The sequence below is a fragment of the Poeciliopsis prolifica genome, unplaced genomic scaffold (genome assembly GCF_027474105.1).
Source record: "Poeciliopsis prolifica strain line A6 unplaced genomic scaffold, Auburn_PproV2 SCAFFOLD023, whole genome shotgun sequence".
Classification (NCBI taxonomy): domain Eukaryota; kingdom Metazoa; phylum Chordata; class Actinopteri; order Cyprinodontiformes; family Poeciliidae; genus Poeciliopsis; species Poeciliopsis prolifica.
The window spans coordinates 1,403,239-1,530,911 of record NW_026562398.1 but is presented as its reverse complement, the minus strand read 5'-3'; the positions used below and the strand labels follow the sequence as shown (position 1 = coordinate 1,530,911).

The 127,673-nt window shown below is 37.3% G+C and overlaps 3 protein-coding genes across 10 annotated transcripts; all 3 read right to left on the bottom strand.

The window, feature by feature from the left end:
• Positions 1-5,997: 5,997 nt before the first annotated feature.
• uckl1b (uridine-cytidine kinase 1-like 1b) lies at positions 5,998-26,461 on the bottom strand. 5 transcript variants are annotated; one of them, XM_055046236.1, is made up of 15 exons: positions 26,376-26,461; positions 20,111-20,304; positions 18,177-18,283; positions 17,051-17,221; positions 15,577-15,648; positions 14,381-14,570; positions 14,205-14,266; positions 10,975-10,994; positions 9,730-9,828; positions 9,529-9,622; positions 9,057-9,119; positions 8,840-8,962; positions 7,899-8,006; positions 7,647-7,803; positions 5,998-7,506 (listed from the first exon to the last, which is right to left on the bottom strand). In XM_055046236.1, exons 1-15 carry the CDS (start codon positions 26,447-26,449, stop codon positions 7,427-7,429), a joined length of 1,614 nt encoding a protein of 537 aa, XP_054902211.1. In that variant the 5' UTR covers positions 26,450-26,461; the 3' UTR covers positions 5,998-7,426. The 5 variants fall into 5 exon arrangements, with proteins under 5 accessions (XP_054902211.1, XP_054902213.1, XP_054902212.1 ...); XM_055046238.1 differs by lacking the exons at positions 10,975-10,994; positions 26,376-26,461 and adding exons at positions 13,103-13,119; positions 22,804-23,143; XM_055046237.1 differs by lacking the exon at positions 26,376-26,461 and adding an exon at positions 22,804-23,143.
• Positions 26,462-27,810: 1,349 nt separating this feature from the next.
• On the bottom strand, positions 27,811-63,485 carry znf512b (zinc finger protein 512B). Of its 4 annotated transcripts, XM_055046226.1 has the most exons (19): positions 63,233-63,485; positions 62,831-62,981; positions 62,535-62,757; positions 59,727-59,861; positions 44,471-44,550; positions 44,191-44,319; positions 43,763-43,932; positions 43,400-43,677; positions 43,216-43,287; positions 41,485-41,619; positions 40,707-40,834; positions 39,698-39,790; positions 37,521-37,619; positions 35,587-35,829; positions 35,178-35,501; positions 34,527-34,628; positions 34,248-34,310; positions 33,113-33,211; positions 27,811-32,312 (listed from the first exon to the last, which is right to left on the bottom strand). In XM_055046226.1, exons 4-19 carry the CDS (start codon positions 59,857-59,859, stop codon positions 31,968-31,970), a joined length of 2,493 nt encoding a protein of 830 aa, XP_054902201.1. In that variant the 5' UTR covers positions 59,860-59,861; positions 62,535-62,757; positions 62,831-62,981; positions 63,233-63,485; the 3' UTR covers positions 27,811-31,967. The 4 variants fall into 4 exon arrangements, with proteins under 4 accessions (XP_054902201.1, XP_054902200.1, XP_054902202.1 ...); XM_055046225.1 differs by having other exon boundaries at positions 62,535-62,981; XM_055046227.1 differs by having other exon boundaries at positions 35,587-35,727; positions 62,535-62,981.
• A 3,735-nt stretch (positions 63,486-67,220) lies between these two features.
• On the bottom strand, positions 67,221-118,430 carry LOC129370461 (sterile alpha motif domain-containing protein 10-like). Its single transcript, XM_055046475.1, has 5 exons — positions 118,070-118,430; positions 90,209-90,393; positions 81,419-81,587; positions 74,360-74,500; positions 67,221-69,418 (listed from the first exon to the last, which is right to left on the bottom strand). The coding sequence occupies exons 1-5, from the start codon at positions 118,080-118,082 to the stop codon at positions 69,396-69,398; spliced, it is 531 nt and encodes a 176-aa protein (XP_054902450.1). The 5' UTR covers positions 118,083-118,430; the 3' UTR covers positions 67,221-69,395.
• Positions 118,431-127,673: the final 9,243 nt, after the last annotated feature.

Here is a 127,673-nt window from a genome sequence, read left to right as displayed (position 1 = left end):
ATTAAAAGTAGAATTTGAAAACAGCAACCTTGAATTGAATTAAAAATTATTTTTATTAAGATTACGTTTCTGTATTAAAGTATTTTTTATTGCTCTAACATATGCTTATCTTAAAGTTTGCATTTACATCGGCTGTAAAGAAGTAACAGAAATTACGCTTTTAAAGCATACGTAATATAGATAATGTGTTTGACTTGAATGAGTGAATGAAGTTGCTGCAACATTATCATACTATTGATGAACATTCCCAATTATGTTTAAATGGAATTAAATGTCTGTATATAATCATATTTCCATAACTTTATACATCCTGGAATCATGTTTCCATTGATTTTATACAGATGTGCTCTATTTATGAAAATAACATATGTGCTCCTGGCCTCGCATTAACATGTACCTAAAAGTACCAGGAAAGTAGGTGGCAAAAAGTCCATTACAACCTACACATTTTTTTTAGAAGAAAAGTACTAAAAGGTCGACAAGTCATCCTGTGAAGTGATTTATTTTTCTGTCAAGAGAATGACTGACGCACTGTGAGCTAAACCGATGCTCGGACTGCGTTGTACTCCAGCTAGCATGGCCTCACACTTGAACACTGGAGTCTGGCTTCTCAGCCCTTCCACGTGTTCATTCTCAGACAGACAACCACAGGCAACGCTCCTCAAACACAGTAGCCATTATTGGCTGATTCATCCATACAAAGTTGTGGAGCAAAGAAAGATTAAGACCAAGGAGATCATGCCTTTTCAAAGATTATCTGCTGGCACCTCAAGGAACACTTAAGAAAACTAAAGAAGTTATATTTTTAATTATTTTTTGTCACTTTTTAATAATAATATTTATAAGACATAAAAACAAATACGTTAAATATTGATTCTCTGATTTCTTTTCTTTTTTCAAACCAGACCATTAATGGAAATAAAGAAAAGCTTGCCTTTGTCATATGCCAATCAGTTCCTTTTTGGTTGCAGTTACTTTTCTCAGAATGGAGGCTTATAAATTAAAATCAAAGTTTCTGTGAATTCATTAAACTGCAAGACAATCACAGTAAAACACGCTAAAGACTCAGTGGAACCAACAAAGAGAGCAGCTCAGCATTGTTCTTTGATTATTGACCGCAGTTCACCAGTTTATTGTTGTGTTTCTGATAGTCCTAACCATGCTATCAGAAATTGAACTGTGCTCTATTTGTAAATTAGTAAAATAGAGAAGTAAAACAATTTCTTTATTGCACAGCTGTGAATAAGACAGATATTAAAATCCCCTTATCAAAAGTAGATAATGATCTTATGGGAAATAATAAAAGCAATTAGTTTCATTTTGTATGTAATTTTTTTTTAATTACTGCCAGTAAATAACTGGTTTATTATCACACTAAAAAAGTATACTCATAAAACCTCTTTTGACATTTCTTATCTGGGGAGAGAAAAAAGAAATGAAAGCTTCAGTTTATTGATTGCGCTGAAATGCATAAAAATTTTTTTTAAAAGAGGCAGAAATGTAAACGACGCATATGCACTTGGCTATAGCGCAAAACGCTGTGTTGTATCTCCTGTTCCAGAAAACGGATTACAGATAATTTTAAATGAATGACAGTAACCACAAACACAAATATCCATTGTTATTTTATTGGTTATTTATTGAATTTAGAAATAAATCGTCATGGGTTTCCATATCTACAACATGCTAAATAGAAAACATTTTGTTTTGGGATTTTTGAGCACAACTCAAGCAAAAATGCAGTAATTTATAACTGAAACATTTCTCTGACCTCGTGGGTAGAAGATGGATGGATTTCAGAGATAAATTTATTTTGCAGCATAGAACATTGAAAATCTAACCATACATTTGTTGCTTCAAGTCAAATTAAATTTACATATGCATGAAATAAATACAATCCAAAATGTACAGTGACTGCCAACACCTCAACTCCAATCAATTCAATCGAGTTTGACTCAGCAGCGTCGATTTCTAATGAAAATATCTCCTTAGGACAGTTGACAGGAAAAACAGATCCAATTTACATCCTCAGAGACATATACTCAAAAGATTAATGTTCAATTATATAGATTCAGATGTATTCCAATTTTAACCTAATTATAGTAAAGTGTAGTCTGATTTCCGGTATAAAGCCAATGGGTTTGAAGTCAGACAATTTTCAATCTGAAACAGCCGCCTGCAGAAAAACACACAATAACTGAAAATGTCCTTCAATACAAACATAGATGAGTCTGACCAACTTTCTATGATTTGAAGGCAATTTTTTTCACGTCATCGAAAAAGTTGGGAGAGTGTTTCCTCATATTCTTAAAAATTGTCAAGCGGATAGGAGAGGGCCCTGATGTTTAGTGTCTATGCAAGTTTTATGTTTCAAGACTGAAATTATCATTCTAGACAAGAAAAAAAATCAACCCTGAATAACAGTAATTGTCTTTTAGATTGAAATCAAAGGGAACTTTGTCATAAATTTTACTATGACTGACAGCATGCTTCATTGCTCCTTGGTTAATGTGCACATTGCTCCCTCTTCTGGTTAACAGGCAGCAGCATTTTAGAGGAGGAAATGGCTGTTTTCTTTGTTTTAGAAGAAGAATTGATGTTAACAGTAACTGTCACTTTTTTTTTCTTAGGAGCTTACAAGTCCCTACTTATAGAATAGCAGAAATGTATTATTTGGCAAGCATTTTCTTCAAAAAGTGAAGTGAAATCTACATTTATTTTACCAAAAATAATAATCTTAAAATGAGAAAAACTTCAGTTTTGAGCCTTTTAACTCAGTCTGGACAGCTTTGTGTATTTTTTAAAATGTTCACTTTCGGGGTTTCTTCAGACACTGTGCTGAGGAGAGTTGGCATTTCATGGGCTGACGAACCTGAGATTGAGCCTGAAATCACCATTCTCAGGTTGGACAGTCCTGGAAAGAACCACTCAGTAGTCAAAGAGCGGGGCGCTGGTCTCGGTCAGGCCGCTCCGTGAGCCTCAGCTCGCTGAGTCCACGGCGAAGGCAAAATTTCCTGACAAACATAAAAACAAAACAAAACAAAAAAAATAAAAAATCCAACGGGTGAAAAAATGGGAAATATGTAGCTCTAAAAAAAAAAAATCTGATTTAGTTACATCTTTGCAAATGTAGAATGATTTCCACCTTATTATGACTGGTTGCCGACAAGGCTAATTACAACACATAAAAGTGCATCTTCTTAGTTTTATAAATGTTGCTAAACTATCTACCGCCTAGTTGTCCCCTTTCAGATAAGTTTATAATTTCAGTAGGTGAGAGAATAATTCACCTGTCCAACATAATAAAATGTTTCAGGCCTGAGCTGAATGCATGAGATTTTGGTGGGAAGAATCCAGACTGGCGGGAAAAAAAGTGGGAAACTTCTAATAAAAATACAATCAAAAGATATTCTCTTTGTTTTTTACTTTTTTCTGTTTAATTCCTTTGCTCAGTTTCCGTAAATGAGTCTTTGTGCCTTGCTATGGTTTTTAAGTTTTAACATCAGACGCTATTATAAAGCTTAAATGCTCTCATAAAGGTCGATTAACCGACGTAAGAGGTGATGGGCTTTTTGTTGTCTTTCTGTTTTTAAAATTCAATCTCAGAAAACTTAATGCACAGTCTCTGAAGCACCACAGCACCACATTTGTCTTTCTGTTGCCTGCTGACCTGCACTCACAGAGCAATTAAACACTCAGCCATCTGAGCGTAATGCACAAACTGCATCTCTCCCTGGAAACATCTAAATCACCCCGGCCTGGCTTGATGAGGACTGTCCAGTCTCTCAGAGATTCTACCCTCATATTAAACTATGCAGATGGAGAGACGATGAGACGCACAGACAAAGAGAGAGGGCGAAGGGAGCAGGAGGGGGGAGAAGGGAAAGATAGTACTTTACCCTCTCAAACACGCTAATCTAAACCCTCTTCATGTGATTCAGAAATACTTCATTGTCTGAATAATTCATTTTCAACTCTGAGCACTGAGCTGCTGCTCTCCGTTGGCCTAGATTACATCACATGTCCAACCCTTACACCCTCACAGCCTGATTGCACACTAAACCAAACAAATAGCAGCCATAAAACATAGTTATTTCCCCACATTGCTATTGCAGTAATCATGGCACCTTCACAAAATCTAATCCTGAATTAAGACCCCCCTTGGAAGTGTTCAGAGCATGCTACATACCCACATGGCAGACCCTGTGGCTCATCGCACCACAGTTCATGACAAGGCAGGTAGACACCGTCATGTGAAGCGCAGAGCAAAAGACACAAAGAGAGCAGAGGAGTAACCTGGCTGAAACCGTGTGATGTGAGATGAAAAAAGAAACACAGGTCTCTGAGTTTTAACGGCCACTCCTGCAGTCTTCAGCAGGCTGTGACCTCATCATGCTCTGTGCTACCAATGGGGATGCAACAAAACGCACAGTGACACGCCACCTTCCTGTTTGTCAGTGCCGGTGCTGAACTTTCCATTGACAGCTTCATTCATTTAGTTTAAATGCATTTTGCTGAGTTTTTTTGTTTTGGTTTTTAAACCATGCTTTCTTTTCAAGCGATCTCTTTCACTAAATTTAATACGGAATCTTTACAAAAAGAGATTTCTATGTTAAATTATTCAAAGAATTAACATTTGAATAAAACCACATCAATCAAAACTGGAAAAATTTGTCTTTTAATTGTGTATAAAAGTGTTGAATTCTTTTTAAAAAATTGCTGCTGCTGCTGCTGCTGAATGTTTGATATTTTTATCTCTTGCATGTCTGCTCTCCATCCCCCTCACAGCTTCACTCTGAAAGAAAAACCGTGCTTCTGACTGCCGATACCCACCCAGCAGGCCAGCAGTTTGTAATTGTCTCTCAGTCTCATGAGATGTGTGCCAATCATATTTTATGGTGACTGACGTCTCGACAGCTGTCAGGGTGATAATTATGGAAACTAATGGAAGATACTGAGGTTACTTTCCATGAGAAGAGGACAACCACAATATCCTTCCTGTTCTTCCTCCGTAGCGCAGGTAATGTGCTGAACGGCTTAATATTAAGTCTGCTGCATTTGCTGAGGTGCATTTCACTTGCATGTTTTATAAAAGTGATGCAAGAGCAAAATTAACCTTTTGCAGGGAAGCTCGGGGGAAATCGGTTTTTTGTTGCACTATCATCTCGAGCTGCTACATTCACACTCACTGGACTTTTTGAAACATTTTTGTCACATTAACTGATTTCTTCTTTTTTTTGGTGAGATTTTATTTGAAAGGTTGACAGAGTAGTGCAGAGTGGTGAAGGGAATGGAAATAAAAATAAAAATAAAAAAAACCTTGAAAAGTGCAGAGTGCACTTGTCTTCAGCCTGCTTTACTCTGGCACCCTTAAATAAAGTCCTGTGTAACAAATTGCCTTCAGAGGTCAAAGGTTAAATATATTCAAAATGTATGAAATTTAATCTTAGTATAATGGTTCTGCAAAGCTTTGAGGGTGTTGTTGGAGAACATCTCAATCATCTCACAGGTGATCATACAATTCCATCATCCTAAAATGAATATTTGACACAAACGCCTACCCACCTCCGCTGACTGGCAAGGCAAATCAGGGACGGAGCTGTGAGGCTCATAGTAACAGAAACCCACATCTCTGGGGTGAGAATATGTTCATACATTTCAGAGGAACACGCTACAAATCTGGTTTCTATGTAAGAACAGAAAGTCACAAGCTGTCCTGTTTGCCACAAGTAATGTAGGGAACCACTCAACTTGTCTACAAGAAGGTGCTCTGCTAAGAATCAGCCAAACTGAACTTTCGGCCAACATGTGAAACCTTATGTATGGCGGAAAAGCTAATGGTGCTCATCGCCCTAAAAGTATCATCACAATGAAAACACAAAATGTTGGCAGCATCGTGTTGTAGACGTACACCTTCCACCCAATCTGAATGGAGATCAGCTGTTTTGCATATAAGAATCACGCATCATTTCAAGCACTGAATAAAAATGCACGCCACACTTTTCAGATGTTTTTATTTGCAAAATAATTTTAAAAACATTATATGATTTTTCCATCAGCATCACAATAACACAATACTTTATTTTGGTTTGACACAAAAAAAGTGCAAATAAAACAGTGACATTTGTGGTGATTGCATAACAAAATGTGAAAACGTTCAGAGGGTATGAAATGGCACACAGTAATTTTATTTCAGTATGGACAGAGTTTATTGGTAAGTAACACGTTGTATAATGGAGGGGCAGGGATAAGCAAATATGACATATCTTCAACTAACATGATGCAGTATTTTCCACTTTTCAAAAAAAATTATCTTTTTACCGTACTTTTTAACATTTCCACTTCAAATCAACGCCGATATTGCAAAAATGTAAATGATAAAAACACTACAATCTCAACGACTTGACCTTCAAGATATGAACTGTAGAACTGCAGAGTTTGACCCCAGTTCTGGTAAACTGAATATTTCACAACAATAAAAACATTGCAACAACAGATTAATATCACGTGTTTTTAATAAAGCTCCCCAATCAAATCATTCGGCACATTGTGGATAATTTTATACCATCATTTCCCTCTTTTCAAATCACCAATCCCACCCACTGGGTTAAAACCATACGCCTAATCAGTGTTTGCTTTATGCAGATGACCCATTTCCACAGCAACAAAAAGATGCACGCCCGTCCCGCTCAGCTGCTTCATACATAGGAAAAATAGATGTAAATGACAGAAAATTAATGTACACCGCAAGTACATACTTAAAACTGTATAATGAACTTCAGTTTTCAACATCCTTTTTAGGCTGGATAGGTCAGCATCCATGTTGAAGGAAAAGGTTGAACGAGAGAGCTAAAAAAAAAATAAATACACCCACACATTTTCCGATTGAATGGTCCTTCAGAAAAGCCTCACGGCGATGGAAGTTGAGCAAGACGGGTTCATGCTACAATCTTACTTTTCTGAAAGTTGCAAGGAAGGGGGCATGTGGTGAAAAAATAAAAAAAAATACAAAAGAAAAAAAAAAACAGAAAAAGCTTCAGTTTCTTTTTTAAAAAAGTGTGCAAGCTCACATTCAATTGTGTCGTCCACAGTAGGTGACTTAAGGCAAGATATACGTCTTAAAACTGCACTTTTTTAATAGATTGTCACAATTTAAATATTTTAGCTCTATAACGAACTGTAAAAATAAGAAATATTTTGGATTCATAACAGCAAAGTCACTCAACAGTGTTCAAAATTGATTTTTAAATGCAATGATTTACAAGTTAGTCTATTTGCAATCTCCCGTTTCCTGATTTTGAATTATTTTGCATGTCTTTCCTGTTCAATCCCTGAAGTACGCAGGCCGCAGTAAGAAGGAGAACGATGAGGAGCATGTCTTCAGATTGCCGCCCAAGAGCCTGAATCCTCAAAGCATGCGCGACAATCAGTAACTGGGCTCGTCTAAGTCCTCATCGCTCCAGTCAGGCGGTGCGTCCGTTCCAAAATACCGATCTCCAAAATTTCCTATGCGGAATAAAAAGATGTTTTATAAACTGGAATCGGCTAATTTTCCATTGATCATTTGAAACGACTTTGACGCACCTTTTTTTTAGCTTAACAACTGAGAATCAAAAAGGAAAACTAAAGATCCAAACCGCACTCACCAATGCCAGGAATGATGTGAAAAACATCATTGACCTTCTTGTCCACGGCTGTGGTGATGATTTTCACCTGTGGGAATGCATAGGCCACTGAATGGACTCCCATTTCTGCCATTAGCAAAGAAACTAACAGGATCTTGTCTTCCTGAACATCATGGTCCTGAAAATGAAAATAATAATAATATTAATAATAATAATAATAAAAAAAAACCAGGTTAAATATTGAAAAAAGGACATTTTTGGATCAATCAACACCAGCAAAACTCGAACAGCCATCATGGCAGCAGCCCCGGTGGACACAGTGCAGTCCATCAGAATCACGTGGTCCTCACTGATGTCTTTGGGTAGACGAAGGTAATGAAGCTGAAAATGTGCAGACAGGATGTGTGTGGTTAATACCAAAAACGTGACATAACTGACCTGCTGCTATGTTCGGGGCTCCTGCACCTTCCTAAAAGTCAAAGTCAGGAGCGCTTCAAACAGCTGCTCATTGAAACGTTTATATTCATGAAATTGGATGCAACAGTTTTATTTGAATTACTCATCCAGTAAAGTTAAGTTATAAACTACATTGAAAATGGTTTACATCATGCTTACTGAGAAACAGAAAGGTAAAGCAATTTAAGTTTTAAATATTTTATTCAAAATTCAAGAAAAACATGACTTAGCAGTGTTGTTGAATGATGCAGTACTGATTGTTACATTCTCCTCATTAGTGTCAACTTGGTGTCCATATGTATTAAAAAGTTACACAGCTAAAGATCTACTATAAAAATACATAATGAAATAAATTTAACAGAACAGTGAGCTCTATTAATGAACTCTACTGAAAATAGGTTTGTGTTTTTTATTATCATCACAATGAAAACACAATCATAAAAACAAGCAAAACAAATCTTAAAAAATATGTTCAACTTTACAAGCTTAGTGCAAAAATGCACATATTTTTATAGTAATATGCAATTACTATACTCTTAAAATAGTTTGGCTTTATATTTATGCTCATTATTTGTAAGACCAGTTATATTTATATTTCTTTTTTTTTTCCCAAACTGGTCAACTGCAAGACCAATTTGCAGGAATTAAAAATAAAGTCTTCTAATTCTAAGTTAAATAGATTCTTGCAAAGGAAAGTAAGTTTAGACAGTAATGTGCGTCTAACAGCTCTGCTGTGGCTACAGTAGTGATTGTTGTACCTCAGGTTCCCCTGTGTCCTGGTTGGTCTGGATGAGGATCTTCCCGATGCGGACGTCTTTACAGACGGCCCTCAGGGCTGGTTCCATGGTCTCACCAGCTCTCAGGATGGACACCCCTGTAATCTTTTGGAGGAAAAAATTTTCATAAAAACAAAGTTATTTTAAGCGGCTTTAAGCTGTGACTATTGGAAAGAAAGCTAAAATGAAGCTCACTCACTCGCTTTCCATGGAAACTCCTGCCTTCGTAGTCCTCTCCCTGGGGGGTCTGCACTATGTGGACCTGAGTTAATATTGGAGAGCATCACAGTATAAACAAAGAGCTGTTCAGAATGCTGTATACTGAACTGCAGATGTCTAAAACATACAATCAGATACGCTAAGGGGCATTAGAAACTCATGTGAGTGAGTGAGAGATGCACACAACAACCCAGAATTAAGGTTTAAACTTTCCATTGTGGTGAGTTTCTCAGTTTCCATGCTTGTGTCGCAGGTCATCTCAGATCTCTTTCTAACACAAGCACTTCATCTTTCCATTTGTCTTTATCTTTTCACACTGTTCACATTTTAAAGCCATCTACATGTTTTGTTCTCACTGCGTCCCGAACTGATTGCTGGCTGTCTTTATGCTTATTACATTCTACACCTCAGATTCCATGCAGCATGAATTGATTTATTTAGATGTATTTAACCTGAGAGGGGAGAAAGGAGAGCGCTCGCTCAATCAACAGGCGCATCAACCTCTTTGAGTAGAAGATGAACTCATCGCGGCTGGTTTCCTTGTTTCTAAATGAGATGAGCAGTGAAAAGATAAGAGTTACAAAGTTTATTCAGACAGCAGAGGCTTCATTCTGCTGAGTCTTCCATTAGGGTGTTTTTCCTGAAGCGTTTACCTGATGATGGTGTGCATGCCCCTGACTTGGGGTGTGCTCTCCAGAACACTGAGGGTCTGGGGGAGGGGTTGGGCCTGGTGTGCAGAAGCCAGGGCTGCCCTGTAACCACGGCAACAAATAGTAAAGCGGGGGCGGCAGAGGGCGAGAGTGCCAAAAACAGAAAGAAAGATGGACAGAGACTTGAGTGCAAGCACAAATGGAGGCGAGCGCAATTAAGACTTGTGCAGGAATCGTGTGGAATTCACACAGAGGCGTGCAGACACACTCTGTATATTCATATTCAGAAAACAGACACACACACACACACGGGTGAATTTACATGCAAATAAAAAAGTAAATCAATAAAGACCTATTTTTCTGTAGTAGTTAGAGAGAATTTGAAAAGCAAAGCAAAATCTGCAAGAGTACTTCTGGACTAAAAAATAAAAATTATAGAAAAACGAAGAGTGCACAGTTTTAGCAGAGACCGTGATAATGGATTTAAAAAAACCATCACAACTAAAAATAACTTTAAAATATTCTTTTGAATATCATTTGTAAGAATAAAATAAATAAACATCATGTTAAAGGGAATATAACATAGTTCAACAAGTAATATGAAAACCATCTACAACTAACTTTCTTTGTTTTGCAAAGCTGATAAGTAAATCATGAGGCATTTTTCTGAAATTTTTAATTGTGTATGAAGATAAATTTCATGCATATAAAGTTCCTCTGTATTGTGGTGGACTGTTATGTCTCAAAGCTACTTCTTTCAGATAATACTTCCAGACTCTTCCTTCACCTTTATGGATAGATACCCATGTAAATATTTACTTTAACTAGAATTTGAGCTGGAGACTTTGCTACCTCTACAAATGCAGTTCAGATTAAATGCTATTACTGTTAAGCAAGTGTGTTTCTGACACTGGCTTTTTCCCTTCATGCTGTTTCTTTTTCTAGCTATTTCTCTATATCATTAATAAAATTACAACGTACATATGAAAAGGAAAACTGATATATGCCCTTAAAACAAAAACAAATAGAAAGTGTTCTTTTTTTTTTTTTTTTAATTGGTCTCTGCTTAACCACTCATAGACATTAGGTTTGTAATCTAACTGGTTGATTTTGATCTCCAGACGAGCAAAACAGAGTTATAAACACCCAGTGATGCAGTTATGTTGACACTACAAAATATCTACACCATCAGAAACATTACAAATTAGCCAAAGGCAAGAAAAGAAAGATTGTAGCAGATCTGCTCACATATCCCAGCGAAGTTTCCTCTAAGGGGAGATTTTTGTTTTGTTTTTTTGACAAGACAACAATCACACAGAAGGGGACAAAGAAAAGACAAACAGATAAGAGAAGACAAATGAGAAGAGACACAACATCAGGTGAATGAAAGGATGAAGGTTGATCAGACAGTGTAAAGTGTGACAGCTGCGACTATGTAGAAATATGTCAAATTGTCATTTCAATTACAAAACAAACCAGCTCCCCCCCCAAAAAAAACCTCAATAGTGGATGTATTCCATAACATTATGAAAGCCTGAGCTACCGTCTATAGTTTCACATATTTCTACAGATACAATAGAAAACAGAAGTATTGCCTTTTGGATCAGATTTTGATATCTGCATGTGCATCCAGTGTGTGTACGCGTGGGCGGTGCACAAGCGCTGGTGCGGCTGTCACTCTTTCACCGTGTAAAACAGTAAAGGTTGGTATTTCAGCTCACAGGCCCCAGCACATCCTGTGTCTAAAGGCAGACACCGAGCTCACTTCCTTTCTCTGTCTGCCTCATGTACTGTGGCCGACATTCAATGGAAAAACTCGCTGCTTTGTAGTACGGTATTGGAAACTTTCTCTGTGGCTGAGGTATGCAATAATCAACAATAGTTGCAGCGAGAGCTTCCTTTCTCTTTTTCTGCTTTCTGTTAAGAGTCTCTTTTGCTTCACCTCTGTTGCTGCCACTTGAAGGAGGGGTCAGTTGCTCAGACTCATGGCTGTATTTTTAGACACAGGAGTCAGGAAGAGTGTGAGCTGTCATTTCTTTAAACATAAAGAGAGGAAAAACCAACACCTTTCACCGCGTGCTGGCTGCGACGCACCACTTTTAAACTTTTTAAACTACAGTTTGGAACTGGCCCACAGATTCAGATTTTACAATCTTGAAACAATCACATCCCTTTAACTGTTTTCATATTTTTCTCACATTCCAACCACAGTTGTCATCATGTTTTTATGGGATTTTATTGGGTAGACTAACAAAAAGTTTTATATTATTGCAGTGTGGGAGGAAAACGACATGGTTTTCAAACATGTAAACATGAAAATTGTGTCATGGATTTGATTTCACACCCCCTGAGTCAATACTTTGAAGGACTAGCTCTTGTTGAAGCTACAGCTGTGGGTCTTCTGTGGCATGAAAACAAGCTCTGCACATATATAGATTGACTTCTGCCCTGGTCTCAGGTTTATTTTTTGTTTTTTTTTGCAGCCTTCAACTCTTAAGGAACTTGTAGGCCAAAATGATTAATTTTAGTCTAATGCTGTGTAGGATTGTTTTTTGTAACAATGGCTTTCTTTGTTCAACCTCACCATTATGGCTGGATGTGAGAAGTGACGGGACTAATTATCCTGACTAATGAGTCTCCCAGTGGATCTCTGAAGCTCAACTTGGCTGGTTCTCTGATTTAATCTCGTCTTACCCAGCCATGTCTTGGTAGGTTTACCGCTGTGTCACACTCTTTCCATTTTCAGATGATGATCCGAACAGTGCTTGATGAGGTGTTAAAAGTTCAGTTCAGTATATTGGTTCAGGACATTTTTAGGAAACACATCTCTGACTTGTCCGTTGTGTTAACTGACACTGATTGTTTTTTAACAAAACTCTGAGGCATCCAAATACCTCTTTATTATATACTGAGATTAAATTGAACACAGATATGCACTTTATAACGAGGCAACTTCTGAAGGTAACCGACTGCACTGTATGTTATTTTGGGGTGCCAGAATAAAGGGGCTTTTCCATGTGTAAAAAATCCCTTACACATAAAAGTAAGTAGTTTCAAACTTTTTTGTGGAATGTGATTTTTCTTCCGCCTTCTGAAAAAAGACTTGAAGTTTGTGTTTGTAGCGTGACAAAATGTCTGAATATTTCTTGCACAGCTCTGTGACATATTACTATATAGTGGACAGCTTAATTCCTCATCAATACAAGATGCAACAGCACCGCCTGCTGATGTGTCCTGGCAGCCAGCACGACAGAGAGGAAGACATGTTTGTTTGTGCTCAGCGCTTTTTCTATCCCTTCAGGTGGAAAGCTAAAGCAAGGGGTGAACTGGGAAGATGTCGGAGAGAGAAAGACATAGAGGATGAAGGCCACTCTACCTGACGCTGAGCTCACGCTGTGAGCAACGGAGAGTGAGGAGGGGGGGAGAGAGTGAGAGAGCAATCCATCAGCAGCATGTGTGATACTGTGTTTGTGGTGGGGAGGACATAAAAAAGCAGACTACGCCATGGCAAGAAGTGCTCCCCACAAACAAAACTTGCTATTAGTGCAGTGGTGCAGAAAAACCAAAAGTCAGTTTCATATGTCGTCTCATAGTAACAAACACATCATTGGTGGGATCACAGGTTGTGTAATGTGGAAAGAAGCAGTCGGGCCTTTAAAGACAAACTTGCTCCTTGTGTCCCAATTTCTTAAAGATACTAGACAAACTTTCTCCATAAAACCAATCAAAGTCTGCTGAGGTATAAATTGTCAACGATAGAACAGAATATCATGGTCAATTTTTCTGTTGGTGCCATTTTGTTGCAAGTCATCATTTAAGATAGAATCAACTATCCTAAGCACAGCTTCCATGGAAAAATTAATCTGGTAATTAAATAAAGCATCTGGTCAGTTATTTTATGTTTGCATTTGCATTGTTTTTATTTTTGCCTCTTTCTTCACCTAGTTTTAAATACATTTCCTTTTAACGACAATAAAAAACATGGAGTATTTTTTAAAGATGACCAAAGCAGACTGGAAAACAACCTGAATCCTTCATCAACTATGTTGAAATGTAAAAAGTTGCTAAACCACTACAGTGTTCATCAAGCCATCTGATCAGCTTGCTTTTCGTGCCATTTGTGATGTTATCAATCCAAATACACACAAAGCAAAATGAACAGTTTCCCTCGTAAGTGAATGTCTTCTAAAAATGTGAAATTTAGCAGGAGAAAGTCAAGAATACAAATCCAAACAAATTCAAAACCCTCACTAACTCTTAGGCAGTTCACACATCCTCCACAAGAGGGCATGATGACCCTTGCATGCTAAATATAAAAATGGGCGCGAGCAAAAACAACTCTACCGAGTGCATATAGTTAAGAAGTAGTACTTAAAAATAAACTAAAAATAAGATGGAAAAAATGAAAAGGAACCGGGCTCGATTTAAATCTATTATAATATTTCATTGCTTAGATTTGTGAGTATGACCCTTCTTACCTCCTCCAGCTGACTGTGAACATGCTGCACAATCAGGTCAATGGCTACCATGTTTCCACCACCTGACAGGATGACAGAAGTCAGTGTAGTTTCAGGGTTTATTTGTCTTTTAGACCACCGCCTTGACCTTTATCTGATTCTGAACTAGTCCGTGCAGTAAGTGTGTAAGCGCTCACCACGTGGCACCACCAGATCCGCCAGGCGCATGGTGGGCTCGATGTATTGCTCAAAAGCAGGCTTCACAAACTTGTTGTATTGTTTGATGACACCCTCGATGTCTCGGCCTCGTTCCGTGATGTCCCTCCGCAGCCGGCGCACTAAACGGATGTCAGAGTCGGTTTCCACAAAGATCTTCATGTCGAGCAACTGCCGGGGTGCACCACACAATTAGAAATGTTTAAGTTCAAATTGAAAATTATGAAGAAAAACGACATTAAGAATCTTATTGGTTGGTGGTGAATTCACATCCTTTCAGATTTTAGATGTCATTGTATTATATTTCCTGATAAAAATCACAGTGAAATTCTCAGAGGCAAAAACTACCACAAGTTGATTAAATGTATATTTTTTGGAAAAAGTCCAATAACGCTGAAACAAAGGGTGTCGTGACCTAAAATTATTTATTGTTCTTACAGTTTGTGTCAAATTTACTTAGTATAATGTTTTCTTTTAATTAACTATATTTCAGTAATGACAAGCTTCATATATACTGCTGATAAATATTTGGAATTTTTATCGGCACTATAATTTATGGAAAATTGTGTGTAATTAACTATAATCTGGGTAAAAATCTCGAAATGTCATGCGAGTTAAAATTGCAACGGCGCATTCAAACAAATATATATTTTTAAAAAAATAAAACATTATTGCATACAAGTTTGTGTTGTGATTCAAAATGTAATTTAAAATGTACATAAAAATAATGTTTCATTTTAAATGATAAGATAGTAAGGGTATTAGGAATGCACAGTCAAGCTTGAAATTGGCTAAGTTTGTTTAGATATTTTTATAAGTTATGTCAGTAAGAGAACCATATAAAACAGTTAAAGTAAGGTGAACTTAAACATTTGCAACAATGAAAAAGAGAAAAAAACAAAGGAATTTTTTGAATATCCATACTAAATGAGTGACATTTAACAGCTAAAAACAAATTCTAGAAAATCAATCAAATTTATCTTTGCAATTCTCTGCTTATCTTTATCAACCCGCATGTGCATACATGTGAGGCTTCTGCATTTGTTTACTTTGCAAACAGAGAAAATGTATTTACTGAATATGTGTTATTAAAAAAACCTAGTAAGAAATGAATACACTAACCAAATATACTAAAGCAAGCTTTTCAATGATTTGCAGATCAGTATTCATGCCGTACCTGCAGGAGGGCTTTATCTGCAAAAGACATGATTCCCTCAAAGATGATGACGCTAGCTCCATATACAGTTTTCTGTGAGAAACAGACACAAAACATTCAGCTTAAATGCCCATAGAAACAGTGATATAATGACAGATCAGATTTATGAAGTGATATCTCAGTAAGTTTTAATAAATGCAAAAAAATGATCACTGTGGCAAAAGTATTCCTACCCCCTTAATGGTATCATAGACATTATGACAACTAATGAATTTAGTCTGCTTGCTCATCCCCTTCATTCCGACCAACTTAACTTTTCCTACTGAAGACAAAACACACCATAATGGTGCCACCGCCATGTTTGATTACCATGGTACATTCAGGGCAATGTGGAGTGTTCTTTAATATTGAGTTTCCTTTACGTGTGTATGCAGGTTTTGGTCTCAGATCAGATCTGGGCCCACATGCCCAGAGATTATCAGAGTCCTCTCAGAGAGCTCCTAGCTTAGCCTAAAAAATTCCTGCTAAGAGTTCTAGCTTAGAGTGACTGATGCTAAGTGATTGACGCTAAGAGTGATTGATGCAGCTACAGCTAGGTGTGATGCTATCTTCTAGGGACTGTGATTGGTGGATACACAAAACAAAATTAGACTAAAACAAACAATAATTTTCTGATAGAAATTAACCAATCATACACTCTAGACTGGATAAAGAAAAATGTGCCACGATGATGAAAATGAATAAATTGCCACACTGAATGAACATGTTCGATGGAAACTTATTTACATTCCCATAGTCATTGTGGTTTGTCACGGCCTCTCGTCATGCTGGTCATTTTAATAGGTTATCTATCAAATAGATGACATGGTATTTGCTCAGCTGTCAGCAATTTACTGGGATTGTTGTATAAAGTTGTTTGATCAATACAAAATAGGGAAGTAAAGGACACAACCAAATAGGACAGATGGGCAACGCCTAGAGCTTTATCCATTTTATAGACAATATTTCTTTCTGTTGATATTTCTTCTCAGCCTACGAGACTCTTACACTAACTAAAAGTCCTCCTCCTAAACTTTTAGAGTTTAGGCGTTCTCTAAAAGCCTAAGGTGCTTTGGGAATTCATTTTACCTTACCGAGGTGAAATTCTAAGACAAATCTTAGAATTCCAAAATATCCAGAAAAAAGATTCTTCTAAAATGTCATTAATAAGAGCTACTTTATAGGATTTTTTGGCCAGCATTTTCTTTTTGTTCTTCATAGGCTTGTGCTAAACTGCACAAGCCTCTTGTCACTTTATTTGACTTTCTTCTTGCAACTGCTCCACAAAGGCCGGATTTGTGGAGCGAATGCAAATACACACAAGCTTTGTCAGGTTTTTGTTTGTAAAGAATGGAAAAACCTTAATAAAATCCCATTAAAATAGTTTTGTTTGCAATGTGAATAAATGTGAAAAAGCTAATAAAAAACAGGCCAGGCTGCGTTAGGTCGTCCTTACCCACTCTTTCTGTCTCCCATGAGTTGTGAAGTCATAGACGGGGATTTTCACACTTTTGCCCTGTTTGAGTTTGCGCAGGGTGTGTGTCAGCAAATCAAAATCAAAGGCATCTGGGTGGTCAAAGTTATAATCATTCCTGGCTGCCAGCAGCTGCTCCTCAGGGGACAGGACCTGAAGACAGGCACATTGTGACTTCTACTGTAAAAATTAGCCTGTGTTGTTATTGTTCATGTGAGAAAGAACTGAAAACATTTCATGAAAATAAAAAAAATATCTGCAATGCACTATCACAATCATACAAAGTCAAATACTGCCACATGATATACACATGCTTGTGTGAAAACACTGATCCCTTCAAGAGCAGCAGTCGAAGTTAGGAACCTAAATTTAGTAAAACATCATGCGCCACTGTGACGTCTGTACCAGGTGCTGTCTCTGTATGTGTGTGTGTGTGTGTGTGTGTGTGTGGGGGGGGGGGCCTTAGGCTAGTTGTGCTTTGAAAAGCCCAGACCTGCTATTTGGCAGTTTCTGAACACCGACACCTCTTTCTTAAGTGAGCTGATTACACGCTTAATATGATAAACTGATGTTCCACGCTCTGTGTGGGCCGTAAGCTATTCCACCAGAAAAAACATGAAGTCACTAATGTACAAAGAAATTCCTGTTAGCGCTGCGAGAAAACCGGCTGAAAGCTGTAGTGGTGCTAGTCCTTGGTCGGGTATGACCCCCTGCAGAAAAGGATTACACAACCAGCGTGGGCGAACTTGCAGAGGGGTAAAAATGAAGTCTCTTATTTAACCGAAATTCAGTGCACTCTTTCTCCTCAGTCTGGCCTCTCTCTTCTCTGTCTCCTCTTTTCCCCCTCAGGATTCAATCTGTATTATATTTCGGTTTCTTTTTCTTCCACTATATTTCTGTCCTCCCACAGGCCTGAAGGACAGTGGGAGGATTTAGAGGAGCCTGATGTGAGTAGGTACCAAAAATCTTTCAATATAATGTTATGGTTTAATTTTCCTCAGTCTAAATGAACTTGCATTGATGAAAACTATACAAAAAATTTAGATGTGCACACACACGCACACACCCATATCGGTTTATGTCAGACATGCTACATCCTTATAAGTACCTTATAAAAAGAGTCCATTGAGAGTAAAACAACCCATGGAACATCTAAAGCTTCAATGATTTTCCTGGCAACTGTGGTTTTTCCTGAAGCACTGCCTCCACAAAGACCTGTCAGGATAAGTGGGAAAAAAAGACATTACGATAGGTATTTATAAAATAAATAAAAGAGCTGCACATATCAAAACTGCATTATCATACAATTGGTGCATGCAATATTGATATTACAAACTAATGTTCTTAATGTAATCTTTATCACCAATTATTCCAAGTGTCACAGATTTTGCATGCATAACATATTCAGTCTGTAGAATTTGGAGCCTCACTGCAGCCAAACTGCCACAGATAATAGATAAAAGTCACAGTGTTGTGAAAACTAAATGTCAGAGAAAGAGATTAAAATATTCCAATGACAGAAAACAAACATAAATGAGACAAAAATTGTGATAAATTCCAATACTTAAAATACAATATATATATCACTACTACATGACTTTCTAATGTCATGCAGCCTAACTGTGATGTCATAGATAACAAGTATGAGTCTTACTTCCAGCAGGTTATTTTTTATATTGTATTGAGAAATTATTGCTAGACACTGGTGGGTGCCCCATAAACATTATTATGCTAAAACTAGAAATATTTGTTAACATTTTTTTTTTAATTAAAACTTTAAAGCTTTAGTAAGCAAAAAGAAAGAGCAACGACACACCCGCCAAATAAGTAAACTAAAAATGCTTCAACTGTGACAGAAATATTTTCCAACATAAAAGCCAAACAGTCTTCTGATATTAATCTATCTCATAATGTATTATGCATTAGGAGACATTGCTGCCATGAAAATACTCTCAAAACATTTTAGGGATGATTATCAACCAACAAAATGTCCAAATCTTGCTGACACTTAAGAATGTGTGAGTAATCCAAACATTCGGTTGCACCTCTCAGGTTGTGCAGCATCGAGGCAGCAACACGTAGGAGTTTTTCTCACTTCCTGCCTTAACTTTCACTGACATCTAGCTCTTTCTGGACTGCGTTCTCTCATAGCAAACAATTCCGGGTCAGAACCCAATGAAAACGGGTTCTGTTTGTTTGCTTTGTTTATGTTTACATCAGCTGCTTTTCATGCAACTGGGAAGAGGATCAACAGTTTTCACTCATCACTGGAATACAATATAAAGAAAAGTAAATTAGTGTTAATTTCTGCAAAGTACAAGTCTTATTAAGTACCACTATTATGTCAAACTTGTCAATATCTCTTCTCAGATATCAAGGTAGGACATTTTAGAAAAATGATTAAGATGTAAATTTTTGACCTTCTTTTTATTACTAAAATGAAATTGTAAAACTTTTATGTTCAACATATAACACTAAATATATTAAATTTTTTGACTATCTGAAGCAAGTGGTTGTGACTGCTTTTGAGTTCATCAGTTTTCCATGGAGACTGTGCAACAAACTCCTCTTTGTTTGCAGAAAGCAACAAATAGTTGTTATCGTTATGTTACTCCCTGTTGACAGTTATCAATAATAGATTTAGGCAACTTTTGAAAACCCCTGTTGTCAAAGCAAATCTCAGTAGATATATATTTTCCTATATGGAGGAGTTGGTAATGGAAAACACAACAATGTTTTGACCTTTGTGCCATAAACACGCAACAAGTCAAACTCAGGATGAAATTTTTTTCAGTTGGTTCATGAGGTCGGACCCTGAACTCCCAATCAAACTGGTTGCTGAAATACATCATGGGACTTGAGGTTTTGTCACAAAGTAAGAACAAGGAAATTCCTCAGTCAGAACACAAATAATTACATTTACTTTTTAAACACTTGGACGACAGAGAACAGTGTTTTTCCCAAAATATATACTGTACTATGCTGTTATGAGAAAGTAATTTTAATAAAGCAAATCTGTACATAATCTTTGCAGTTTCTTACCAATGACGAAGGCCTCTTTGGACTGTGCTCCATGCTCGTTGTACCACGGTGGGCGACCGGCTGTGTAGATGGTTCGTTTGGAGGTGCGCAGCAGCGGAGGCTCGGATTTACACTGGCTGGTGGTCCGTTTCCTGGGAGAAAGACCCAAGCTGACAGAGGGCAGCAGTCGGTCCAGCGACCCCTCACTACCTCCACTTTAAATAAGCAAACACAAAAGAGATCCCAGTGGAAGTGTTTAGAGCAAAAAAAACACATGACATAATAAAAATGGTCCAGTTAAATGACAGTGAACAGACTGTACCAGCGATGACCTACTGTATCCCAGCCATTGGTTAATGTTTAGTTTATTTTTTACATCTTCAGCAAGTGAACTTTGTACACCATTGTGGAAAAGGCAGCAGGTAAAAAGGGCAATTTTGCTGCTGATTTGGGATAAAAGCTTAACAGATAAAGAAGTTCATAAACAACTTTAGGTCGTAGAGATAACAGAGCCAAATATCCTTCGATGGAAGCAGAGACCTGTGTGTATACATGAGCTCAGACAATTCAATCAAATGGATCCAACTGTTTAATCAGAGCACAGTCACAAAGACTTTAAAATGTACTCATTGCCCTTGGATTTTATTTTTTTTTCCCCAAAGAGTTTTTGCAGCACTAGTGGCTCATATTTTTGACAGTAGGCAGACAGGAAAGAGGGCGAGGAGGGGGGGAAACATGCGGCAAAGGTCACCGGGACTCGAACCCGGACCCACTAAGGCCTCCAAACGTGGGGCGTGCTAACCCCCTGCGCCACCACAGCACGCCCCAACCCTTGGACTTTTAAGATTTAATCACACGCTTTGGTGTGTTTTATTGGGATTTTATGTGAGGGAGCAGCACTAAGTGGAGTGGGTTGACTGGGTGACACTTGGTAGAACCAACGGTTGGAATTACATAATAATTATGCAAATGCACAATAGCTCAAATTCAATTCAATTTGACAGAAAATATATTGTCCAAAGTCAAGGAGACATAGTTCTGGACTTTGACTAGGTCATTGAAATCCAAGAATATGCTTGGAGCTAAATCATTCCAGAGTGGATTTGGCTGTCCTGCTGATAAACAAACTTCCACTCAAGACTTTAGTCTCTTGCTGGTTGTTCTGCCAGTCTTCCCTTCATTTAACTCCATCCATTGACTGACAGCATCATGCTGTGGGAATGCTCTTTAAAACAGAAACCCCTCATCACTGCTCGACAGCCACAGATCAGGAAAAGCTATAACCTCTTTAGTATTAACTGCTGAGTCATGCAGTCAGTTGTCCAACTGAACAAAACACATTGTCCCAGTAATGAAGACGGTAAACAAATGATAACAAGCTGATTCAAATTAGACACAAGGTTCTCACTGGACAAAAGTACAAAGTGAATTTGCATTAACTACTGAAACAAAACACAATGGACATGCATGTCTTTTTGCAAGACAGAGAAGCGATGCTGATTACTGCAAGGGCTCTATGACTTATTACCAAAATAAAACATATCCAGAAACTGATACTGAGTTAGAACAGCAAAAGTCAAAATGCAGCTGCTTCACTTTGGAGAACAAAAGCAATGCAGTAACTAATTGCTTAATGGAGGCGTTTCCTCAGCTTTAACAGAAGAACGTTTGCTGCAGATCAATTTAGTCATACTACTGGAAAAAACAAACATAATATTGTAAAATCCAGCAGAATATTGTGAAGTAATCAAATCCTAGGAGAACGCAAAACAGTACAAGTAAATCTTCTGATTACTCTTAATTTCAAATTTGTTATTTAAGGTTTTTGCAAAAGAAAAAAAAATCAATGTTTATCTATAAAAAATCTAACCAGTCCGCAGCTTTTAGCAACACTTACTGTAGTATACGAGACATCCACACCTCACCCAGAAAGGACTGTAAAGAGCCAGAGGCCATAACCACAGAGAGGAATTCCAAGATGTCTGCTCTCATCCAGTCAATTCTCTGGCTTTAAAATCTTTACTCAGATCACAAAGTTTCTCAGGTAGAGTCAGGAGGTGGTTGGGAAGCAAATGAGAAGCTGGCAAAGATTTATCTTATCTAATCAGAGTCACCTGGGTGAAACCAGGGAGTGTACTCAGACAACAGACAGAGCTACATATGAGACGCGGATCGCTCAAAGTGGGTTATCAGTTAAAGCCAAACTACAGTGCCATAATAGATTAGCCTGGCTGATGCTGCTGAATCATGCACCATCAGCATGGTGGTGCATGATTCACCATGCACCATCATGCTCCAAAACGCAAAGTGCACTCCATGAATGCAGCTTTGATAGGAGGGGAAAAAAGAAGGACAAAAAGTCAGATTGCATGTAAACAAGAAAACTTTTTGGAGCGCACATGTGAAGAAAGTAAGCTGGTAAAAAATTTAGCAATTTTAAAATATCCCTAGAAATGCATAAAAATGACAAACATAAACTGACATTTAATTACTTAAAAAAACCCAAAAAAAACAAGCTAGAGCCTTTCTTGCCTCAATTTGTATTACAGAGTTGATTAGTAAGACAATACAGCCACATGATTCCCAGGAGATCTTCTCAGTTTATAAACAATAACAATTTGATTCAAAAGACAGCTGATGATGACACTGTTCCACATTTGGAGAGGAAAAAAAGATGTCAACATTGAAAATATATGAATAAATAAGACACTTACCTGCCATCAGATCTTAGAGTCCAACAGCCAGATATTCTAGCTCCTGAGTAAGCTGGTATAGTGTTCATGACGGGAGAAACTATTTCGGATTTGCTTGTGTTTTAGTTCAACACTTCTGCCAACAGGTAATAGTTTTAATACATCGGAGCACAGTCACACGTTCAACCACCACGCCCCTTGTTGCAAAACATCCAGAAACACTAAAGAGTTGGAGTTATGTGGTGGTATTAACTTGGGTGAGAAACGAAACTTAAAGCATCTGTTTAGGTTTCAGATTCTCCTTCCTTCAGACAGAGGAAGACTCCACAGCCTGGTTGTTGGAGAAAACGACAGAGTGAAACTGCAGCACAGCTTTTCCCTCCTCTTTCTCTGCTCCTCCCCCTTTGGCTGTCCAGCCAGCAAATCTAAGAGGATCACCTACCCCTTTCCAGATTATGTTCATTAGTTTGTATTAATAGCATCAGGTTAGAGCTATACCTCCCTAGTACTGGCACAAACACATGTGTCTCATAAACAGTTCGGACAGTCAGTGACGCAAAACGTGGCTGGAGGGGGGGCAGAGTGACTGGAGAAAAGCAACACAAACAAGGAAACTTTTAAAGAAGAAATAGACAAAAAGGTAGCTGCTGTTGTTCTCTGATGTTGATTGGATCCAAAGAGGAGGTGCCTCAGGCTGAGCTGAAGAGGTGACAAGACGAAGCAAAACAGGGAAAGGAGGGAGATGATGGAGGAGGAGGGCGGGGAGGACGTGATGTGTGCTTGTACCCTGCAGAGACTCGCTACGTTTCTGCCTTACTCAGAGACTGGAGATGTCAGCACCACTGAAAACAAACACACACACACGCACGCAAACGCATGCACACACACAGAGAGAGCTGTGCCTCCTCCCAGGCTTCACTCCCACTGAGGACGGAGGGAATAAACAGCATGATGAAACCCAACACTCCTGCTCAATCAGCTGAAAGTCTGAAGGACGGCCGTTGGCAATGTGCAAGTCGCACCCTTACACTCCGCCTGGGCCGGGCAAAGCAAATATTAAGTCTTTATTTATTTATTCATTGCAAATCTATGCAATTAGAACAAAAAAATAAAGAAGCAAACCGATTTACTTTAAACCAACAAGTCAAACCCCTACAGCTATTCTGACTGCACTACACACATCCAGCTTTTGTTTTCTTCCTTGATCAAACTACAATGAAATTCCTCTGATCGTAATCACAGTTATGGAGCCGTGGCCAGAGCTTTAAAGTGCAGGCTGAAGACAGCTGCAGCACAAGAAAGCCACACTGAAACAAGAAGCTCCAGTGAGTTGCTATGCCAAACATTCAAAAAACTCTCTACGGATACAAAGACGCAAAGCCATGTCTAACACAGCAGAGGCAGCCTGGGGAAAAAAAAAAGAATCTACTGAGTCTGAAATAAAATGCATTCTGTTGCTATTCTGTTTAGGTATGAGTCACACATTTTTACACAAGAATAGCCTGTTTATTTAGACAAACAAGGTTTTCAATGAACTCCTAGACACCTCTAGAGCACGAAATCCATCTAAAACCAATCACTTCAGGTTAGAAGTTTTGCATGAAAACTTTAACAAAGACATTTTGAATACTTTTTCTTATTCCATACTATGTTGTAAGCGAAAAAGTTTAATCACAAAACAAATGCCCCTACAGTGCCTTGCAAAAGTAATAAGACTACTTACAACCTCCAACTTCAGTCCACTATGTATGTCTATGTCCAACACAGTCTGTCATAATACAGACTTAAAATGTTATCATATTTTGTAGTACTATTGTGGTAAAAGTGATAAGAACTATTTGTTACTTTTGTTTTAGGTAAATGTGTAACATTGCATGACACAGCAATTTCAGCCCGACAAACACAAATACAGGTCTTGGAAAAACAGCCACTAAACTTCACACAGTAACTGTATTAATCATATTTTCACATTCAAAAAGATAAATCTACATCCTTCTCACAATAGGAAATTTGTCACAATAAATGATAAAGAATATGATAAATGCCCACCCCTAAAACCAGCATAAAGTAGTGGAGTAAAAATTATTCATTGGTTTTGTATTTTTTACAAGTAAAAACATTAGAAGTGCATCAAGAATAGTTAATAGCATCTCTTAAGTCAGTACCAACTTTTATTTAGGACTACGTCTCTATCCGCTTTGATAAAGAGTGACATTAATGCCCATTCTTTTTTTGTAAAACAGCTTTACCTTAATTGTATTCAGCTTTTTCCCCGTTTTAAGTTTTCCTTCAGTAATAGCCTGTATTTTGCAACATTCAACTTTCCTTTAACTCCGACAAGCACAATCCCTACTGAAGACAACCTCAACATGACACTACCACTACAATGTTTTATGGTGGGCATGGTGTGTTCAGCACTATGTGTAAAGTTCTCTAACAAACCTCTGCAACCTTCAAAGAAAAGCTGTAGTGCTCAGATGAAATTTTTTGTTACGTGCAGAAACTAGGTGATTTCTGAATGTCACTGACTGCATTGGATGTAATTTAGCAATATCAAAGTTAAAAGGGTTGAATGCAAATGTACAACACACATTTCTGATTTTTATTTATAAAAATCTACACACAATTAACTGCCACTTTGCATTGGTTTATTTTTAAATTTCCAGACAAAATATATTAAGTTGGTCCGAATATGTATGAAAGGTGATTAATATGTCTACATTTTCCATTTAAAATTAGTGATGAATAGCTCAAACAACAATAAAATGTTTCACACTTGAGCATAAAAAAAAGTAATTTAAATATTAGAATTTAGATTTTTGTGGAGTCAAAAATCATTCGGTTCTCGCCCTTTTTTCAACTGTATATAGTAAACAAGTCATTTCCATGTTCGATCTCCTTTTGAGGGCGTTTTTATTCAGATTGTTAGGTTACGTAAGTGAACAGGAACACCGAGGTACGGTACTGCGCCAGTGCAGTGGACTGATCAGCAACGCCCTCTAGTGGTACTTCAGGAGATCAACCTTCATGCTGATGTGATGCAGAGATCATTTCTTCACGGCATAGCACGTGTACCTTAAATTACACTATTGGCCATTAAAATGTGAATTTATTTCACTCCGTAACCATGAACACAGGGCAAACATAATAAATGAGTCCGGAATATTAAAAAGATTAATTTGTATCGCCATACAAAACCTAAATTAAAGTGGACTGTGGTCAGTGCCTTACCGTAATTTATGCCCCTCGGTTATACGTCTTAAAGTTTTAGAGCACGTATTGCTTAATATTGTTAGCTAATCGGATGTTTCAAAATGTGAAATTATATCAGGAGGCCACTTGGTGTAAAATCGGACACGATGGTCGTCCCGTTGGTTTACTGTATATGAAATTTGCCTGTACCTAAAATTCTACCCAGAATGGAGCGGCTACTATAGGTGACAGTTTAATGGAAGGAATAGTGTGAGTGGTTGCATCCGTGAAGATGCTTAACTATTGCTAAAATAAAAAAAAATAAAAAATATATGTACAATAACCTATCAAATTAATCCAAAGTTTCAAACGGCAAACACCCCACCCTGAAAGCGGAGTACCTGTTGGAAACAGTGCAAGTTTTCTCCTCGTTGTCCATCTTAGCAAGCCTTTCTTCCACGCTAACGGCAGACATGGCTTTTCTCTGTTGACAATCAGGTGTTCGGTTCGCGCTGAGGCATCATGGGATATGTATGCGTTTCGTTACTCACTCTTCGAACGCAGTGCGGCGTTGGCTCTCTGAAAGACTTCAAGCCCTACAATGCAATTGCAGATTTTTTTCCCTTCTGATTTACAGTAAAAAGCATGTAGTGCAGTAAGCTATGACATCACACGGGGTCTTTCCCAAAGCTTAGTGATGTTTTCCAGTAGATCTGATTTACTTTGTATATCTATATATCTATATATATATAGATATATCTATCTATATAGACAGATATAGATCTATCTATATAGACAGATATAGATCTATCTATCTATCTATCTATCTATCTATCTATCTATCTATCTATCTATCTATCTATCTATCTATCTATCTATCTATCTATCTATCTATCTATCTATCTATCTATCTATCTATATATATATATATATATATATATATATATATATATAAAAATTAAAAAAAAATCCCTTCTCACCCACCGCGGGTGGTTCTTATCCTCTGAGCTTGGGTCCTCTACCAGAGGCCTGGGAGCTTGAGGGTCCTGCGCAGTATCTTGGCTGTGCCAAGGACTGCACATTTCTGGACTGAGATGTCTGATGTTGTTCCTGGGATCTGTTGTAGCCACTGCTCCAGTTTGGGGGTTACTGCCCGAGGGCCCCGATGACCACAGGCACCACTGTGGTCTTCACCTTCCAGGCCCTCTCCAGTTCTTCCCTGAGGCCCTGGTATTTCTCCAGTTTCTCGTGCTCCTTTTTCCTGATGTTGCAGGCGATTGGTATTGCTACATCTACCACAACGGCTTTCCTCTGTTGTTTATCCACTACGACAATGTCTGGATGGTTCATTTTGTCTGTCTGGATCTGGAAGTCCCACAGAAGAAAGAAACTAGCAAGCATGTGAACAGAGAAATGTGTTTCTTTGCTAAAGGTAGCAATAACAAGAATAAATTCTTTCTGAAACTTCATATCTAAGAAGAACCCAAGTAGGGGACCCTTTATAGGTTCCTCCAAAAGTAACATTTATCAGTATAGTAACCACAGGTTTTTGACAGTGACACATTATTTGTCACACAGTGTACAAGAAAAAAACATTTTCATATAGTTCTTGAAAATCTGTCATGAACCAAGCTGCAAAAAACACAATGGTGTCACACTATGTTTTTTCAGCCTTTTGAAAAACACTTTTCTTGTTTTGGGTATGCAGAGTCCTCTAAACATTTTTATAAAGTACAAACCTTTACCAGCTGTAGTGAAGTTATTGTGGAAGATTGTATATAATGTGAATAACATTTAAAATAACACTGGTAAAGACCTTACATGTATACGACAATGAATTAGTCATCAAACTTTATTAATTAGTTAAGGGATACTAATGCACAGGTAATACAACAAGTTTTGGGAGAAAAGGTGTAACAGTTCAGACACAAAGGAGGAACTGATTCCTCCTGTGTTAAGTACTATACAGCTTAATTTCAGATATGGAAATCTTAATTACATAATCAGTCTCATTTTATCTGTTACCCAAGTATCATAAACAGTTATGAGCCGTCGTGCAGCTCTCAAATATTTCATTACAATGGCCGGCACCAGAATCGGATGCCAGTTCCTGCTTTTCAAGTAGGTAGCATACAAAACGAACCAGGGTAAAATTCATAGGCCAAGAGGATTTCTAAGGATTAACCTTGGTTTTGGAAATAACATTGCCGACAAAGGGAAGACACTTGAGCCTCCTGTTTCCCTGGGTACAAAAGTCACACCACACAGTCCAGGTCACTAGAAAGCTCCAATAACACTCCTATTTTCAAGCCTATTTTATGTTATAGTAAGTGCACTAAATACAGAAACAAACACACATACATATGCCTTGTTGCCCCCATATCTATATGTAATAATAAAGGACTCTTCTCAACAGGGTTGCCTTTGTGTACTAAAAAAGCTGAAATCATGTGCATCATCAAAATGGACAAAATAACAGTGTATGCCAACAAGGTTTTTGTGGTCTACTATTATTTTTCCAACATCGTTGTGTAAAATTCATATGATGTAAAAAGCATTTTAAAGCAATTAAAGATAATTTGGGGGCATGGACCAGGGAGAGGATGGAAAAAAGCCACACATTTCTAAGACACATCAATATCAAAAAATTAGCAAGCCAACAAAATCAGCTAAATATGGTATATTGCTGTAAGTTTTAAACAAGTTGCAGTTTATTCACACTGCAGGATAGATGTGTTTTCCAAGTAATAGGAAGACAGATAGTAAAGGGTGTTATAAAATATAAAATATCCACTCTTATAAGCAGTGCTAAACTATCATATTGCAACACCAAAAGCTTGTCGGGTAAACACAGTCGACGCAATGTTGTATGAGACGAGAAACAAGCAGCTGACGAACTGATTCTGTGCCACAGCATCACACTCACCAGAGAGTGTCACCGTTCTCCGACATCCACTCGTTACAAAGGTGCTAACCGTTTAATACAAACACACACACACACACTCGCGCACACGCATACACGCAAGGTCTGGACAACTCGTGTTAAAAACTCGTCCAAGGACCGATCAGTGCTTCTCTAACTTCTGCTCTTTGTCAACTAAGCCTAAATAGCAGATAAAGGCCCATTCCACTATAAAAACATTTTCATCCCCATCTGACTACACTCCACTGTCTGATTAGTTCAAGAAAAATTAAAGTAGAATTTTTGCTGTACATTATAAAAAGTAACAGCACGGGGATGAAACCACTTGAACGCACCCATAACATATTAAACTCTATATTTTTAGGGTATGTTCAGCTGACATCAGTGCTTGGATTTCATAACTTTGACATTTTGCTCCAAGATCCAAGATTCTTCTGGCAAGTTAACTTGCCAGCAGGAAGGTCATGGCTGGGTGGATTTGTAGACTTTAGGTGCATTGTACCAGGCCTTTAAGGTAAAGTGGCAAGTAAAGCACCCTTATTGTCCCTCACATTACAATATATCCCAAACTAGCAGACTGGCTATCTAGGTAATACACACAAGAAAATCTAAAATAGATTTGTGATTTTTTTTTTTTTGTTTGTTTGTTTTTAAAAAGTGAGCGTCATTATTTTATACACAAACAGCACAAACAAACCAAGTAATATGTTGTTTACATTTTCTGAAAAGTTTAACATAACTGTGGATTCAAGTATCTACTCTGACTTTTTAGCATGTTAAAGTGAATATATTCTCTCATCTTAAGTAATCAAGTAATCTAACTGGTTATTGTTTTACAGCAAATCTGAAGTTGAAATATTAAGGAACTCTGAACTTTGTTAAGACCAGTTATGGCTTTCTGGAATACAGTACCTTGCAAAATCATTCATACCCCTTGAGCCTTGTCAAATGTTTGCCATGTTAAAAGCACACATTTCAATGTGTTTTAATGGGATTGTATGTGATAAACCAACACAAAGTAGTGCCTAGTGTAAAAACAAGAGACATAATAAATGATTTTTATGTACTTTAAATTGTAAAAAAATCTAAAAAGCACGGACTGCTCAGCATCTTTCAATCTTATGCATCTAAATAAAATTTAATGTAACTGAGAGACTTCAGTACTAGTAGATTTTACTACTAGTAGTAAAATTGCAGTATAAACCCAGCTGTTCCCTTTAGGCCCTAGACTGTAGGGCCTAGAGGATTGTTGGAAAACAATGATAACAAAAAGCATCATGCAGATCAAAGCGTCACATCAGGCAGGTCAGGAATGAAATTGTAGAAAAGCTTAAAGCAAGGATAGAGTATAAAAGCAGCATCCTGAGCTGAGTTATTTGAAAAATGTACAAATCTGGCCTTTATGGAAAAGCAGAAATAAGAATACAACTGATGATTAGCAGACTGACACAAGCCATGCAGGGCACAGCAAATGTGTGAAAAGTGTCACTCTGGTCAGATGAGACCAAAGCTTATCATTGTCCTAAATGTAATAACACTGTACAGGAAAAGGTGAGTCTACAGAGTAAAACAGATGAGTATTATTAGTAAAAAATACATTATAATGAATTGCTACTTCATGTCAGTTAACCGCAATGAAACAAAAGTATGGTGGAGTTCGTGGTTGCAATGAAACATGTTAAAAAGTTTGAAGGGTATGAACACTTTTGCTCGGCTCTGTAAGCAATAATTACACAGTCCTGTTTTATAGTTCAGACAGAGTTAACCGTTTCCTTTTCGATCAGAGCAACATTTTCCCACTACTGTTAAAGAGACGACCTGCAGGTTAGATTGAATAGTCTTAAGAGTGCAAAAAAGACAAGAGGAGAGCAAGAAGGGTAGAGGGTTAAAGTGCAAGGCAACAACTTTTAGCTAATTCATTCAAATACATCACTTTCTGAGAATGTTAATTTACATGTTTTGCCTGTGTAATAAAAGGTTATCATCTTAAACCTTTCTATAAAAGATAACTTTTGTAAATCTTCTCTGCAGCTTAGACCTATAATAAAGCAGAGTCCATAGTATGGCCTCATTTTAATAGAGATATATCTTTTGATTGTGCTGCAATGGTGCAACAATGTTAAAAATCCTTCCTTCTGCTAAATATTTTGTTTGACCAGACCTTGTTTCACTTCTTTAAATGAAATCGATTAAATAATATAAATGTGTGTTATTGCAATTGTATTATCATCTTAAGAGAAAAAAGAAAAGAAAAATCCCTTTTTGGGTGTATTAATTATCACCTTCAGTTTAAAGTAACTATGGAAATTTTAGGTAAAAGAACAGCTTTGGGGAAAGAAAACAACTGGAAAAACTGTAGGTAATGTGAAATGTGTTCAAAAGAACTGGAAACCCAAAAAAGTAATGAAAGCAAAACTAAAAGGAAAAATAATACACTGAAACAACGTTGCACTACAACACAATGCAAAATTTGTGACTGACCAAAAGCTAACTGAACGCATCGGGCTTGAAAACAAAGGATGGCATCATTACTTAGAGTATATATATATATATATATATTTATATATATATAGTTACTGTTTATGTACACATACAATATATCTGTGAAGAAACATGAAAAAGCACCAGCTATTATAAAATGACTTCACCATGCTAATAGAATTTTCCTTTTTAAATCCTTTCAAAACAATTTGACTCTTGAAGAGAAAATTATTATTATTTATCTATTTGGGATACTATTTCTGTTTAAAAACTTCTATCAATGTTAGGGTTTGGATTTGCACTTGGTTTACGGCCTTTGCTGTGGGAACAGAAACTGAAATGTGTGCCCTATAAAGGAAACAGAAGTGGAATGGAGGAAATGCTCTACTGTGGTGATAAATGTTCATACCAGTGCACACATTAACTCTAAGGTATAAAACCAAGGTTTAAAGACTCTTTTAAAATCTTTAAAGTTTTCATTGTTGATCTGGCTTTTTACTCAGCGCCAAGGTGGAAAGGTCCTTTTAGCTTCCAGGCGGCACGTTTACCAAAAGCATCCATTTTGACTCCAGGATTGATAAAAGCAGTGCTACTCTGACAAAAAGATCTTCTTGGTTTTGTTCCTTCTGGGGGCAGAGGGGGGGATTTGCCTCTCCTGGCCTGGATCATCACTGTCCGTTTGGTCAGGGATCAGGGCTGGGGAGTGTGCTGAGCAAGAGGGCGGGGTCGTGGCTGGAGGTGAATTTTGGGCGATGGTGAGGGCATCTGTCTTTGTTTGTAGAGGCTCGTCCATCAGGGGCCGTTCTTTTGGTTTCCGGCCCCTCTTTTTACCTGAGGTGGCACCGTTCCTCACCTCAGCTTTGAATCCATTATTCTCCAACCCTTTGCTCTTGTTACCAGAAACCACTTGGCTGGTTGATGCACGAAACCAGTTCTACAAAAAACACATTAAATCAATTAGAATTTGAACAAACATAAAACATAAGTGCAAATATAAAGAAATATTACTTAACAACACACAAAGTGATATCAGTGAAGTGTGCATCTGCTGGAATCGATGACTATGGCTTCCGGCTGATAATTTATAAATATATAAATAATACAATTAGAAAATTGAAAAAGACCAATTAAAAATGATCAATCTACTGAGAAGTAAGTTGATATATTCTGACTTAATACTTTGCTGGGGCTCCTTTTGCTTAAATTACTGCATCAATGCAGCTTGGCATGGAGGTGGTCAGCCAGTAGTTCTGCATTAAAGAACTTCGGATTACTTTAATGATTTGTTTATCATTTTGGCCTTCACCCCTCCCAGAGAATGGGCCGCTAAGTAATTCTTGTTAAGCTGTTACATTTATGGCAATAAACACTTTTTATTAGCTTCTTATAATGCAAGGATAAGAATAACTTTTATTAGGTTTAGGAAACTTTTCGGTAGTAAGATTTATGTTTTTTCATTTCCTTCATAGCAGCCACTTCAGTGATGTGTTTGTGCATAACGCCACACAATTAACAGACATACTGCAAATACACACATTGACAGGGAAAAAAAACTGCTCAGTTTGCATGCAAAACATATGTCTTATGAATGTTTTGCATGATGATCTAAGAATATGGCATTCAATTTAAAAATGTTTTTCTCAATGAAGCTGGCACATTCAAGTTCAAATATACTGCATGTTTATGTTAGGGCATTCTTAATGGCTGTTGAAGTTTCCAGAGAGAGAGACCCACCTGTGAGTGTGTCTTACTAATATGATATTTAACACCACTCTCTGAGCTAAACTCTTTTTGACAGATCAGACAGGTGTACTTTCCCATTTCACCACCACCCTGAAAAACACAGACAAGTAGAAACAAAAAAAAAAAGTATAAATACAGTATGAAGACTAACTTGAACAAATTCAGCTCCAATCTAAATCAGGGGTTGTCCAACAGGTTGTGTCTGTGTTAACGCAGCCTGTTGGACATGACAGGTAGACGATCAGAAAGCGTGGATTCCTCTCTGCTTTCTGAGGGGAAATTATGGAGAGGAATCCCAAACAGCTGACACAGCGCAACCCCAAGTCCAGAGGACATTGGAGATGATATGTGGAAACAACATTAATGTTTATTCAACAAGTTGTGCAAAGAATACAGAAATGACAAGAAGAGGAATTGGAGCGAAACAGCTGAATAAACCCAGTAACTATTCAGCTGTTCTTCATTAAGGTGACATAAATAGGTTATAATAATTTTCATTCAGTCAGGACTGACATTAGCCACATGCATTGCAGGTAGATTGTAGTAAAGCACTGGTTTTAAAATAAGTTAACTGGACTTGTAGCCATTATTTTGTGCCCATTCTTCCCTATCAAACCCGATTGAACCGTTACACCTAGAATTTCTGTCGGCTAATGTGTGGTCTCAGGTTTTGAAAATGTGCCAACGGTCAGCCGGCAACTCTTAAGATCATGTAGTGTGCACTGGGCATTACACTAAGGAAATGAGGAAGGGAGAGGTCAGTGGAGAGCACTGGAGTTGAACCTTTTTTCATTCAGTTTCATCAATAGAACGAGAAAGGCCAGAAGAAATGAGAAAGCCCGTAATTAAAATGGGGTCGATAGTTTTAATTTATTGTGCGATTAACTGATTTATTGTTTATTGTGATAGGCTTAAATAACTTACTTTTTTATTTTTTGGTGATAAATTTCAAACTTTTCTTGGACTTATGTTCACTACAAACAAACTGAAGAGGAAACATCTGGTCTGGCAGATGACCTCAGGTTCAAATGTTGGATTGGGTTCTATTTGTGTACATTTCAACTTATATGATGTCACAGGTGTGATTTAGGTAGTTGATAGATCTGCTGCAGATGGAGGTCTGTACCTGGCTGCAGTTGGCAAGATGTGCCTTCAGTCCAGAGACGCTGGAATATACAGCTTCACAGTTCTGAAGTAAAAACAACAGCAAGGGATCATAATGAGCAAGTGAACATATTTATAAAACTCTTATTATACTTAAAAAAAACTGAAGTGATTATTTAAACCTCTCCTTCACAAATAAAATCCCAGAAACAGTTTGCCCTCTATTTTTACAAACTATGTACTTTAACCAAACAGATTTGTTTTCTGTGTTTTAACATGTTAACAGGAGTCATTTTCATACAGCATTTGTGCAGCAAATGAAGCCCTTCTCCTTCACTTGGTTCTTCCAGGTCTCCAGTAGCTCTGGGCTGAAGTTGGGGAGACCAGGACGAGTGTAGTTCAACTGTACAGAAAAAAAAAAAATTCCTGAATTGTTAACTGAAATAAAGTTTAACTCACTGAAATAGATGTTTGTTTTTCTCTTTTGCTCTTATGTATCCATGCTGTCATTAATAATTTCCCACAGTGCAATGCAAATGTATTCACATTATTTCAGAGATTTTACATTTTCTCTAGGTATTTCACAAGCCTTAATCTATTTATGGGTATTTTATGTGGCTGACCCAAACAATGAAGTGCATATGCTGAAACGTGTGGTGTGTATAATACATGCATTGGACTGCCCTGTATACACACCTTAGTAGAACATTTAAGGGAATGTTTCTAGAAGTTTTGCAAATCTCATTCTCATTAGATTGAGAATGTTTGTGAACATCAATTTTCAAGTCTTGCTACAAATTCTCAATTGGATTTAAACTAAAACATTGCATTGTTGCTCTGGCTGTACTGTCCAAATAAAATACACTCAGGTTTGTGGTTGTGACATGACAAAAGGAAAAAACTTTTATTGATATGAATATTCTAGCCAGCACTGTATGTAATGTGTCCTCACCCTTTTGCTGTCAGGCACCAGGTCGTCCTTGATGCGTCGCTTGGTGCCCCAGTCTTTGGCCAGCTCATCCTCTGCTATCTCCTGCAGGTGAAACACGGCCACCTGAGCAGACTGCCGCCTCACTCGACCGCTGGGTGTCCTTTCAAAGTCCTCCCCCTGACTCTTAATTTGTGCTGCTTTCTCTTTGCTTTGTCTTCTCTCTTCTTCCTTTTCCAAGTCCCTATCTTTAGGCTGGCTGGTTGGGATTTTCTCCGGCCAGTCTTTCCTCTCGAGCAAGTTTTGCTCTTTTTTCTTCCCTACTAACAGAGAGTCATCAGAGATCTCCTGGAAAAACAAAGACGGAACTCGTTTGGGAAAAATTCTTGATGCTGCGACAATATTTCATCAGTCCTCTCAAAGATCCACTTACCCTTTCCTTGCCTGTATTGTTGTTGGTGTCAGTGATGATGTTCTTGTAGTTATTAGCATTGACGGTGGTGATGGTCGGCGGGTGCTCAGTGCGTATGTGGTAGTCTCTGCCTGCCTTGGAGCGGTAGCTCTTCCCACAGTGCTGGCACAGAAACACAGGCTTCTGATCGTCAGAAAACTCTCTTCCACAACGCTGCTGGTGATACTGGTAGCCCATCAGACTGGAAAAGTGGGCTGAACAACCCTGTGTATATACATATAGGTGTATGTGTGTATGTGTGAGAGTGTATGCATGTTTGTGCACAAAAGGTTTGTAAGATGGTGTGACAACAATGACAAGAGATGAGAAAGGATGAACATTTAGCAACGAGCCAGGAAGGCAGAAAATCTCAATGTTAAAAGGAACAGTATTACTGGATCTAGTCAGCATTTTCTAGTTGATGTTTGACAGGTGGCATTTTTTCTTTGTGCAAACATGTTACAGCTAAACATCAATGAGGCAATCAGTTTTTCAATTTTTTTTCTTCTCTGAAATTTTTGACCTTTTGTAGTCTCAGAAACAGGAAAAGAGTGATGCTGTAGCTTAAGCATCATATCAGAAATTAAAGTAGAGGAAGTTGAAATCATTGTTTCAACACATTTTTCTTGACAAAGTGCCATACCTTTAGAAAGCTGGAACGGCGGATGTTTCTACAGAAATCAGACTGTCAATATGGAAGCCACACAATCTACAAAAGTGGTATGGATGGACGAAGCCTCGCAAAAAGATTAATTCCTCTATTGGCTTCTTCACATTTTGTGGAGTCACAACCACAAATTTAAAAGCTGTTTTTTTTTTTTTTTTTTATTTCACTTGATGAATAAACACAAATTAAGGCATAATTGTAAAGAGGAAGGAACACCATACTTGGTATACTTTTAAAAAATAATTAAAAATATTAAAATGATAGGAGATGATCTTTCATTGAAATTACAGCTGTACATTTTGGAGGGTATGTCTCTACAAACTTTACAGACTAAAATCTTTGCCAATGGAGTGTGAAAATAAAATTTAAATAAAATTCAATTATGTTTGTGGTTCCAATGTGTTAGAACTGGCAAAAATTAAAAGAGTCGCAGAGAATCCATCCATCCATCCATCCATCCATCCATCCATCCATCCATCCATCCATCCATCCATCCATCCATCCATCCATCCATCCATCCATCCATCCATCCATCCATCCATCCATCCATCCATCCATCCATCCATCCATCCATCCATCCATCCATCCATCCATCCATCCATCCATCCATCCATCCATCCATCCATCCCATCCATCCATCCATCCATCCATCCATCCATCCATCCATCCATCCATCCATCCATCCATCCATCCATCCATCCATCCATCCATCCATCCATCCATCCATCCATCCATCCATCCATCCATCCATCCATCCATCCATCCATCCATCCATCCATCCATCCATCCATCCATCCATCCATCCATCCATCCATCCATCCATCCATCCATTTCCTCTACTCGCTTGTTCTTCCACGTTTGCAGTTGGGCTTGGGCCTATATCTTTGGACATCCTGGACAGGTGGCCAGTCCGAAGACAAACAACCACACACACACAGTCATTCAGGGAAGACAGTCTAAACAACAAAATGTTTTCCCATATTATCATTTTCATTAGATATTTTGATATTAAAAATACTAAAATAAATTTTCCAGACAGGGTAGGAGCCTTGTAAAATGAGAGTGGCACATGTGAGGAGTCTGAGAAAAAAAAGACACCAAATCCAAACGGGCAAATGTGGAAAACGAATTATGTCACGTTAGACAGCAGAACTGACAAAAAATGTGAATGACAGATGTCGAAAAGAAATTATGATAAATGATAAAAGTAAGAAAGAGACAAAGCCATGGAAAGAACTAGAGAGAATACCTCAGTAGGACACTTGATTCGTCCCATCTGTTTGAGCACTCGTCGCAGCCGTTCTCTTTCTTCGTGCTCGTTGCCCGTCTGGCCTTCGCTCCCTGAGGGCTGAGGAGGAACAAACACACCGTCAAATAAGCTTGTCGCACCGCAACACCACCCGCTTTCTCACATCACAATAACATTGTACCAAGAAAGCATGTTTTCCTTCTCATTTGTTCACACCGTGGCAGGATCATTGAATGATTTCATGGTGAGGCTGTTACTCAAGGCGTGTTTGTGTCAACTGTCAAACTCATGTTTTCACTTGAATGTCGCCTGGTGCCAAACGCAGCCAAGACCAGAACAACAGATGGTAAGGCTGCCAGATAGAAAAAAAGAAGAGTGGGGCACTGGAAAGAGTCTGGACCTACTGAGTAATCCCAGGGGTGTTAACTTCACGTGTTTACTCAAGTGTAAAACGCTCCATGAGATGCACGGCATGCAACTCTGCAGCAGATAAAAGGTGAAGGTAAAGAGGAAGGTACCCTTTTAAAAGAAGGTACCCTTTTAGCTCAACAATAATGTTTGCCTGCAGACTGAGCCTGTGATTTACACTGACAGGCAAAAAAGGATAGCTGTGCATCAACATGCATTATTAATTTCTCCGACATGTACCAAACAAAAGAAGAGTGAGAACCTCCAGGAGAGACAAATAATTGGTATTTGGCACAACCCAACTATTGTACAAACTATGTAAATAATGTTTTAAATAGCCTAGTCCATATACAAACACTTCAAACACAAAAGGCCAAAGGTCCCTGTAAAACTACACGCTACAAAAATACCAAACTACAGTACCAGTGGTTTGCAGCTAATATAAACTAGTATAGTTTATGGTTGCATAAATATAGGAACGAAAATATGTTAATTAAGGCTGATATTAATAAAATAACCACATCAATATCAAATACTTATAAATAATACAGTAAAAAGAATCGCAACACATAAAGAAAAAAGGACCAGAGTTCAAGCTAAGGGCTGAAAGATTGACAGGACATTAAAAAATTATGATTCTACAAATTAAAGCCACTAGATGAATAAATCTGATTTAACAAATGCTGCTGTGGCGGTGTGATGTTCTTTTCTGCTATAATGCCTGCATAAATATGAGCAGTGGAAATACCAACTTGCCTTACAAATACATGCTAAATATTTTTTGCCATAAATAATTTAAAAATAAGGGCCGCTGCTGTGGCTAGAGTGAATATGGTAACTGTCCTTCAATCAGAAAGGAACAAGTTTAATTTCAACTTTCCACTACTTCAGTCAGGACCTATTCTTGAGATTTGGGTTCAAAAACACAAGTGACAAAACTATATCCAAAATACTGAAGTCTTTCATAGTTTCACTACCTATTTATGATCATTTGTAAACTGTACTGTGCATTGTTATTTTCCTGAGATAACTCGCCATCTCATATCTCTGAAGATCTTACACACCTAACATGCTTAAGTCATCTCTTGTGAAGGATGCCAGTGATGTCTGGCGACAAGTCCCTTCAGAAGATATATGGCTGATTTGCTCAGTTTAATTTTGCTGGTGCAAATGGATCATTACTCCAAAACTACCAAGCATGACACACTTCATAAATATACATGTACGAGCCCACGTATCAGCTCCTTGGAGCCTATGTGCTCACCACCTTGCGACATACTACGAGCATCAAAGTTTACTGCCTGTAGAGTCGTTAATTTTTTATGATACCTTTACAAATAAGCAGCTTTGAATTATTTAACAAACTTCATTGCAGTGTCATTGCTCTAATGCAGACCGGGCATGATAGTATCTTAATGAAGCTTTTGGTCGGCGCACTTAAGACAGGTCCAGAAAGAAATAGGAGCAATAAAACAAAAATGCCATCATCCAATTGAATTTTAAGGAATTAAAAACAGAGATGTATTTTACTGAATGGAAAGATATTTAAATATAAGGTATAACTTCATGGGCCCAGAGAAGAAGAAGCACATCAGCACAAGAAAAAGTCAGCGCAGTTTCCAAACAGCTGAATTTCTCTGCTGTCAAAACACTCTCAAAACTCTCAAAACACCCAAAGCATTTTCCTCTGGGTCAGGCTAAGATTGACACACAAAGAACAAGGTGTGTATTTAACACAACTTAAAGAAACACAACACATGCCAGAGTACCTTGGTGCTGTGTTCAGCCATGGTGTGGTAGTTTAGACCAGCTTTGGACCGGAACTGTTTCTGGCATTGCTGGCACTTTAGGGCATCCTGGAGCTGAGGACAGAGAGGATCAAACAGAGAATCACTTACATACATGAAACAGAAACTAAGGTTGGCTTTTCACTAAACCAAATCAATTAATGCACAAAAAAGTAGTCAACAATCTGGTCAGTTCTCATAAAAAAAAACCAACCCCTGAGGTATAAGATAAAAATATTACAACCAGAAACTAGTAAAAATACTGTACAGACTGGAGATACTGGTAGATTTTATTTTCATAGCCATATAGTATATATTACTGTACAGTTGTCACTTTAAAAAAGCCAGATTGCACACAGATGGATTTTTGTTATAAAAGCCAAAATCAGGTGCTGAAAAGGCAAAGTTGGTTTATCAACACAAAAACAAATATAAAATGTAAATGTAATCTATTTAGCAAGATCTGCCTATGTCAGAAGATGACTCTGGAAGATGGCAGATGGCATAGTTAACTACCGATCCACAGGGAGGGTGTCACTATAACACTGCTGATAATAAAGATCCAGCACCTGAAGAACACTGTGGTATTTCTGGATTATATCTGTACAATGTAGAGTTGAAACTTAATGGATGAAACAATAATTGAGGTCATATGCTTATTCACCATAATGTTGTTTCGTATAACATCACAGAATTATAACTTTGAGAAATTATTCATTATAGTTTAACAGTATCAATATCATTTTATCATGCTTTTTTGTGTTAAAAATGTAACACTAAAAATATACAGTTAATGATGCTAGTGTAACAATTAATTAGTCAGGCTATGTGCTCTGGTCCGCAGGCAGATCTTGGCATCCAAACAAACATGCTCATTGTAGTTTGGTAGCTTTAGTCATAAAACAGAGTTCCCCCACCAAAATAGAACATTGACCCAGTTGCAGTGAAGTTTTGGTTCTTTCTGTGGGAGGCAGGTGAATTTCTCGCTTACCTTCTGGCAGATCTCCATGTGTTTCTTCAGACCATGGATTGTTTTCCTGGTGACAATGGAGCAGGTCGGGCACACCACTTCACCTCGCTCCGAGATTGTTCGCTGCCACTGAGTGTCAGAAACGCCACCTGAGCAACAAATGGGAAGCAGGAAGGCTTGTAAAATGCATGTAAAATATTAAGGATCAGGAACATTTTATTGCTTAATAATTTTCTCAGTTTAAATGAATCTATCAGATCTGTTTTAAAATTCCCAGGACCACACTGAACAGACGAGCCCAGCAAAAAGCAGTACTGTACGCACAATGTCAGATAGGAAGAATTAATTAAATTTCTACATCCCTGTAAAAATTTAATGGCAGGCTCCCTAGTCTGGGTAATTTTAAATTTCACTTTGTTACACGCTAGTGACCATTTTTCTATGTGCTTCGTACATAATAATGGCTGGGATCTAATCGAGTCACCTCTCCATCCTGAGGGGGATGAAGCAGTCACAGAAAATCAAGGAGTGAACAAACACTTAACAGTAAGAAGTTCTTCAACATCTGCCAAAATTAGGTGGTATTGCCCAAATTTATAAAAAAAAATTAAAAAATCTAAAAAAAAGCCCAGCTTTTGAAATGCTGTGACATCATTAAAAAAAAAACTATATGGAGGGTGAAGATTAGATTTATTTGTTTTTTCATATTTTATAAATAATCAGTGTAGATTAATTTATTTTTTAGGTTCACTATTTTTTATTTATTTAAGGATTTCATAGATCTGATCTTGGCTCTCACCCGAGCTTGCTGTCACTGGTTCTTTCTTGGAGGACTGAGCAGATGTGGGTCTTCTCTGAGGCTCATCGCTGAACCCACAGCCCTCTGGTTTCTTCACACGACCTGCTTTCAGCTTCTCCTCGACCTTAGTCATGCCTGAAATGCACATACAGCAGAAGATACAACTATTGTAGTAATTAATTTGGACAATATACTATTTAAAAAAGTGGGAGAAAAAAATTACAGTGAAGAGAAAATGATGGTCAATGATTAGCAAGAATCTAAAGAGTTATACTTTATGTACCATTGAATAAAGTAAGAAGGACAATCAACTGTAAACATATTATTGTAGTAAAATTATTGTTTTAAAAAGTTTTCACATCACCTTGAGCTTTTGTACATTAACTCCAGTAGCTTCTACTTTTTGTTTTAATATGACTGATCGTAGCTTAAAATTCTGAAGTATTAATTTAATTTTCCTTTCCTGTACAGTTTAAAAATATTGACTGAATATTTTCTTGAATTGTTTCGGGGTTTTTTGCTTTGCAAATCTAAAGACATTAAATATTTAACTTTTTTTAGAAATAGCTCAAACGCTGGCAGAAATAGCCTTGATCTGTATTTTGAGCATCAATTTTTAGAATCTCAATTGGATATATGTTTTGGTAGGTTTGAAGTTGTACAATAATCTCCTTATTTTTTTAATGATGGACTCAGTAGTTCTCTGTTGAGCACGACGACAGCTCAGGGATAAAGCGTGCGGCCCATATGTAGAGGCCTTGGACTTCGACGCGGCCGTCACGTATTGTGAGTCCCCGCAGGATGATAATTGTTCCTTCCTGACAACTGTCAAATAAAAGCCAGTAGAGCCAATAACAGCTTAAAAAACAAAACAAAAAAATAAGCAGCTCTCTGTTATCACCTGGCCAATTGCCTTGAGGTTATAATCAAAATCAGTTGGTTGGGTTGGATGTTATTTAGTCCAATAATAATAACAGAGCTTGAATTCAAATGCTATTCAAATTTTGTAGATTTTTTTGGGTGTAAAAAATAATGCCATGTATCATCTTTTCTTACTTAAATTTATGCACTGCTTTGGCTTATGCTGTCATATACAATACCAATAAATTGCACTGAAGTTTGCAGCTATATTGAGGAAATATATGAAATACTTCAGGGCTTATGAAAACTTTTGCAAGACACTGTAAAAAATGTCTATGAGAGGAAGCCTGAAAGAGAGCAATCAGTCTTGCAAAATGGCAGATAAATTGTTTGCCATGTGATGAGAAGTGCTTTACAGCCTGAATATGCTACATGAGTCACTGAGTATTTCCAGCATATCAATGAGACAAAGACAGAAGGAGGCTGGTAAAGCTGTGTATGTGACTCACTCTTTCATTTAGCCAGAAATGAAGCATCTCAGCAGTTGCCACATTAACGCTGTTAAAAGACTAGCTCCATTGATCAGTAGCAATAGGGAGCATTCACAATGACACAACCAAATGCAATTCTCTTTAAATGGCCTAAAATCAACTCTGCAGGGACACAGTGGTATATTAGTTCTCCTTAGAATTGTATAATTAAATAAAACATCAAATAATTCCTGAGGTTTTCTGTAATCAATGCTGATTCTGTCTACACAGACAGTCTATTTATCAATCTTTATAATCATGGTGACATGGTAATTACAAATAGTGTAGGGTGCAAATTTTCATTAGAAAGGTTGGATTATCTGCAGCAGCAGGTGTTTACCTTTCAGCCCAAATGTCCCGGATATTGATGGCTGTTCTCCGGTGAATTTCTTGGGAGTTTTTTGCTTCCGTCCTGGACCATTAAAAAATAAAAAATACAAACAAGGAACTGTCATTGTATCATTAAAGACATTACATGCACGTCAAACACAAAAGTGCATCACAACATTTTGCTGCAATCTTACTGTGCCTCATTCGCTCTGGATCTTCGTCGGGGTAAGAAGAGGGAAGACTCCCGCCTTCACTTTCACTCCCTCCTGCATCGGATGATGTGCTTTGAGACTGCGACTGAGTCTGAACTGTGTGCGATGATGGGTGAATTTGCCGTGAAGCCGGGATCTGACTGTGTACTTTCCTCTCACTCTTGAGGTGGGTTAGTTCTCCATTCTGAGATGGTGCAGAAACCTCATACGTTTTTTTCACCTTAAAGAACACCGGCGATGGGGGGCTGTTTTCCATAGGCCTAAATTCACACACCCAAAGAACAGATTTAAGCATTAAAACACTCCGCCTGGTGGCTTTGGGTAGGAATTTGAACTTTCGGTCACCTTTTCTTGATATTGGATTTGACAGGAATCTTAAGAAGCTGCTGTTCCTTGGCCTCCTTGCTAACTCTCTCTGGGTGGTTCCAGAGTTTGTGCTTCTCCAGCCGTACTTTTGTGGCAAAAGCTGCCTCACAGTAGGGACAGCCGTGACTCAGCTTCTCAGCTACAGTGGGCTGAAGAAAGATATCATGAGTGGGGACCTAGATTAAGCTCTCGCCCTACACATTATCCAATATAAGTTGGTGGTTATTATTTAAAGCTCTTAGGTAACTTAGAAGTCATTCAAAAAGAAAAACATAAATTGTATTTCTTGACTTCAATAGTCGTTTAAGATTCAATTGCGTTTCTTGAATCTTTAAACCTTATCGGGAGAAACCAAACAGAAATAGCCAGCAAAATAGCAGGAAAAGCAGGAGAGGCTAGTGACTCACTCCTTGGCAGCGTTGATAGTGGTACTTAACGCCATAGATGCTGGGAAATTCTAGCCAACAGCCTGCACATGGACATTTAACCCTGGAGCGACGCTTGAATTCTTCCTTCCATTGTATTATCAAATGGGCCTGCGTAGACATGATGACAAAAGAGTGAGAACCTGCAAATTCTTTTTTTTTAAATTGGTTTATCTTGCAGACATTATCAAGAAACTGTCTATTGTGAATGTCTAACAAAGCCAAGATAACGCACCCAGACATGTCCAAGAGAGATACTCACAGGAATGCTCCTCAGTTCCTGACCGTCAGTCTTAGGCCGACCTTTTCTCTTTCCATCTGCTTGGTCGTCACACATTAAACCTGGAAAAAAGAGAACAACGTATCTTTGGAATAAAAGTGATGCCACTACTTCACACTTAATAAAAGCTTGCAAATTGCTATAATAAAGTTTTATGAAGTGTTCACAAACCCTTTTCAGTATCTTATAGTTCTAACAAAATGAGTGATTCACAATCACTATAGAGGTTGAGTTAAGCAGCTAGGATAGACAGATACATGAGGGAACTCTTAAAACCATGCACAGTGTCGCCTCTAGTGTTTTACAGTAGACCTTCAGCAGAATAACAGTTTTTGTTTCTTTACAGACGAAGAACACAATACCTTGAGATGATAAGCTTGGCAGTTCTGTTTTTAAGGTGCAGACTGCTTTTATCTTCTAGATAGAAAATATAAAATGTTGAATTGTTAAAACAACCAGTTAAAGCTTAAATTAATGTGAAACTTCTAATCAGCAGCAATTGCACTTTTTTGATAGGTCAACTGAACTGACTGCAGGCTTCAGAGCCACTGTGCGCACAAATACTGGACAAATTATATTTTTGAAGACATTTTATTGCTGAGCAACTTGTGACAAACAAATAAACAAAACCAAACTGACAAATCCTAAAAGCTGAGTTGTCAACAAGATGTAATTGAAAAATATAGACAGGAAACTGAACACATTTTATGGAATTATATTTGCTTATATTTAAAGTGATGAATAGGTCATTCAAAAGCTTACAAATATGAGCAAATTTGTGTATATATATATATATATATATATATATATATATATATATATATATATATATATATAAGTTGTATTTTACATCATTTTTTATTTCAGATTTGGCGAAAAGAATTGCTTTTTTAATCTTTGTTGATTCTAAAATAATAGCCTGCAACTCTAAAATTGAATAAATAAATATTTATCGAGAAGAAATCATTGGAAAATTGTAAATTTCAAAGAAATTCACTGCCCTCCAAGTGGAGAGCAGTGATCTGCAGACATATTAAGTGCGTTAGAATAAGTATTATGATGAGGCCTGTTTGAAATATTAAAAGCACCTTTTGAAGAAGTATGAACAGCTTTAAACATATATTTCATCAACCCCACATTTCTGTTTTAAAAATGTTTTTTGTTTTGCATGTTACAGTTAATGCTGTGTTTTCAACGGCAGTTAGTGGAAAACTATTATAATTAGAAGAAATGAAGGCATGAAAGCATCAGCTTATGTGTAATGAATTAATTTAATGTGTTTCACATATTGACTTGAGTTACTATAATAAATTTACTTTTCAGTAATATTCCAATGTATTTGATAGAGCTGTGAACTGTCCAAATCTATTTCAGAACAATTGTTCTGAAATAAAACAGGTTTTGGACAGAAACATGCATGAGGAGGCACTTCACCACACATACAGAATCTAATATCATGGGATTCCCACAGAAACAAATGGACTGACTCAAGTGTGTGTATACACAGAGCTAAATGGAAACCAGGGGAGTCACATGTCAGTCTCTCTTGTGCATGTCCATGTGTAAGTACGCATGTTTTTGCATGAGTGTGTGAAAGTGAAAGCTGTGTGAGCAAAGGATATAAATTGCAGGAGCTTGAATGAACCTCTGACACAGCAGACTGCAGACTGACTGCCTCAGCTCGCTCTGTTCTCTCTGTTGTGCCCTCTTTCTGCTTGCTGCTTTCCTCTTTTTTCACCACAAGTCTAAGTTTCTCTTTTCTCTCCCTGTTCTTGCTCGTCTTTCTCAATGGTTCCATCGTCTCAGTACTGCTCTTTTCTCTGCCACAATTAAAAACCCCACACTCCCTCTCCATAGCACACTGCTACCAGAGCAAATCAGCCCAGACAGATGAAGAGTGTGCTCCGTACAAGAATATATGTACGAGTGAAAAGGTGAGAAAAGAGGGAATAGAGAATGAAAAAGATGTTGAAGAGGGAGAATAGAATTTCACAGAAGAATGATTCTGCCTGAACATGATACTGAATGACAGTGCTGCAGGTAACCCTGCTCTGCAGATTGTGTCTTTACATATGCTCTGAACCCGACTACATCGACATGGCCAGACCAAAAACAGCCACAAAAAGGACAACTTGGAAAAACAATCTGAAAAAAAAGGCTCTGTTATTTTTTTCTCCAACATTGTTTATTTCAACTAAAATTGTCTTACCGCTGTTGAGCAGAAAAACATAGCTGACAAATTGACACGTGAAGCACCGAGAATGATTTTGTGTTCCACGCTTTTTATTAAAACTAATTTTATGTTTCAGATCTGCAGTTTGAGCTCTGGCAACTGTGGAGCCATATATCCAGGCAAGTGTGTATGTAACCAAATAAAGTCCAATCAATTGAATTTACAAGAAGGAACTGTTTTTAAGGTCATTTTTGTGAAAATATTAAGAACTTTGTGTGATTTTAATTAGAGGGATGTTTTTTTTTATTCTGGCTAACTTTATTTCAATAACATTTCATGTGACAAAATTACATAACATAAAGTGGGAGAAAAATTATCTCAAAAGTTGGAAAACTTTGTTAAAAAATTATCCAACTTTTTGAAAAACAAGGGTTGTCAAGAGAGTTGCTTCATAGCATTAATGGACAAACACAGCAGGCTCCTTTAGATAAAATTATGAAGTTTAATGCAGGGCTAGGTTATAAAACAATACTACAAGTTTGGAACGTCTTGCAAAGTTCTTTTTCAGTCCACATTTGAAAGTGGAAAACATTGGGAACAAGTGCAAATCTCACAAGACCTGGGTGTCCATCTAAACTGACAGAGATAATCAGTCAGATTGGTAGTCAAGAGGGTCATGGCAGAAAACATTGTACATCACCCTAAACACTCAGTGCTGCATATGAAACGTGGTGGTGACAGCATCATGCTGAGGAAATTATTTTCTTCATTCTTGATTAAACCTGTTAGACACAACTGTAGACTGAGAATAAGGTTTAGTCTACAGTTCAGTGACTCTCAATCCTACTCAGAGCTCATGCAGAATATTTTAAATAAAAGCATATTCAATTACTAGTTGTGACTTCCACAAATTTGGTGTGTGTGAGGCAAAATGTAACTTTGTTGCCTACAAGCAAAATGCTATGTATGGAAGAGAACGTCACACGGAAAGCACAATCTCCAGGATCAGAAAACGATGGTGGTGGTATCATTCTGTGGACATTTTGTTTTTTCAGTAGACAAAAGAAAACAGAATCTGCAAAATTTTCAGGCTCTAGAAGTGTGATGCACAGTGTGAGACATACCAAAAACATTTGCAGCCATAGCAGAAGTGAAAGGATGCTCTATATAGTACTGATTCTTGTGGTGGAGGGTTGTGTCGAAATGCACACCACACTTTTTTTTTTACACCTGTGCATTATTTTCCTTCTACTTCACTATTATTCACAACTTTGCGGAGATAAATTGCATAAAATCTTAATCAGACACACTTAAGTTTGTTTTTGCATGAATGTGAAAAGGAGTATGATAAATTTTGCAAGTCACAATACATACAAGAATTACACAGCAAACCTCTATAATTCCTCCACTTTCCTTCTTCATCTCTTGTTCTCTCAGACCCAAACCCACAGACAAAGACCACTGAAATGTTTGTGTCTAATCTCTTTTTGCAGACTCATTACATTAAGATAGTCTGAAAATAACTGAATATAGAGCAAAACAGAATGAGATGTGGCACAACATTGCAGACTTGAAACTTCAAATACTTGACAAAATGTGTAAACACAAACATAAAAGCACACAGTCCTACACAAACAAGTACACAAACCCATTACCAGTGTGTGTTTGTGATGTCAATGCATTGATATGAGTGTATTAATATTCTCCAGGCACCAGAGCATTTCTCTATTAGCTGGGTAGCAGCTGGAGAGGTGATGCACTTGGCAAAGCTGCTCTTTTGCTGGGAATGAAATTGAGCTTGCATTCTAAATCTTGTCCTAGAAAATAAAGGCCTTGAAAAAAAACAGCATAATTAATGAATTTTCCTCTTGGGAAAGATATGATCTTGTTGCTATGGGAATAACATCCACTTGTCTCACCACAATTAGAGGCCTCTTTAGTGAAAGCAAAACAATCTGACTAAAATTTAGTGAACTGTGCTACAATGCAAACGATCAAAGCCTGTTCTGCACATAAATTATGCTTATAAATATAAACTGTTAACTCTTCTCTTTTGGATTATCTTTGTAAATAAATTACAATCTTTAAGCAGAAGTTGGAAGTTTGGAGCACACTGGCGCGCTGATGTTCCAGCAATCACGTGCATTGTTTTGGTCTGAAACAAAGCAGGCCCATTGTGTCAAACCCGAACCCCGGTTCTCATGCACAGGCCACAGGGATAAAACAGCTGTTCTGCTAATGTCAGAGTGCGATTCGCTCCCAGCTGCCTGCAACTGTTGCGCCACACTGTTTAACACTTAAAGGCGTGCAAGAAGAGAAAAGAAAAGTAGAAAGGACAAGAGTCAGGACACAGGAGTCCTGGCAGCTGTCTAATGATCTCAAATAACCTCTGCGTTCTCCTAGCTACGCCTGCAACTGCTCTCCCTTAGTGCAAGCGTTCACACATTACCCACAAGCACACACGCATACACACACCAGTGTGCACGTACAGAACAGCCATTTGTTTTCCTTGACAAACACTTACACAGAAGCCTTTGTCTGAGTCTGCACAGTGGGTTACAGACCTACTGTAGTTATAAACAAACATTCACCATGAACACATGCCTTGTGGAATGAGGGCATAGTTTCACTACTTCCTCAATCTAAATGGACAAAAGGTGAAGAAACCAATACACCTGGGTTCAGAACACAATGCTCACAATAAGACTGCTGCAGACAATGTGGTTTAGATTTTAAAAAATGTTCTCCCATCTCTCGTTTCATATGCGCTCATGTTTTTTTTTTAGTATTTTCCACGACCGCATATACTGTATTTTTTCTGCATGTGTTTTCATTTCCTCCCTCTCTCTCACTCACTCACTCCATCACACACACACACACTCAGCGCATTTCTTCCTCTTCTTTGTATACGCACCTCCTTTCGAAGACGTCCCCATATCCCCTCCCAGTCAGATCTGCTTCCAGAAAGTGAGTAAGACAGAGAAGTGAAGGGGAGCAGCGCCAGAAGACACTGACTTACTGAAAAGAAAACCAGACTCTGTCAGTGCGACGGGCTCTCATACTGTCTTTGTCTTACTGCCCTCCCTCTCTTTCCTTTCTGCCCCACTGTAGCTGTGCTTAAGCTAAGCACTTCAATGTTTGTTCACAACTAAATTGTCTTATTCTAGGAGAATATGATCTTACCCACCTGACCTCATGCCTTTCTTTGGTGGAATTATTTACATAATGAAGATTTTTGCTGTTCATCAACAGAAGCAGCACTAAAACAAAACAAAAAAAGTATTTCAAATGAACTCAACCTTATTCTCTGATACTGATGGTGAGATTTTATTTGCAAACAGGAGATTAAAGAAACCTGCTATCTCAACAGGTCAACAGAAACATAGCTATCAGAAAGCTTATATGCGAAATAATAACTTCTTACTGATCATATAAACTAATTTTCTTACAAATGTAACATAAAGCAGAAGAAGATGTTTGAATTAATTTAGACCTTGTGTCATCTCACTACTCTGCCTCAGTTCAATTAGTTACATTACAGCTCAAAAAAGCTTAGCCGCCATTGGACACAACATAATGTACAAAAAACGAACAAAAATCATAACGCCATAGATTCTTGCAAATCAATCTATCTAACAGCTGCTTGTAAAACCGGAGCCAAAAGTGGGAGAGGAAAAGAACATATTTTAAAAGGAAGACAGTGAAATTGAGTATGAGGCTTGTATACATTGTACATGTCAAAGTCTAAATTTTTCGGGAGGTTTTTCAAAAGTTTTTGATTCATTTGAATTTTAACATTATTACAAAACTTTGCAATCATTATTATGGTGAAAGCTTTATATTTTGAAACTGAAACAATGAATGATTAAAAGACAATTGACAATAGGGTGATGGAAGCAGCTCAAAGTTTCACTACCTATATAAGCTCTCTGAATACTAAAGATTAAACTTGTTTGAGTTTAATTTACAGTACAAATAATTATTGTTTCCAGTGAAAATATGATCTGCTGTTAATATAATCATTCGTACAAGAAGCTCATGTGCAAATGGCTTTCTACATGTAAAAACAACGCTACTGTATGCTCAGAGTGCACAACTTTCCGTTGATTTGCAGGTTTGCACTCTCATGTTTTATAGTACAAAACTGACTCAGAGTGGGAGATCCTCAGACCACATATCTTTAAAATTAGTAGCTAGCGTGAGAAAGCAAGTGTCCAAATGAAAAACTACTTTCAGGGCGCATAGTGCCTGAAACCACAGAATAACGACTCATTCCTTATAAGACGCGATGACTGCCAGTTTAATACTACCACTAAACCATGCATTACACAGCCAGTTCAAAGGAAAAGACACATGGTTAAGATTTCTGAAATGCAATCTGGATACATACAATTATGCAGTGATCTTACAGCTGTTTTTGTAATGGGTTTAAAGACTTTCAATCACAACTACTCCAGCTGGCTGGTCACATATGTATAATTTCAAGGGAAGGGCGAAAATAAAGGAGGAGCCAAGCTGACAAAAGAACGAGCTAAATCTTTGCAAACGTATACAGCAGCTCACGGAGGGAAGGGGGAGTTTAACCGTTCTATTACATATAAACGAACATAAATATGACCCATGTTTACAGAACAATCTACACAGTCCAGATACATAAAAGCCAGAGACCGTCTGCTACAGAAAGCCTGCCGCTCTCCTTACGGCCCTCCTTACGAAAAATTACTCACAAACTTAGATTCTGTCTTCTTACCAATCTATTTGTTATCTTCTTCACAACTAAAAAACTCCACAAATACGGGTGCTGTGGTGGCGTAGGGAGAAAGCACGACCCACATATTGAGGCCTTTGACCTCGTGGCGGTGGTCGCAGCTTCGATTCCTGGCCTGGCAGCATTTGCAGTATGTCATCCCCATCTCTCATTACCCTATTTCCTGTCAAACTATGTTCAAATAAAGGCCACGAGAACCAACAAAACATTTCAAAAATGTGAAAACTCCACAAATACTAGGATAATGAAGCTTAATAATAGAAGTATAGGAACCATGCAAAAATACCCCCAAATATTCTCTAACATTTTATGAATTTAAACAAGAGACAGTTTGAGAGATGAAGGAAGAAATTTGTTTATCCATCCAGAATAGGACAAAATAAGTCAGTGGAATTGTGAGTTGGAGAGAAAAGGGGGGAAAAAAACGATGGAAATAAAGGCAAATGTGCAGTTTTATCAAATGGCAGCTGTGGGCCAGAAATGAGGATCCCAGAGGAAGAATGGTCTCATTCTGCCTGTTGATGTTTACACATACGGACATTAGGCTGAGGTATTTAAAATCACCAAAGGTAAGATTTCCAGTGCTAACATAGCCAATATAATATTGTAGGGAGATGTGATTCAAAGCCTCTTCTGAGGCCACTGTCCTGTAAAGAAAGATGATAATGAGTGAATAAAATTTGCGCAGCACCTGGTGCTGTTTTCTGTACACTGAAAAACATACCTTACGTGACAAAATGCATAAATATGGCATTAATGAAAGATCTAGCAGTATGTTTAACCTTCTTTTTTTGTAAAAAGCAGTCCAGACCAGTCAAGGCATAGATAGCACTCATATCCTGAAGGTATGCTGTGTTATGTGGTATCAACCTATTAGTAGCTGATCCTTCACGTTTTCTCCATGGATTTATTTGTCTAACACATCAACACACACGTTTGATTGGATCAAATTCCTGGGGAATTTGGAGGTCAAAACATCAAAATTATGCAGTTTAAACCGTTACTGAACCATTTAGCAGTTCATCTGTCGATTAACATAATGTTATTTCAGATCTCTGTATGTTTGTATACCAGGCTGGTTGAATATTTTTCCACATAACCACATGAGCCAGTGGCTTTCCATAACTTTTCACAATTATATGTAATGATAAACTCTATATTTATGTTTTAAGCAACAAAAGACATTGCAACTGCACACTTGACAACAGAAGCTTCATATTGATGGGTTTTTATTTTGTGCTCCAGCTGTACACATTTGACAAATATCACTCATTTGTCAAAGAGATAAAATGTTTCAACACACTTTTCCATTTTTAATAATTATAATTATGGATCTTTTAATTAATGAGTTCATAAGACATGTTTTTATTCATGATCTTTACACAACTATTATGATTGTTGTGTCTATGTTCCTTGCTGTTGGATTTTAAAGGAGCTTTTGGAAACTCACCACTGCTTGTACTGCTAAAACTGGATATACTGAAATTTAGCCAAGTGGGAGTCTGTTTAGAGTACCAACCTTGTGATAAATGTTACCCCTTATGTGTTAATTGGTCTAGCTTTCTATTTGTAAATGTGAGATTGATTGTTGAGAACTTATTTTCTATTTTGCACCTTTTCCATCTATATGCAAACAGTTCCATGTTTTTATGATGACCCTGATGAAGCCCACAAGTTTAAATGTGTTAGTCTGTTGAAAGAGTTGTTTTTACGATGTGCTAATTACATTATTGCGGCATGTGCAACATTTTGAACATACTGTGTTCAGAGGGTGGCTTGTGCTGTCAAGATTGTTTTTCAAAAAGCAGCAGAAGAATTTGTGGGCAATGTTTCAGAGGCCACAATGAGAAAAAATATCTGCCTTGACTTCAAGCTTTACAGGAAGACCTTTGCAGAAGCTTGAAAAAAAAAACTGAAATACTATTATGAAAAATACTAAAGACAATGTGCATTACTTTTAGGTGAGAAAAAAACCCCACAGTAAGCACAAAAACACATTAAAATAGCAACAAAAACATCAAAAAAGGGAAACATGTTGGCTTTTTAATAGTACGAAGTTTTCGTATCTCATTAAAGCCTTTTATTAAATAAAAATCTAAATAGTAAATGGTCTTAGTAGCAATGGAAAATTCAGTTATTTTTCTAAAAATAAATAAATAAATAAAAATTTACATTTTATTACTGAGTGCAGGTAAGAGGCTGGGATGTGGGATTTTCAACTGTATCTTATCTGAGTGGCTCAGGTGGGTCATTATGAGGAAGAGGCTTAGTTAATGAGACTAGTCTGGCAGGATAAGCTAGTGGTGGCTAATCCTGAGTGGGAAGCACCAACTGTCAAAATACCTGCATTTAGCTGCAATCACACAAAGCTGCATCAAAATAATCACTCTCAAAATGATTGATGGTAAACATAGCAAATAAAACGGGAAATTTAAGGCGCATTAATATTGAACATCAGCAGGAATTAAGGAAGCAAGAAAACTGAAAGCCCAAAGCTGTCAAGATGCATGAGGAACACACTGAACCTTAGATGATGATGGAAAATCTTATAAGAAAAAATATGTAAATAATTTTTTTAAAAATGTTCTCTTGGAATTTGTGTGTAAAAGTTTAAATATGAAAAAAATCATAGTGGATTAAAATACTTAACCAGTAATTTTGTAACTCTCTGCTGCAGGTAAGTGGGCAAATCAATCTGAATTACTCAGTCATACGACTATTGCAATGAAGCCTTGATTGATGAGTATAAAAAACTTAATTTGACATTTTTAAAATTGTTCAACAGTGAATACTATGTAAATCATTTTTACCCAACATCCTGTATTCTGTGTTTGCAGGTGTAAAAACACCCTTGCAACACTCTCAAAATGACTGATGGTAAACATAGCAAATAAAACAGGAAATTTAAGGTGCATTAATATTGAACATCAGCAGGAATGTTGATGTTCCTGCCCAGAATGTTCCTGCAGAATATTCTGAGCGTAGCAGAATATTCTGCTGCTACGCTCATGTGTATAGTCATAACTTTATAAAACGGTGGCAGAAAGCTGCTTACATTTATGGATTTAAGCTGGCTCATCTGCTCAAATATCAGTGAAATTTCTGAATTAAAATATAAGGTTCCTGACATTTATGAAATCAGATCAGTCAAAATCAACCTATTATTCTTGTTAATGTTTTGTAAGAAATCTCATTATGCCGCCCTGAGGGATATCACTTTTATATTCTGAAAAAAAAAGACAATATTTTTCCTATTCTTCACATTATTTAATATTGTACATGCTGTATCAAACGTGTCTCAGACGTCTGAGCTATTGAGCTTGGAATTATATATATATATGCATCTGGTTTATTCATATGCAAACATGACGAGGCGCATGCCTGCATTCTGTGGGCGTGCAGTCATCTTGAATACTAAACTTCCTCAGCAAGTTCTGACTGTCTGTTGTATTGTTGTTGCTTTTCAGCCTGAGAACTCAGAAAATCTGACTTTGAAGTACAAAGATAATGCAGCAGCATACTTAATGCAATTAGAAGATCTTGTGGATTGCTTTAGGTCTAATCTGGTTTAAAGAGGTATTAAAAATGAATATTTTAATATCTTAAATAATATCTGCTCTATATCTTTTACTTACTTTGAAAGACTTTTTTGACATTTTTTACTCCTTTTAAATGGTTAAGTGTTCTCTGAACACCTAATATTTTTGCAAAGACTGACTTAGCAAAGAGTAAACAAACACTGACTTTTTGCTAAGCCTTCAGCTGAATGGAGCATTTTAAATAACAGATTTACTTCTATTTAATCAAAAGAAATAATAATACCAGGTTTAAACACAATATCAAAGGAACAAAAACATAAAACAGCAAAAAAAAAAGTGTCTCAAAGTCAACCTCAAGGACCACATCCTCCCATGTGATCTGTCTGGTGTGGCAAGATAAAAGCTTAATCACAACACTTTAGGAACGCATGGAAGCCGATCTGAACTTATTATCTTCATGTTTCAAAACACGAAGACTTTCAGAAAACCATGAGTACAACGAAGAATGGCTTAGATATAGTTTGTTTTCTATTATTTATTTGTCCTAAATTGTATTCAGAAAAAAACATTTGCGAACAAAAGACACGAAATGAAAAATGAAACATAATTAGTCTTTGATAAAAGCCTTGTTTATTCCAATGTTTTAAGCCAAACCAACAGAGTGAAACAGTGTTGACGATGAGAAGGATGTGCTACACCAATAGTAAATAGACGTTTAAGTACAAAGATAAACCTATAGAACACTTTTCTTGACATACAGTGATTTTTCCCCACAAATATTCACACCAAAATGCAGATCAGCAGATCACTTCAGTTGGAAAAATTTAGCACCAAACTCACAACCTCTCAACTGCCATCACCTTATTCCACAGGTGTGTCACTCATTCTCTATTTACTCTGAAGTTTAGCTCCCACAGGATCACATATAACATGTCCTGTTTACAGCTGGAGGAAACCTGTTTCACTAATAAGAGAATAAAAAGCAGATTCAGTCAATTATCAAAAACCTTCATATGGATTTTTTTCAGACCTCAATAGTAATCTTTTCTAGATAGTTTTTAGAGTTTGATCAATCCCATAGTTTTGGAAGTTTGCAAACATATTGTAGAATATTTTTACCTCACTATATGTCACAATTTCCATCATGGAAAATAATGCATGGGACTGCTTGGATGTGATATTTGGCAGGTTATTAGATTTCAAGAATCATACATTAGTCCTTGGTGTGCCAATACTGCATATGGTCAGTTGTATGGATCCACTTCACTGCCACTAATCCTCACTCCTGATGTAGCAATAAATTGCTGGAAATGAATGGAAAGGAGCGCGGACATTATGACAGAAAACAGACAAGATATGTTAGGAACACAAGGATTTTACCATAATTAATAATACCAATATTTAATCATAACTTTTCATTACATCTCTTCCTAATATCATCCAAGTTTCATACCACTTCTACTGAAGTTATATGGATTCACTTCCATTCACTACTGAAACAACTTTAACAGCTGATTTTTTTAGCTTAAAATCAGAAAGTTTAGGTTAAATAATAAAAAAAACAAAAACCTATGCACCCTACTAAACACAGTGATTTAATTGCAGTCGTATCCCTGAGAAGCTTTGCATGCGAGTCAGAGCAAATCAACCGTAGGAAAAGAAAGCGGAACATATGCACAAACTGTAGAGTATGAAGTTACCTGGAAAAGTCCCATAAAAACCTGGACCAATTCATCACCTGTGAAAACAGAACTAACACAGGCGCACACACACAAAATCCTAGTCATGATCTGCAGGGTTACTCATTAAAGAAGTACATTTGTGTAACTTCTAGTCTTACAGTAAGGAGAAAATGAGAAGACAGCCACCAACTTTTCACTGATGGATCTATAAACGTATATTTATTGAGTAATAAAGAATAGGAGAAATCTATAAAATATGACACTTTGAGAGCTTGCATGTAAGAAGCTGCCATTTAAACTGACTCACTGTCTTCCACCAAAATAAACACAAGATGAAACCACAAGACTCGCACATTAGCAGGAAGCAATTTGAGACTAGAGAGCATGTTCTGAATTGGTGCCAGCGATCAGAAAAGGCAGATAACTGGAAAACGATAAAGAAGGGATTTTTGTAAAGACTTAAATGTGTTTTTTGTTTCTTACGTTTTCTGCACTCCGGGCTTCATCTTGGTGAATAAGGTTTGTATTGACGCCCATAAAAAGCAGGCACCACCGAACACATGCAGGCCCCCGCATGGATATGAAAATACTGCCTGGAGATTTCACTAATAACAAACACAATGAAGCACCTCTGTGTCTGGAAAAAGGAGGCTATTTTGCAGCAACCAAAACAACTGGGTCATATTAGCACAGACCCAGCTTTCCAAGCCTGTCTGATGCTATTACCAAAGTCATGAGGATCTGCTGGTTATTGAATTGAAAAACCATTCCCTAGTCTCGCTTTCTCCTTCCAAAATATTCCATCTCCATCCAGATGGCTTGGGGTTTCAATCATGTCAGTGCTTGGCAATACGTGTTTGTTTGGCTTCCTCACTGTAAGGCAGTCCCAGGAAAAAAAAAAAGTAGTTTCCAGGCCCTTTCTAGTGAGAGGGGTAGGGTTACATATAGACTGAAACCAACGATTCTTAATAAAATATAAATCATTTAAAGAAATGCTGTAGGGACCATTTAGAAATTTGGTAGGGTAATCAAATCTTTTGGAAACAATGCAGAAATTCTCAACAGTTAACCCAAAATGATCAATTTTTAGCAGATAGAAAACCAAGCTACCAAGTGACATAAGTATTCACACTTATGTCACTTAACATTTCACATTCGATCACATTATGTCCACTAACTCTAGTGCATTTCTTTGTGGTTTTATGTGATAGATAAAAACAGGTGGCATTGCAAGAAAGCGGTTGTTCAAAGGAAGCAATCAGAACTCTTACTTTCAGGTTTCCAGAAGCTATGCACGTAAAAACATGTAGGAAAATGCGTCCGGATCAGATGAAGCCAAAACTAAACTTTGTGGCCTACATGCCACAAACTTTAATGTGACAGACAACTAACACGACACAATTAACATCTCCACAATGACAAATGTAGAAGGAAGCATTTGTGGCATGATGACCTGCGTCATCAGCTGACCAAACTTGAAAGGAAGATGTTTCTGAATACAGAGCAGATCTGCAAGAAAACTTGACTTGACTGCAGCAGAGGTTCACCTTCCAGCAGAAACTGACAACCTCTGCCTGTCTTTTCTTTTTATATCATGTCCATTACGTGAAGAGGAAGCAGCCTGTCGCAGGTACTGACTGTGAGTGAATGGGTACAATATTTCCAGCTTATTTAAATCTGCTTGTTACTGACATCCTTAGATTTAGAAGAAAAAATACTTTGGTCTGTATTGTTATTTTATAGTTTTCTTTGCTGTTTGTTCAATGAGAGAGTCAAAAAATATCAATAAATTTACAAATTAAATCTAAACGTATAGAAGAGTTTCTCTATATTTTGTTGTTACATTAGTGATTTAATCCTCCAATATTTAGAGGATGCATTTATCTTTATGTATCTCTGGAAATGCAGGTCTAGATCCATCACAGTACAGATTTAAGCCCTGATCACTTTCTAGCTGTAATAACTGAAGCTGTATGCAGACTAGATTATTCTTCTTTAGGTTCAAAGATAACAACTCCAGTTTTATTTCTACTAATCAGAAGAAACTTCTGCACATTCACACACTGACTTGTTCTCTGCACATTCTCTGTGCTTAAGTGGGTTCATTGTCCCCATCGTGGCATTGTAATATAGAGCTATGTATCATCTACATAGTTATGGTAACAAATATAATAATATGAGTTAGTGGTAACATGTAGATATTAAATAAGGAGAGCCCCAAAATGGAACCTTGAGGTACCCCACATGTGATCTTTGCTTGCTTTAATGAAAGGTTGTCTATTGACATGACAAAATCCTTGTTCTTTAGGAAAGGCTTGAACCAGTCAAGTAGTATACCAGAGGTACATTTAAAAACTGAAATGTTCTTTAACAGTGGCATTTGAGTTTGAGTCTTCCATTACTTTTCCATGGAGATAACTAATGACCGAAAAAGTTTTTTTAGTTCGTTAGTGACAATAGGTTTAAATCATCACTTTTATCACTTCGTCACAGCTGTAACGCATAATACCATAGTAAAATTTTAAGTCGACACTGCCCATGTCTAATACCCTCTATTATTGATTTACTGATGCTCGCAACCACAATAATTTATTTATGGTTCATTAGTTTTATGTTACATTTGTAAAATTCCTTAAAATTAAATTTCAATTTAATTGGAGTCAAGAAATATTTTAAAAGAACATAATACAAAAATACACTCCATACTTTTCAGGTTTTTTTAATGTTAAAAACTTCCAAAATCTGAGATAAGCTAAATATGATCAACATACTTAGCTTATGTCGATCATATAAACTCCAATGAAATATAAAGAAGTAATACTCTCTAATATAAAATAAATAAAAACTCTCACACAGCATGAATGCTTTTGAGACAGCACTGTATGAACAAAAATTCAAACACATTTACAATATGTGTTAGTATGTTATGTCAGAGGTCACTAGAAGGACAGATGCTCCACTTCACATCCCCAGATGAATTCATCTAGGGATGAAGCCACTACTAACCTGCTTTATCCCAACAAAAGCTTAATTCTCACTAATTATATACAAAGAGGGACATTGGGATGTCACTCACCATGTTTGTTGTTGTTTTCAGGGCACGGTGTGCTTCTGACAAACTCCTGGGGATGTCCGTGTTTGGGTGTTTGGCCCCTTGGCAGGCCTGGTGAGGACAGCTTCCCAAGCCTGGGGCCACTGGAGCTCTCCATGCCTACAACGGTAGATTATGAGGTTAAAGGCTTTCTGCTGCTCATTAATCTGTTCCCAATGTTTGTAAGAACATTATTAGCACACCATTACATCAATAGTCTGTGAAGATGCTCTCTCCTTGTTAATGCAGAGTCTTCATACTGGTCATTGGTACTGTTGGACTAAAGGTGGAGGCACACACATCATCTGCAGTGGTAATGAGGGTGTGACCTTCCATGTTTCATTTCAAAATCAATAATCTGACTTGCACACTAACTTCATGCTCTGCCCATTAGACAAAAGGTAAGTCAAAGAAAGGACAGAGACAAGAACTGCTGCTCTGCTTGCTGTCTAGCTTATGAAAAACCAACAAAGGATCTGTGTAAAAGGTCACCAGGTTGACAGCAAAGTGTTCTTCTTAACATTATTAATTATCAACATTAACTGCTGAATCTCAACACACCTTCTGTATAAATAAAATGTACTGTTCCTAAAAATGTGATGAACAAGGCTGCCAATAATTAATTGGCAGCCAACATATTTTTAGAATCCAACATGTTTTCACTCAAATGTTACTTTTATAAATTACAACGCCAAACAGTATGAAACCCAGCAGGATCCAATCAGTTTCCATTTTCACGACATGCTTTACAATATATATATGTTTCTGGTTGATGTATCCTGGAAATTATTTGCTTCATTTTGCTTAAAGATATTCTGACATGCATAGCAAATGCTCTGCATTAAACAAGAAGTTGAAATGCACAAAAGCACAAACAGGAACTAGAGAGCATGCAGGAACAGCACTTTAGTATGACTGAGGGGCGTTAGATCACCCAAGCCCTGAAACTAACAAATAAAATAAACAGAAATGAGTAATTGTGAGACTTAAAAACAAAAAGGGTAAAAAACAGAGCAAATAATCAGAGATTAAGTTTGCAAGGTTCTTTGCAAAAAGTTAAACATAGACTTTCTTTTAAATTGGTACATAGCTAATGTATCTGTACTGGAATTAAAATGTAGCTTACTTCAAATATTAAAATACAACATTCACATTGTAGGAAAATCCTTTGTGAATGTTGAGTTTCTGTGATTTTTTCCCCTCTGTTAACAAATAACAGAATATTGAAATATATGCAAATAAACAATGGATCAAACAAACTGTCAATGTACTTGGGATTTTTCTCACCTAACAAGCTAACGGCCAAACAGTTTCAGCTCCACCTAACACTGTAAACCGTTTGGTAGGTTTCGCTAAAATATTTCATCAGACTGGTCCCACGGTTTAATGTAGATGTCAGAGAAAGTGGCATAGTTACTGTCTATACACAGCATAGTCCTGGTCAGCTATCTGACCAGGATATATATATATATATATATATATATATATATATATATATATATATATATATATATATATATATATTATTACTAAACAGCTAAACAGTTTTAGCTGTTTAGAAATAGTTGTGAAAAAACAGTCATGGCATGAAACATGAGTTCATGAGTCTCTAATGAAGCTAAAACTGTTTTGACGCTACAGCTGGCGAGTCACAAGCAGTGTGTCCGTCAACTGAGCAGATAACCCAACAAAGTGACCAGCAATAAATACTACTGTATCTATAAAACCCAGAACAGCAACAAGAGTAAATCTTCTGAACATGAACATGAAGAACTTATAAACTACTACAACATTCAGCAAGGGTTTATTCTACATCTTTGCTTTGGTCTATGTAGAATCAAAATAACATTGTTATTAATTAAGGCCCTGAGTTAATGCGCCTGTTTGCAAATTTTACACCCATGTTGTTTTTTTGTGTTGCCGTTTTTCACCCACCTACTTCCATTTAAAAACTATAAACAAACAAAATGTGATTAAACCATTGTGTATAAGTTTGTTTTACTTGCAGTAAAGTTTTGACCTGAAATATAAAAATAGTGATAAATTGCTCAAATTTACCAGCGATTTTTTTTAAATATTAAAAATCTCCATATTTTTCTGAAATCTTTGTATTAAAATCTATTTTAATACCAAGGATTCTGGTATTAATTGGATTCTGGTTCAATTAAAAAAAAAAAAAAAAACTTTTCTGATCCCAAAGAAAAATTCAATAAATCTGATCCGTGTTCAGACAAATTAATTGCTCTAAAATGATGTGCCATGATCAAACCAAATTAACTCTAAATAACATCCAACTAGCAGACATATTATTTATAAATAAACTACATTTCCCTGCAGTAGGGCTAGAGCACATAATACAAAATAACTTGAAACTTAGGGAAGTCTATGATTCAGTCTACAAAAGTACTAAATGGCAAAAGGTTTCAATGACCAGAAGAACCCAGATAACATTAAAATATATACTTTTGAAATGGTTGAAAACACCCCTTCTATTTTAAAATAAAACAAATTGGATATCAACATTTTTACGCTCATGTTTTTGTTTTTTAATCAGGAACAATAACGTGCCAAATACAATAAATAATTCCATAAAAGATTATTTGACACCATCCTAAAAGTTATAATAAAAACAAGCCTGTGACACCTCAAGCAACCTGCAAACAAGTATTTCCCACTGCATGTGGCCTCTGCCACGGTGTTTGTCAGCTATGGCCAGGCTCAATTTGAACATGTGAGTGATTAAAAACAAGAAAAGTGTTCCACTTTTTCCTCCTTTAGCCCGACCACACCTACCTGAACTGTGGGGTCAGTCACTCGGCAGCAGGAGCCCTGGGGGGGCCCCACCGGGTCACCCACGTGACGGGAGGAGGAGGTCAGGAGACAGGCACCAAAAGTGGGCGTTTTTTCCACCAATGTTATGTTACATGGCAATCACACCTGCTTGTACGTCAAGGGCCGTTCAGACAGCAGGCTGGGGGGGCCGAAGGGAGGCGAACAGCCGTCAGCCTCGTCTCCTCTGAACACGACGACAGAAAAAGACGAAATCACAATCCCGAGAGTCCACGAGCAGAAATCCAGCGTAGTTTCACCTCATTCCCAGTTTCCAAACGCATTCTCCTCCCTCCTCCTTTTCTGCATTAATATGTACACCACGAGGCACTTCTCCAACCTCCGTCTTCTCCTTAGACCCTCCAGAAATATTACAAAAACACCCAGGAAACACGACCAGGTCCTCGGCTCCTGAAGGAAAAATATTAGAATACAGAATGGTTTATATAGGCAGTGAAGCAAAATGGCGACTTTATTACGAAGGAGGAGTAAAAAAAAAAAAAAAAAAAAAATCCCTGCGCTGGCTGTAGCTGAAGGGAGGCACAAAAATATGTTTAGTGCAGTAATTTCGACGGCTGTGAGACGGTCGGTTAGAGTAAAAGAAAACGAAGCGACGGAAAAGAAGAAAGGTCGGATGTTAGTCCAGTCCCCGGCTTCCTTACCTCGGGATTATTTCGGCTTTTTTTATACGGATTTTATCTCGGCGGCCGTGTACAGTATTACAGTAGTGTGTGTTGGGTCATGCGCGTCTCCGCTCCACCTTTGACAGTTGCAGCCACAGTCTTGATGCAACTTGCGAGCTCTCGCGTTGTTATTATTGTCTATTTCGAAGTGAATAACAACAGTGCCGGGGTTTTTTGCTCTGGCCCGAGGAAGCCGCTTGCAATATAGCCCGGCTCTCGCCGCTCTTTCGACGTAACGGCGCTGGTCCCTGACGAAAAAAAAAAAAAAAAGGGTCAGGGCTTAAATCCCCTCATATCAGCCCTTTCGTTAAGTGTTTTGCATCGAGATGCTGCTAAATATTCGACCAATCTTGACCCGCAGTTTAAGTTTATATTTCTCTCTGGAAAGAAGAAGAAGAAAAAAAACATCTGAAGACCCAAGTACGCCAGAAATTCACTGAATATATATTCCTTATGTCATCATTACCAATCTCTTAATATTTTCTTCTATTACCACAAAATTCAAGGTCGTCACATTAAGATGTTAAATCCTGTTTATTTCAAGTAATGCCATTAATGGCTCTAATGCAATATTTAATATGCATTAGATGCTCTGTCAGCTGGCTGCAGGGTATGTGCACATGACTTTTCACCCATCTAAAGCGGCGAATAATAAATGTTTCACATATGGCGGGAGCCTACATTTTTCTCATAAAGACAGCTGACTTCATGAATCATTCATGGTTTCATTGCCACCTCTCTGTGTTTCAGTACAACAACAGAGGGACTCTCCTACTCTGACTGGTGCCAGTCAACATGGACTGATATTCTCCTATTAGTGGAAATGATCTGAAATCATGATGTAATTTAGGAGAAAATAAACTGTTTTAGGTGTCGCCTGTGGAGGGCGCCATAGCTTAACTTTAGTGTTGCCAAGTATATTGGCAGAATTCTCAAATATGGACGGTAAAAGGCATATGGGAAATGAAATATATTAATAATAGGTAAAAAGGGTGAGAGACATTATTTTTTAGTTTTGTGCATAAATTAAAAAAAACATACTAGTTATTATGTACACGTAGTTGTATTAGAGTATCAATAATTATAATTTACTATATGAAATTTATTTTTTCATGCTTAAGCTTATTATTATCTCCATTATTATTATTACTATTCTTACAAAGTAGATATTTGTTTATTTCATTAAATTTTCTGTTGTAATTTACTGGTACCACTTCTGCTGTTATTGCAACAGTGGTTGATGATAATGAAGTATTGTTTCTTCTTCTTCTATTATTATTTTCATTATTATTATTATTACTAGACAAGTGATTTATTTTTATTTGTCTCACCACGTCCAGTCAAGGTTTATGACCAGAAATCACCCACTAGAGGGCAGTACAGTTCAGTTATTTCTCAGAGTAAAAAGGTAAAACAAACACCTCATCATTGTGACTTCAAAACTTGTGATCTGAATGCATATCATACTTGTTTTCGCAATTGTTTTACTGTACAGTGTTTTTTTTTATGACGTTGTATGGTTTTATGATGTAATGCACCTTAAACTGCCTTGTTGTTGAAATGTACCCCACAAATAAACTTGATTGATTTGTAGAGCCCAAAATTTCTTGTCACCTTTGGGATATTTTATATTCATTCATAAGTGATGACAAGTAGAACCATAAAGTCTATGGTGATTCTGAGTTACAGCTGCCATTAGTAGCTGATCAAGTTAAATCTAAAATGCACGCTTCCTGTTTAATCAGGTCTGATAAATACTTCACTTTGCGGCATGATGCATCAGAGCACGATACATGTTGATGCTTATTCTTCTTATCAACTGAGTAAGCACAATCATGTCCTTTTTTAAACTGGCAAGAGATAACTGTTTTTTCCCTAATAACTTTTCGAATCAAAGCCACGAACGTCATTCCCATTACTATCTTTAACATTCTACTTGACAGTTTGGCTGTTCACAAAAAAAATACAGTTTTGAGCTATTTATATCACCAAGCGCCTTCAGTCAAGCAGCTGTTAAAGGAGAGATGGAAGACATAGGAGTGTTTCACATTCAGTTTCTGTGCTGTCAGAGAATTGAGAGTGAGCCGATCAAAGTCACAAGGAAATAGTGATGAATCAGATAAACCACAGGTATCAAAACAGAGAACACTCACAAAAGCTTCCATTGTGGAAGCATAGTTTTCAAATGGCAAATAGGAGGAAACAAAAAGAGAAACATAATAATGAACAGATTTCAATTAACTGAAGCATCCAACCATGTGCTATGCAGATTTATTCCCCTACCAAGGTTGAGAAGGTCACTGTTCACTGAATCTGTTTATCATACATGTGCCCTGGAACTAACAGGTGAGATGCTTGATGTCTTGAGGTAATTGGATCTATCCGAGTGTGTATGCGTGCTCTGAATGCGTGCGATGATGTTTCAGCGAGAGACAGAGTCATCATCTGTTTAGGCAGCACTTTGTTTTCACAGAATCAAAAGTTGTGACTCATGGACCCTGAATAATGTTTCAGAACAGATGGAAAATTAAGGCATATTTGAATTATATAGTCAATAGCTATTCTGAAAATAAATCCAGCTTGGGGTCGAGTGGAATTATTTTACAGAAAAGTTATTGAAAAAAAAAAACAAAACAAAGCGACATGAATGGATCTGCTGAAAACAAAGAACTACCTCCAAGTTTATTGACTCAGCTCAACAAGTAGAAAGTTTAATACAATTGGATGTTTAAACAAAGTAGTGATCCAAAACACACACATAAATAAGTATTTTGGAATTGTTAAAGCAGGATTATATAAAGAGTGGACATTAAGCCAAATATATGCATTTTGGCCTGTATGTATAATTCTGAACATATATTGATTGGAAAAAAGCTAGCAAAATACAAACTTGTGCCTGCTTTGGAAATTCACTGAAGTTATTGTCCACCCTGAAAATAAGAAAGGGTCAAACATCATTGAAAGACCAGGATTAATCTTACATTAAGTCGCTTAAGGAGTGCATGTAAGCTTTTCACTTACATTGCATTAAATATCTCTGATGTGCATAATGTGTGTGTCTTCAGTTGCTTGTTTGCTATTTCATAGATTGTTAAATTGTCCAGGCAGAACTCCAGCTCTTACCCCTGGACCACTGGAGAAATGCAGGCCTTGGTGATGCTTTGCTGGACTAAATGAGGTTAGAAGATGGATGGAGTTGAGGGCAACCACTGACATGAATCATGTCAATCCTCCAAAACAAACTGTTTCTTAATGTATTTATGTGTAATGAAGACTTACATATAAATAAGTCTTCATTTAGCTGTATTGTTGTATGAATATCAAAACCATCATAGTAATATGATGTATATATATATGTAATGGGAAACACTGGAGGGGAAAATACAAATTTAAGATGTTCTTATTACTAAATTGTCCATTGAAAATGCAAATGAGTACTTGGAACATTTTATAAAACAAAAACTCAATTTAATGTAAGCAATTAACTGGGAAACAATTTTGCCTCACACTAATTTCATTTTGTCTATTGCAAAATGAAAGAAGGAACTGTGATTATGTATCCAATTTTAAATTATGGTGCACTATCTTTTTTATGTTTCTGAACAAGTGTAGCTTTTGAGCAATTAAAGGACCTCATTTCCCTTGATGAGAGCAATGCAAACTTTAAATATTCATCAACTGAAAAAAAGAGATGAAGCGATAGCACAAACATGTTTGAAGAACAGGAAGTAAAGGATTATGTACTATAAGAACAAAATATTAATCACTTTTTTTGTTTTTTTTTTTAAAGAAAAATGTAGTGTTTAACATCCTAATTTCCCTTTCTACCTTCTATTTTTAAAATGATTTTTCTCGCATCCTTTTTACATCACAGGTGGTTATTTTAAAATTACTTTAGTAAAAACTATTAACTTACTCATGCAGACAAATATGCACCATGTCAGTACATCAGGGTCAACAGTTTTTCTCAATAAGTTTATTCAAAAACAGCTGTCGTCATGTTCCATACATACATTTATGTTTGACTCTGTAGAGCAGCGCGAACTGTACTTTTTCTGCATTTGAAACAGTTCATCAATGATCAGTGAACATAAACCGAATGTGTTGATATTTACAGTGGATTAGGTCTAATAAAAATTACACAGCGTGTTTTCTTTCTTTTAACAGTAACTCACTCACTTTTCCCTGCGGCTCCCTGCTAAAGAATGCATGGATGGCTGTTGGATGGGCAGGTTTTCTTCACTGTATGTTTGTTTATTTTATTCATTTATGTGACATGAGAACTATCATTCTGCAAAGCTGAGCGTTACTGCCCGGAATTACATCTGCAGATCTGGCTTCAGTCACTTAGGGAATCTGGTATCTGGCCTGCTGTCATTGTTGGCAGTCTTGCTTTCTGAGCTTTAGAAACTTTAGTGTCATCTCCGGGAAAGAAACCGAACAGAATACAACAGAGGGATGTATATTTTTTCCCCCAGTGCTTGCAAGTGACAAATGATGTAAAATACAAAGATCCACACACAAATTACTTTCTCTCCCTCGGCAGAGCTTCACAGCTCTGTGGAAATGGTTTCTTAATTTAGCTACCAGATAGTCCTAGCTATTCAAATTATTGCTGAATCCGACCAATGCAGTTAGTGAGCATTGTGTTAACCCCATGAAACCCTTTGATCAGTCATTAAATCACAAATACATAAATTAATGTGAGTGTTACTCTACTACACTCAATTATATATAAAGGTGAATTTTTTTCAGTACTACACTGCAGAGAAGTCACAATACAAAAGGTTTATTGTGGGAATGACATTCATCTCATAGTATGGTAGATGGAAAGTTTCCGTCATTTTACATTAGTAGCTCTGTTTGTTCACATGTATTCACACCACGACTCAAGGAACTAACCCAGAATTCCTTGATATAAAAACATGTAAAATAATCACTGGTTTAGTGGTCTTAAAGGGAAAGTTCAGATTTCTTCTATGTAGTTCTGTGCAAAAGTTATGAGCAGTCAATATCTTACCCACAGCAGATACCTCTGTACATTAACTGTTGCATTGTAGTTGCTTTCCGCTGCTCTATCTTTTTTACTATCAGTCAGTTACTCTTCAAGGTTGTACAAAATAAAGTGACTGGCTAAACAAGTTTTACATTACTTGTACTTGACCAAGTACTTCAGTGTAAATAACACCTCTACAGTATGGAAATAAATGCCTGCATGATTGTCATCTGTAGCTCCCTACTAGCATTCCCATGGAGCTCAAGTTTTTGTAATCATGCTGAGTGAGCGATGAGCTGAAAAACAAAACTCCCATGCAAAGGGTGAACAAAGTGGACTGTAGAAAGAGAGAGGCATAAGATTGATAGATAGATATTCTGGTGAAAAGTTTCTTAATTCTTACTTTTACATTATCATTTTTTTTCCTTCTTTCTCTTTTGAATGAGCACCACATTACGGTTGCGATGAGTGAAAACTGTATATTTCCAAGTGGCTCACAGACAGAGAGGCAAACACTGCTTCACATATATAAAGCAATGTTTGAATGAATCCCAAGGATTCTTAAGATAAAGGAAATGTGCTTTCCAACTAGGAAAATCCTGACCAGCAGTTAGTTTAACTTTCCAGGTAAAACTGCCCTCCAGATCTCTAGAGTTAAGCTGTTCAAAGAGCTAGTGCTGCAGACAAGACTCAAACTTCTCATAGCTGCTCCACAGAACTTTTTATTTAACTAAATCAAAGCGGATCTCTATGAGTACAATTTTTCAGACTTGAATTTCAGTCAGTGCGGTCCAGTTGGTTCAATCGAAATTAAAATCAAAAGGGACATTTGTAATGATCCCACCAGTGCCAAGTCTGGATCATCCCTGGAATAGTAATAATCTTCCATTGCATCATTAGGTTACTGAGGGTCTCCCTGCTTTGAACGGCTCTTTGTCTTTGTCACAGTTCCTATAAGCAGATTGGCTGCATTGAATGGGAATCCTCCAGACCAGTTGGCATAGAGTCTCTAGGCTCGTCCTCCCCCTGCTTTCACTCGTTGATTCTCCGCTCACATATCTGGAGATAGCAGCTCTTCCGCAGCTCCTGGAGATGTATTGTGACAGGAGACGAGGGGAAGGACTGCCAAGCACATCCTGGGATGAACTAAGAGAAATTTCCAAAGGAGGCTGTGAAGAAAGGAGAAGGGGAAAAAATTTAGTGCATCACCAGGCCTCACATGGAAGCAGTGCTGTTTTCAAGTGAGGCGATTCACTGTTCCCACGTCAGGTCTTTAGTCGACTGGTGGCCAGAGGCCTCCATGGACGTCTATAGAAACTCTGTGGGTTTTTTTTTCCAAGTAATCATTATGGACAGTCACAGTTTATGAGAAATGCTGCATGTAATAACAAGTCGACAAATTACAAATTAATTCTGTATTAAAATAAACAATTTTTTTTTACAATTACATAAGTTTGGTCTGCCTCTCATTTAAGCCCTACTGAGTAAAAAAAATGTAGCATCTCATTGCACTGCAATTACAGCTAAAACTCTTATGTTTCCACCGTCTTTCTACATGCGGAGGCTAAATTTTTCTTGGCTGTTTTTTTACTTACAACAAAAGAGTTTTAGAGAGGTAAAACTTCAGTATTCTCAGCAAATCAGTATGGGCAAAACATCTTTTTGCTGAAGGAAAAGATCAGATATTTTAATGACAATCTTTGCAGTCGGTTTAATTTTTCCTAATTAGCTACGGTTCTTGTACATGGCAAATGGTTTCACACAAAAACACGAAAACTGACTTTGATCAAAAGTTGATATGTTGAACAGTGAAGAGGCATTGGCACTTTATTATAAAGAGAAACCAACAGCTAGTTCCTCAGCAGAAGAAGGAAGGCAGATTTCTCTCTGGGCTTTGATCCGAATTCTCAGTCCCAACGGTTTCCGGATAAAAATCCTCACACATTGCTCCCTACTCTCTGAGCGCTGTGGCTCTGGGCTATGGAAGATATCAACTTTACCTTTCAAAACAGTTTCTAAAAATAGAATAATACAATATGCATATACAAGACAAAAAATGGCAAAGGTTTTCTAAATCAATGACAAGGCTCTTGAAGAAAAAAAATGAGTATGAACTTGAATGTGAATATGAATGTGTACCTTTTATGCTGTCTGTTGTTACTGATTTTAATTCAGAGCACAGTTACAGATCTGGCCAAAGAGCTTATGTATTATAGAATTCAATAATTGCAGGGCTCAGTTTGGAGTAAATGGAGAAGCCATACATTAAGCTTCTGAAATGGCCCCAAACTCGACTGATATGGATTAATCTTAGAAACCAGGCATGTATTTAGAAAACAGTCCATTTAAATGAACCATATTGTTTTGAACAAGAACATTGGCCACATATTCACACAGAATTATGCCAGAATCAATTTAAATGGTTAGAAAAACAGAAGTTGCAGCTTTCCCTGGGACATTTATCCATTCATATCTTAGTATATATTCATTGTATGTGAACATTTGACCTTGTATGCATCTAAGACAATAAATTCAAACTGACAGCAGAATATAGTTTTACTATAGTATCTTAGTTAAGTCAGACTAGTCAGAAACAGAATGATTGAAACAAATTAATGAAAACCCCAAAATAAGACTATATTCAAGTGAATGAGTGAACATAAACTTATGACCAGAACTACATTACATGGTCACTGCTTCACCTGATTTCCAATTTACCATACAAATGTAAGTAATGGCAGATGGAGTTCATTCTCCATAGCCCAAAAGAAAACCTGTCTACTCTGATTGCATCTGAAGTTATACCTATACAAACTAAAACATATATCAAAGCCCTCTATTTCCCTTTCCCTCTAAGCAAAGGGAAATAGAGTTATTGGAGCTGATATGTAAACGAGGCATAACCAAAATTTTTTAATCCTTATGATAACCAAGCAGCTGGCTCCTTCACTACTCTATCCTCCGTGTGGTATTTTCACAACCTAGACCAGATGTGTCATAATTTTCATTTGCATGGTAGCCTGAACTTGCACAACCACTCTCGAAAGAAAAGCTGTATAAGTGATGCTACAGTATATTGCTCCGCAGTTTACTGGTCAACCTATCTGGCACACACTTCACTAGTCTGCAGAAAATGGAAACAAACCTCTGACAAAAAAAATACATTTCTTTAAAATGAGTCTCTATTAAAGAGTGCAATAAACTCAGAAGGATTTGAATGTGCACACAGATCTTTCATTGGTAATTTCAGTGAGGCGTTATTTAAAATTTTGTGGCCTCTGTCAAAAGAAGCAGGACGCAGCATTTCTGCGTCTTGCAAAGGGTTTTGCATCACAGAGCCTTTTACACTCCTGATGTGAATAACGTGAAAGCATTGTAAAAGTGTCACGGCTCATATCGGAGACAAGCTTGCGTGAGAATTCAGCTGCATCTCTGTATTTTCGTTCCCTTCGTAAAATTCATTGTGAGATCAATATTCAATTTTTGGTAAATCCATTGGAGATGTATCAGGCCTGACAGGTGGTATGGCGGCTCCACTTAATCACTGCAGAAGTGTGAGCGTATTAGAAGAATCGTTCAGGGAGAAAAGTTGCAGTTGTGTGCAGAGCTGTGCTAGTGCAACGCCTATATGTGTGTGAGCTGCCGTCTGAATACACCATCTTTCTTTCTAGTTTCATGCTCTTATCGTTCCATTTAACCATGACCAGACCTCTCCACACTATTCAGCACAGAGCAGCCAGCTGGCTCGTCTTCGCTCTCTCGTCCACACAGCACAGTCATACCAACAGCATTTCACATTTTCTCAGCTTAATCCTACCTAGTTTGAAATTTTACAACAATTGTTATGTTAACAGCATTACTCAGCTCAGATAGTTCAAGGAAAATATATACAGAACTGCTCACATCAATTTTATTTAAGTAGAGAAACTGGCAAAGAGCTCATCTTCAAATATATTTTATCTCAGAAATTATACTCTTTAAACGTTTCCAGTTTGGTATATTATAAATGGTAACGGCGCTGTGTTCTAGTGGCTCAAGACAAGACAAAGCAGTCAATAGGTATAAAGAGGAAGGGAAATTAGTTTTCCATATTTTTTTAAATATAACACATTGCATAATGTATGACTTATGGTCGCTTTAATTTTTGAATTTAGATAAAAATTGGTGAGCTGATGGAAAAGTGGGGCTGCCTTAGATTCAAAAACGCTACTGCAACCAGACAAAGTTTCTTTGGGCATAACCCCATATATAGTAATATTTTATAACTGTGAAGTTGGGTGAATTAGAAAACATAATTACTTTGTAAAACAGTAAAAAAAAAAAAGTTTAAACATTTGACCTTATTTAACCTTCACATCCAGCACCTTCCACCCCACAGCTGCCCAGATTGTCCCACACCTTTATCACCTCTCATTTTTCTCCAAACTTGTGAAAACCAAGCATCCTATGAGGTCCCCTAATTAGCCTGCCCTTGTAGCTCCGAGTTAAAGCCTCATGAACTGAGAAATTACGTTTGCACTGCCCAATTAACGGAGGTGTCTAACAGCAATTTATACTCTCCCCTTACCTATTAGTTGCTTCGCATCTTTGAGTTTAATTCTGTCTAACATGCTTGGGTGATTTGAAGGTCATCAAAAGCACTCCTTACACTGTGAATTGTGCTATTAGGAGGCATGTGCACACCAACTCTATTAAAGTAGATAGAAAAGTGTGACTTTCACATTTTTTGTAGAAAGTTAGTTTAAGAAGTTTGAGAGAAATATATCTTTAAATGTTAAGCACCTGCAATATCTCTATAACATGTAAATAAGCTAAATCACGAATGATCAGTTTGTACTGTGCCGAGTTATTATGTGCTTCCTACTTAATTATTAAGAGCATCACAGCATTATGTTCTTAGCAGATTTCTTCATAGAAAAAAATAGGAGTTCCAAGTTTTAATGCATTTACTGAACAAAATATAAACAAAAACGTAACTTTTAAAAATAGAAGAAATATGTTTTCTCATGCATTGCTGACAGTTACTTAAAAAACAAACAAAACAACAACTGTTCCATTTTGGCTGTTTTTCTTAAAAATTGAATAAGTTAGCCATGATGACTCATCTTATCACTACAAACTATTAATGTTAGTCCAATTCTGGATGTGGATGTGAAAATTTACTTGAAACCAGCTTTCATAGAAAAGAGCATACTCAGACAAAAGTCTTCAGTGTGTGAATTTAAAACTTACTGTAAAGCAGTCTGTGCCAGATATGCAGAAGCCAAGTTGTAACAGCATCAGCAGCTTAAGAAGTGAAACTGTGAGCATGCCTTTGAGCCAACACCACCTTTATCACCTGATTAGCTGTTTGCAGTATCAGCCCATAATGACATATTAATAGCAAAAAAACAGCCTTGCAATATGATTTCAGAAGCGGTACACCTAAACTAAGTACAGGTTTGATCACGTACTGCATTTATTTTAGACATTTTTGTCATGTTTGCAGTAAAAAAAAAAAAAAAAAATTACTCAACATGCACCAAAACAACCATAGAACAAATTAAAACAAGCGTCAGAAATACAAAATCTAGAAGCTTATTGCAGTTCGCCCTAAATTCTGCTGTCCTCTTCTGATTCTAAGCTTGTATTCAGCAAAAACGCTTCTACTGCTCAATTTAGGTCAGAGATTTACAATTTATCATACCTAATGGAAAACCTGAACCTGAATACAAACCCAGGGTTGTTCTCATCAATAAATATGTATAAAAGACCCTGATTCAATCTGCACAACCAAAAGGACACAAATGTTATTTTGAAGAAACATTATACAAGAAGAAAATTCAGGAAATCAGAGTTTGCCTGGGCTTGTTTCCCTGTAGCTGGGTAGTAAAAGCGGTCAATGAAGCTCTTGCTGAGATGCAGTGCAGTAGTTCCTGAAACCCCCACCAGTAAAATCACAAACAATTGCGCTTGTTTGTCCGGCTCCACATGTCACAGCAGGGATGCATGGTCCCATACTGCCTCCTCCCACTTTGAGAAATCTCAAACCAATTTGTCTGACTTTATCGTTCCCTCTCCCCCTGAAACAAAGCACAGGAACCAGAACACAGAGTTACGCGGTCACTTACTTCTGCTAAGGAGCTGCAAGTTGCGGACCTCTTCTCTGACCTGGAGCTGAAGGACTTGCTGGAGGACCTCCTGCCTCAAGGAGTCCTGGATGATTCCCATCCGCTCCAGCTTCTCCCCGTTGAGGCGGAGCAACGCCCGTCCTGCCAGCAGGAGGTCAGAATTTAGTTAAGAGTTGTCCTTGACTTTCTGATATACCTTTTCAGAAAGTTGCACTGAGTGTCAGTGTGGACTCTCAATAATTTAACAATGTTCTTCAGAGTTGTGACATTCATGCTGGAATGTGCATAATAATCTTTAATTTTCAATTAGGTAGTTGAAGTCTCAAACATCATGAGACTGCGATCATTTCTAAAAAAAAAAGGATACTTGGTGAATTTCTTGCAGATTTTTCTAAATGCAAACATCAATACATACATCCATACCAGTTATTAAACTAGACCAAAATATTCACATTCACCCAATAAATAGTAGCCTAAATGCAGAAAAAAAACTAAGATTTTTAAGTGTTAAACATGTTTCCAGTCATTTTGTCTTTTGTTTTTGGTGAAGCTGAAGAATTTGAAGCTCATCCTGTATCTTCATTGCTCTGTCTATGTTGTGCAGAGCATCAGTACCACCAGTAGTCAAACAGACCCTCAGCATGACTGCTATCACCACCATGTTTGGCACTTAAAACAGTTTTTATATCTTAGTCTGCACCTTTAGGCCAGATAAAACTTGAAAATACTTGAATGTTCCATAAAGACAATCAATCCAAGGCCAGGCCAAACCTGGATCTAAATTAGAAAAAGAGGAATGAGATCATCCAAGCCCCTTGAAACAATTGCTTCCTGGAGGCTTAAACTATTTTGAGGTTTTACATTTTACCCAGTTGCTAACTTTTGTCCGTGACATATATTATTCGCCTGTTTGACGTTATGAGAAATGACCTGTGCGGTAAACAACCGTAGTTCACAGCAAAAAGAGAAATGCTGATCCAAACGAGGCAGCTGTTAATGTTCAAAAATTCTAATTCAAGATTCAAAAGTACTTTATTGATCCCAAAGGGAAATTACATGTTGCTGTAACCCATTAATTCAAAGTTTTCAAAGAGTTAGACAATAATGTCAGTATTTGCTGCCATTGCTCCACTGCCATTGCAAAAGCTACAGGTAGGCTACAATTATAAAGCAGTGCAGAAATTTCAAGATTATCATATGCAACTTCTCCTGCTGGTCGCTGATTGGCCTGGTCAAAAATCAACCAACGCCCAGACTGTTCTGGAAGAAAGATTTTGTTTGTGCAAAATTGGTCTGACCTAACCTCTAAGGAGAATTTGTCAACAACAAATTAAAGCCAGACCCATGCAGATGAAGCAATCAATTTAACTTATTTACCAATTACAAGGGAGAGAGTTAGTGTTTACAAGCTAAAATAATAATATGGCAATCACCATTATATTGAGTGTATGTGTACCATCTGCCTGCAGGTCCTGGCAGTTCAATGTCAACAACAGAAAACAGCATCAGTGAGGATTGAACATATTCAATTTGCTATAGAATATTCCAAAACTGCAGGTCTAAGAGAGATACGGCATAAATTACACATAAAATTGTGAAAATATTGAACTACGTGTTTGGGGTATGTACATGGTTGTTTAAAAGAAACAAATACATATCTGACATTTACAATCCACTGCAAAGTAATTTATGTTTGAGCGTGTAGACATACTATATAATTTACAGAAAGGATCTGGCGATTCATTAACTAGTTAGCAGGGGCAAACAATTAATGAATAGCTAGATCTTTCTTGTGATGGGATTTTATTACAGTATTTGGCAATTAACCCTCAGGACACAAACATTTAACATATCATTACCCAGTGTAAACAGAATTTAAAACCAGGCGTTCTGTCGACGGAACGGTACAAAAGTTTATTTGCATGGAGGTTCAAAAAAGGAACAGATACTGCTGTGGTAACAAGAGCTACAGTGTGTCCTTCAGTTGAGCAGCAAGAGGAGGAATCCATCATACCTGCAGCAGCTCTGTACGACATCCAAAACATAATTGGACTCATTACTCATATGGCTCGCTCTCCATATCATTCGATTCATTCCAATTTCCTCTGTTTAAATTTCTGCACATCCTTTGCTTCACTGATCTAGTTCTTCTTCTGCTTTTTCATTTAATGTCTTATTTTAGGTAATTTTTTTAAATAACTCCCGCAAAAGTATAAACTTTCATCTCTGTCTCATAACAAGCTCTATTAATTAGTGCAATTTTACCCTCCCTGGGCAGTCGGTAGGCTTGCATGTGGTCTGAATGCAGAAGAAGTGGAGACAGCAGTGGGATAAAACAGAGATAGTCCAGAAAAACAAAAATCAAAAGGCAGCTTTCAGCTTCCTTTAATCTCCTAGTCCATGTAATATGAGTAAATTTTCTTAACAGAGAAACAGAAGTCATATTTTATGAGATTGGCATCACAGTGCAAAACGGCTTTAAGGGTTTGATGGTTTGGGTTTTTCTGGATCCCCTAATGGTCCCACTGGATGCAGTTCTTTTACACCATCTATAAAGAAAGACACAGCATTCCTGAAACCCCCTAATAACTGACTAAAAACTCAAACACAACAAACAAAGCCAAACTAATCTTTTTGGAACTGATAAAAATTATGCATTAGACAAAAAGCTTGTTAGATTTTCAATTATTCAGGAGATAAATGCACAAGTACTTTTTTTTTTTTTTTTTGCAGAGAACTGTGTGATTCTTCAAGTAAATAAAACCTTTCTTTTATCACTGTATGCTAGCAGAGACTTCTGAGCAACGCAGTGCCACTGTCACAAATCAAACTCAGACTACCTATTCAAATGATTTTTTTCTACAATAATCCTCTTGGCCAAACATAATAACAACTCTCAAACTCACATTATAACCATATACTATATTTTTGGGGGGAGATTTTATGGAATAAACCAACATAAAGTTGGATAGAATGGAAAAATAGTTCAACAAACCTGAAAACATAAGCATGCAATTCTGTCTGCATTCTTTGCACAAAATCTGTTGGATGGTGCAAATATTTGGTTCACTTTCCAGCAGGAAAACCCTAAACATACAGCCAAAATTGCAAAAGAACAGTTTAAATCAAGGTATATGCGTGTGTTAGAATGGCGTAGTCAAAGTCCAAGTGGTTCAACAAAGATTTGACTCAGGAAGGAAGAATACAAATGTACACCACACTATGCTGTGAAAACTTTGGAAACCTTATATTTTCCTCCCACTTCACAGCCATGTACTACTTATTGTTGGTTTAACACAAAATGTTTGAAGGCTCTTTGTAAAATGACAAAATTGGATAAAAAAAATCAGAAGGTATGAATACACTTTGTCTGTCAAAAATGTGCATTGAGTTTGAATGAAGGACTCAATAGACCAACAAACATAATTTCCAGGAGCAATTTTTGCATACATGTCTAGAATGGAACAAGACATGTATGAAACTGCTTTACAAACAATGCCACTGTTACCTCTGATGAAGTCTAACTCCCCTTCCTTAAAGGAAAAAGCAGTGTGACACTTATCAGCTTTCACAACTGCTGCATGGTGTGTTTATGCCTTTGTATGCTCATGCTGTTCAGAGGACGATTATTTGCTTGGCTTACGGTGTCAGAAAATGTGCATCTTATAACCAATTTTTGTGCAAACAAACTCATGAGAAGTAAACAAGACACGTTTATTTTGTGCATGTGTTTAGTATTTTTCAAACTGAAATGAACTCGTTTCTGTGTGTATATATACTCATTAACGTATTTGCCTCGCCTTCTCAAAAGCCCTGTCGTTTCTAGAGCTTGCCAACAGCGGTACCAGCATGTCCCAGAATACCCCCTGCCCTTGCGCTGTGAATAAGTGTGTACAAACGAGACAAAGCAGATGAATGGAGCTCCAATCAATTCCCTTCAGACAGCCTTAATGCAGCTCCTAATAATTGCCTGCAGATAGGGAAAGTATGCTGTCAAAGGGAGAAAAGAGACACAAAACAAAAGCTTTTCTTAAAAAATGGAGATCACTTCCCTCAATTTGGCTTCAAACTAAATTGCTTATTAATGGTGTCTTTGGGCAAATGAGAAGCAGTTCTACCTTGGCTAGGGCAATAATTACTCTTAAAGTGGTCTGAAAAGCAATCCAAAACACAGAAAGGTAAAGACTTCCTTACATAAAAGAGTGAAAGTACTTTAAATTGTATGTATAGAACTCCTGTTTCTCCTGAAGCCAAACATTAAGTGTTACATTTCTAATTTTTTTTTAGAAATGTATGTAGACCCACTAAGCAAGTAAAAAGAGTTTAAACACAAATTATGTAGCAGTTCAGTGCTCCAATTATGCCACACATTGGTTCACATAGGTCACAGTTTGATACATTTTGAGTATGCTTAAAGCAGGGGACATACATATTAATATGCAAATCACTTTTTTTTTATTTTGCTTTGAGGCAGCAATAAGCAAAGAATCCTTTTCAGTTTCAAATAATATGATTATCTTTTGAAACTTTAAAAAGTTTCAAGTACTTTTTAAAGTGATATATTGTTTTCAGTGAGCTCTGTCAGTAAGTAGCTCACTGAAAACACGGTTGGAGTATTTTCAATATATAAAATACGAAGACATAGCCAGCGCCTGGTTAGAAAGATGATACAACAATATATAACTGAATAATAAGTAAAACATAAAAAAAAAAAAGATCTGCTCAAAACAAAATCATTAAGGCAAAACACAGATAAATTTGTCATTATAAGTTGCAACAAGATGTATAGCTCATACAAATAACAGTGAAACAGCAGCACCTCAGAAGTCAGTGCTCATGTCTTAGTTGAACACATCTGGATCGAACGATGGCTCATTAGCAGACCTCTGCAGAACATAGATATGCCGAGGAAGTAGCAACCAACTACCACCAAGGAGAAAACTAAAATATCCACATATCTAAAGTCAGTCCAGTAAGGACTAAAAAAAAAAAAAAAATTGTATGCTAAGTTTTAAGGGTTATTGTTTCAAATGCTAACTGCAAAACAATCTTTCACTATTGTTGGAAGTCTCGGTAAAGAGATGTAAAAACATTAAAATAATATAAATTCATTGCAGCAGAATATTTCATTGCATTTTGAAAATGTATTATTTATAATTTATTATTGTAAACTTATTCAGAGCAGGAAAAAATCCCCATGTGACGAGACAAAACCTTCTAAAAAGAATCACCTGTACCACAAGTATCGAAAGCCTTTGCAGACCCCAAAAAATCAATTCTTAATTAGTTTTTTCCCCTGCTGAATCACAGCACTCAAATTAACAGTTGTACTTTTAACATTTTTCAGAGTAGGATTATGCCACCACTATTGAATACAGATTTATTTTGGAGCTCTTTTTTTTTTTTCGGTAGCTACAAACAAGTCTGGCGGATGCTTCAGGCTCAAATTAGTTTTTTAATGCAAACCTAATATGTGGTCTCCATCCCAATTCACGGGGTTATTAATATGCATTTCCCAGCTCTGCCTTTTGGAAAAAGATAAGCAGAAAAGGAGATTGTGGTAGTCCTCTATTTTGGTAGTCTACATATGCATTAATTCAGTTTGGTAGTAACTAAGGAATTAGTAGATGATGGAAACTTAAAATGGCAAAATAATTAGCATGTATATATTAAGTAAATGAAGACTATGTAAATATATAATATAAACGTTATGTACTGTGTGGCGGAACCAAGTTAAAATTACATACTCGGTCTTCACAAACAATGACAATAGGAGTATTGAAAGGTAATTTTCTAATATTTGCAGACACAAAAAGTTAACTTTTTTGATTTCTCTTTAAGTAATAAATATACAGCACAAATGTAAATACAAACAACAAACTCCATTACTGTCCTCAAGCAGCTTGTTCCACTGTAACTGTGCCCTAACAAAGAGACTGAAATAGATACATTTACTTTTGGGTCACTGGTCTAATGTGGTGCAGACACAGAATGTAGCACGAAGCTCCTAATATCCTACACAAAAGCCATGCGGGATTATGTAGAACACTTTTTGTGTGTCATTGTGTCATGATGACTCCAAAAACAAGAACTCATTTGGCAATTTAGCAAAAGAAAACAATAATATTAAGTACAATGCTGTGTCACTGGCATCACAGAGCAGATAAGAGCTGAGCTGTTTTCTTTGCCTCTTTTTCTACAAATTCTATAAACTGTATCCATGTCAGTGCAGTTTTATCGAGCTTGTTAACCCTAAAGCAAATGTGTACACACAGCATGTGTCTCCTCAAAAGCCTACATGCAAATGTAGTTTGAGTGGTGAGTGACCCTACGGCACCATTCAGCAATCTGTTCTCTGTGCTGCCATGAAATACCATTTGGCCTCTGAAGGTTTGAAAGAAATGTGTGTAAGTCTGGGATCTGGATCTGCTGCCGGTATGTTTTTAAATGTAGAGGTGCCTGCATGTGCTTTTGTAGGGTTTTTATTTAGTAAAAAATACACACTTATTACTCTGTTTTCTTTCTACAGCTTTGCCTTTCCTCGCCTAATATAGACTTTACCCTTTAAGTCACCTCACAATGAAGACCTGAAATCTCAGTTGCAGCTTTTTCAGTTTAAATCCCCTTCAAGTTGAAAAACTAAGCTGCAGGATAAAAAAAGATCCATGTGGCACCTATTAGCATTTTAATGCATTCATTTGATTTGCCTTAATAGAAAAATACATCTAAACTATTAAAAAAAACAAAACTCTAAAAGTCATGAAATAATTTCTGTAATTGTTTACTCTGAGAAACACTCAGAAGCAATATTCTGTTAGAAATACAAATACCCAGTGGTAAAAGCAGCACACTAATTTGAGACATTTCTAGGGTTGTCGTGATACTGTAATTTCAAACTTGATACGATGCTAAGAAAAATACTCGATAATCAATAAAATTTTGATTATATACGTTTTTTTTGCACAGTCGTAAAAAAAAGTATAAACAATCACAGTTCTTTAATGTCATTTACAGCGTTATAAAGAAGGTGTGCTTGCATCTTTCTGCCGTGTGTTGCACCTGTGATAGCGTGATGGGAGAAGGCCTCTACGTAGGTCAGGTAGTTGTGAGGACAGTGTTTCTTTAGCCACTTGCAGACATCCTGCTGAGTCCACAGCACCACAGGTTTGGACAGACAGGACAGCGTAGGACTGGTGTGATAGACGGTGAAGGCTTCACCCGGATGCAGCTGAAACACAGAACAAAAAGGCATTTTAGCTCAGTCCTTTTGATGGGTATGATCAAGTGAGTATGTTTGTATTTCAGTCTTCATATGAGATACAGCTCTTTTTTTCTCCCAGATAAACTTCACATGCAGTAACTGATAAAGCTCATTTCACCATGCAGGATTGTCACATTATGTTGAAATAAGATGAAGGGATGCATTCAAATACCACAATTTTAAAGAAAACTACTCCCGATAGTATAAACCAGAGACAGGAAAATAGTAATAGGAAAACTGTCAAAAAATTGCCAAAAAATTGTAAGATTGACTGACACTTAACTCTACCAAACCAAAAATGTTTTTTTCTGATTTATCCGCTTAAGCAAATTTCTGTATAAATTTGCTTTATACAGAACAAATTTAATCAACACAATTAGCTCACATGCTGCTTGATTCATTAGTGAGATTAAGGTTTGAAACTTTGTGGGCATAAACAGGCAAACAGATGTTGTATTAAATTTGAATTAGCATCTTATGTTCACCTCACAACCCCTGCTTAAGAGGAACACCATCTAAAAACTGCTCTTGTGTTTCTTTTACGATTTTTATCTAATAGTTTCACTTTCATTTGTCTTTTTGCATTTCTTGTTTTCCATTCACTAACCTACACAGACTTGAAGCCAACACAGGCTTTTTTTTGCATGAGTCAATTGCAGGAAATTAATTTGGATATTACACAATGACAACCGGCTCATAAGGCCAGAAAACACAACGATCACCCTGTCCCTCAGTTCTCATTAGAAGTTACTTACTCTCATAGATAATCCATTCAATTATGTTCTGGCTGAGATGACTCTAAAACAAAGACTTTGGCTTATTTTCAACAGAAAAGCACTGAACAGCTGCCAAATGTTGCGCTCAATAGCTGACTGCATTTAATGAGATTAAGTATGGTGAAATGTCATATGCACAAATGCAACATAGACACATTTTCATTGCGAACAGAATGGTCAGCTTGCAGAGAGGCTGCACATCTCAATTTGGCTCTCATGCAGTAAGTACCGTATATTTGTATATGCGGCTTCAATTACCTTCTCTTTTAATAAGCTATCGAATCTTAAGGGCTGGTCAACCAAGTGTGATCTGCTTTATTGGACTTAATTGAAAACATCTACATTTCCCCTCTCCAGTGTGCCTGTTTTCCAATTACACACATATTTCTGAGCGAGTCAGCTTCACAAAATTTACAGCTGAGCCCAGTCATTAGCTGGGATTGAATTTGAGAAGATGCGGAACTGGTTACTCCTCTGGATTATTAAATAAGACAAACAGACGATAATTATTACTTTTACAACAGGAAACCAGACAGTTGTATCCTTTTTACATCGCAAATTAGTAGAATTAACCAAATAACTGAACCCAGTATGGAAGAGTTTTATTCTCTCAGTCTTTCTAGAAAAGTTTAAGCTGTCACCCAAAATCACTCAAGATTATAATGGCAGACAAATGAATACTTTTGTAATATAGTACATAGGTGTAGTAATTTCAAATGCTTAACATTTGTTTTAGATCTACTTGCACATATATTATAAAAATGTAGCAAATGGCATTCAGTGAAACAGACGGAAAAGGTGAGCGCATATAAAATAGGACAAAAAAGGGAGTGAATGCTATGAGCTTTAGAGCTATACTCTGAGTGTGAATAATGGCCTTCATCATCAAGAAGCCAGACAAGAGGGAAATGGAATAATAGTTCCCAATCATCCCTCTGTCTCTCTCTTTTCTCCATCCCTCACTCTTCCCGCTCCATTTGTTGGCCATCCATCAGGCTGCATCTCCTCTGGCCAGATCCGTCTAGTCGCTGCCCACCCTTTGCTACCTCGCAGCTCCTTCTGAGACCTACTTCTGTCCAGCTGGAGGAGGTCCCTCATTTGTTACATATAGAAGAAAGACAGAAAGGATAGGGGCACGGCAGAGGCTGCTTCTGCTGAGGCGGTCTATAAAATGTTGAGGATATGGACTGGGGAGAAGACGGGAAAAAGCTGGCAGTTGCAGAAAAATACAAATCTATCTGGAGAAAGACAAACTCTTATATGACAAGTTCTTATTCTGTTTTTTTAATGCAACACTTGCTAACTACGTTTATTTATACAATGCCAATTCACAACAAATGTCTCAAGACATTATGAAAAATAATTAAATAAAGAAATGAATAAAGCTTATGTACAGAAATAATCAATGACACTTCATCAGACCAGGTATCTGAGATATTTTATCTCAAGCATGAAGCTCCTGATTGGTTGTAATAAGATGTTAAATAACTTGAGACAATAATAGTCATTAAAGCGTTGTTGTCTTGCTGAACATGAATTTCTCGTAGTCCTCTATCTATCTGCCTCTCAGCCCCGTAGTGAAGAGTCCATAATGGTGCCTGCACCACTTTCATTATAAAGATAAAGATAATGCAGTATTATTCATACACAAATATATACTCTGTCTAAAGCACCTTCCTCTAAGGGTTTACTGTGTCTTCTATATGGCTTGAGGGAAACTATAAATAGGATTTCTTTTTAGAAAAGCTTTCCTCTCGACTCTCTTCCATAAAGGCCACATATATAGATCTCTCAGCACGCACAGCTGACAGATCCTCCTACCTGAGTTGTGGATTTCTGTATTTCCTCCATCATGGGCCTTTCATCTGATCTCCCCGCTCCATAAAATTCCCCCAAACTACATTGGCGTTTGAAGTTGTAACATGACAAAAATGTGAAATAGTTGAAAAGGTCTGACTGCTATTTTAAGGTACAGTATCACTCAAAGAATTACACGTGAAATCCAGAAAGGAGAAAGTGTCGAGCTTTCAAAGTAGGAGTTGATCGATGTAGGCTGAAAGCAAACGTGGTTTGTTAATTCTAAATATTTAACTCATTATGCTGTTTCAGAGACTAGACTATTTTGATTTAAAATAGACGCCCGATAAATTCTGAATAAAAATATGTAGGTTCATATATCAGTATTTCAGAGACTAGACTATTTTGATTTAAAATAGATGCCGATAAATTCTGAATAAAAATATGTAGGTTCATATATCAGTATTTCAGAGACTAGACTATTTTGATTTAAAATAGACGCCCGATAAATTCTGAATAAAAATGTGCAGGTTCATATATCAGTATTTCAGAGTATGTTTTGTGCATTCCACCCTAGTCCCTCTGACTTTCTCAGTTCTTCCCTATTGATCATTCTGTTTGTATACTGAAACAGCATTTTTTGCCATTCACTGCTCCTTTTGATCCATCATGTCCCATATCCTCCTCTACTCAGTTCACATAAATCTCAGGCTCCTCTGCCTGACACTCTCACTCCACATCTTTTTTTTTTCTTCCTTTTTCATCTTCTTGTCTGTTCGGTCTGCGCATTACCTTGACTTCTGTGAGCTCTGTCCTCCCTTAGTAATTTTGTGCGTGCGCGTGTGTGTTTGCAGTGTCTTCGTGTGTAGTTAATTAGAGATTAGCTGGAAGTCAAGAGAGCGTGGGGAATGTGCTAAATTCATTCTTTGCGACCGATAACACACCTCTTCCGATGGCTGCCTGTTAGACCCTGTGTGAGATTGACGATCGATTCAGTGTTAATCAGCAGTAAAAATTCTACAGTACAAGGATGAATACATTGATTTTTTTTTTTTTTTTTGTGGTATGCACATCATGTACTGCCTTCTTACTTTCTCTCTCGGCTGTAAATCTTCCCTCTGTGTCACTTCATCCCTCAGCAGGATACTAAACACTCCTCCTCTATCATCCCTGCAATCTGCTGTCTGACCAAACAACTCCTTCCCTTTCTCCAATCTTTGGTGCCCATCGAACTCTTGCTCTGCTGTCATTATAGAGTTGGATCTGCAATCTGTCTCTCTGATCCCAAAGACCCTGGCAGATCATGACATATGATCCGACATATCTCCTTCACCCTCCTCCCCCCACCTTGCCCCTTTCTGCACAGAAACTTTCCTCGGCCCCCCTTTTCTTGGCAGTTTCGATTCCACCGTTTAGAACCCCATTATTTCACCCTGCTCAGTCGAGTCTTGTGCCTTTGTTTAAGTGTGTCAGGGTGATTCAGTAAATGCTTCAGTGGCTTTTTGTCAAGTGCCTACTTGACTGTTCTTGTGTAAGTAACTTTGTGGAAGTGTGTGAACTGTCAACCTCGGCCAGCTTTTGTGCAGCTCTGTTTTTGCCTGTCCCCAGGACTCTGAGTGTTTAAAAAGGTTTGCACTCGTGCAAATATGAGCAGCCTCTCAGTGGGTGGACAAAGAGCCAGATGGGATTTTCGCAAAGCTCTCTATTTAGCATGAGTCAAACATGTGTCTTGAAGAGTGCAACACATCACTGAGTGCCAGGACAAGGACAATATACACTTAAGCATTTCTGGCTCTTTGCCCAGCAGCTCCTATTTTTTTGTGTGTGTCTATCTACTTTCTGGACTTCATCATCACGGTTTTAAACAACCAAGGTGATCATCGGCTTCACAGAACTCGTCAGCCAGTCGACCATGAGGTTCCCTGCAGGTGGCTGTGTGATTTCCAAGATATTGTGACTACATATGCAGACGAAATAATACAGTGCAAAACAACACTCTTTGGTGCAAATGCAGTAACTAAGTAACAGAATTTGTTATCAGTGGGACGTTTGTGATTATGTCAAAGGAAACACAGAAGTGGGAAACTATTAAGGTCTGTGACTTATTTGGGCTTTTACAGACCAAGACAGAGCCAGAACTTAGGCAGGTAACAGGTAGGCTGAACGGAGAGTATGGAGAATGCTTTGCTTTATTCTACTGAGACTTTAATCTCTGTCTTGTCATGTCATAAGGGGAGCTGCAGCTGAGGTGCCACACTTGACTTTGCTGCAGAAAGAAATCTGTCAACAACTGGGAGCATAAGAAGAAATCTACAAATAGATGTTCCCATTTCAAATTTTAACTACTAAGTTTGGCTTTACCGGTCTATTTTTGCAAGTCGATTCCAACCATTTTGCAAAATGTTTTTTTCTCTGCTTATACTGCACTGTGCAAATGCTTGTAAAAATGGAAGGGCTTTTAGACTTTACCTAGCTCCAACGCTAAACAAGAGAATATGCTCCTCAAAATGATGTGCTTCCATGTCATTAGAAAGGACAGAAATGGTGCATATAAACCAGCCATAATAATATAAACTACTTTCATTCTGAGAAAGGGCCCTCTGCTAAGAGAGAATCAACGTAAATACCTTTACTTAAAGGTAAAATGCAAAATAATATTATCAAAACCCTACAAACATTGGAAATATTGATCCTGAAAAAAATTATAACTGTGGTGAGAATACAGTAGACTAGAGATAATACAGTAGACTAGAGATGACTAAAAGATGTAATCTCTAATTTAAAAAAGAGGGCTGCGAATTACATGCGCGTGTGTTTTCTCCATTAATTCAATTCTTTGTGTCAGTGTCAGCTCAAAAGGTCAGCCACAGCACTCGGTAATGAGATGGGAAAAATAATCACAGAGCAGTCTTTCTTATTTGAGAAAGACTGCTCTGTGGCAAAGAGAGCAGTCAAAGCAAAGCAAGGCAAAGCAAATTAGCGTACGAAGAAGGAGCTTTGCTTCCTGTAATAAGCTCAGTCCTGCTTCAGAGAAAAGGAGACTTCTTAAATTGTGTCTTTGTTATTCCACCTAGTCCCCGGTCTCATCTAAACGTTAACCCACAAGCTGTGTGGCAGACAGCAAAATGAGCCGCGCACAGAAAACCCTCCCTCAGCCCCCATCTGGTTATCCAAACAGCAGCCAAGGCACGGATGGCACAGAAGGTGCACCGATGAGACAGTAGCTCATTATCTGGAAGAAATTCAGCAAGCAGAGAGGTCAGTGTATTGGTTCACATCCAGCAACCCAAACACAGTTAAACTCAGTTAAGGAGAATAGTAAATAATTTTGTTATTTTTGTCGTCTGGATAATTGTAATTTGTTTAGCTTACACCTTTCTCCTATTTCTTCTAGATCACTGAAAACAGGATGTATGGTTGTTAGTGACCCTGTGTCGCCACTCTCTATTTGAACCAGTGACACTTAGAACCTGTGGACATCTTTGATATTGACAATCATGTTTGTGCATGGATAAACACTACCACTACCACCTCTCCTTCCTCTGCCATTATTATCTCTCATCAACCCCTGACTGGGAGTTTGCACAGGGATGCGTAACGTGCTTTATCAGCTTTGTTAAGCACATAAGTAGGATTCCCCAGGTCCTACCTTACATCCAGAAACTGAGCCGTGTTTTATTTAAACGGCTCCCTCATTAAGGCCTGTGTGTGCCCAGCCAGTTTAATGGAGAATAATCTAATCATCCGTCCTGAGAGGACTGTGTGCACACACAAGCAGTTAACACAATATGTGCGCACACATTTGCACCCCAATAAACACACATTTCTTATCATTAGAGCTATATGAGCAGAGACTGTGGTATTTTGTAAATGCACATAGAGCTGGACTCCACTCTCATTTGTTAAATAATGCAAAAAGAAGCTTGTCACCACAAGGAAATGATAAGCTTTAGTTCTCATGGTATAAAGGAGCTTTAATTATCCAAGCTTTGTGTAATCACATGGAAGCAGCTCTTCACTCGTCTCTTATTAAGCCTTTTACAGCTGTTGCAGCTAAGAGGACCCGCTTTTATGAATTATTAAACAAACTGAGCACAGTGTGTATGTTTTACAGCCTCTGAATTACAAACTTTCTCAAAAAGCGGTCGGAAAATGAAAGAAAAGACATCCACGGGGCTATCTTCTCTCTGTCATTTAAATATTTAAATGGAAACAGGGAGTTGGTTCACATGCCGTTTCAGGTCCGATGCATTTAATCCGCTCTAATATAGTCATTTTTCATTTTGATTCACTTCTCGTTTGCTTTAGCAAGAAGGGAAGTTTCAATAAAGCAGTGTTCCCAACTAAAAGGTGCAGCGGCTGCCTGCATTGTATCGCTACAATGATAAGCCACTATGTATTCCTCACATGCCTGACAGCACTCAAATGAGTTTTATATCTAGTGTTTAAACTCATTGCTTTTAGAACTTAAATCCCTGGTGAGAAACATTTATCTGTAAAATAAAGAAACATTTCAGACATATTTAACATTAAACATCATCTCTTACTTTCTGACTCACTTAGACCGGACAAGCACCATTACATCAGCACTTGTACGACTGTTACATAACCCGTTCTTCACTGGTGGTTCTACCACTGCAGAATCAACCAAGATCAGGCACCAATATGTACAAGCTAAAGCTATTATGTGTTCTGTCAAGGTTGAGATTTGATCTGGGGAGCTGCAGGCCTGATTCTGAACATTTTGGCTCGTCTCCAATGACATCTCACAGGTAGATCTCTCAATTTGTTTTGAAACTGAATTAATAAGAAAACTTACTCCAGACGGCTCCAGGTAAGACTTAAGAATCACTGTCAATTGGTTAATAATTCTTAAAACTTGCAAAAGATAACAAAGTCCTTAAATTCTATTTATTTTTGGTGATTTAAGGTACTATTTTCTGTTACCTATAAGTACAGTTAAAATCACAGAAAAGGCAAATGCAACCCAAATCCATTATTTTTTTTTTCTTTTGCCATTGATCCAAACCCAACTTTTTCATGATAGTTCCAATCGCTTCAACCTCAAAGATATAATTGACTCCACTTTTACATGTAGTACTAAATCAGATACTTATCTAAGAGTTTTCAGCGCATCAATCAGAACATTCATATCACATTTTGTCCAACTTTTATGTCATGAATGTGAAACGTAGCATAAATTTTAACCAGAAAAACCAGTTGGGATAAAACCAGATATAAACCAAGCCTGAAGCAAGCGATGCAGATGTTTCTTTTGCACAATTATAATCTTGTGGCTATACTGTTGTGCCACAACTTTAACATTTACCCACAATCTTGGGAGAATAATTAAATTTGTAATTTTATGCAGCAGACTGTTTTTATAGGTTTTGGTTTTCAGTTGTGTTAATATTCTGATCATTTTTTGATTGTTTATTATTGCAGTATTGTTGACTTAAGTTCATTCCTCCATGTGTTTAGTTTTTCTTGTGTTCTGTTGGTTTAGACTCTTAAGTTAGTGTTAAGCTTTTTGCTCAGCTCTTTCTGTCACCTGGTTTTCATTTCACTAACAACACCCTCACAGTGTTTATGATCACTGTTTTGTCTCACTGCTGGTTTCTTCTGTTGCTCTTACTTGAGTTCCTTTCGGTTCCTTTCAGTTTACTACTAATAAAATCTGTCTGTAATTACTTCAGTCTTGTATGCATTTGGGTCATACAATAGCCACACATCAATCCCCAGATATTCTGAAGTTTATCTCTGATCTGTGGAGCTAAAAACCAAGGAGATCGCTTGGCATTTTCATTGAGCGAAAATGTTTTGTTTCTGATATCTAAATCGAAGAAAAAGATGGTTGAGAATGCCAAACGTATTGCAGACAAGGGATTATTTTAAAGATCACTTGATTACCAAAATATGTTTGACCTCATTTTGTGAGCAAACCCGCCACTTGGGGTTAGTTTCATGGACCGGATTCGCTCAGTTTCTGCTCTGTTTGTGCAGACATGCTTCTACCTGGATGCCCTCTGTGCCCGGCTGCTGCAGTAATTTGACGGTGCGCGTGTGCGCTGTCTTCTGGCCGCGGCTGTCGTGCCAGGTCAGGTTGCTGCCTCCGGCCCGACGCGGCAGCTGGTAGCTCAGCTCCTCAGCAGACACCGTGTGCTCCAGGGAGGCACGGCAAAAACTGAAGCTGGACGCCGCTGGTCAGGAGAGAAAAGGAGAGTTTTAGCTAATCAGCTTTTTCTATCTTTGCTCACATAAAATCTTTACAATGAATGATATTGATTTTTACTCTAATGTATGCACACTGCTTAGCAACTCTAGATATGCTATAAACAGATGGCTGATGCAATGATGATTCTGGGAGGTTGAGCTACTTCACTGTGATTTCTAATTATGCTGAGTGCATATTCAAAGAGGGGCACATCATTTCTGGAAAAGTAACTCTCTTACCAGACTGGTTCCAGTTTATATAACCTCTATGTCATGAATATATGGAATGTGTCTCACTCATCTTGCCCTCCACTCTTCTCTGTCCTTCATTCACCCTGCTCTCTCAGGAATGTTGGATGGATGGGCAGACGTGTTAGCTGTGACATGGCGAAGCAGACAACTTGTCAGTTTAGGGTCAAAGTGCAGTTCAGTGAACGCCAATGAGAGTCTTTTGCACTTTGAATCAAAGCTGACCTGTGGTTTGTCATCTCTAGCAGAGACATTATCCAACAGTGAAATGGAGTCATTGGACTTTTATTCCCCTAAGGGGTAATTTAATGCAACGTAATGTGAATTAGAGAGGAGGAGAAACATTACCTCAAGATCTTTTGTAATCTATTTAAAAGTGTTAAATCACAAGGGAGTTAGGCCCAAAACTAATTTGTCAAGAGAACCAAAGATACAACAGTGAATAGTAATAACACCTAGCATGAGTTGCAGTGTTATTTCATGGGTGAATGGATTGGCGAGAAGCCCATTTATTATGGGTTAATAGCAACCCAACTGTGCCACAGACAGCCAGTATCTGGTGAATCACTTATACACGGCTGCATTGTTCAAGAAAAGGCTCCAGGGAGTAGAAATGATTAAAAATAATCAATGGTTAAAACAGACACAGAAATAAGAAGTGCATTTTTCAGTACTTGTGAAAGAGCAAATCGTATTTCCCAATAGCCATACAACCACATCATATCAAAGTATGACACAAATAAATCGCAAACACCTGTTCTGGGGTTTATAAAGCTGGTATTTAATTTTAAAACACACTGTTTTGACATAACTAGACTCCTAGAAAACCCAGTCTTTTCAAAGTAAGAAGGCATACATACTCTATATGTACATAAATGGTTAATTAAATGAATTTATATCAAAAGCTTTTCCAGTCCTGGGGAGCGCTTACACCACTTCAACCTAGAGCCACATTCACCTAATCACATTCGTTCCTACATGAACAACTTAGGGTGAAGTACCTTGTCCAATGCACATCGACATGTGGCAGGGAGAAGCTGAAATCAAACTTTAAAGTCTTCCTACTGAGCCATAGTCGCCCCCACAGTCAAATAATGACATGTTCTCCAGAACTGCACTGTGCCACTGTCTGTCGTTATGAATAGGGAATAGATTGTGTTGTTGACAAAACCCCACACAAGCTGAAGATTCTGTGCACCAAGTTGAACACCTCTTTAAAAATAAACAGGTTAAGAGGATAGATCCTTGTCTCCCATCAAAGACAGTCACTACTGGAAATGCTTTTTGGTCTCAAAGGATTATATAGCACAGGAGACTTGGCTTCAAAAAAAGGAACACAACATTGAGGGATTAGAACATAATACAGTTCATGCCATGATGACAACTCTAGTAGCGAGTCAGCAGAGATTTTATAGAAAGACTCCATCCATCCATCCATCCATCCATCGCAGGAATCCCAATACTTTTTCTGATCAGCTGAGAATCCTAGTCCGTCCTGCGTGTCCTGGGTCTTTCTTTTTTAACTCATTGTCTAAGCCAGCAGAAGGCTCAGACAATGATTAATTTGATAGCAGCTTCTGTCTGAATGGATATCAGTATTTTCACTTTGCTTCCAATTAGCAGTGCAGCTCCTGGATCCTTTTTGGGGGGAAAGTTTCATGTTTTTGACACAAAATTTAAGATTAACTGCAGACTAAGTTTATGATATGATGTAAATTTAGGAATATAAATATACGTAAGTGTCGGTGCTTGCTTGAATCAAAGAAAAAAAAATGCTGGTCAGTGCCAGTGCAGGCATTTGAACAACTGCACTACTTCTTAGCAGAGCAAAAATGTTTTTTTTAGAATTTATCAGTTATTCATCCCAGTAGCAAACCAAAGAGCAATTTTAAATCCCTTGTTAGGTGAAAGTCTGCTAAGTTTTTATTGCTCTCATATCTTTCTTGATGTGCTCCCTATCAATGAAAAAAAAAAACAAATTGTACATTCTGAAATCACTGTTGAGCTGGGAATACTGGAAACAGTCTTTTTTGTCCTATGTGGCACATTGTGTTTTGATTTGAGGCCCAAGTTCATTTGCTCACAGTAATGTTATTACTTTTCTCCAACTCTCAGATCAGTTCTTCGCCATGCTTTCTTTGACATTTCTTTTTCCATAGATTTCTCGATTACAGGCCTGCAAATTGGAATGAATACAATGAATGTGAGCTACCAGCCTGAACAGCATTGAAAGGCATAAGTGTTGTAAAAACAATGACATACGGCATTCTGACTGCACTACGGCTGGTTGAGAAAATGCCGGAGATGATTTCAGTTTATTACGAGTCTGTAAGTAACCGCAGATTCACAGCATATTCAAAGTATATTCAAAGCAGTATCCAATTCTTTTGTGTTAATTGAGCTTCCCTTTCAAATCTTGTCAGCTAATGTGAATATGGTTATTGAGACAAAGAGAGATTTGCTGATTATAGAACTAAAAGTGGAACAAGGCGTAACAAATGTCATTTTCATTTCTTTCTGATGTAAAAAAAAATCTTTATAAGAGAACAATGTAAGAGAAAGCTTTCAGGAGAGCGAGGGAAACTTAATTTCATTTTCCCCAGTGCATTTTTACTCTTCCAACAAGAATAAGAGTTAAATTTAAGACTCTTCTGGACTTTATATAAACAAAAAGAAGGTGTGCCTGTTAAAATAAGTTCAGAAATGTAAAAAAAAAATCCATTGATCCTCTATTTTTGATTATTCTAGCAGGATTGCCAGGAGGCTGGTGTCTATTTCCAGTGGTCATTGGGCAAGAGTACACCGAGTCACACACACATACACACACACACACGCACACGCACACACAACTACGTAAGGACAACTAATTAACGTTCTTGTTTTTGGACTGCAGGAGAAAACTGGAGGACCTGGACACAACCAGAACCATGCAAACTTCATGGAGAAATTCACAACATTTTCTTACCACAAAGAAACAGTGTGGCCAACTGTAAACCACACAAAAATCTATTGTTTTTAAAAATGATCAAAGGTCTGTATTTTAACACCAAGCAAAGCTTCAAACTAATATCATTAAAGCTATTGACTATTGAATTTACATTTCTAACTGTAAGTTCAATACAGTTAGAATTTACAGTTTTACCAGACAGAACTGGTAAAAAAAATTAAAAAAATACATAGAAATGTAACCTCATCCATCAAGAAAAAAGCAAATCTTCTGAGTTTATTTCTCAACTTAACAGCAGAGCACTGAAACCTGTAGGAAGACAGCTGATGTCTGAGGAGAAACACCTGGCTGCAGCTGAGAGGAGTGAAGACAAAAACATGTTTTCTTAGCGCACAATGCTGCTCGAGTGAACAACGATGAATACTGAGTTCTCATACCTGTGATGCAGGAAGGAACAAGAGGGAAGAAAGGGAATATGAAAAAAAAACCCTGTCAGGAATCAGTGAAGTGTAACCTTGTCCAGCCAATCTCCCTCCATTTATTTCTTACTCTGCAGAGATGTGCATCATTCCTGACTTCTCTTTTCTGCATATTTCAGCCTCGCTGTCTTATTCAGTGTACTCCTTTTTTCATTATCTTATTTTTTTTTCTTCTTGTAATCTTTTTGCATTTCTCTCTTTTTATTGCCATCACGTCCTTGGGGTCGTCGGGATCAACCAGGGCCCAACTCAGATATAATTACTGCCAGTCAGCCTAACGGCGGGAGACAGGAGGAAGGAACATGGAAAACTAAGCGCCTTAAAACCCTAAAGACCTGCCAATCTCTCAGAAAGAGACAAGAGGAAGCAGAGAAGCGGGAGTGAGGCTGACAAGAAGGAGAAGGGAGTTGAGTTGTAAATTAGTCCTGGATTCCTGTAAACCAACCTTGACTGTATCAAGGTAAAAAGATCTCAGGACGAAGAGACGTTAATGTAACAAGCCAAAACTTCGCTGCTAATAAACAGTGACATAACCTTTAAAATGAAGAATTGCTGGATTATGACCACTTTCATCAATTAGAATCTAAATCTCTCCCCAGTGCTGGACTCCCTCTCCTAAAGCAGTCATAAAAATGAAGGCAAAGCACTCATTCTGCAGTCTTTAATGGACTTAGTTGGCTTAACCTTCTGGCACAAGATACCACAGAGAATTTAAGATCTGACAGAGATAATTAAATATCCACACAGTCAGACTAATGTCCCCTTCAGCGAGACTGAAAGCTTTAAGAAAATGGGACTGGCGTTTATTTAGGTTCTGCTAAATCTCTTTATATCTCTGTGATTTCAATCAGATTTAGGGGTTATCTCTCACCTTTCCTCGTCCGCCAGAACGTGTGCACGATGAGCCTGGACAACTGCCAAGTCCCCACTGTCCTATTTGTCACTATCTAGTGTTGTATTATATCTCAGTGCCCTTGTGAGTGACTTTTATCACCTCCACCCAAGAGAGGGGGCGGTAGGACAAGGGATGATGGAGAGTATACGGTGGGAGTCAGAATGTAATGTTTTAATAAAAAAGAAATCTATACTAGTAAAAAAGAGGATTCTTTTTAACTGTGTACAATTAAATTGTCGTGCTCAGATAAAAAAATAAAATAAAAAAAAGGGGGACTGTTCAGAGTTTCTTTCATAATAATTTCATGCAGTTTTTTTTATTGAAATTCCCAGTATATATAAAAAAAAAAACTGAACATTTTTCTACTGGGAATATCCATATGTTTCACAAATCATGAGGCAGGTAGTTAGCTTCCAATCTGATAGCAAGATAAAGAAACACTTCACATTTTTTTGTTAGTTGAGCTGATCTAGATCAACATTATTTAAAATTTTATAATAGGTGATTATCACATATCAGATTCTTGAAAACACACTTTTTCCATCCATTTTCTGACACTTTTGTCCCCAGTGGGGTCAAAAGTGTGTTATAATTTTATTGAATCTAAACCACACCCAGGTTAAGAACCACAGGTATAGTTTAACACTCCAGCAGTAAGAAATGGGGTCATTTAAACCCTGTGAGTTTTCGATGTCGATGCGCACATGAAGTCGCACCAACTCCATGTGGGCTTTTATGTGTGTGTGGTTTTGGAAAGTGACAGTCTGACGGGACAATCACCCACTTCCCGCTGTCCGACCGTCAGCGATAGGTCAGCATTGACCTGATCTACAAGAGTCAGGTCCAGTGGGGTGTCCAACTTCAGTGCTCGACAGTTGCTGTGCTTCATATTTTAGATGTGGCTGTTTCAACAGGCCATAAATAATGTCTGAATTACTTCCTCAGAATATCAACAAGTTCTGCAGAAGCCTGGTTCATTTGATTAAGGTGCATTGAACCTGGAACACTGCAGCGCTTTAGGAATGGAGTTGGACACCCGTTGGCTCGAGGCCAAAAAAAGCACTGAAATTTCCATCTTATGATTTTTTTAAATGGATTTGCATTTATCTGTGAGTTCTCTGTCAATAACCCAGCACTTTCTTTAGATTTTTTTTTACAAAATGGAATAAGGATTTAAGTCCACTTGTTTGCTGTAGTCAATTTTCTTTAATGCATATTTCCAAGGTTTCAAAAAGTTATAGCCTCAAAACCATTAAAATGCTACACCACATTGTTTTTACAGTTTACCAGCCTTGGCTACATGAAGGCCACTGCACAGACTCTCACTAGCAAGGACAAACTTGTCTGCCTACAGATTTTTCTTGTATTGAAGAACAGTGTTTTTAAAACATGGTGCCCCAACTAAAGGAGTATCACTCTTTCCTTTTTAAAACTTCAGATGTAAAGGTTTGAGTGATAAGTCTGTTAAACAGCTGACTGCCAGCTTCCTGAGCAGATAGCCTGACTTATTTAATAAACACTTTAAAAACCACAATGTTAGCAGGTCTGTATTCCAAATTTAATTTTAAAATGTAGAAGTAAAAACAATATTTTTTGTAAATGTAAAAATTAATATAACAATTAATTCATGTAACAAGTTGGATTTTTATGACTATTTGTTAAATAATTAATTTTAGAAGCAACATGAATGACTACTGATTTTCAGTTTTAAATAGAAACTATTAGATCATTTCAGCTTCGACATTTTGCACAAATACTGTGAAAATGTGGCGTTCAACATTATTAAACCATGTGAACTCAAATCTCATACTCATCTTTGTTGACTAAGGAAGAGATTCAACCATATTATATACTTTTCCACACTTTCAAAGTGTAGGATCCCTGGCAGTTGGAACAAGAAGTGCCAAAAACCAAGGTCAAAGTGTCATAGAAAGCTTTACATGAGCGTGCAGGTCAAAGCGACTCAGCCCAGTGAAGTGTAACCTCATATCACCTCCTCTTGACTAAATAACCTATCTGCTGTGCAGGAAAGATAGCTAAATCTCAGAGGTATTCCCTTTTGAAAAGGTAATTAAGATGTTAGGTAAGGCACCCTGGAAGGTCATTTCGAGCCAAATCCCAGAGTAGATTAACACGGCATTGTCCTGCATTACTCATTTGACTCCAAAGAGTGTCTAAAGTGGTCTATTTTTGCTGTGTAAGCTATAGAAGCCTGATTCTTTATTCTTTGATAACTCTGGCATCAACCTAGCATTTCACATTAACTTTACCCTCTTGCATTGAGAAGAAGGCAGTTGGTCTATCCACCTTATTTTGGGCAACATGCAGGGGATGTCGCCCAAATAAGGTAATATCAACAGCATTTCAGCTGTTTGATATTGGTATTTACTTCAACACTTTGCATTCAACCCAGTAATAAAAGCATTCTATTTGCAGTATAAGTAATGTATAAATGTGTGCAGTCACCCAGTAATCTTCCAGAGTGTGAAACATCATAACGCAGTCATTTAATGCTTGTGCAACACATTGCGCTTGGTGTCCCAACTACTGCTTTGAGCACACTGATATTTCTGCATGCTGCTGGTGAAGTAAGTGGACCTTTCAACACTTCTAGCCAACTAGAGCCCAGTTTGAGCCCAATGAAAAAACCTTGAAATTACTCTTCTCGAATAAGCAAGAAGACCAGAATATGTTTAGAGCTGAGAATATACTCAAGAACCCCGTGATGGCTCAGATTATGCACTGCAGTCTATTATCCCCTCTGACAGGGAGCGTTCGCTGAGGATGGGGCTAAGGTTTACCTTTCACTAACTATCAGTGTCAGGAAAGCAAGCAAATAATGGGATGGTAGTAAACAAGCACAGATTCAACTCTCATCGTGGCACAGCATGCACAAACGCAAGCTGAATTCCCTCATACCACTAAGAATGAAGGTCAGCATTGCCATACATACATTCCTGTGAGTCACTTGCCAAGTCGCACTGTCGTACATCTGTGGAGTTTCTATCAGCATTCATCCAGGCTATTGGGGCTGAACAAAGCCGCAGAGAGAATGCCATGGAGACGGAGAGCAAATGCAGGAATCAAATCACAGGGCAGCCGTGCCTGAGGATGCACAGAGCTGCCCGGCACACAGGTGGGGATGGCATTTTGTTTATGATTCTGCAAGTTGGGCAGAAGCACTTTCCTGGGAGAACGTAACCCCTGCTGACATGATAAATGCCAGTTTCCTCTCTGTGGGCATAGCTGCGAAGGAAAACAACTCCGGAAGCACATTCACAAAGTCAGACAGAACTATTGATCAGGTATTGATGTATCACAGAGAGAAGACAAGGTGCATAGACAGTGTCTCTTCCACACCAGCGGTGGTCAAATCTCTTATTTCAAATAAATATGTCTTCATTTCTTTTCTTTTTTTTCACAACTTAAAAAACACCTGAAAAGAAGAGAAAAGCATAATGTAGAGGTGGGACATTTTAGCACTTACTAAAAGAATGCAGAAACGAAACCTTAGAGCTCAGATAGTTAATGCAGAAAATAACCGTAACCTGGGTGTAGAACAAGCCAGAATAAAATGAACAGACCAAAAGATGCAGAACATTAAGATTAAGAAAAGGTTAACAATGATTTAAAGTAATCAGATGCAGTGTTTTTTGTCTTCTCCCCTTCACAGCCATAGCCCTCATATGACGACACGAGAGACAGATTAGATCTCTCTGCCTATCAATAATCCAGAGTGAAAGTCAAAGAGGAAGGGAGAGGAAGGACACAGAGAAGGGGAATATGAATCTAAGTAATAGGATATGAGATAAAGTTTGATAAAATCAGGGAAGGATATAAACAACTAGTCCAACTGCATTAACAGCAGTTAGCTGACTTTATGGTTTAAATCTTGAACATACAAACGCGTCTGATGCAAACGCTCCTGTACTCATCCCCTCATCAGATCAGATGAAACATATTGTTCTGCACAAGGCAACTGATGCAGACTTGGGTGCTTCTAGATCTGCTTTTAAATAATTCATTAAGCTAGGCTAAATATGGAAAGTGTTTTCAAAGAAACACTTTCCAATCCTGCTCTTGTTACTGAAAACATTTTTCTTGTGTAAAAAAATACAAAACAAAATTAGAAGACTGTATGCCTTTCTTTAGTAACAGAAAAGTTCAAAATTCATTATGTTTTGGAATTTACAATAATGTGAAGATCTCCTTTCTTCAAAACTATTTTATTCAATCAAATTAATTTTATTTATCGTGAAGCAGATATATGTATATATATTTGTTTATATGCCTTTCATTTATTTGTTTTTGCTGTTTACATTGAGCTGAATTAGTTTGGCCCATGTGACAAAATGTTTGGACACCACGTTGTTTTCGCAAAACCAAATTTCCTTTTAGAGTTTTAAGAGTTTAACTAACTTACATCTTCAAAACCTGGATATAAATCTGTAATATAAACGTTTTATATTTTAATATACTTTTAAATATAATTGACTGTAAAATGCAATCTCATTTGTACGTATGGTGTTTTGCGTAACTCTAAAATTTTCTCAGCCTTTAATATTTTGCTTCCTACAATACATCTCAATCTTTTAGTAGGTTGTCAGAAATGTTATCTTATTAATATTTCATTGGAAATTGTATTGAGGTAAACAAGATATTTGCCAAGATGGATTTTTTGATATATACACATAAATATATATACATACAAAGAATACTAATTAGGAAACTATTCCAGATCAAAACTGGAAAAGGGATAACTTTCCAAATTCTGGTTTATGAGGCGAAAGTAAAAGCAGCACAATTCCATGTACACAAAGTTTTTTTCTTTTTCCTGAGGTGTTATGATTTAAACTCTGCTACATCACTTGCTCTATGTTAGCTTTAGCCAGACACTGTACTCACATTCACACACCAGTGAGCAACACAAGCTCCATTAGGCAGCTATATGTATAATGAATGATGCAGTCAGAATGGTGGATGTCAAAATATTTCACGGTATATAACGTGTATGTATGTTTGCATCATCTTTTCCATATAGTGTTAAATAATTAAATAACACAGCGCTCTTACTGTGGAAGTCATTCAGTTAGCATACAAATGTCACTGTTATGAATCACCTCACATAAAAATCATCATCAAACGTATTAGTTAAACAAATTAGTTTGATTGTCACATCGGGATGAATTAGAATAAATGGGGCACAGCATGAAAAGGGGAAAAGTACACAGAAAGGTCAAGTAAGTAGGGAGGGAACAACTTCATATATATGCAAAGTAGGAGCACATCACTCATGTGAGCAGATGAAGCAGCAGCGACAAAATGAGATGCATTGATTAAAAACGTTCTGACCACTTTACTACTTAATTCTTGTTCCTCCGATGAAATCTCCCATATCAAAAATGTCACAATAGGAGTAAAGTGTTGAGGCCTGAACAAGCAGCAAATCTGTCCTTCCATCAAGGGCAATAAAACAAAAATGAGAAGATTTCAACTTTAGTTTGCAATTTTCTGTTTTAAAATGTTTTTAAAAAGTGTCAATAATTGGAGAAATAACTAAAAAGATGTGGACCGTGATAGAGAAGGACTCCAGGCTGCTGCCATTTATAGCATCAAGTTGTAAAACTGCACTAAAAATGATCACATTACTCATTCATTTGAAGTTGTTTCTAAATATATTTAATGGAGAAGTAAATTATGTGTTTGTTATTTTAGCATATTTTTAACTGATCAGTTCAAAATCTTTACAGTGTTTAAATGAACTCCAGCAAATCTCATTTGACTAAATACTGCATATTATTCAGACTACTGCACTTGTTCAGACCACAATATTGGTCTATGCAAATGTATTCTTCAAATTTGTTGATCTTTTGAAAAAGATAAATAAACCCAGTTCTAAAATTTTAATTATTGCAGATTCATTTCCAGAAGGAAAGTTCCCTGTTTCAAAAGTTTTAGATAGAAATGCTTGCCATTATGTTGTGTTGAATACCAGTCGATTCAGCTGTCAAATCATAATAACAAATTTCTCAGACCTTCAATGTTGCAACATGCTTTAATCTAAAATGTCACCATTTGTTCAGTTTTTCCAACACAGAATGTTCCTGTCCAAACCTTTAAACCAGACTGGCATTTTAAGGTTGTTGTCCAATGCTGTTCTTCTGAAGGGCAACGCAGTAAATGTGACAGGATAATTTGGTTTCCTAAAGGTCTAAAGTGGTCCCTGTCCTCCCTAACCCAGCACCAAGTCATTTTTTCATTTCAAGAGCAATTTAAGCCGACCACTCGGAACGACGAGCAAACACACCAGATGGTCTCCTAATGAGCTTTATAGTGTTCCGCATCGTGAAATAGATTTTATCATTAGCTTTTTATTTAAAAAAAAAAAAGGATTCTACAAGACTTCACACAAGCAGCTGCTGGTTTTTGTTTTCCAGTTCTTACATAAGTATTTGAACTTGTCCACATTTTTTGCCATACTAAAACTAAAAATGTTAATATATTTTGTTAGAATTCTTTATGATGAGCACAGAGCTGTGAACAATTTTAAAGCATAGTGAATATAAAAAAAGCAACAATTTAGCAAAATTGCTCAAGCTTAGTCTCTGTCTGTCTAAGTTCAGGTCAATACTCAAGATCTGAATATTGATGTGTCTTGAAGAAAAAAAACATGCCCACAGTATGATTCCACCACCTCTGTGGTTTGCAGCCATAGGTTTTTTTGCAACACATTAGCATGTTGGTGAAAAAATTGTTTTTCTCTCATCTGAGCAGAGCCCCTTCAGGAGAGTCTACATGCTCTCCTGCATGGTTTGTACCAAAATGCATTTCTTCTTCCTACTTTTTTATAGAGTCGTTCGGGGATCTGCAACCTGTGACTCTGGAGCTGCATAACTGGCTAATATAAATAAAGAACCAACTAATGTTTCCAACATAGATAAAATCAAAAAATGCATTTTTGCTTTGCCTCTATTCAGCATGTGAATCCTATGTGCTTTTTTTTAAACGTGATTTTGAATTAATAACATAACTTAGTTATTATACTAATTTGGGCCTATTTACAGTGTGATAAATTGCAGTAATGTTGATGCAATGTCTTAAACAAATAAAAGAACATCAAGAAAATTAATACCTCCTCTTTTTAGAAAATATTTATGTTTTCTTTAGTCTACGAACTAAAATAAAATGAAATAAAATGTTGGTTCATTAAAACTGACAATAACGGTGCCAGAGAATTCATCAAAATAACTTGTGGATTGTGTTTCATAATTTAGGCCAATGAAGATTTATTTTGGAAAAACCATTTGAAAACTACAAGTCCTTCACGTTTCACTTCACAACTATGCATTACTTTGGGATTTAATATGACAAAATGTAAGAAAATTTAAGCACAAATAATTTCACAAGACACTGTGGGTTGTTCTTTCTGTGATACATTCAGAAAACTATTCAGGAGATATCCGCATCTTTTTCCCCTGCTTTCCATAAGTAAATCCCTTCCACTGTCCCTTGTAAATCCGTTTAGAGATGCCAACTGATCCATAAATATAACAGTTAACCACACTTGTATTTAAAAGTTGCATCTAGTCTATAAATCAATGAAGCGCCCTCACCCCGTAGCCTGATGAGCGAAAATGATGAGGCAGAGTTCAGCGGTCAATAAATTATTGAGTGTCCCTAAACCATGGGAGTCACGCGAGTAGGCCACTGTGTTAGCTAATGTATCTCGGCGCTCATAGATCTTTGTAATAAATTAGAAAAGAAACGTCTAAGCAGTGAAGCGCTACTAAAGTCAACATTCTGTGGCTCATAGATTAGTTTTACTAGACACAGAGACATTTCCATAACCCAAATAACCATTGTGGGGCTTATCTGAAAAATTGTCCCTATTTCTAAAAGAAAACCAGAAAGACAAAAATAAAAAGATTAAAAAAAAAAATCCGGAAAAAATAGGCTTGTGGCAGAAATACTAAACTAAAGGGAGAAAAAGATAAAAGTTAATGCTCGACAAAAGCTAAAAAGTAAACAAAGAGAAAAGACAGACTGCATAGAGAAGGTAAATGGGTCATCTGTGAGGGAGATGCAAAGAAATACAAAGAAAACACACAAAAACTGAAAGTAGGGAATTAATTTGGAAATTTATTTAAATAATAGAGATTTGAAGGCTGCAGTAGTGCGGTCTGAAGTGATCAAGACAGCCAAGTTTCATTTTTTTCCTTAAAGGAGGGCAAGGAAGAACAAGAAAGAAACCAGAAAAACCACAAATGAGAGGGAAAAGAAATGCGAAAAAACATGTGACGGGAGGCCACACAGGAAGGCTCAGGCAATGCTGCTGATACAGGTGAGAAGGAGAATATCAACAGTGCCACTGGCATAAACAATCAATATATGAAATTACTCTGCTCTATCTCCCCTCTGCATATAATTTCAGCAAGCGATGCAATTAAATCCAGGATTTCATATCCTCAGCTCTTTTCTAAATGGAATCATTAGGCAAAATGAACTTTACAATGTATTTAGCTATAAGACTTTTTTTTTTTTAACTCACTAAAAAGTAATATTAGGAAGGAAGGAAAACGGATATTTCTGTTCTTTATTTACATGTTTTTTTTTTATTTTGCATTTTTCCTGAGTTGTCTGGATGGATGAACACTGCAGGTTTCAGAATTGTTGGTAAGTAATTTCCCATAGGCAAAAGAAAGATCCATCACATTTTAAGACCTGCCTATGACGCCCATCCAAACACCTGGCACATGTTTTTCTTTTTTTCTTATCTTGATACTACAAATCCATCTGAATGTGATTTAACGTTCCACTTTTCATTTATTTCCTGGGTTTCTCTCAGCAACTCCCTCTAATTTTCATGGTCATTAATCTTTATTATATTGTTTACAAAGAATAAACTTCAGTTATTGAATTATAAATTTAATTTGCTGTCTGACATTACTTAGGTTTCCAAAACTGTTTTAAGCAAATCAGCATAAATCACAACATAAATCTTCATATTTTGCACTCAATTAAATGTGTGAAATGTTTAGGTTAGCCTAAGTAACAGAGCGAAGGACGACAGAGGCTGGCACATTGTCCGTCCACACAAGGCAAAATTTGCTGCAAGTGATGTAGTGTCTCACGGACATCATGCTCAGGATTGTGCAAAATAAGGTGTTTGGCATATTCCCCGTTCTGGAGGCAACAATAAAGGGCTTTTTTTCACGGAAAATTAAGTTAATCAGAGAAAGAGAGATGAGGGAAAACATTTTATCATCATCAGTCACAAACTGGGATGATTAAATGGAAGAATTAAGAAGACAAAAACAATCTGGGAATGTTATCACCGTTAACTGTCAAATATCTTGGAGGTTTACTGTTGCATCTGCTACATCAAAGAACGCCCATAGAGCATTTAATAGACACAAACTGCATGTTTGTTTTAGAAAGGTAAACTGCTTATTATTATCTAAGTCCATGCTAAGATCATAATAAGCACAATCCAAAGTGCTTAGATAATAATAAGCTTGAGCTTATTATTATTTTTGAAGATTATCATCTCCAAAGATTTCTACAGTAACAGCTGAATTTTCCTATGCGTAGATTACTAACACATTGACTTTCCAATTAGACGTAATCTGGATTTGTGGTTTTCTGACATTAGGAAGTAGTGCTCTATATCCATGTCTAAAATGTTAGGCAGCTAACGCACTTATAACTCTTTCATGAGGTACACTTAAAGTCTACATTAAATATGTTTCAAAACTTTTCAATCTTCCTTTAATTGCTGTTTTTTAATACTGGTTTTCACCAACATTCCTGCATGAGTCGCCATTAGTTACCTTACTTTGATGTCATTGCAAACACCCTACAGGCAATGCAATATGAATACAAAGTGGTGTAAAAACTTTACTCGCTCTATGTGATTCTCATAAAAATCAAGGGCATGTGATATTCACCGTTTAAGATATTTTTAGTTGTAGATTCACCCGTAAAGGCCAGAATCCAGTCTGCACCAAGTGTCTTCTGTGTGCAGTTCGTCCAAGACAATCCATTCCGGACTTCCCTTTTTTTCTGTATTCACTCCCAACAGTCCAACCTATCGCTGTGAGTCTCCAAGCACCAAACTGTAGTGATTTGGGGTCTGTCTCTCTCAGCTTAATTGCTGTGTTATCACCGCCACTCCTGCACCGCCACCAAGTCCTGTCCTTTCAGTCAGACCGACATGCCAATTATGGCTTCTCCACACAAACAAAACACACACACATACACGCACACACACACTAGATGTTGATCCCTCACAGGGTTCCCTGAGGCTGCACCATCAGGTAACAAAGTAGACAGCAGCTGGAACAAAGTGGGCAGTTAAGGATGAAACGGGGAAAAGAATCAAAGCTTTTTGTTGCCATTATTCACACATTTAGACGAGTTCAGGCACGTGCACAAAGAAAGTCCCAGCTGGAGCTTCTTGTCCAGGCCAAGTCATCCGAGGGAAACTTTCTATTTCCTTCCCTCTTAATCCTATAAACACATACAAACATTCCCACACATTCACACATCTCTGTGATTTTCTATTGATTTTTTTTTAGCTTATCTTTAACCAGCAGACACAATCCCACAGTTTTGAAATATCCATATTTCCATTTGCACTTTGTTCCTCTTCCAGGAGGAAATTGATACAACTGTCATGGGTAGGCAGTAAATACCAGTTTGGATTAAACATGGAATTAACAAAACTTGGCTAGCCATCAAAAAAGTCTATTATTTCCTAAATGACGAGATGCTATGTAAAATCCAAATAAACACAGAATGAAAGGATTTGTAAGTTGGTCAACTAAAATATGTTGGCAATTGTGATTTCCAAGGTACATTTCAATAAATCTTCATTAAGTAAAGAGTTTTGGTCTAATGTACTGTCAAAATGTAATCTTAAAGTAACGGTATTATGTATTTAACAGACACATTGTGCCATTTCATAGCACAATCAGGTAACCATGTTGTTACCGTCAGTTGCTATAAAAATGCTGTTTTTCAATTATAACTTAAAAGAAATTTCACTTCACAAAGCAGTTCATAAGAGCTTTCGACTGTGAAGTAGTTTGTAAGGTAAACTCAGCAAACTTGCAGTTCCACCAGGATTTTTCTAATTGCTGCTGCTAGTCTGGAGAAAGTGACTGGGAGAGGTACGGGGAAGGGCTGCTCTGTGAGGCGGAAGCTCAGCTGGAGACTGCAGCTCCACACAGGAGCTAACCTTGGGAGTTAGTCCTCTGTTTGCAGGAAGTTAAGCAAGAGTTGAAGATGGTGCAAAAATGTTGTCTCCGTATATTAAAAAAAACACCCAGAATGGAGATGGTCTCTGCAGGGTCTTGAAGAGGTTTTCTGTGGAGCACCAGAAATGGTGTCAGCTCTCCCATATGCATGATCAAGCTTGAGAGCGCTCCCAGTCTCACACAGTGGTTCATTATCACAGTGACAGCATAATGTATCCTGGGTGCTTCATGGAGGAGCTTGGCAGCAGCAGTTGTCAGTCTGCTGTGTAGTGTGGCTTGCTCACCTGTGTACGCCGATCTTGAGAGAATTTTAAGCAGGACTGCTCATAACAGCCAGAGGCTACAAACTCATTACTCCACCAAGAACTTAAGTCATTTTAGCTCTTTGTGCTTGAATGGATCGGGATTCTCTTTCTATGCCTAATTTTCAAATGCCAAACATCCAGATTATATTTAGGGTTAAGCATCACAAGTCTCTGGCCAATACTGTCTGCAAACAAATGCAAAATATTTATGCAGCAAAAATGTATGCAGCCCAGTTCAATAACCCCCTAAATTACAATGCAACATGACTGACAGATCAAATAAATGAGAACTCATATCAAGCAGCAGATATGCCTCACATCTTTTTAGTAATGCAGCAAGCACAAAATGTGACTGATTTCACCTTTCATAACAAAACAGTCCACACAGTCTTGAACCCACATCTCCATGTACTAAATACTATTCACATCGCCTCACAGTGAAATCCCCGTATGGCAAATTTGCTCCCCTAGTCTTTACCCATGCACTACCTTTTTGTACCCATAACAAACCATTTCACAGCCAGGAACATAACCTGTGTTTATAAGTTTATTTCTCTTTGTTTTCAATTCCTTTGGTGAATTATCAAGCAAAAATATTCATAACAATATTCAGGCATCATTTAATTTATTCATTACTTTTTGAAGACAAACATGTTTCTATTCATTGTGGTTCTTATCCATGTCTGGCTCAGTTTAATCTTATAAAATGTAACAGTCTCTTAATCAAACAAAAACAACTTATCAGAATTACATAAGTACATTCCTTTAAAGTAGGCGATGAGAATATTGGAGAAACCTACTTTAAATCATGGATTATGAAAGCAAGGGTGGTAAATAATGCATGCTCTATCTGAAACGTTCTGTACAAACCAAGTCCTTATTGCATCTTATTGATTCAGCTCTGTAGATAGAAAGCAAGGACAATAGCAGACTACCAAGTTTTCTCCATCTGCAAATATGACTGGACAGTTTGAAGTCGTCTGCTTCCTGCATTTTGCATTCTGCAAACGTTTGCATATCATTTTAAATTTGGTGAATTTCAAATAATGCAATGTAACGCCTTCAGCCAGGTTCATACAGTAGATCTCTGTCAATATCAATTTTTCCAATCCCAATCTGCCTCCAACTTCCCCTCTGTTGACATAAAAACAATTCAAGATATATATTCCTTACAGCTGGGTAAATTGGACACTGCTGCTGCGGGCTTCTCTCATGTAGCCACCAGTTAATCACCCTATTTGTAGGACTATGTGAGTGTATGTATACTTGTACTTTAATGATACTGCCGGCTCTAATAACTGTGTGCGTGTCACAGCGGTTTCATTTATTCTGTCCCAATGTTCCAGTGTCAAACCAGTTCTAGTTCCCATTATCTTCCACTCCACTGAATCATCCCCTTATTATCATCAAGAGTCACACACAATCAAACACAAACTCTGACGCACACAAAAACATACCCTAATTATCCCACAGATACATCATTTTAACAAATGGGCTATTAATAGCACATGGGTGAACAAGCCTTTTTAACACTGTTTTTTTTTATTTATTTCTGTTTGACAGACAGATGCATAATTCCATGAATATGCTATTATAACCTTATATGTTAATATGCTGGATTATCATGGACAATCTAGGAAAGAGTTTCACTATCTACCCCTTAATTATTTCACTTTCTTCTGAGTTTGTCACAGGGTCATCACAGTGTCTCTAAGCTAAATCCACACAGGCTTGAAAGGTTCAAGAAATGCAGCTTAATTTGTACTTGTACATTTTAAAAATCTTTTCTGTTTTACAGGAACCACAAAACATTTCACAAACTTAAGATCCGTCCCATTCCGAAAAGGCTTCTTTCCAAAACTTGGCGACTCATCCGATCAAAAGCAAAATGTAAATGTGAGGAAGCACAAGTGCAAAAAGCACATACAGTTGAACTGTGTCTGCAAAAGTATGTGTGATTGCTCCTGCCAAGACCCAAAGCCTGCAGTGCTCCAGTGACCTGTTATGTAGGGCGAGACCGAAACGCTGGGATGACAGCTTAGAACCCGCCCCCACTAACTCTGACTGACAGTCTGGTAACCTCGGCTGCCTCTCGAGACAATAGATCAGTCTTGGTTTCACTTTAACATCTGTCATTTCAACTTTGACAAAAGCACATTTTTTATACTTAATATGATGACTTAAGGAAACAGCAATGTCAGGTTGAACGAAAATATTGTTTCTCAAAATGTTCTAGCAATCTGATGTTTAATTTTCCCAGTGTATTCACAAACACATCAGTGTCTTTCAGTCCTACAGTCTATAGTGGTGGTTCAAAAATCTGCAGTCGAAAATCAACAACTGTGAATTTTTGAGGTGCTCTTTGGAAATCAAAAATAAGAAATCAAAAATGATCATTTCAAAATATATTTAGCTATACGTCTGGATGAGGTTTTACAAATACATAAAAGCTTGATACTGGCTGTTAATATGATTTGCAATGTCATTGTGTAACTTTTATAGAAGAATACATACATTTTTTTAAATATTAAAACTTAAAACTGTCACCATGTCCTGACAGATAATCTGTAAAAAATGGATCCCATAGGCCTGTTATCTGCAGAAATAAACACACCACTCAGTCAGAAACAACCAGAGCCAATAGAAAAAAAGAAAATGGATTATATATATGTCTCAAGTTAGTGGCACATGAATCTCGCAAAATTCATACAAAGAAAAGTTTGGGTTAGTGTGTAAGGGCATATAGAAAGAGCTTATTGAGCAAAGAGCAAAGTCTAGACCCAAATTGAGTTAGACATTTTCAAAAAAGTTGAATTAAAGTAGTGACTCAAGTTGGCTGACGACAAATGCAAACGATATATTTCCAACTTTCATTTATAAACTAATTTGAAAAGCATTTCTCTTTTTCCTTCAAAGTCATAACTAGGCATAAGTCCTTGTATGCATATCTCAAAAGTACCAGAAAAATCTCTTTTAGTTGCATCCTGTATAACTAGATGTGAAGCCCTATTTGGTACCAGATTGGTAACCGGATGTCACACTCTAAATTACTATGAATTTGCAGGATAACAGGAGAAGACACATGTACATACTGGCTAAAAACAGCATGTCTTTACAGCCTTCAGGACATCTTCTGGAATGTGGCATTATTGACAGTATATATCTGTGAAAAATCAGATTACATGCTGAAACTTGCTTGTTATTTTCAGCTACTACAAACTGCTACTATACTCTGACGGACGCGCTTTTGCAACATGTATTTCACATTGTGACTTTTAATGCTGCTATATGGCTCTTTAAAAAAGACATTAGTTCCCTTGAGATGAGTTAGCATGTGAGAGAAAAATCTAAAAGTTTGTGAAATAAAAATGTCACATGTTCAGTAAGCATGGAAAAAATTGGAAAACTAAAGCATATATCTATTTTAAGAATCTCCAGTGATATTTAAAGGACGGCATCAGACAGGCAGAATGAAATGTTGCAGAGCAACAATACAACAGGTTATAGGTTGCATGGTGCATTTTACATTTAATATGAGAAGGAAGCTCCACATCCTGTATAATTAATGTGTTTTTCCACACTGTAATAGATTTGAAGCCATTTAACTTAGAAGCAAAAGTTAAAAATTGTCTTAAAACCATGAGTAAAATTTACTTTTAGACATCAGTTAAATTAATGCTGATAATGCAACAATTATATGTAAACATTGGAAAACATTTATACATTCTGTGCACAAAACTAATCTAAAAACTTTAGTTTAAGAGAGAGAATAAGAAGTGTAAACCTGAGAGTTTTTACGCTACAAATTTGCTTTAAATTGATACTAAATTTTCCCTTTGTTTAGAATTAGTTTTCAAATGTTTATGTTTAAGCTTTTGAAATGCTCGCAGCTTAGGGAATAATATTCTCTGATGTCAATCACAATGGATGTCCTGATTATTTTTAAGAAAATGAAGGTTGTGCTAAATTGTGCAACCGTCCACCCCAAATAGTAAAAGAATCAGAGTTCTTTTCCCAGTCAAACTTTTTCAAGTAACACTTTTATTCAGACATTGATGCCATTAGGCGGTCTTTGTTTGTCTTGCAAATGATGGGAGGTAGAACGGGGATTCAACACAACGTTTATGCTTCCTAGCAGCCAAGCAACTGTAACAGCCAACCCCTAAATGTAAATCAAATTGCCTTGATCTATTGGATGCAAGGCAAAAAGGCAACAGGACATAATCTCTTATCAGTATCACACATTGCACAAATCGTGTTGAAGTGTGCTATGACTGAATAGATAACTAGACCCCAGCTAAGAGCAGTTTCATCAGAAGTGGTGAGTTTTTTTTCCATGCATGTTTTTGTTATACAGTGCTGGATTTACCTTATAAGCTTACATGAGTGCGAGACATGAGTGTCATTATTATTGATCTATGCATGTCAAAGGGCTATTTAAAGAGCTGCTTGGCTTTATTGGTTTATGATAGACCTGTTTTTCAAAACGGACAATTGAAGCTGGAGGCAATAGTACTTGACATAAAATCTACATGTACACAAATCATAAGTCAGAGGTTGTTTTTCTTGTTTGACCTGTGCAAGACAGACTATTTTTTACCATTAAATGAAACATATAACTTATGTTTCATTTAATTACATATTGATTTACTTCACAAAAATATACATACCTAAAAAAGAAACATTCATGACCTCCAGGTTATGCACTCCTATATTAAATCCAGTAAACATGAGCAAACATCCAAGAGCATTGAGCTACATTTGAGCAACTCTTGCTCAACACCCCAGCTGTCGAGGTGACACGCTGACTCTTGGCTGCCCATTGACATGGTAAATCGAGGGCTCATTCTAGCATAAATGTGAAAGCCAAGGGAGGCCTTGGACTTTGCCAGAGCTTTATATGGAAACTTTGCATGAATACATACACAGAAAGGAACAGGAGCAATGCAGCAAAACATGAACAAGGGATATAAGTTAGATGAATGCAACAGCAGGTGAGCCGTGCAGAGGTAAAACTGATTAAAAAGTATGAAAATATAGGCAGGAAGAGCGAGAGCAGCGGAGGAAAGGAAGCACTAAATGTGTGATAAGAGGGGAAGACAGAAAATTGATTTCTATTTTTGGAGGAGGTAAGACCATTCGGCGGAAAAAGTCTAAAACATATTTGAACTAACAGCGAAGAAACACACACACTTGAATTCTTCCATATAAACTCACATAATCTCACATGCCGATGAGACCTGCAAGAGATCACGCAAGGAGATTGCTTTCTGGAACTTAATTGCTTTTCGAGTGGATGAGCATGACTTCTGCTCCTAAATGCGAGAGGATGTATGGCTTGTTAGGGTGTAACTGGAGCCATCAGCAATTTGGTTAGACGGACAATCTCCACAGAAGGGTTTACTGACCCCAGCAACTCAGTAGGAGGAGATGCCTAACCTATTAACAAAGAGTGAAAAGCTCCAAGCTTGCGCTCTCACACAAGGCCACACTTAATTAGGCTGTTTGTTTAGCACACTCTAATGGAGAGGACAGCACACCGTGTGAGAAGGTTGCTTGAAACTGTGAGCTGAAAGACATCTGGCCAAGGATAACACAAAGGACAAAAACAGCCCAACAAGCCCTCTTTTCTTTTAGTGCGTCTCATTTTGTTTGGACAGATGGTGATGACAGAAAGCAACAACAGATAAAATGTGAAAACTTTAAATTCAGTAAGTTCTCTTTTCATTTGACAAGATGTGTCACGTTACTTGGGGCAAAGAATAATTGAGTTGACATGTTTCAAATCAACAAATGATTGAAATTATATCTAAATCGGTGCAATCCTTCAGCAAAATTATAACTTTCTTTATTTTCCCCTCATTCCGCCTCTTCCAGTTCCCTCCTTAATCGCTCCATTGCTGAGTAGATGGCTAATTAAAGGAAAGAAATTGGATATGGGCCTTTGCGCACTCTAATTCAGGAAAAAAAAGAAGCCACGAGAGGGAGGTAGAAATGTCAGACCCAAGATGAGGACACAGGATCAGACAGGTAACGCCTTGTCCTCTGGGTAAGCATTTAAGTGATGGCAAAATGTAGCAACAGTGAGAGCAGAGGACTAACCCAAAGAGACATCTGAGGTGTGATGGTTTAGGGCATAATCCAAAACGCACCTCAATCTTCTTATGCTAATCCACTCTTGATTTATCCTGTGGTGATCTTGTCCTCTTTGACCACTATTTCACTCTTGAACAGAGGAATACTTCTATATCCATTAAAGTCTTAAATGCTCAAACAGGGTTTAAACCATGTTGGGTCTCTGTTTACAGCAAGTTATCACTGAGGCTGAACATTCAGATTACATTAGGCATTTTCTCAGGCTTGTTTAACAAATTCAGGGTATTTGTAAGTCTTGCCAGTATGACTTTCAAGTAGATGCAGGTAAATTTATTTGCTGGGGCTATTAAATTCATTTTATTAGCAAAGCAAATTTATTTTGCATGTGCAAAAATGAGTTTGCACATGCTATAAATCTTGAACTAGACATAAAAATTCATTTGTTTCTAAAAGTATGTCAGTAGGCAAAGAGCACATGAGACATTATAGATGCAATTGACAGAAAAACTTTGTATTTATTTTTGTTTATGTGAATTACTGGTGCAGCAGATGGCATCGTCAAATACCAGAGCATTTTGTGTTATGCAGACTGCAGAGTATAAATCTTGTATGCTGAAAGCTGATAGCTATTTTGGCAAATATTTTTTTTGTTTTTAATTCAATACTCACTGCATATAAGGCAGAATAAAAACTTGATTTTTCTTTCTTTTTTTTTTAAACCAGGTAAAATCCAATGGAGATCCAGATCTCATTTGGAAGAGGGCAGAAATCTGCAACACACAGCAACGTTATTATGCAAAAGCAAATCAAATTTAACCATATACGCAAGTTTGAAACAATTTTTTAAAAGCAATGCCATTGACTAATAAAATGATGTTGCTTGATTTTGAGAAGCGATCAAAATAACTCCAAGGAAATAAGATTGGACATCATGAATTCAGACTAGAGTTGACTCTATGCTACAGGAGCCATAGCGCTGAATTTTTGCATCCCTTTTCTCATGATTCCATCAATTTTGAGAACTTCTTCAGGTCCTGAAGCAGCTAAACAGCCCCAGACCATCACACTACCATCATGTTTAATGTTCTTTATTTAAAACATTATAATCGTATGCTTAATGTGACAGGACACAGAGTTCCAGTATTGCTCTTCAGTCCACAGAATATTGTTCAAATAACTCTTACAGATCACCAATATGGTACTGTATTTGGCAAATGTGAGATGGGCTTTGTATTGTTTTTAGCCAGTCGAGGTTTCTACGTTTGAGATCTACCACGGGTGTCATTTTTGCCAAATTTTTTTCTAGTTGTTGAATGGCAGATTCTCATTTTCTCATGTAGGCAATGAGGCCTATATAGCTCCACAGTCACCCCTGGGAAGGTTACATTACTGTTACAAGTTTTCTTTAGTTGTGCATAATGATTCGCTGGAGTCTTTACAAAGTGCAGTACTAATAAACATGACTCTAGGAATGGCTTCTATGATAGCAAGGAAATACAAAGGATATTTCAGTGCAAATAATAGTCACAGTTTGGAAAACCTATTCTGAAGTGTTTGTGGTTGTTCTTATGCATTTAAGATGCCCTTTCATTAAATGCGTATCTAAACATACCTGCAAGAAATAATAGCAAAAACCAATGACTGTGCTCTCAAGCTGAACGACAAGTTTATACACACTTAAGGTCCAGGTTTGTGAGCGCATTTTGAAACGTGCCATTCCTGGTTCAGTTATGGAAACACATCCATCTCTGTCTGCTCTCTCTCTTTGTCTGTCCACTTCATATTTATTCTGCTCTGTGTGGATCTAAAATCCACAGGATCAGGTCAGGAGCAACTACAGGCCACCAGAGGATCAGGGTAGTGATGATGGATGATAGCAGTGCTTGTGAGTGGGTGGGTGCATACACATTTAGTAGGACTCTCTATGCATTAAAGTGACACTCCCCCCCCCCCCCCTGCTGTGAGGGATGATAATGGATGGTGGGGAATGAGGTTAGGCTCTTGCCTGCCTTACATGCATGTCCACATAGAAAATCCCTGTAAAACCTCACAGCAGATCTGGAACAGAGGAGGCTAAGGCTCTATTACCAAATCAGTTAACTCCAAACGCTTTAAAACCATTTGGCTCCATCACCAAATGCATCAAATGGACCGTCATCAGCAGGCGATGCAATACACACCAGGGAATAGACAACAAGGGTGTGTTCATGTGCTTACTGCTCCTCCCCCCATGCGTTTCCTTAACTGTGACACTAGAAACCTCTTTTGCTTCATCTAACATAAACATATCCACAAAATAAAAATGCACATGTTCAGACGCACACTCAGTCTGAATTACTTAGTTAGCGCAGGCTTCTCCTGCAAGCGGGGAATTGTTTCACAGCTGAACAATGGTGTCACCTGATCAAAGGAGTTACGCTTTATGTGACACTCCTGATGATTCTTCATCAAGACATACCCACTATTTGAAGATACAAATCAGTGTTTCAGAGAAAGAATGCCTCGTGCATTTCAATAATACAGTTCTCAATTAAATGTCCATTGAATGTTGTCATGCCCAGTGAGGTCGGAATAAATAAATAGCTTAGGTTTTGATTGTGTTCCAGCTGTGCAGTCACCTCCCCGTAGGCTATCAGGTTGCTGAAGAGCACAGCTATGCTGAAGAGCACAGCTATGTTTGTGTCCGTGTGTATGTACATTTTTCTGGCAGCAAGCGGATGGATGACAGCCATCCTGACATTCTCAGCATCGGCACAAATCTTTAGATATCTAGCTGAGCCTGGTCAGCCTTGTCTCTTTGAGCATAAAAACAATAGGCTTTTGGTTATTTTCTCTCTAAAAATAAAGTTCCTCTTGTAGACAATGTGCTTTTGGTCTGTTTAGTGGTGAAGTGTGTATAGGAGAGGCAGGAGACAAAGACTGATGTCTTTGTATTGGCTGCTTATCTCTGATTTGACTAAACTCCCAAAGTTTCAGAGATAAGCAAGGCTACATTCCAGAAAAAAAATAAATAAATCACCTACTCAAGATTTTTTAACATAGGAACGTAGCGTTTATTGATGGCTAGCAGTAAATGTACTGTAAATTACATAAGATCCAATTAATATTTAAAGGCAGCTTTCAATTCAACATTTTCTACCCTTCTTTTTGTCTGCCGTCTTTTATTAGAAACGCAGCATCACACAACGTGTGATGGAGCTGTCACTGTCAAACACAGTTTCATGAATGTCTTTGAACAGAACAGTTCAAAATCAGTTCAAAATGTAAGCTGTCCTTAACTTATGTTAGAAATGAGCAGAAGCTTTAATCACTACAACATCAGTATCTGGATATATGTACAGATATAAAGTATAGAGAGTATTAGTCCTTCCCTTAGCTCTGACATCTTGTAATGACAGAACATTGTGGATTTCCAAATCCCCAATATTCTATGACATAGAGAGCTTGAAAACAATAAAATAAGTCAGCCTGAAGATTTGATAAATGTAAATCCTATTAAATCTCATTCCAACACTAAAGAATGTTGTTGTAAGTACAATTTAGTAGTGCTTACATATGATGCGATCATGGAGCACAAGAAGATACGACTTTTTCAAAATCCTTAGCAGAGTAGGATCAGTCCAGCTGATTATAAACAAAGTTAAAGAAAGAAAAATAATTCAGTCAGTAAAATACATTTACACAACATTGAAGATGTCTATGTAATTTAAGTAGCCATTTAAGCATTTGTGTAAATGTAAAAATAAAAAAAAATAAAAAACAGGCTTTGCAATTTGTAGTACCTACTGGTCAGCAGGTGACACCTGCCAAACAATGACACTGCAAACTAAAAGCAAATTGAAAACAATCTGAACTTAAATGTTTTACTGAACAAGCCTGACCTATATGAACTCATACACCCTATGTTAGCATCCAGTGTCTCACAGGGTGTCCTTATCCAGTTTCAACAGTAAAAGAAATAAGGTTTTCACTCTCTTTTATTCTTTGCACCAACATGCATTAAAGTTTAAATGGAACAGTGGCACTTTGTGACATCAGTGCCCAGGGCACTGCATAAATCAATGCTGCTTAAGCAAACTTCGGTTCAATTATAGATAGTTCAATGTATAACTTCAGGCAAAGACACCATGTGGCCATGACATTACAACCACTGACAGATAAAGGGAGCAACACTGATCTTCTTATTGTAGAGCAATGTACTCCAAATGGAAGATGCCTCGATATTTTAAAAAATTAAATGGGGTAATGGGTCAGAACGATTTTGATATAAGAAGGAGAAGCTGGAAATCATGAACGTATACCAACTTGTGTATTACACTAGTGTATTTTTGACTGATTTTCCAAAATAGACACAGATAGAAAACATATGCAGCAAAACAGAGATGTTCCAACACACATTATTGTTCTTGAGGAGAAAAAAAATAAGCTTTGATTAGACTTCACTTAAGTTTGCTAGCCTGCAATAAAAAACCAACCAGCCATGCAAAGGATAGACGGAGTAGAGAGGGAAACAAAGAGGGCAAACAGCGCAGATGTGTTAAAGTAAAGTTAAAGCACAAGAATGCTAAATTGTGTGTCTTTGCTCCTTTAAGCTAAAAGGAGGTCGGAGAAGACAAACCCTGGACTTACATAGAAGCACACATTTCAAGCTGAGGCAGCAAAACACATGACCTCATCACTTATTCATCAAAGTTGCAAGGATTCTGTGTTTGATTTGCAAGATTTTGTAACTAGTGAGTATGATTACATAGTCTCTTTTCTTGCTTTTTAAGAAACAGAAATGAAAACATACTTTACTCAAGATGGAACTATTGTAGGACAGTACAAGTCAATTGTATTTTCATTTAGGGCTAATAAAGAAAAACTAAATCAACATCATTGCTTAATTAATTTGTTAAATGTAATAATTATAGAACAAAGCGCATGAAAAAGCATTGTCATAAAGTGGCAATTGTAATTTAGTCATTTTGAAACGGTGGAAAAGGAACAGAAACACCAAAGATGAGGAATAAAAATGCTTCTAGTTAAATTGAATATTAGTCCCAAAATGCATTATTCCTGGATCCAGGACCCAACTACATATATGTACAGTGGAAGAAAACTATTTTACCAGCAGCTCCTAAATAAATATCACAAAATCCTTTCTATGCTCCACTTTTTCACAGTTTAAAAATGCATAACATAGCAAAGATAGAAGAAATCACGTAAAGTTTTTTTTTTTTTAAATTGACAAAAATTCCTAATCTAAACAGCAAGGACCGTGTCAACAACTTTAAGTGTCGGCAGTGCTGTGAATGCCTGAATAAACAGGCAGCTCTGTTTGTGCGGATCTTCTGACGTGAGGCTTTCACGGGCACAACTCACAAGTCCGATCCGAACAAAGTCTGCCAGAGAACTGTCCGGCCGAGATGCTCCGCAAACTGAGCGCTCTTACCGTCCACAGCCATGGTCGGTCTCAGCGTGTATCTCTCCGTGGTGTCAACAGGACTCCCTCATCCTCCCGGAGAGATGAAAAAAAAAAAGTAGGTTACTGACGGAGAGGACGAAGCGCCTTTTAACCCGCTACGTGGGCATTGGAGGAAGCGCTTCATGCAGCCGCGCTGAGGATAAAGGAAACGCGCCTCACGCCGCCGCTCTTCGTCGGCTCACGGCCATTTATTTGTCCGGGACGTCGGGACCAGTCCGACACACACGAGGCTGCTCCTCCCGTGTCTCCGCCCCCTCTCCCGTACCTGACCGCCGGGAGACAAAAAGGTCATCACGCCCCGACGGCAGCTGTTCGTGGGCGCACAGGAGACACGGCGACCCGTCTGTTCCTGGCGCAGGAGACAAACACGCATTTGAATGAAACCACTAATTGCTTTTAAGTGGCACCTGTCGGTTTGTTCCACTGGGTCAGTTGTTTACTGAAAATCTACCAGAAAAAAAAAGGATGAAAAACATGTCAATTATTGTTACTTTGTAGAGTATTGTCAATTAATCTATAAAAAGAAGTTCATTAAAAAAAACTAGCAATTAATGTAAACTACAGATTTTTTGCAGGTGTACTTCTTAGTTTTGATCACCAAATATTTTATTTTTGTTAGAGTTCTTGTCTGAAATATGCCTATGTTCGTTCAATTACAAAGTCCCATTGAGAGCAGAGAGGTATGAGGGTGATCTGACCAAGATTTCCCTTTTAATCTAACTGAAGTCATTGCCAGTCTGGAGGATGATTATCCAAAAGTTGGAGCCACAATTTAGGTGTGACTGACAATAGCAAAGTCCCCATAAGTCAAACTGGGTTCTTGTCAAATAATAGAAAAATAACGACAATTGCAATAATAGTGAGAATGCCAAAGAGAAATGGCTGGATAAATCTCATTATGTAAAAGCTTGTGATGTAATTCTGAATTAATTTTAAAAATAGATTTTCTTTCAAATACCTGCAACAAGTTTATTTTTCTTCTTTTCCCTCAAGGGAAGCAGAATATAAACTGTCACGATTCCTTGTTTCCTTTGTTCTTTTTGCAATGATTTATGCTGCTCCTCTGCTGATAGCCTCTCCTTTACCTGCTGATTAACTTATTGCTCTTGCCTGCGCCTTTGTTCGTCCTCCTGCTGCTTAGTGCTGGCTCTCACCTGTGCTGCTAGCTAAGGAAACTCCTGCTCTGCTCTCCTGATTTCGTACCTGACCTGTTTTCTGCTTCCTGACCACTGCCTCTGCTTCTCTGAGTTACTCTGATTTTGGCTCTGAGCCTCGATTTATGTCCCTGGACCTTGATTACTGATTCTGCATCTGTTTTGCTTTTGCACCTAACCCCATTCCTTCTTGCACATTCATACAGTTTCTGTTAATAAAAACTGTTCGACTCTTTCTGTGATGCCGTTTGTGTTTTGGGTCCAAACCTACTGATTCCATTGCAACATACAATACAAGTTGGCAAAAGTATCAGACAGTCAAACAATTTTCTACAATTTGAACTTTAATGACCATTTTAAGCTGTTTTGTTGCCTACGTTCAGTCTGAAAAACATTTTCAGGAAACTATTTTCAATCATTGAACAACCTTTTTTATAGTTGCTTTTAAAACATATGAAATCTGGTATTATTTTTCCTATGAGAACTGTTATTTTTTTTATACAGATTGACAATCTCACCCAACTGCAACATTGGTGGGTCAAGAATGGATCTGATTGAGCTGCAAACCACAGCGATCTAACCTTACATGACCTTGTTTTGTTATTGCATTTTCGTTTGTGTGCAGAAAATGAAGGCATCCACTATTATATCTAAATCTTTGAAAAATTCAACCTGAAATTTTGTTTCAACTCCTTTAACATCCAAAACACCTGTGGTTCTGTGAAATACATTCTTAAGAAATTGTTGTTGACACTTCTGGTTTACATAAATCCAACATATATACCTACCTCCACACTCTTTCCATTATTGGATGATGGATTCAACAGAGCTCAGTGAAATGTTCATGGTCTTTATAAGCAAACAATGCATTAAACTTTTAGTTTCATCAGGTCTTCAGGTTTCTGTTTGTTAAATAATGTACTCTGACAAGTCTCTGAGGCTTTTACAGAACAGTTGTATGAATAGTGGGACTAAATTACAAAGAGGTGAATTCCATTTACTATTTGGGTGACTTCTGCAAACACTTGGTTCCACTGTGGTCTCTCACATAAAATCCAAACAAAATACTTTTTTTTTTTTTCACAATAATTGGCAATATAGACTTCCATGGAAGAATAATAACAATAACAGGAATAATGATAATAAAAAAAACCCCAGAGATTACTTTTGAAACATCATATATACTTTGTATTTCTACCTTTGGGACTAAAGTTAAGGCAGGTGCTTTATGCAACCAAAATGTACTTTCTATAAAAGACTCAGGGATTTGTTTTAGTGTCTATGGAGAAAGATGAGCGCCACCCAATACATCAATGTGACTCTAAATGTGATTTAGTGATTTTTTTTTTTTAAAGTGAAGAAACGGCTGAGAGGAAATCCACTAGCAGATAAACCTAAAAATGAAGCTGTGTCTCAATGGAAACTCAAGACAGGCATCAAAAGGCATGGGTTAACATGAAAAAAAAAAAGACGCCATCAAGCTGTGAATGTGGCTTTGTCAGAATAATCTCAAATCATTGCAGCTAATTCAGTATGCATTTGCAGGAGTGGATACATACTCCTCTGCACCAATGGTTTCCATCTTCTTTTTTTTTTTGCAGAACACCGATGCGACTCTGAAGAATTACGTAAAAAGATGCGCACCCTCCCCAAAGCCCTGGAACTTGATCATCAAAGGGGAACAAAGCACCGGCTGGTCTATCAGGGCTTCACTAGAGGCCCTGCTGATTGGGAGGAAAGAGGACTGCACTCTCACAAGTGCACACTCATACACATTTATACATGACTTTAAAAATGCATGTTAAGACCGACACACATTTGCATGCCCTCCCTTGTCGCCACAGACAAAGCTTAATTTAGAAGTCTGACTCTGGGTGCCTGTAACGACATTTTGTCGTATAAAAAATTGAGGAGAAAAAGCCTGAATCTTTAATTTAGATGGTGGTCAGTGGGGTGAATGATGAATAGAATGGGACCTGTAGAGATAAAGGGACTTGCCAAGCTCTGGCTTATAGTTTGAAGTTACACAGGCGCAATGGGTTTACAAGCAAATCCTGTGAAAAGAAATGTACAAAGGCGTAATGGAGAGCAGGGTATGACAAATTTTATTATTACATTCATTCCTTGCTAGTGAAATATGCATTATTTCTTCTGTAGGTTTTCATTGAATAACAAGCATAATGTGTGAATAGTATTACACAGTGTTGATCTCTCGCCACAACATTACATTTCTGTAAAATTTTCAGGTAAAAACATTGTTAGAATTAATAAACAAACTTGGTCTGTTGCCATAGGGTTATTTAAATAGGCCTGGAAAGGTGCAAAACAATTGTGATGGTGATGAATGGGAAATTTAGTTCACAATAATATCCTGGAACCCACACACAATCTGATTTAAGATATGAAAGGCTGGCTGATCCAGAGAAGGTCCTGTGGGCTCGCCCCATCCTCCTCATCTCTCTTTGAGTCTGTGGATCGTAGATTTGTAAGACTCAGATTCCACCATAGCGTCTGTCCATTCCTGCGTGTTCAGCACCAGAGCTGATTTCTGCTGTTTTAAATTAATCCTGGAAACTGGAACAAGACTGACCATAATAAGAAGTTTGTTTTTTCTTTTTTTTTTTTTTTGTCTGTATTCATCATTTGGGATCTGTGAAACATGTGCCTGATGAACAACTCAAGAAATTTACATTTTGTCTACATTTCGTTGCTTGTACATGCGACAGTGCAATGACAATAAAGTTGAATTCTATTCTATTCTAATAGGAATATGAAAATATCTGAGCATGATGTTGTGTAAACTTCCCTCTTGCATTTCTAATATGTTTTCCACTGTGCCAAGATCCCCAGCCCCTTTTCTTGTCTTACATTACATGTGTTTACATATCTTCATTTGAACTAGTTTACATAAATTCAACATACATTTTGCCCTCCGAGAAATTTGAGTAATTTCCCTTTTTTCCCCTCCAACAATATCTCTGATCAGTCATTACATGGACAAAAACACATTTGTAGTCCCGTTTAGGTGTCTAATAATTGGATTTTTGCAGTAAAACTATTTAACGTGACTGAACTCTTCTCCTGAAAACTTGGTGAGATTAATTTTTTCATCTGTACTTGCATCCTAAGGTCTGTGAGGAAAAACCTCCACATCTTCTATGTGCACCTGCAGGGACGGTGGGTGTGTGCACCCACCCACTCAAGTGGGTGTTCAGCACCAAATTCTGCCAGAACAGAAGAAAAAAGGGAAACTCCAAAACTGTTTTTTTTTTTGTTTGTTTATATAAAATACTGTCAGTAGAAATCTGCTTTTGTCTCAGTGACAATAATATATCTCTCAGGCGCAACATATGTACAAAAACTGCATTGGCTTGCTTATTGTTCCCATGTTTCTTTTTAGTTCGTTTCTTCTTCTTTCACATAGAAAGCATCCCTGGCTCAGTGACTCTGTGTTTATTTATTTTCTCAATGAAGACAGTGATGAAGCTTTCTCTGTCATTAACTGTGTTCTATGTTCACTGCTCTTTCTCACAGAATGTACTGCTGACTCATTACATCATCAGAGAACTGTGCCACACTCCTAAATGGAAAAAAGTTAAAACAGCTGTTGCTGCGCTCAATATTTCTTTTTCGTCAAAATGTTTTCCTTTAGAATAGAAGGTACTCGACTATGCTTCTGTGTTTAAAAGTTGGAGAAAGGTATTATTTAAGCTATTTATTCAAGGGTGGAATTATCTAATTTTAAGGCACAGAGTGCAATTTTATAATAAAATCAATGTAACTATGTTACCTTCAGTTGTTCACATAAGAGTGCTGTATATATCATTTAAAGAAATCTAACTTTGTAATTTGATGCCTTGAAACTAGGCTTCTTTCTCTTTTAGAAGCTCCTGCTCTTTCCGTCACTTTGCCTTCAGCACGTCCTCACAACAGTGCTTCTCATTAAAACATGCATGAAAGAATCAAAGAAAAACTCAAGTATCTTTTTGAAGACAGAATAACATTATAATATGAATTAATTTTCAAAAAGTCAATTTTACATAATACTGAGCCCTTTCCCCCCTACCTTTAATTATGTCTAGTCCTAGAAACCTCCTTAAACGTACAGTTTCTGTGTTTGGCTTTGTCTCTTTGATCAAGAAATTCATTAATCTACAAACTTAGGTCCTCTCTTTATCATTGAGATAGTAACTAGTAGTATAAAACTGGTAGATCCATCATTACCTCCTATTATGGTGGATCCATGCATCGCCAGTCACTCACATTTACTTAAGTGGTTTTGTGGTAGGAAAAATACAGACCAATGTGGTGTTCAACAGACTGGAAGAGGCTTCAAACATAGTGAAAAAACTTGGGCTCCTGTCAAAGCTCTCTTCAAAGGGAAAGGAGGAAAAAGAGCTCTTCCTTGAGATAAACAGAGAATGTATTGATTCTTAAGTGGAAAGTACCATCAGCTGTGCCAAAGCTGGCTTCTTTTGGTGAATGGCTGTCCTTGAATTGACACTGAGAAAGTACGCTTTGCAAACAGAATGGAAAATAGCAAAACACAGAAATGGTTAAAGAAGGACCAAATGAAGCTTTGGAGCATCAAAATGTTCAGCTAAGGTTCATTGAGGCAGGATTTCAATAAAACATAAGAGTAGCCCTCTGCCTGTCCTAATCTGATCTGAAAGGGAATGCTCCTTCGGGTGGAAGTGAAAGCAATCTAATGAATTCCCAGAGGAAGCCTTTTACTCCAAAGAGATGAGTCCAAATGATAGAGAGGAACCCATTTCATAGTGATAAGTTGTCTCCCTGAGTCTTTTTTCTAATGAAAGACCCCAAGGAGTTTTCTGGTAATTCTGTGAGCATATTGTTAAATCGAAGTCCCTATTGGAAAACCTGGATTTAGATTCAGAGCATGTTTGAGAGATATTTTCCCTTTACTGCTCCCCGATTGTCTCCTCTTGTCTCCGGCTGAGCAGTGTGCCCGTGCGCATGGGTATATGCGAACGTGTGTGCACAGAGGAAGAGACAAGACAGAAACATAATTGTCATTCCACTCAGTCTATGATGGTGACCTCACTCTTATGCAAATGAGCAGAGTGCAAACTGAGCAGCTGAGCTGCAGAAACACACACAGCTGCATCCATCCATCCATCCATCCATCCATCCATCCATCCATCCATCCATCCATCCATCCATCCATCCATCCATCCATCCATCCATCCATCCATCCATCCATCCATCCATCCATCCATCCATCCATCCATCCATCCATCCATCCATCCAAGCAGTGAATGGCTGATCCTTAATGTCAGTGAAGTGATTCCTGTAATATTTTTGGAAATAAAATCTATTTGGAACCTTTAGACAGAAAAATAGAACAAATATGATATTGCTTTATTAATGATATTACTGAAAGTCCAGTATGATTATTTAGATTTAAATACCAAAATTTACACTGAAACATTTTGGTGGTGAAAGTCAGAGAGCTCTAAATTATTTAGCATTATTTAGACTGATTGACACATTTTTGGGATTATAACTTTCTTTTATTGATATGATGTAATATTTAAATTTTAAATGTAATGTTTTTACTTTTTCTGTCAGTGGAAAATAATCACAGCTACCAGAAATAAAGACATTTAAATATCCATCTCTACGTTGTCAATCTATATAAAGTGCTTCATAAAGTTACATAAATAAAAAGGTTTTTCAGTAATATTCAACTTTTTGAATGGGTAACTAAAATGTCCCCATGAATATTCAGGTCAGTGAAGAACGGTCCAAAACTCAGACTGTGCAAAATGAAAACCAATAAATAACCAAAAAAATCTCAAAAGGACAAAGCAGTTTTGTCAGCCTTTCTTAAAAAAATATAAGTACAACGAACCAAAATTTCTAAAAAGGAACAATATTGAAGCTTTTAAATGATTTATGATCCAAAGCCTCTACTAATATTCTTAAAATTCATGGGTGGATTTTCACACAGGATTAATTTTGCATAAGGATGAACTTTTTCAACTGTTTCACTTATGAAGTAGAAATATATACATTTTAACTGAGTGTTATGGATTCGGCTTCAACATAATCAATTTGGCTGCACAGACGAATATGAAAATCTCAAAAAGCAGCAGAGGAAAGTAAATATGCTCCAAAAATGCTACCCTGCTTTTTTAAATGCTAAATATTTGGGTATTTTATATATTAAACTTTCGGGATTTGTTCAGGTTGTTACAAAAGCTTGACTTTAATCTGACTCTAAAAAAATTTATAAATTAAACTTTAGTGCTTATAGGTTGCGTATAAACTGTCTTTAAGGTTGTCAGTTTTACTGTTTCATTTCTTTAATTTTTCTTAGAAAATTCAGCGATAGTTAATTTATGTCCAGTTAATTTAGTTGCTAACACTGTAGGAAATTATATTTAGTAATAGAATCCAAATGACTGAGTCAGATTTTCTGTTGTTGAATAAATATACTTGTCCTGTTAATGCTAAAGCATTCTCTGATAGTTGAATCTCAGATTATTCAGACTTCATACTTCTGAGAAATGGCTTGGTGCGTTTTCATTTTCTGCTTATCTCACCCTGTCTCTTTGAGTTTTTGTAACCGCGTTTTTGGGTTCATACCTGTCAAAACCCAGGAAGCATCAGAGTCTGCTCTCATCTCATCTTGGCTGTGGAAAGATGGGGTCATGGAAAACAGAAAGCAGCGTAATTTGATTTACTCTGCCCAAATAACACACAGCTGTCTTAGTCTCAATACAGGTCAGAAAAACAGCTTCAGTCAATAATCTCATTTATCTAGTCTCCCACCGGAGGAATAAATCAGCTCTTCTTTGGATTACACGAGGCGACATGCTTTTCAAAGGACAAATAGAAAAACAAAATCATGTATGAACCCAAGATTAGTGAAAACCTCAAGCTTCTTCTTCTCTTACAATGAGCATCTTTAACACCGTAAGAGAGAGGTGCTGTGATCACGGGTGGAAATACTGCAGCGGAAGAAAGAGCTATATTATGGCTGTTTGGGGGTATATTTTGAAAGACACTATTGCTTTCTGAAAGACAATATTCAACAGAAATCTAACAAACACTTAATACACACCTGCAGACTCCTTTACCTCACAATGAGAATTTTATGTAGTTAAACTTAATAGGCTTCTAAATTACCTTAAAAAGTGTATATTTAGAAGTAATATTTGGACAACTAAAAGACAGTAAAAATATGGATGAGGAAAGATTGTTTTTAATGATTTGTTTAAAGAAAGCAGTCATACTTCAAAACAAACTTAAAATTTCATAACTCTGCATTTTGCTCCAGTTTACCTTTTCTACCTTGTTCTTAATATTTACTCTTCTTCTGTTGACAACAAATCTAGCACAGTGTACCACTTTAAGTTTTATGTGCTGGACTTCTAAACCATCTCCTCACAGGCTCCACCTTAGCACATGCAACATTCACCTGGGAGGATTGCATTTATTCAGTACTTCTAACAGAGTTTGAAAAAAGTACAACTGACAGATAATGGCAACTGCTTCAACCATTTTGCATGTTATAACTTTGGGGTGGGAGGGGGGTTGGGGGGCATGGGAAGACTGCTCAGATGAAGATCAGTGTAAAGCTGTTTGATCAAACATGACAGAAAATCTTAATAATGTATGAAGCAGCAGACTATTTCTCATCATAGAATAAAAAAAACATTCTGTGGAGCATTTGTAAGTCATTCCCATACAGTTGTTTATAAAAGTCATTTTGAGAAGAAGAAATATTTTTTTTCACTCAGGAGTTAACCTCATGCAGAAAGTTATCAAAAATTGGAAGATGGAAACCACTGATGCATTTTCAGTACTGATTTAATGCAAGCCAGCCCAAGGCATAAGAAAACGAAGAAGTTGCCCGTAGGCCAGGGTTTCTCAGTCCTGGTCTTTGGGGACCACTGTCCTGCATGTTTTCAGTGTTTCCCTTCTGACACACACCTGACCTGAATAAATAGGTGATTAACAGGTTTCTCCAGCACTTGGTGGCATTCAGAAGCTAATGCAATGATTTGAATCAGGTGTGCTGGAGCAGAGAAGCATATGAAATATGCAGAGCAGTAGATTCTGAGGAGCAGGATTGAGAAACACTGCTGCAGACCCGAGAACAGCAAGAAACCCAGACATGCTTTAGATTTCAAAACTTCAGATTTACATCTATTAGAAATTAACATACATTTACTTTCACTCAAAATACTTCTGAATATCATTCTGAATATCACATTTAGTTCTGTCATTTTGAATAAGAAATTTATTTAGAAGAAAAATTGACAGCATTATGACCCACTTGTGTCTGTTTTCTGTTGTATTTGCTTTCTGTTTTTTTCTGGGTTGTTATTGCTTGTATAATCTTTCCATATTAGTTCATTCCATAGCACTGAGTTTCTTTGTTAATT

What these genes read in the sequence shown, in the direction of transcription:
- LOC129370461 (XM_055046475.1), bottom strand. An exon ending in CGGGCACAGAGGGCATCCAG is followed by an intron (nt 81,588 to 90,208) that starts GTAGAAGCATGT and finishes TCTGTGTTTCAG; the next exon opens with CTGCATCCGGGTGAAGCCTT. An exon ending in CTCCCATCACGCTATCACAG is followed by an intron (nt 74,501 to 81,418) that starts GTGCAACACACG and finishes TCCTGCTGGCAG; the next exon opens with GACGGGCGTTGCTCCGCCTC.
- znf512b (XM_055046225.1), bottom strand. Translation starts at nt 59,859, where the DNA reads ATGGAGAGCTCCAGTGGCCCCAGGCTTGGGAAGCTGTCCTCACCAGGC. An exon ending in TGAAAACAACAACAAACATG is followed by an intron (nt 44,551 to 59,726) that starts GTGAGTGACATC and finishes TCTTTTTTCCAG; the next exon opens with GTTTAATGTGTGACGACCAA. An exon ending in CGGGACATTTGGGCTGAAAG is followed by an intron (nt 41,620 to 43,215) that starts GTAAACACCTGC and finishes TGTGCATTTCAG; the next exon opens with GCATGACTAAGGTCGAGGAG.
- uckl1b (XM_055046234.1), bottom strand. Translation starts at nt 22,081, where the DNA reads ATGAGAGCAGACATCTTGGAATTCCTCTCTGTGGTTATGGCCTCTGGC. An exon ending in GGCATGCACACCATCATCAG is followed by an intron (nt 9,623 to 9,729) that starts GTAAACGCTTCA and finishes CATCTCATTTAG; the next exon opens with AAACAAGGAAACCAGCCGCG. An exon ending in GGAGTTTCCATGGAAAGCGA is followed by an intron (nt 8,963 to 9,056) that starts GTGAGTGAGCTT and finishes TTCCTCCAAAAG; the next exon opens with ATTACAGGGGTGTCCATCCT.